Source organism: Symsagittifera roscoffensis, chromosome 5 (assembly GCF_963678635.1).
Source record: "Symsagittifera roscoffensis chromosome 5, txSymRosc1.1, whole genome shotgun sequence".
NCBI lineage: Eukaryota > Metazoa > Xenacoelomorpha > Acoela > Convolutidae > Symsagittifera > Symsagittifera roscoffensis.
Window position 1 is genome coordinate 7,336,822 of NC_087066.1, and position 136,689 is coordinate 7,473,510.

General features: G+C 38.5%; 4 protein-coding genes across 4 annotated transcripts; 3 read left to right on the forward strand and 1 right to left on the reverse strand.

Moving 5' to 3' along the window:
- Positions 1-3,639: 3,639 nt before the first annotated feature.
- Positions 3,640-6,869, forward strand: LOC134846107 (uncharacterized). The gene is made up of 6 exons (XM_063863323.1): positions 3,640-3,761; positions 4,406-4,568; positions 4,657-4,704; positions 4,777-4,846; positions 5,351-5,519; positions 5,633-6,869. Exons 1-6 carry the CDS (start codon positions 3,669-3,671, stop codon positions 6,764-6,766), a joined length of 1,677 nt encoding a protein of 558 aa, XP_063719393.1. The 5' UTR covers positions 3,640-3,668; the 3' UTR covers positions 6,767-6,869.
- Positions 6,870-14,283: 7,414 nt separating this feature from the next.
- LOC134846959 (glutamate receptor ionotropic, kainate 2-like) lies at positions 14,284-60,156 on the forward strand. The gene is made up of 17 exons (XM_063864418.1): positions 14,284-14,390; positions 19,514-19,656; positions 21,510-21,656; positions 22,492-22,673; positions 23,099-23,345; positions 24,127-24,235; positions 25,987-26,119; positions 29,847-29,990; positions 30,357-30,542; positions 43,999-44,091; positions 44,196-44,294; positions 44,636-44,821; positions 45,181-45,358; positions 45,827-46,030; positions 48,676-48,885; positions 49,194-49,369; positions 60,124-60,156. Exons 2-17 carry the CDS (start codon positions 19,581-19,583, stop codon positions 60,154-60,156), a joined length of 2,403 nt encoding a protein of 800 aa, XP_063720488.1. The 5' UTR covers positions 14,284-14,390; positions 19,514-19,580.
- Positions 60,157-95,481: 35,325 nt separating this feature from the next.
- Positions 95,482-121,247, forward strand: LOC134846029 (uncharacterized). The gene is made up of 4 exons (XM_063863198.1): positions 95,482-95,581; positions 99,195-99,316; positions 99,632-99,728; positions 120,520-121,247. Exons 1-4 carry the CDS (start codon positions 95,496-95,498, stop codon positions 121,244-121,246), a joined length of 1,032 nt encoding a protein of 343 aa, XP_063719268.1. The 5' UTR covers positions 95,482-95,495; the 3' UTR covers position 121,247.
- Positions 121,248-134,220: 12,973 nt separating this feature from the next.
- LOC134846244 (uracil-DNA glycosylase-like) lies at positions 134,221-136,689 on the reverse strand (the record flags this gene model as incomplete). The annotated part of the gene is given in 3 exon segments (XM_063863515.1): positions 134,221-134,628; positions 134,909-135,490; positions 135,740-136,689. Coding segments are annotated over 2 exon segments (1,287 nt in total). The 3' UTR covers positions 134,221-134,628; positions 134,909-134,927.

A 136,689-nucleotide genomic window follows, 5' to 3' on the forward strand; every position in this document is an offset into this window, starting at 1 on the left:
TTGTGTTTTTTTTTCCAGCTGACTAAATGCGGCAAAAATAATGAGAGCAGCCGTTTTGAAATAGATTTCATATGGAATTTTTTACCCGGTACGGCACGTCTTTTCTAGTATTCAGATCAGAATTCGGGCGTAATTATGATAGAGGGTCCCTGTGAAAAGCAGTTGTGAGAGAAGTGGGAATGCATCTTATTTTTAACCTCATTCTGAAACCTAAAGTGGTCAAATAGAAAGAATTTCATAGGCTCATCTCCTACTTTTGTTTCCACCATTTATTTTTCATCGGACCCCTGAGTTTTTGTCTGACATCTCGATCACAATTTGCCTAAAATTTTTTCTGCGAAGTTTTGTTGTTTGTTTATTAATTTTTCTGAATTTGAAACACTAACGAGCATGCTGAGTGAGACAGAAGTTTTACTTCTTTTTCCAACCTAAGTCGCAAATAGTGGTGCCTTTTTTGGGGCACCTCAACTCCCTTTTGATAGCATGTGCTTTGACATTTGATTATTAATAAGTTAGTATAGTTGATTCATTTTTAATTCATCAAATGAACCGAAAAAAGCTGCTTGTTTCACATAATACTACACAAATAAAAACTCGATTTCAGAAATTTTCCAACTGAATATATTTCGCAATTTTTTTAAAATGCATAATTTATACATAATATGGTGTTATAATTTCCAATTTATTACATTCAAAATTAGTTTGGTTGCTTTCAGCTTGCTATTTTCCAAAATATTACATGCAAAGTTGTCTATTTGTATTTGGTGCCACTTTTGCCGCATTGCGTTGGCAATTTAGTAGCATATGTAGCTGCTTTGATAGTGCCTAGATTTTGTACATTGTCAAGGCACCATGGCGCAGATGCGAGGTCAGGAAATCCTGTTCTCCTAGTCGTAGGATCGAATCCGCTGTAGCAGAAGTTTTAATTTTGATGGCTTATTTTTACCTTTCTTTTTTTATTTTACTTTATAGAGCAGTCTTTTCGCGCTAGTGTTTGCGAAGCGCAGCTTCGCCTCTGCGTTAAGTTTCATATCGAAATGTACTGATAAGGCGTACTCATTTTTCTGTACATATGTGGTAAGTAGCGTCATGTTACGAACGACGTTTTTCAATCTAAGTCGCGAATATAAGTGCTGATTTATTTGTTGGCTTTTTTGCCTAACATCTGGTTTACTTTTGCTGCATAGCCTTATACCTTGGTATCTGGTTTCATTGTGGCTAGTTCCTGTTTGGTAAAAACCATTGTTATGAAAATGAATGAGAGAAAAAATTATCCCCTCGGAACAATTTTTGAAAACCTGCTCGGTTTTTTGGAAACTTTTTTTTGACTTCTCGTGAGGGTTCAATAGACAAATCAGAGAGTAGGAATTTTTCTGCATCAGCAGTTTTGGCCTCAGTTTTTTTGAAAAAAATACGTTAGACTTTGTTTTATACAGAGAATTTTTTGAAGTTCAGACCGTTTTTCGGAGTTTTTTTGTCGAAAACTATTCTGTCAAATCTAAGATCAAGGGTTCAATCGAAAAACAAGTAGTATGAGTTTTCATTGCATAAGCAGATATGGGCTGATTTTGTAGACAATACTGTTTGACTACATGCCAAGTTTGAGATAAAAAGTTCACTCGAAAGAACAGATACTAAGAATTTTCTCTGCATAGCGGCTAAGCCCAATTTTACTCAGAAATGACCTTATAACTACGAAGTCTGAAAATATATTTTTAAATAATAAAATGAGGTCAAAATTGCTGAAGCAGAGAAAATTCCTGCTCTGATTTTTCGATTGAACCCTTTCTCTCGAGAAGTCAAAAATTTCCAAAAAATAAGCAAGTTCAAGTTTCAAAAATTGTTTTCATTGATTTAACAAAAAGTTAATGTTCTGAAATATTGACATTTTCGGAAACTTTTTGGTTGTCTCGAAAACTACGGTGCCAAGTCTGAGATTAATTTTAGATAAGTTGCAAGGTTATCAACTGAGTAGTAGAAGAGTGAGCTGATCAGGTGGGGGGGGGGGGGTTTGGTTGCATACCCACATGTTTTAAGATAAGGAATATCTTAATACTTGGCAAAACCTATAACCTATGTTAATACAATGGAAATCTATTCCCTATCTTAATACATAGCTTGCAGAGCGGATGTTGTATTCCCTATCTTAAAACATTATTTCTAATTGTGGGAAGGAATCCAGGCCTTCTCCCCACCTCACACGGGCATCAATTTTTTGGTTAAGCGACAGGTTTTACGATGTTGGTTATGAAGACCAAATATATTTTATCATGGCCTTATAAGTCTGCATGTGAATTTTCATTACAAGCAGACTATGTAATCAAAAAATTTACTTGTGAAAATTTGCAGTTTGGGGAAAGGAAAAAGAGCCGGAATTCGCTATGGACTTGAAATATTTGAGCTTTCGACCAATTTTTGGTCTTCGGTCATTTTCCCAAAAAGGATCGTGCCATTTTTGAATTTAACAGATCAATCGAACGGAGATTTTTTTCTAGTTAGGCAGTTTTATCTGTAATTTTGATAGAAATGTCCTTTATACTTTCTAATTGTCCAATGTTTATCACATTTTGAAAATTTGCATTACCTCCGGCATCAGTATATTTCAAGAAAAATAATATCAAACAGGTACCTCCAGCTTCGGCATATATTTTTTTATCAGTGTTTCACATTTTGACTCTTTTAAAGCTTGTTTTTGCCGTTTCATGGCGTGTGTTTGCGAACTCAAAATCTTTGTATCTGTGTTGATGATTTGATTTCTTGAATTGTTCATATGCGCAGGTTCAGTCAACCGACGCTGTACAGCAACTTTCTCCTTCGGGTAACGCTTATGGAACAAGTCAGCCGATCGCAATCACTGGTTCTCCGAATCCGAAGCAAAAAGGCGTCCAGTTTGCACAGCCTGGCTTTTCTTTGAATACAGCTCGTCTAAACTTGGAAAATGCTGCCGCTCATTCAGCGCCAAACAATACTGTTAACTATGGATCACTGGACAGCAGGCGTTACAACAAAATCGGCCATAAAGTGCCATTACAGTCCATTCCACAGCAATCCCAAATCAGTCCATCTCTCCCACCGTCTTTATTCAATAATATACAACTTGCTTGCTCATATCAAAGTTCAGAGGTCTGTCTTTTTATTTTTGTCTTTTAGTTTTGAATCGATGAACGTAGTGAAGGCTCTTATATATGTCTTGATGATTTTTTTTTGCTTTTTTCTGGTTCACTTTTCGCGGTTTGGCTTAAGTTCAGTTCATTTTTTTTGCGTTTAAAGGAAGGCAAACTTCAGTGTCAAACTTCAAAAGTGTAAAGGTCACGAAAAACGTGATCGACTTCTAATTTCGTAAATGGAACTTGATTATCAGATTTCCCAGCAAAAGAAACTTCATATTTGTTCCAGCTTTTTCATATTGGGTTAATTTTATCGAAAAAGGGTCAAACATAAATTGCTCTAGAAATTTGAAGAGCTTTGAGGGCATAAATTTGTTCTTTAAAATTCGCAAGTTGAAGTTTTTTCAAAAAATAAGTCAGTTTTGTTGCTGTTTCCATAAGTTAACTGAATATTTTCGTACTCTATGTTCTTTCTTAACTTATTAAATGACGGTGTTTTTCAAAAAGTGAGAGATGGTGTTTTTGTAGGATAATGACTCGCTTTTTGCGGACTCCGATTGCATGGAAGATGGTGGCAATGCAACTGCGACACCAGAAGTGGACGATGACGAAGATACCCTGGACCGCATTAACCCAACAATTGACTTATCACAGGTTTGACTCTACTTAAGACATTTTGAAAAGAAATCGAAATTCGAATTACTTTACCAGCTACATATACAACGCCAAAAGCAATATATTATACCTGGAGGGAAATCCTAAAGGGCAGTACTGCTCATCGAGTAGGATATCCTGGAGAGTAAAGAGAAGACAGCCAGGATCAACTCAACAAACAAATTAAATTAAGGGCTGAAATTAAAAAAACAGGTTTTTAGGTAAATTTGAAAAACTGTTTATAGAGTCTCAAACAACTAACTTATGACATTTCATGTATATTAACAGGTATCAAGTCATTTTGTTTTAAATAGTTAAAAGCCTGCACAATTCTAACTGTAAGCGATCTCTGTTTAGCGGTAGTAGAAAATTTTGCCACTTTAAGTAAGCCTTTCGCTTTGCTCCTGCTACATGGTCCACTTTTTTGGGAGCAAATTTTTTTGTCCAATCGCAATTCCATAAACAAGTACTTAAACATCTCAAAAAAGTATAAATCAAAATCAGTAAGCAATTTGTTTTCGTCCATAATTTCCCTAATTGATTCATATCTACGTTTGAAAAAAATTGCTCTCAAGATTCTTTTTTGTAGTTTCATTATCTCGGTAAGGAAAATATCTAGATAGTTCAAGTTTCCCCTATTTCAGTACCCCCAGTTCCAGCTGATCGAAATTGGTGACGGTTCAGGCCAGATTATATCTAGCCCTAATTTCAATAACAGCTCGAACTCGACAATTCCGTTTTCCACCTCTTGTCCGGAGAACCTGGCAAGAAATCGAACTGAGTTGGCTGAAATCAGTCCGGGTCCAGGTAAAAAAGTTTATTTTCTGATTATGGGCCCAAATAATCGAGGCTTCCTAATAGTTCATACGATGTGATTCATGTTAATTGATTTCAGTAGCAGAAAAAGATAAAGACCGGATTAAGAAAGACAATCATAACAAAGGTTTGTGTCTTCACTCACTTCAAAAAACATGTTTTGAGAGCACAATTTGTCAAATTGAGTTTGATTTTCAAGTTGAGAGACGTCGCAGATATCACATCAACGATCGCATCCAGGAATTAGGATTGCTATTGCCCCGAAAAGAGTAAGCAGACTTGCATAAACACTTGCATAAAACATGAAATGGTCCATGTGAACAATCTTCCCCCCTGAATTGACCAAGTGAGCAATCGCCTCCCAACAATCTCTCCCCCCTAAAATTAAAGGTCAAATTGAAACAGTAAGGCATGCAAGTGCTATGCTCATATCTAATAGGCTGAAAAGTATTACGTTTAACCAAGTGAACGATCTCTTCATTGATTTGACTAAGGGGGAAATTGTCCACTTGGTCCCATGAAATTAGTACGACAGAAAGCTTCTCTTAGTCATGAATCCTATTTTTTCATTTTGGGTACGGAGACAAGGATGGAGAAAATTGACACCTTTGCATAAAAAGGAAGGTTTTTGGTTAATACGGAAAATTTATTCGATAGTAATTTATGCGAGAGTACAATGATTTTTAAAGCTTACAGCTCTGCCGCTAAATAATTTCCCCCAAAAATGAAGATGATGTTTGAATGAATTATGACTATGTGGTGAAATACACTAGAATGACTAGTGTTGGTGGTAGGGAGATGAAGATCAACAAGGGCAACATCTTGAAGAGTGCCTGTGAGTACGTTCGGGAAGCTAGACAGCTAGAGGAGGAGTACAAGTTGATGGGATCCAAACTCCAAGACTTCGACAAGGTCGCACAGTGCCTCCTCAGCCGAATCAATGTGAGTAGAAACATAGAGAGTTATACTTTCAAGGTAATTTACGTTGAAAATGATTTTTTTTTCTCCAATTTTCTAATGGAATATTTTTTTAAAACTTCTATGTAATCGCTTAGGAACTGGAGTGTAATTGTAAAAGAGCAGGAGTCTCCTATCCAAAGCCCTCTTCAGACCAGGAAATATCAATGCAAGCGGTCGCCTCCGGACGGCTCTTTGGAGGCTTGTCAGTCATCAACAACGGACAGCTTCTTAACTCCCTTTCTAATAACCAACCTCAAACTGCCAGCAGCACACCTCCGTTGCCCATTTCCCCACGTTCGAACTCGTCAAATGCGTTCGAAAAATCAGCTTCTCAGGGGCCTTATTTGAGTCCCCTGGTAGCCGCGAAAAGTCCATCGATGTCAAGGATCCCGACGGTAACAGGTCCCCGAGGCACTACAGATCAAGCAGCTTCAGATACTAATTCTGAACTTGTCAACTTGCTGAGCACCCAAACTAGCAATGGGCCATCCCTATTACCCTCCTACTTTCACCCTCAGTCTTCGTCCCAGTCCACCCATTGTTTCAACCAATCAGATCACAAGTTGAGAAATGTTCCATCTATCGTCATGACCCCATCAAGACAACACTCTTCGCATGTGCCGGTAAGAGCAGTAGTTCCTCAGAACATGCGAATATCAACAGGAAGTCACTCTGTTAGAATATCAGGAAATCATTCGAATGTAAAATCAGAGCCGCTGACACCGGCTCCAGCTACGAGCGAGTTCTGTCAAGGTCAAGAAAGGCAGCATTCAGAAGCAGGGAAGTCTTCGGTATCTCCGGAAAACTCAAGAAACCAGCAACGTGCTCCGTTCAAACATTCCACTGGTCGGGCAATGACAAAATCTTGCCCTGATCAGCTACCTTCGTCCCTAGCGGATGTCAAACCAACTAACTTAGGAGGTTCGAATTGTCTTAGCGAAGAGTTGTCAGCGGAGGAAATAAATTTGTGCAACGTAGTGATGGATCTGGACTTCTCTCCAGATGTTCCAAGCGCACCTTTGGCCTTCGACCCAAATGAGATAGTTCAAACTGCAAGTAACAATGGATCGCAAAGTTTCATGGACCTGCATGAGGGCAGAAATTACAGGAATAATTGCTTGCCAGATGTGTCCCAGAATTCGCTCGGATGCAATCCAAATGTACCTATCAGTAGTGCCATGGACGACCAGCAATTTGATTTCGACATGTCAATGGCCGCAAACTATTAGAAAAATAGAGGGTAATATTTGTCCAAGTAGTGGAATTAATGTATGCTCAAGTTCAAAAATCAAAAGCATCCAACAAAAATAATCGAAATTTTTGCGAGCTTGCTGTAAGCTGTTCTGTAAAATGATCAATTGTAGTAAGGATATAGTCTCTTAAGCGACTTTTCACTCCCTGATTGTTTTTGGAAGCATGGAAAAACAGCATTTTGGCTTTTGAACTCGTTAGGAAGATTTAGTCAATATTTACTGGTGAATATTAAACTGAACTTGCTCCCCTGTTTTACAGTCTGATTATGGTTGTGCTCTTAGAGCACGATGTGATTAATAATTTTAAATTGTGTAGTGCCTTATCGATATAGATGATTAGATATAATTACATATTGTTTTATGGTTGTAATGTGCATTGAACAGAGTTCACCACATAACCCGAACTTAATCAAAGTTTTGCCAGACATGTTCTTGTGTCTATTACAAAACAAGTAGTTGTTTTCGAAGGAGAACTCTGTTCAATTCCTGTTTGAACAAGATATATTTTCCAGGTAGTGTCTGTAGAATCTGATTATCGATTAGATCATAATCTGAGCAGAATCATGATATTAATTCGAAACTTTAACATGCGGATCTGTTTATTTGTAAAAGGAGCTATAATTGAGTGAATCGCAATTTATTGGATAGACATTTGAATGAATCGATTGATTTTAAAAACTTGTTTGAAAAAAAACTGTAAACTTAAACAAAATGCAAAACTTATATTGGAATATTACAATGCAATGTCGATCCGATCAATAGCAGCAGATTTAGGTTTATTGTAACTTTGACAGTTTCGTTGAACCCTTATGCTCCACTAACTTGATTGTTGCATACTTAGATAGATTATTTGCGTAGCTTAGTTAGATGTTAGTTAGGGTTAGTTAGATTACTGATATAGTACATATTCGCTTATTGTTCTAATTCGCAGAAAGGACAATTCACACTTTCACCACATGTTTTTAAGTATAAAAGAGCGAAGTGATTTTCACTTATATAGGTCTTGATACTTTTTCAGGAAGTCTTATAACTTGTTCACGCTCAAATTTACTACGTTCAAGAATCGAAAGTGAATAAGCAAGCAGGAAAAAATTCAATAGTTTCTGGTGCAAGAAATTTGTCACAACTCATGAACCATTTGCAGAATTCAAGGAGTGTTCGTTGACCAAAACAAAATAGTTTGTTACTTGTTTTTCCCGAACAATTGATTTTGGATGCTGCACTAAATCTAGAAAAATATAATAACAGCGACGCAGCGAGTGAAACAATCAGTGTGTGTGTGTGTGTGTGTGTGTGTGTGTGTGTGTGTGTGCCGACGGTACTTCAAGCTGATTCGGAAATATGACTTTTATTATTGTTGAATGCTCTCATTTTTTTCTGGTTCTCGTTCAGATTCGGTAATAGCCAAACTAACCAAAAAAATGTTTTTCCCCTCATTTTTGTTGTCGAAACTTGCACTTGCACAGCAACTACTACTATCCTTACCCTATTTTGTCTTTTGATTTCTTTTCTGCAAGTGACGCGACGGCAGAAAAGACGTGATAGACTTCCAGATTAAAAATTGGATTTAACCAAAATGTTTTCCAGTATTCTAAAAACTTTTGAAATCCAATTAGCTCTAAAACTATGTTCATTTTTTATTGAAATCTAAAATATTGAAATTTTTTAAAACCAGCGTTTTTGAGTGAATTGACACTTTCTTTACTTAATGTTTGGTATGTGTTTTCTTTGCAAGGTGTTCTTATTATTTTCTGGCATTTCATTGGATTGATTTGTGATTGTTCTTCCCAGTTTGAGGGCTTGATTTGTTTCAAGTGCTTGACTTAGATAGACAATGTGCCTGTCCAATTTCAAAAATAAAATGAAAAGAGGGTATAACTTGTTTTTAGTAATCTCAATTTCATGAAGTTTTGATTGTTTTCCATATTTTGTTTTTATCCTATCGATATCTCGTTTGAAAATTCTATCGCTTAAATGCAGTCTAATCGTTAAAAAAGCAGAAAATTTTTTGAAATGTCAAATGTAGTTTTTATGCATGAGGAGAAAGGATATGCAAAAAGACTGCTCGTATCAGAGCAAAGGCCTGATTGTTCGGACTGCCCTTTAACTAGTTCCGAACAGTTTTCGTTGAACTAAATGTTGACTAACTTCGAATTTCAGGCTGGTAATATCAAATTTGAAGTGTTAAAGTTAGGGTCGTGTATAGAATTAAAACGACCAATTGGCGTGTCTCATTCCAATTTGAACTATTTTGAAGTAAAAAATGAGCAGATCCGGTAGACAAACCTCATGTTTATGTGCTTGTGTGCACACCCGGAGAGGTACATGCAGGACCAGGGATCAATCCTCCAAATGAGCAAATATTCGTTTAAAAATTGGTCTGAATCAACAAAGACCCAAGCATATCTTTTCCTCTTTTTTTCGGACCAACAAGGTTTTTTCAGATACAAATGAGATAAATCGACAATCGTCTTCATCAAAATATTTTATTGCAACAGCAAATAGGAAATGTGTTTTTTCCCATTCCAGTGCATTGCAAGTGGACGGATTATTCGTTCCAACTTTCGAGCAAAAATTGGAATTTTTATGCTTGGTTCGATTTTTTTTATTCAGTCAGTTTTCGACTTTTTAACTAATCAACTTGACGGCAATTTTTTATACCCTCTAAAGGATATTGTTATCCGGAGCTCAAATATTTGGAAAATACCTGTGCTCAATTTTTGTGAAGTTGTTTGGATTTGAAAATTGCTAGTTTGGCCAATTTGGGATAATTAGCGCGAGATATTTTGCGTTCTTAAATCGCGTGTAATCATAATTGAAATGAGGCAAACCATTCAGTTTTTTTATTAGTACATAGATTGGTCAATTTTGCGTCAAAAAATTGGCCTTTAAATGCACTCGCAACATTAAGGGTTTTGCACTGATATACGAGCGGTCTTGTTCTGGCGTTATTCGATAAGCATTTATTCGATAATGTTCTCTGGATAGATTAAAAATACCTCCAACAGCGTTTTCCAAATGTTTGCATAAATCATTGGATCATTAAAAAAGCAAACATCCCAAAAAACGTACCAATGTTTTTCTAATGGAAATATTTTTCAATATCTTGAAAACAGTTGACACCGTAAAATTCAACAAAGAATGCTTTCCAGTCATCAAAGCTTTTTTCATTCCCATTCCAGTTCACATTTTGATTCAAGATGGAATCAAAAGCAATGCAAAACGTAAGATGACTAAAAAGAGTCGCGGAAGCCGTTAATTTCATGTTAAATTTGAATCATAAATTCGCGTCTTGTTTTCCACCCGATGAAATAATTAGCATGCAATTTTTCGTTTTTTTTAAAATTAAATTCGAGTTAAGCTGCAACAAGCATAGTGATAGGTTGTACGAGCTGATATAAAACTGATTGAAGTTGAATGAAAACACCAATTGAACAGTTAACAGCTCTTACATTTTTCCAGACATCTTGAACTTCAATGTGATGAAATAAAAAGTACACGATATTGAATTCTGTTTTCGTCCAAACCGTCACATAAAGAATGAGCAAAGAGAAGCCAGGATCATCCAAGATCCTATTTTCTGATTGTCTCAGCTAACACGTATTTTAAGACCGTTGTGAGCATGAATAAATTCTCTTCAATGACACGAGTACTTCTACCAGAAAGGGAGCTTTATTGGATGCCTAGGTTGATCAAAGATTTTGTGATACCACAGCGAGCTTCTGACAGAAATGTCAATGAACCGACATTTCTCGGCCCGGCGCTAATAAACGGCTAAAACATGGTTCATAAGGAAAATACGTAATTTATAAGCAAAGCGAAATCTTATCATAGTAACATATCACAAAACATCATAAAGTCACTTTTAGTTTATAAATTACAGTTCATTGCTACGAGTGGTACATGGAAAGTACATATAAAGTATGACATAACAACTAACAGAACATATGAAGGTATTTTAACTGCTGAGTTCAGTAGTAAAGACCGGCTCTGTTGGACATCGAAAGCACCTCGACGTCTTCCACGTTAGCCGGCTGGAGGTTGGCGGGTCACTCAGATACCGCGAGACTAAGTCTGAATAGTGTTTCTCAGACTGACGGGAACTTGCCTGTATCCCTATCATCCCGCCGGATAATGGCAAACATCCTACGTATTATATTATGATTTATACTGGTCGTATGATCTTCATAGTTGTGGTGCACATAGATGAAAGCAATGGCTTTCAGAAGAAGAGTTAAATGTTTACCAAACAGTTGTTTTACGTAACGTGATTCTGTTTGCCAATCTGTTCGGATTCAGGATTATAAATTGCTTGGCATATGACAATCATCCATAACTCTCGTGAGCAGCGGCAATTTCGAAGAGTTAGTCTTCCAACAATTCAACACATCGACATATGTGGACCAAAGTTAATTAAAAACTAGTATTCAGTTATTTAGTAAAGTCCATAAATAAAAAAAATCGGCGAGCCTTTGACCCCTTTTGAAACTGCGGCGCGGCTCATTGCCAATACTGGCTTCTGGTTTGTGTAATAGGTCATTTTTTGGCGGCTCTTGATTCTAGGCCAGACGAAAAAAAAAACAGTTGACAAAACGGTTTTATCCAAAAGTTGTCAATGGCTAAGCAATCAATTGCTTACCCTACCAGTTTATCTTGCAAGTAGTGAGTAGTGACAACGCTATCTTTTTATTTTCCTAATTGCAGAAATGATCAAAACGACATTTGTTAGTTCTCTGAAAATTAAATGATGTGATTCAATTTGGAGAATTACAAGAGGTAGTTTCTGACTCTTAAATAAGATCAGAGTTTGCCTTCAAGCAATTGTTTCCCACTGCAAGTTACAAAAATTGCTTCTGTTGATAACAAGCAAACTTTAGGCAAATGCAAAAGATGGAGTTTGCGCAAATTAGAAATTAGGTATTATCAGCCCATTAAATATGCAAAGTTTTGTATCTATTGCTTTTGTACTTATGTAATTATGTTTTGTACTGATGTAAGTTGCATGATTATAATCCAGTGTCCCATTTCCAAAAAAAAATTCCAATTTTTTGCAGATTATAAAGTGCAAAAAAGACACCTTGATGGCTCTCTAAGCCTTCCAATCAAAGTCGCTTTGAAACAATTTTAAAACAGGGGTTCTCATTATACTCTTAACCATAAAATGGCCACACCTGAGAGTTAGTTTCACCAAGAAGCGCCATTCTTTAAGTGTAGCAACTTGCCTGGCTACCCGCCTTACGAAACCGAGTTTTTTAGAAATCACCGGTGTTGACACCTTCCTATTGCATCATAAGTTTCACAGTGCTAAAACCTTTGTGGCGGTTACTGTTCATGGCAATTTTGTGAAAGCGTTTTTTTTTCTTCAAAAAATAGCTTTCAACAATCATCAAGCGATTCTTTCACAATACTAAAGGGTCTCCACTAACGCAGGAGAGATGAGAATAACAGTCGTCTTTATCCGAAGACCTGTAAGACAACACATTGACACAGTTCGTAGGCATCAAAGACCGTATCCGAAGGGGGCAAGCGCAATACAAAAATGCCAGATGACCCCTGAGGCTTTCACTTGCGTAGGCAAGGCTCTCCAAGGTTCGAACTTTTGTCTCTACAAACTGGGCAATGCGTTGTATGATGTTAGCAGATAAAACCTCGTTTGAGGAACTACTGCTGACATATCAGAAGCGGAAGTAAAGCGACTCCTATATATCAATATATCGTTCTGGCATTAGGAATTAAAAATACCAGCCCAACAGCTCAAAAACTTAGACCCCATTAGATCCGATTAATGCGGACCCCACCGCTAAGGACTACACCACACTAGGAGGTGTCGCAATGAAGGATCCAACTTCGAGAAAGCTCATTTTAGCAATCATCAGCAGATCTTGTAGAACTCAGTTCCCGCACCCCTGGTCTCGACAAGCGCAGAGGTGGGGACTGTGTTCTGGAAACGGCAGTATGTTCTCAAAATCAGGACACAACCATTTCAGAAGAGCGATGGCACAAAGAATTTCAGTATTCATTGAGATGCTGAAAATTGAAAATCAAAAGCATGGTTTTTATTGAATTGGATTCTGGTTACGGTTTTAAACACAGCGTGAATCTAAAATGGGTTTAAAAAATTAGATTGCCGATTGGAATAGCTGTTGGATACTACCTAAATAACGATCATTCCGTATTAAAAATATTCTCTGTTTCGGTTAATCTGGGCTAACAAGATGTTGTAATGAATTCGTTGAACCTGTTCGCGGGCAAACCTGATTAGATTACATTTTTTGTTATGTTATTTGAAACGTTCTAGTATCTCTTTTAAGTATTGGCATTTGAAGTGGGGAAATTGATCGGGCTTTCGTGTAGCTTTTGGGCCTGTTCTCTTGACAGAAGGTTAGTTTGAACGAAAAATATTTTAGCCAATTAAAATACTATGGAATCAATCTCAATTCTTTTGTCACACAAATTTTATAAAAAGTAATAATTTCTCGGGCTCATCATTAAGAAAAGACAAATTTTATATAGTTTGCGATTTAAATTCAAGTTTGGAGGAACACAGTTAGACCATATGACCCGTTTTGGTGATTAAATTAATTTTTCTGCTAGTTTCGTTGATCGGATGTTTTGTCACGCGGGGTTTCCCACAGATGCCTCAGAGGTGTTAATTTAGTGACAAAATGTGCATTTGTATCTTTATTTAATTCCCCTTTTCAAGTCTACTCTTATCAAGGTAATCATGTGGCTTCAAAAAAGGAGGAACATATTCCTCTGGTCCATTATCACCAGAATACAATCTATCTATAGTCACATTACTCGAGCAATTAAATAAGGAACAAAAAACAGGTAACGACGTTTAGAGCTATTTTTGGGTTCATACTTTTCTGAGTTATCATTTATAGCTATTTTTGATGTTTTGCTTCTATTCCCGATATGAAAAATTGAACCAGAATATTTTTTGGGACTCATGTTTTTTTGAGCATACGAAATTCTGCAACAAAAAGCCACCCCTCATTTAACAAAAAATGCTTATGCTATCAAAAAAATTGAATCGCATGAAATTTTTTGTGAAATAGGGTCAAAAACATCCAGAAACGGGATTTTGACTCGTCAATTTTGCATTTTAATTGACTCGTCAATTGAATTTTTTAAAATGTTTTAAAGGAATTGAGTAATCGAATTTCCTCTATTTAAAAAAAAATTCGCTCATTCCTCGGGAAATTCCCCTCACTGACAAAAACTCTGCATTTGTATTGAATATCATCAAAATCAGCCCAGCGTCCATTAGATAACGAACTCGCTACTTGTTAGTTTATTATCAAGTTACTGATCTGAACTGCCTTCGAAAAAGTATCGAAATCGTTTATAACTAGTTTGTTCGCAGGTTTATGACTATTACCACTGCGAGGTATTTAGATACATTATCCACCATCAAAGGTGACGATTGGCTCAACCACGTAGCATACAGGAAGTTATATTGACCTATGATCCTATTCAGCCTGGTTTAATTCAGCGATTAAATGGACATATTTGAGATAAATTTAGCTTAAAACTATTTGAGTCATTTTGTTCAGATAACTTCTAAATTTAGATTAACGGAATATTTTCCCAAACGGTAAGATGTCAGTTTTTATTCAACTCTTTTCTGTTTGTGAATAATATTGTAATTGGCAATAAAAAGTTGTTTCCAATTTCAAAATAACCTATTCTGAGAAGTTTTTTTTTCTACTTTTTTGTTTTATCACTCAATGAAACCTCCTCAGGAAAGGGAAATTTGAAAAAGGAAAAAATTTTTCATCGCCAATAAAGATTTTCCAGAAATATCGCTTTTCGTGAAGTTTAAGCAAATTAATTTTGAGATTTTTTTACCTTTTCAAATAATTCACCTACTGAATCTTTAATTGTAAAAAAGATGCAAATCAAGGATATTTCCGAAAGGGATCTTCAATGTTTTCAAAACTTCTTACGTCCTTTATTTGAAAATGACCAAATAGGTTTACTGAGTTCTCTCAAACTCTTTTATGGCCCATTTTTGGCATCAAAATTATGGCGTTTTAGAGAACTCGGAAAACCAATTCGGTCGAGTAAAGACGAAGTAAAAGACGAAAGTAGTTTTGAAAAACTTGAAAATCTTTTTCGAAAATATCATTGCTTTGCATCTAATTTTTTTGAATCTTTCATTTGATTTTTTGGCGTCGAATGCGACCGCAGAAAAAATTAAGGGTCAAGGTCGGTTGAAATTATTTGTCGATAAATTATTTGTCAACATTTTGGGTGACGAGGAGGTCAAATCCCTGCACATGTCTGGCGCACGCATTTCCTTCAGTTAGCACATTTCGTTAAGTGAGCCATGGCAACGATTGTGTGTGAGAATGAGCTCTCACTTGACCTCTAGCTACAGGCCTACCACAGCCTGACCGATTACGGCTGCAACAATAATACCATGTGAAAGTTCTAGACGCAAAAAAAACGGCCTTGAGTCGCAAAAAAAAAGAATTTCGCTCAACAAAATAACACAGTCTGGAATGTGGCGAAATAATACAAATGGGCTATCCTCGACAGGACTGTTTAGGCCTACTGATAGCTCCTCTTCGATTCGCAGGAACCTCTTTATTTGTATATTAGCATAAAAATCGCGATATTTGGCAGAAAATTGACTTTAAAAAGCAATTCAAGACATTCATCGTCGTGTTTAATTCGAATGTCCTCTAACTCTCAAGGTTCAAAGACCAAAAGGTTCAACTTATTGTCCCTGAAAGGACCGAAATTTTAAATCCTCAGGGGAACTGTGCAAATAATTTCCGTTTTCGTCAATTTATCCAGTTCAGTTAATATTTCTTGTTTAACTAAACTTGGCTCCTTAAAAAATGATTTTTACTTGTATTTTTTCCGTTGAACTTAACGCGGCTAAAAACACCATAAATAAACATCATAAATAATCTAGGTGACTGTTATTGCCCAAATGTTCTGCTGGCTTACTTTACGAGGGTTAGCTTTATACCATTTTTCGAGCAGTGATCTTAAAATTATTATCACAAAAACTAATACCAACAACTTAACCACTTTCCGAAACATTATTTTTCAATATTGTATGAGCTTTCTAAGCCATAATGTAATATTATCAAACACAGGAGCGTGCCGTGTGACGTTCCAGTTTTTCGAAGTCCCTCCGACCGAGCGTAAAAAAAGCCTGCGGACCAGAAAAACTGGCAAAAATGATAATGTTAAATTTTCGACAGAGCTAGAAAATAATAAGCTAAATCATGATATTCAACTTTTGCTTCTTCAGACATGTTTTTTTGACAAAATTTGCTCGGAATCAAAGTTTTTTTTTTCCTTGGCATAGAAGATATTTAAAATGAGTTCGAAAAGTGTGCTGATTTGAAAGTAAGGTTTATCCAGCATGACACAGAAAACTTTTTTTGCATTAATAGCCAAAAATGCCGTTTTTGTCATTTCAAAACAGTTTTCGCCAGAAACGCCAGAAACGGCGTTTTTTAGCGCAGCCGTTCATCTCAAAATTACTTAATGACGCGGTCGGTTGACAAATGATGTATAAAAGTACAAAAGAGGGCATCCTTTGGCAGCGAAAAAGTTGAATCAAAATTGTTTAATAAAGGGGTTCACCCATCAAAAACCGCAACCCAAAACTGTTATCTGAAATGCACACACAATCAAAAGTTTCAATAATCTCCGAAAACTTATAAATCAATTTTAACTGAGCTTTTAAAATCAGAAAATGATGGCTGTGAGTACATTTTAAAAAATTTCAAAATCTAGTTTTAATTTCATTTGTCCGTATTTTTTGTGTACATGTTTGTTCTGGAAGATAGGTCCCAAAAAATATAATTGGAAAAAACTGAAGCAAAAACAACAAGGTTGGCCGATTACTATGCAAGTAGCACAGAATCTTCCGACCACAGTCTTAAAAATTACAAAAAAAAAACTTTTTCAAATTGGTGTCGTTTTTTTTCTGCATGTTGTGATAAAACGATCTGATAAAACAAAAAAATAGAACTTAGGCTTTTTTGAGAGTCATAATGTAATTAATCAATTGGAAAAAAAATATTGAGAAAAACGGCCAGAAAAACGAAAAAAAAAATTTGAAAAATTTCAAATAATTTTATTTTTTTTTGCGGAAATATTTTAAGTTTTCAAGCTTTTGATTCCCAAAACGGCGCTACAAAAACTCCAAAAACAACTACCTTTACTTGAGTATAACTAAATTTTCAGGGCTTAAATTAGGCTCAAATAAGCTATGGTAAGCCTACACGGTCACATTATTAGCCCGAAATTAGACCAAAAATTGAAAATTTCAAACCGTTTTTTCTCGACATTGAGAAAATTTTCCAATTTTTCTAAAGTCGTTTGAATCACGACTGAAAACTTTTCAATATGATATGTCACTCGACCCATTCAGATGATTTTTTGGGGTACCTGATTTTGCGAAAACGAAAAAAAAACAAAATACACCCGAATACAAAGTTACTCCCCATTTTCAATGGTCGGAACAACAATATAGGGTTTATGAAATTAATTGCCACACAAATAATAGAAAATAAGCGTACAGTCGTATTTTTTGCGTTATTGAAAAAGGGATTTTAGCCCATTTTTAATCAATTATAGCAAACAGGCGGGTTTATGTAACAAAATATCCCAAAATAATGAAACGTATTCCATTATAGTAGGGCGTCTATAGCGTTTTCTCGAGAGAGCTAATTTTGAAAAAATTTGTAAAGCAAAAATTTCGTTTGCAGAATAATAAAATTTTCTCAGTTTGCTGATCGAGCAATGAAACTTTAAAATACTACAAAAAACTTTAAACATAAACTGTTTCGCCAAAAGCTAGGCTTTTCTCAGCAAGCATATCAAGCGATAGAACACTAAATTTTTCATGATTTTTCTTAACATGAATAGGTCCGAAAATATAGATTTTTTAAGCAGGCTCTGCGGTTAATACTTAAGTATCTTAAGATAATTCAGATCCCAAAGAAGCATGCAAAAAATGTTTCCTTACGAAACTGTTCAAGCAAATAAATTTTAAAAAGCTCTAAATTATTTCAAAACGCGAATCCCCCTAAAAAACATTCTGAGCGAGCTCATCATGCGAGGAAAGTTTTTCAAATTATTTCACGAAAAGTTTCTCATGAAAACCTGAAATATTGTTCGAATTGAATTTGTCTGAAACAATGACTTGTAATTTTTTAACGAAATTTCAGATTCAGAATTTTCAGTGTTGGAGAATAGTCTTGCCACGCTGAGTTTAGTGTTGGGGTTTCGAAATAGCTCAAAAATCAATGAGCAAAATCTTTATATTTAACTTTTGCTCACAAGCATTTTTTCTGCTGCTTCGTCTGACACCTTTTTTTTTAAACCAAATTTGCTTGGAATCACAAATTTTTTATTGGCTTAGAAGATTTAAAAATGGTTAAAACATTATATTTTTAACGCTTCAAAAATCAGAGAGAGCAAAATCTTGAGAAAGTATCATTTTGCACAAAATTATGGCTGAATTATTACATTTATTGGCATGTTTTTTTCAAAATTTCACTATGCTCTCGGATAAGCTCCATTATTTTTTGAAATAAATTTTAGATACATCAATTGGAAAAACATTTTTTTACGTGTTGCCTTCATCTAATCTTTCTCTTAGTTAAGTGGGTCTGTACTTTATATTGGTGTGGTACTCACAGATATTAAATTTCTAGCTAACCGGTGCAAATTAAAGGCTTCTATGGCACTCTGGGGGATGTTGAGGGGATGGTAGATGGGGGGGGGGGGTTATAAACCTGACGGGGTTGACCAGATAAGGGCCACTCAGTGGTGTAGTCCCCCATTTGGGCTAAACAATCGGAAGCTCTAATCGCCCTGGCATTTAATCAATTATATCGCTAAGCCTCAATTCAGTTCGTCCGTCGGACAAAACATTTACCCTCGAGTTTTAAAGGGATTTTAAAATTATCTTCTATATAATGGTACTTTTGAAATATGTTTATGGACAAAAAAGAAAATTTGTCATAGCATTTTATTGGTTATTTTTAGCACCAAGATTGCCTAACTCAGGTTGCTAAAATTGATTACATGTTTTTGTCTGATTTCTTCTTTTAATTAAAATTACATGAGTATCAAATTCGTTTTATCTGATCGGATTTGGCAAAATTATTCTAATCTTACTAGTTATAAATGAAATATTTTCAATTACTGCTTAAAAAGTAATACATCTAACTTTATGTCAGTCAATATACTTTACCTATTTTCAAAAATCTGGAAAGGTCTATGATAACTTGTCTACAGGTAATGATAAAATTATATTACAATATAACCAACGCGAAAATTTTTTATTGAAAATTGTTAAATTGTATGACCCGAAAATTTATATATTGTTTTTGAAATCAAAACCCAGTTTGTGATCAATTTCATGTACAGATCTACGATATCCGCGAGAAGTTTCTGGAAATAACCTAAATTAATTGACCTTTGCGCGTTCTTTGTTTATCATTGACTTTCTGAGCTCTTCTCTTAAAATATTCGAAACCAAATACACTTTGTTCAAAACTGCTCTTTTGTGCGTTTTTAAAATCATTTGTGAATGTCCTGTAAAGGGGGTTCTCTATACATTAACACCCATCATCACACACTCAAACTAATTTTCTAAATAATATATCCTCAAAAAATAAGGTTTTTAAACTTCATCATATTGCTGATTTTTTTTTAATGAAATGATTCCTTTTATTTCAGCAGTCCGTCGTTAATGTGTTGATCAGAACTAGTCAAATCTAGAGTGAAGTCCACGCAAGTCAGCCAGATGCTTTCCTGCTATTTGTTGTTCACACTTCTCCTTCAACGAATTTCCTGCAGTTCCAGTAAAAAATGGAAAATTGGTAAGTCATTTTCTTTTTAATGAGTCATTTCCAGGCCAAATGAGTCATTTAATAATCACGAACGATCAAAGAAAATAAAGGAACAAAAAGAGAACGAAGCGAGCGTCCCTCTTGCCTAATCCGCTTACAATTCACAAAATACACAGTTTGGCCTCGTAATGATGAAATTAGGGCTACCACGACAATAAACAAAAAGGCTTTATGTTAACTTTGAGAAAACTTTTGTACTTTAGTTCATATTTACACAAAATATTTTTAGCTACAATTTCTTTTTTTGTTCTGGGCCCAATGGGCGTCTAATTTTTTGTCGCCTTAATGCCCGCTTTGTAAATACTAAAAGCTTATTTAAATTTGGTGGTTGGGTTTTTCGACTGTTTTTCAGAGCATATTTTTGTTTTTTTTTGTCGATTTTGTTCTTTCGGTCTCATTTTCCCTTCGGTAACTTGCAATGCTGCGCTTGTGTCTGTCTTATCGCAAGTGATGCAAAACTCTGACTGGCTGCAGTGTGGAAAAATTAACAGGCTTCGGGCAACACATCATATGAGTAATAGTCCTAGAAGAATATCATATCGAGTTTGTTTATAATAAAAATGTTTTTAGTTCCACAAACTTGCAGGTCAAATGATCATATTTATGATCGTTCAGACACTCGCGAAAATTGTTTTACTCTAAAATGTTTTTTTTTTTGCATCCATACACAAGAATATTATCATTTTTTTCCGACCATTGAAATTTTGTATTTTAGTTTTTTCCCGCGCAAAATCAGGTGCCACAAATAATCGGAATGTCGAATGATATTTCATTTTAAAACTCTTTCAATCGTGATTCAAACGACTTGAAAAAGTTTCAATTTTTTTTTCTCAGTTTCGAGAGAAACCAGTTTGAACTTTTTGACTTTTGGCCCAAGTTCAAGAGAATAAGGTGAGCAAGCAGGCTTAATTTAAGCCAATTTGAAGCCTTAAAAACTTATTTTTACTCATGCAAAATTAGCTTTTGAAGTTTGCTTGTGCCATTTTGGGAATCAAAAATTGCAAAAAAAATCAAAATTCATAAGATGTTTACAAATTTTTTTGATTTTTCTACATTTTTTTTCATTTCACTGACAATTTTGCTACAAAAATAGTTTTCCAATTTGCTTTTTGTGTTATGACTGTCGAATATACCTAAATTCTGGAAAAAAAATCTTTTTGTCTTTCTTAAGACTGTGGTTGGAACTTTCTGTCCTACTTGCACTGTAAACCGCTTTCCTTGTTTGGCTTTGCATCTGCATAATAACAACAACAACAAAACTTTTATTTATATCGGATAATACATCCAATACATATTTACAAATTTAAGTGACCACTCCTCTTAAAACTCTCGAAGTGAAAATACAGAGTTGTTTTTCCAATTTAGTCTTCATAACTCCAGCGTTAATAAATAATCGGAATAAAAACTGAATTGAGTTTTTCTATTGAAATATTTTAGATACAATCATCTCAAATAAGACCACTTCAATTTACTCCGGGCATAAAAATTGTTTCCCTCTAAACATGCAAAGGATATTTTTCTAGCATCTGATTATTTGAAAAATCGTTTTTATGAAAATTAATCAAGAAAAATTTTTTGGGCGTTTTTTTTTCAACAAAACTGCACATTTGATTACTGAAATTTTAGTTTGTTTGAGCTGCCCCAAATTTTTAACATCAATTCCTAAATTTCAAAAGGCCGGCACTTTTGTGGTATTTGCACTGCAAGCCGGGTATTCTTGTTTTTAAGCCTTTCATTTGGCTTCATTTCAAAGAGAAACAAAAGGTACTTGACAGCGTATTTTTTTTGTTGATTGCTAATTACTTTTTTAAATTTCTATTCAGGTGTCATAAGTGAGTATCCCGATTTGTATTCAAACGTGGAATACAAAACCAGCCTGGGCTATTATCAATCACAGTTCGAAGGCGTCTCCGTGGAAGATGTCTTCGAGTTCCTGCTTAACAAGACATCATTCAGTGCCATGTCATCAGGTAGGATTCTGCTTACCAATCCAGAAATCGGCTGTGTTTTGAGGCTCGTCATCCGTTCTTTTTACGTAATTTTCAGCCAGAAAACAATCGAAAAAAGGAATGCATGCAGCTCATAATCAGTGGCAAAACTCTACGTTATGAACTGAATAGCTCGTATTTTTTTTGGTAATTTTCAATATTTATCAAAAGTCATAATTTTAATCTTTATTCTTGCGAGAGTGTCGTGTAATCAAGAACTAGTCTTTTTTCGTGGAACAATTACCAACCTCATGCAAATTGCTACAGAAATGACTTAAAAACTTCAGAAATATTTTTTCCAATTTTATTTTGGTAAAAATTTTTAGAACACTTTGTTTCCCATAGAGCGCTAGAAGAAATTTTTAGCTTTCATTTTTTAGTTTTCACAGCTTTAGCTTTTCCAAACTAGTCTTTTTTTTCTAAATAAAATCAAGATTTTTCAGCCAAAAAGACTAATTAAAAGTTAAATTCTTCGGTAACGAACATTACTCGATTGCTTTACTCGCTCGAATTTGAACTAAAACTTTTATAAAAATTTGTTCGAACCACCCCTGAAGGGCTTCAGTTTGATATATCACTTGTTTCATTCCAATAATTTTTTGTGGTAGCTGATTTTGTGAGGAAATAAAGAAAATTTAAAAAATTGAAACACAACCGAATACAAAGTTTCTCCCCATTTTCAACGGTCGGAACAAAAAAGCCTTCATTTGAGCTTTGAGTGTTATTAATAATCCCTCAATTCTCGATACTCTTTTCTCAATAAACAAAAACAAAAGCCTCGACTCTTTTTTGTATTTTAAACGTTGTTTGTTTTTAGTGTGCAGAATGATAGAACATGAGCGTATTAGTGTGCTGATCAGCTATGTCTCTTGCTACTCCTCCAATGCTCTGGTGGCCCAGACCGACACTCTCCGTCTGCCCCACCTGATGTTGGGAACAAACAGTGGCTGCAGTTTCCACGACCAGAACCTACACCACATACTCCCATCTGTCTCACAGGTTTGTAGATAGCTTTTCCAGTGGTAGTTTTCCAGTGTAACGATTTTCATAAATATGCACTGAGCGTTATCCGATCAAATTTTCTAATTTTAAGAATCTCGAAGTTTTCTGCCAACAAATTCTCGTGAAACTGTTCGGTTTTCTGGCAAACATTTCCCGTGACTGTACATTTTGCAATAACGTGCAATAGAATAATCTAAAACCAAAAACTTGTGTTTGTGTATTCTTAATTTCAAAATTGCTAAAAATGTTTTTGCATACTTTCGTTTTTACACATGATTTCTACATTTTTGCTTTTTTTTAAAAAAAAAACAATATATGGTACACTTTTTTATCTACAAAAATGTTATGAGTTAAGATATAGAAGTTATCTATTACATGATTTTTGAATTGAATTTCTTCTGAAACTTTCAACTTCTCTCCAGGGATCTCTTGTTGGGGGATTACACCCTCTTCTCCCACTCAATCCAGACATCTCCCCCATCACCATGGAGCAAGGGGGGACTACGTGGGACACTACAGGGGGGCAGAATACGAATGGGAAGAGGTTGTTCACTGTGAGTCTGGGTGGTTCCAGTGAATTGGTGGAGGAGCCTCTGATAGATTTCATAGTGATGAGGAACTGGACTCGGCTGGTTTTAGTCCATGACAATACAATGTCCAATGGTTTCGGTAAGTGACATGGTGAAAAATTATTTCTCTCTAAATTATAAATTATGGGAAAATGTGAAATCAATTCGAACTAACGCTATGCAAATGTTTTCTCGAAGTTTCTCTTGAAGCGAGATTTCTTGTTTAGGCTGACGAAGATGATTTTCTAAGAAATACCAGAGCGCAATAAAAACTACCACAGAACGACGTTTTTAGGCTTTTTGGAAGGTTTGATCGGAGGAAAATTGTTTTTTTTTTGGAGCGCTGTTACCCAAATTACAGCAAAACTTTAGGGTCGGTGTGCGCTTTCAAGGCTCTTCCCCCCCCCCCCCCCCTCCCCACATCTTTTAATTATCAATTTGATGGTGTAACGAGGAGTCTTACAAGGTTATGAATGAAGACTAAATATATATGCTTGTAGCGGGCGAATTACTCCGCATGCCAATTTTTGTAAGATTCGGACAATGTGAACAAAAATTACTCAAAAAGTCTTTCAGGCGGGGAAAAGGAAAAATCCCTTTTTAGGGTCGGTCAGGCAAAAATGGAAGTGTTTAAATAGTACCAAAGAGGGACCCTTTAGGTGATGAAAGCATCGAATTCTGAATTCCGAATCCTCCCCTCCCCTAGATCCACTACTGGTATTAATGAAGTTGAAGGTGAAAATTTGTAGTTTTAACGGGAAACTATCTAAAACTACGACTTTTTCCTTTAAAATGACTCTTTAACCGAGCAAACCATTCATCATGTGGTAGCTTGTGATTGAAGCAACCAGAATTCTCTCTAGAGTCTTGCTTTCTTTCAGACGATGATCGGAATGTTCGATTCCGGAGGAAGTTGGCGCAGACTAATGTGTTCCGATACGAGATCGATACTAGCAAACAGTTCGAGGTGGATCTAGAAACAGAACTCAGGTAAAATGTCAGTTAACAAATAGTAGCTAGTTGTACGCAGTGTTCTGAATACGTTTACTGAATTTTTAATTTTGAAAAAGCAATTGAAAATCTACAGAAATTGCCGGTTGCTGTGCAAGTAGCTCAGAAAGTTCTGACGCCATTTTTCTCAAGTTGATATTTACAGTTTTTTCTTCAAATTTAAACGAATAACAAAACGAATAACAAAAACTTTCTTTGTTATTCGGGGGACGTTTTTTTTTTCAGGGATTCGACACCCTGCCGACCCAAAGGGTCCCCCCTTTGGTACTTTTCAAGATATCCATTTTTGGCCGACCGACTCTAAAATTTTTCTAAAGGCGCATTTTTTTTGTCAAAGTTTTCCAAAAAGTGCCCAAAAATGCCTTTTTTGACGTTTTTTTTCAAAAATTTGCCTGCGGCACAAAATTTGGCCACAACAGCGTCTTTTTACTGCTTTAGGAGAGCTCGGAAAATCAACGGCCTTTAATATGAAATATCACCTGCTCCTGTCTGACAATTCCAATTTTTCATGTTTTTGGTTCCAAATTTGCGTGTGAGAAAAAAAATACCCGAATACAACTTTACTCCCGAATATTATTGGTCGGAAGAACAAAACTCAATTTGAACAGTGAACGTATGCTGGGATTAAAGATGAACTTAAGGTATAATCGAGTAGAGAATAATCGAATAATCGAATCATATTAAAATCTGACAATCCGTCGGAGGAAGTGAAATTTTAAAGTTTCAATAGCTTAAGTTTGGTTGAAATAACAGTAGTTGTTTTTTAAATTCTTATTTTAAGTTAGAAACAAATCTCCGTGTACTGAATGCAAACTTGAAAAGTATATCAAGAAGTTTTAGTGATGATACTTGGTCGAACTTTAGAAAAACAAATAGAAAAAAATCCCTCTGAGAAAAACGATCAGTTGCTTTTCGCTATTTCACAGAGTTTCTCTGTTATCAAAACAGGGCAAACTGAATGTCAATTTTTTTGCTACCTTAGGAATCTCAAACTTTCAACGCGGTAGCTCAAATTTTTTTAAAGTTATTTTGACGTGATTGCGCGTTTCTTGTCTGAACTACCTTTTAACTAGGATATAAGTTCTGAAACGCCAAAATTTGAGACTATTTTTTTCCCGATATTATTATTATTTTTTGAAATATAAACGAAACGAAATCACGACTAAAAAGCAAATTTCATCTGTCCTTGAGTGGAACAAAAAAACTAACAAATTTATATTTTGTACCATTTCGTTTTTGTATTGAGTGGAGCAAATTTACCAAATAACAGGTTCAATAACGAAAAGAAAAATAATTGAAAAATTGAAGAAAAAACCATCAATTTTCACTTTTTTTTGTGATTTTAGCTTTTATCGAAGAAAATTCGGAGACGAATTGCTGTGTTTTGAATTCCATTAAATCGTGAGTCGAGAAAATTCCGTGAGAGATTTCTTTGGTCACTCTAAACTACGGCGTTGTTTTGTATTAAATTTATTGTGAACATATCTTTTTAAAAATAAATCAGCCACACATAAACCAATGAAGTGAGTGAAAACTTATGAAATGGTATTACAAAATTTTTAAAAAATGGTTATTTGAAAAAATTTAAAAAATATATTTTTCAAGTTTTTTCTCAAAGTTGATTATTGTTTTTCTGAGAAACAGGTGCTATTTGCACAGCAACCACCGACTACTTGTGTTAAGTCTCTTCTATTTAAAAATTATATACTATTTGTGTTGGTGTTGTGCAGCACTTTCAACAAGAGTGACAGCTTCGAGCACTTCGTGGTGATAGGGAGTGGGGAGAACTGCAGACGGGTGATGGACTGCGCCTCCCACTACAACATGTTCACGTCCACCTTCACATGGATACTCGCTTGTCCCGTCAGTCATTATGAGAAACAACCACTGTCTATTCTCATTCACCCAAACCCCCGACATCCTCAACAAATTTACCCAAATCTCTACATTTTTTTCTACCCCTTAATACCATCTTAATTAAAACAAATTTTTGCTCAAACTGCAAGTGTTTGAACAACATGTTCATACTACCGAAGTATTGATTTGAAAAATTTAAAATTTACTTTTTAAGTGGTTTTTGCATTTTAGTTGGGATGGGGGAGGTTTAGAGGTTAAAGAGTTTAATTTGTTTCTCGTAAATTTAATTAACTTACTTTTTTTAAATCAGGATTTATTGCCAAGTGCATAAATGAAGCGAGAAAACTGAGGTTCAATTTTAAATTGCTGTATTTTTACTCTATTTTCGTTTGGTTTGATGAGGGAATATGGCGTACTCAAAAAGTCTATAGACGTTCATTTTTGGCTTCGCATGGAATCAAATTACTTTTTAAAAGTTCTTGGTTATGAACCGTTAGTAAAACAAGAGTGTTTGAATCAGGGCGAAGCTCAGAACAATTCGACTGATGTTAAATATATCTGCAGAAGTATATTTTAGTGAAAAAAAAAGTAAAATCTTCAAAAATAGTTGAAAATACTTTCATGGTTTTTTGCATATCTTCCCGCCACGTTTCTTATCTGTATCTCATCTACAAAATCGTTTTTGGACCCAGTAGCCTATTACTTTGCAAACCCCCTATTATTTTGCAAAAGACGTTCTCTCGTATAACATCTTTTTAATTGTAAGCTCAAGGAATCAAAATATTTTAGATTTTTTTTAAAAAAAATTAAAAATGACTATCGGGCGCAAATAATCCGCACTTTTCTGGGAAAAAAATTGAATTAAAAAGCGCATAACTGCACTTGTTTTTTATTTCTTACTGCAATTGAAACAACATAATTTTTTAAGGATTTTTAAATCTAAACAGAAAATATCAGAAAAACTCAACATATATGAACTTGAAACAAGAGCGTGCAAAAGTTTTCTTTTCGATTCAACATCCATTGCAACTTCTATCAGTTTTTGTAGCATGGTTTCAATTATCTCTGCTTTTTCATATTTCTTGAGACAAAGGAAAAAATGAGATTTTTGTTGACTCGGAGTTGTTGTTTTTACGGTACAAGTAAATCCCAGATATATAAATGAATAAGAAATAGAAAAAAGGCAATGTAAGTATGATAACTTTAAATTGATTTCATATCAGTTCATAATAATCCAAAATCAAAGATAAACAACGATAGCCGGTTACTGTGCACGTGTCACAGAATGTACTACCATAGTCCTACAAAACAAACTATTGTCGTTTTTTTGGCGGGCTGTGGTAAAGGGAGCTGAACGAAAAAACTGGAGACTATGTATAATCGACATTCATATTAAAATAAGCAAATTGAAAAAATTTTTTTTAGAATAGTTACTTGAAGTTTTTCAAGTTTTGCAGTTTTTTGAATTTTTGAAAATTTTTGATTCCAAAAAGGCGCTAACATATACTCAAAGTAAATTAATGTTACTCTAGTAAAATTAAGTTTATACGTTTTAGATTGAGCTATTGTCAGCTTTTAGGCAGTTGAAATAAGATAGCTTGCTCGCTTTTTTTGCTCAAACTAAGACGAAAAATCGAAAACTTCAAACCGGTTTTTCTCGACACGGAATTTTTTTTAAATTTCTGAATGTGGTTTGAATCACGACTTTAGGGTCTTTAATATGATATATCACTCAACCCCGTCCGATGATTATTTCGTGGTACCTGATTTTGCGTGGAGAACAAAAAGAAAAAAAATAAAACACACCCGAATACAAAGTTCCTCCCCATTTTCAATTGTCAGAACTAAAATTTATTAATAAAATTTAGGATTGCCATAAATCCATTTTGTTGTTTGATACCTGTTTTTGAGGCATTTAAATCAACCCAAATTAAGTTGAGTCACTTTGAATTGATTTTAATAATTTTTCTTTAACCATTTCAAAACCTATCAGCTTTTACAAACTGTATACCATTTTTTTGGACTTGTTGGACTCTCAATTGACATGAAAAAGTGAAAACAAATTATAAAATATGCTTCTCATTCAATTTTTGTGCTGATGTGCGAACTGGAAAAAATATAAAATATATTCAGGTGGAATTTTTTTGGAGCGGAAATAATTTTTAACTTTTAGTTTTTTGATTGTTTTGCTGATTCGCTTTGAAAAATTGCGAGAAAGTGTTGAAACTACTTCGAAGAAAACTAATTTGAAGAGTTTTTGCATACCATTACTTTTTATCACCACGGCAACCCTTACATTTCGAAACTTCGAAGGGATACCCTGAAACTAATTGTTTGCGGTAAATAAATCTGCTCAACTGACGTCTAGATCACGGTTACACTGATGGAAACTTTTCTTGAGTACAAAAAATTCTGCTGAACTTACAGTGCAGAAAAAAAAACTTTTTTAAAATCATTTTTAATAAATTCAAATGGAATTTTGTGACTAACAAAATCTACACTATCAACTTAAATCATGTTTTCAGGCTCTGAAATTGATCCCAACCTAAACGTTCCGAGTAGATCGATTTAGTTAATTTAGATTTACTTTCAGTTCCTAATGTTGTTATTATTGATCGTTTTGAATTGATTTAAAATGGATTGAAATCGAACATAGTTTTAGATTTGCCAGTTATTGTATTCTTATTAAATCAGCAAGATAACTCAAAAGCCTCTGGGTACCGCATGTTTTAAATAGTGAAAAAATGTCCAACAATTTATAGGGAAACAGAACTTTCTTATCAACAAAGAAATTTTCATAGGTAAATCACATTTGCAACATTTAGATCACCTTCACACAGGCGCGGATCTAGAAACTTCTCAAGGGGGGGGGGGTTTAAAAAAAGTTTTGAAAATTTTGTCGACATTTTTTTAGGTTGACCAAATTGTTTTTCTGAGCTCTTTCAAACCACTATAAAGACCGTAATTTGACCAATTTTTCTGCGCCGCTGGCAAATTTTTTTGAACAATTTTGGCCACAAAATTGCGTTTTTTTAGGCTGGCGCTCCCCCGTCAAAATTAGTATAGATTGGCGCCAAAGGCGCCTTTAGAAAAATTTTAAGGTCAGTCAGCCAAAAATGGATATCTCAAAATAGTACAAAGGGGCACCCTTTGGGTTGGCAGGGGTCGAATGCCTGAGGGGGGGGGGGGGGGGGGGCGTCCGCTTCCACGCCCCTTCCACTAAATCCGCTACTGCCTTCTCATAATATTACAAAAATGATCATATCAGGGTGCTGTTATATTTTTTTAAAATTGTTTTAGGGTTTGAAGTATATTGGCCTAAAGTTTTAATAAGAAAAAAAAGATAGAATTTATAAATTTTTGTTCTGAAAACTTCACGACACACTCATTGTAAAGTACAAAACCGCATAGACAAAAGTGTTTTTTGATCGATTTGAGTTCGTTTTAAGTCAATTTTTTAGTCCATCAAAATTGGTTAAACACAAACACTTGGCAAACAAATTGGTTAAGCACATTCAAGTCAATCTATCCTGAAAATATTGGATGCTATTTTTTTTCGCTCGCAAACTAATGTAACCCAATTTTATACGCTTACGTCAACGTAAAAGTTATGGAGAGCAGTGTAGCTGAAAATTCCTTATCTTGCGGTATTAAAACTTAAAACTACCTCCGGCTTCTGATACTATTCTGAAACATCTCCAATTAAACTTTAAGTGTTTTTGTTTGTTTTCAGGATGCGGACCTGGATGTTCTGATGGCCAACCACAACATCACTCTGGGCACCATCATTCTGTTCAAGCCTGAACAACACATCTTCTCCTATTCAGACGCCGCCGTCACGGGGGGAGGGGTAGGAGGAGCAGGAAACAACTATGACGTAAGATATTTAATTGATTCGAGCTATTTATTCCTCTCAAACTGTCAATTCCATTTAAAGATTCCATGATTGGTTTCCGAATAATAAGTAATTACGGTAAAGTTTTAATTCCTGCTTTTGCGTCACAGGTGAGATTTCTCTAACCAAAAACTTTGCCAAATATTTCACATATTCCCTTTAATTAGGGGAATGGGTTTAAACAACTGTTCAACGTTAAGAGGCGAACAGATCATCTTTTGGTCTTTTCCCTTGTAGATAATTAGTCTTTAAAACCCATTCATCTAGTTGAATACAAAATAGATTCAAATATTTGGTCAGTTTTTAGTCATAAAAAATCTCACTTAATTGAGGACATTACTGTTTTAGTTGCAGCTGAAACTGAACATGTCATTTCAAATGCTGTTCAACTCTTTCTCAGAACTCACTAATGACCAAATAGTCCCACCATCTCAACAGTCTGAAAATACTCGCAAGTGTGGACTCAACGCTACTTGGACATCCCGAAATGGTATGAGTAGGGGGAGTTCAGATCTCATGGACAGCATAGACAAGGTTAGTAGCAAAGTTGAAGCTCTCGGAGAGTTTTTGATGATTAATTACTAAATCATGCTATTAAACAGAGTCAAGTCTTCAGTTATTTTAATTGGTCGAAAAAGTTATTTTAATTGATCAAAATATTTAGGCACCTGACACTAATTTTGATCGACACATGACACCTAAATCTCTCAAAATTGGAAACGCACAATTTGTTGTATCAAATGAAAACATAAATTTTAAGACATCAATCCAAGCAAAGATAATTTCTACAGGCAAACGATGAATATCAGGTTGTTTCTTTTCTATTAATTTTTCTAATGTTGAGTCGTGACTCATTTATGAGTTGTTGAGTCATTTATGCTTCGAACTTCTTTGTTGATGGTAGTGACGATGGAAGTGGGTAGTGGCGACTCTCATTTGGAGATTTTTTGAGTGCATTTAAGAAAACTAATTGTCTAATAAAAACTCTTTTGATACTCAAAAGTTTTTTAAAACTAAAAAAACTATGTCCCCAATCTAGATCCGACACTTAGGCCCATTATTCATCTTGATGATCAATGTTGTGGGCTGCTAATGATTTTTCTCGACCTGAACATAAAAACCTTGAAAACAAATTTCAAAACAAAAAGAAAACGTGCAACAATGACATTAAATTGTTTATTTTTCAAAAGTTTTTTTCAGAAATGTTTTCAGGCTGATAAAAGTTAGGATGCATGGTTATCTTTTAGTTTCTTTAACACAAGAGGCGAAGGGGAGCTTCGAGTCACTTGCGATATCACACACCCAAAAAACTTAAGACGTCGAAACAAAATTGAAAAACGTTTGAAAACTAGATCTACCGAAAAAAAATGTAAGTCTCGGTAGAATTTTTTTTAGGTAAAAATTCCAAACATTTCAATATCAAATTAGTAACTGAACGAAAATTACAAGGAGGAGATTATGTTTTCGAATTTTCAAGTCCCACTGAAACTAAACTGGACAAAACCTGCACTTGTTAAAAGTTGCTTATAGCACAAGCAAAATCCGTGATGTGGCACCTAAGCCGACAAGGCTTTAGCAGATGAACGCAAGTCTGACAATTCCATTTTTTACAGGAAAAAAATCCAATTGAATAAATACCGAAAACAAGAACCTACCGAGACTCGAACCCAGAACTTAGGGTGCAAAGGGTCCATTTTGAAAGTTATTATTCAATTGAACCCTCTACCACTGCCTAAAAAATGTTTTTTTTTGAAAAAAGATTAGAATTTATTACAGAAGTGACATCCCACAGCAAGAAAAAGAACAAACCACGCATCCCTACCATTATTAGAACCAACCGCCCCCTCCTCCCTCCATATCGTTTGGATCCTTGACACCTTATCCCACTTCCCTCAACGTTTGCCTTTTTTTTACCTTTTCCACTTCCCTCAACGTTTGCCTTTTTTTTCACCTTACCCACTAACAATAGTCCATTTATCTTTGTCTTTTACCCACGCCACCACCCACTAAAAGAATCAAATACACCCCACACACACACACATACGCTCACAAAAACCAACCCCCCCCCTCCACCTACCACCAGAACCAACCTCCACTTCTCCAAGTTTTCAAGCAAATTAAAAAATGATTTAAAGCAGCAAAATTTTGGGTGCGGATTAGACAAGGTACACTTGTGAGTCAAACAAATTTTTTTGTGCATGAAATAAACTTATTTTCCTTCAAAAAAGATGGACTGTACTAAACCCAAGAACTGCTATATTGCTTGTTAGGCTGATATGCTGCTGACATGCTCAACTTCTCGAAAAATCAAATTTAATTACTGGTTGCAGTGCTTTTTACTGGAACTTTTTCAGAATATTGATTTTTTGTCGGTTTCGGGGATGTTGTTCCAACTTTTCACGGATTACTTGCTGGTTTAAAAATTTGTAGTACCTTTTCTCTTCAATTGTTTCATCTGTTGTAGAGGTAAAAGCAGAAGCTTGAGACGACAAAGGTCTGAGTGTTTAATCAGGGCCGGGACCTTTTTTTTCAAACTAGAAACTTTTTTTTGTTTCGGACTTTCGCCCATCTATTTCGTTTTGTCAGCTTAGATCCCGTACTATGTCAACTATCTTTTTTTCTAGAATCAACCTTTTCTAAATCTTTTTGAACACCAATAATGGAAGCACTTGAATAAAAAAAACTGTTAGCTGAAATTTTGTTGCCCTTTGTGATTTTTTCGAAAACATTTATTTTGTATTTCAATGCGCACCGAAGTCTTATATATGCGGTAATTAAGGGTTTTTTAAGACCAATGAACGCCACAAACCTTTGTTTGAATGCTGAAAACCAACTCCACAAGGATGAACTCTGTAAAAACGTAAGCAAGTTGATCTTGAAACAACTTTAGTTTTCGCGTCAACAAACATAACACACTGATCCTTAAGTGTGTCTAAAATTAGTTTAGAATAACTACTGCCTACGACTACACTGCCACTTACGATACAAGTTATTGGAAAAACTAGGTAAACAAGACTGTGCTCGTATAAGGGTAAAGTGTTGAATATTCCGACTGCATTTTCATTGCTATGGAGTGTTTAAATCAAAGTATTGGACTTAGTATTGGCAGAATAACTACTGCCTACGACTACACTGCCACTTACGATACAAGTTATTGGAAAAACTAGGTAAACAAGACTGTGCTCGTATAAGGGTAAAGTTTTGAATATTCCGACTGCATTTTCATTGCTATGGAGTGTTTAAATCAAAGTATTGGACAAATTTCGAAAAAAAAAAAATTTCCGTCGTTTTTTTGAAATTCATCATTTGTAATATATCAAAGTATTAAATAGAAGAGCTTGTCTCAGTTCAATTTGGAACGATTTCTAAGACGGATTAAACCGGACTTTTTGTAAGACGGGTTACTATGGACTTTTTTAAAGCATCAAAAAAATTGTTAATGTCCTGAGCTCAAATTAATTAAAAAATTTTCTGTGTGATTATTTTTTGTGAAGATAGCCATTTCAGGGCGATTTGGGACAATTTACGCGAGATAGGTTTCACACTATTAACGCGTAAGTGGAGATTTTTTCCGTCTTGGAAATCGTTCCAAAATGAATTGAGGCTTACAATGCTGGGTTGTTATTGCTATGCTATATGCAAAACAACTTGTCACTTTGTACTTTACATAGCGTGATGGGAAGAATTTTAAAACAAATTTTCTTTAAAAGTTCTGAAGTTTTCACTTTTTTGATTAGAAACTTTTCTATAGATTTTAAAATGCAGTCGGAATACTCAGGGCTGCTTCGCGTTGATAAGAACAGTCATGTTAATTTGTTCTCTAAAATTTATAAAAAAAAATATTAAACTAAAACGACTTCAGTACTTTAGCTCGATACAATTTGACGCTTACTCTTGTGTAGATGATTTCTTTAACTATTTAATTTATTTACTTTTTCTCAATCCAATCTCAAAGTTACTATAGTAACAGCCAATAAGGTGTAGCAATTGATTTCCAATTTTTTTTTGCATTTTTGACACACATAAACTTTGAGGCTCTCCTTCGATGTTCTAGCAATACCAAGCTGCGAACTTTTGGAAAATTTTCACTGAATCGTTTGCATAATAAAAGTCGATTAATATGAATCCTTTAACTTGAATTGTTAAATACTTTTGAGGCTTCCCTGCAATTCAACTAATCATCATAACTTTGATTTCAACTTTGATCTTCTTAAGAAGCATCTTCGGTAGCAAGAAAATGAAATATACTACATTGCTTTTTTGTACGTAGTTTTCCTGGCTGTGAAAATATTCGCAACAAACAGACGAGTTGCACTTCCCGAAAACATTCGGGATAATATACCAACAAGTTCGAGCCTTCTGAAACAAGTTTTTGGAGTATCGAAACGCTTTTGTTTCATGGCTTGTGTCGACAGCATTGATTGCGTCAGCATTGACTACCAAAAGTCTCTCGCGTGCCTTCTCTTTTCGGACAATTACAGATCACTGGCAGAAGATGAAAAAGACCAACTGGCTGCTTTGCCGTTATTCGATTTTTACTCATTGGTTCCAGAAACCGGGGCTGAAATGTAGCACTGACGGTTCTTCTGGAAATGTGGGATTAGACTAGTTTTGAGATTCAGCAGCCAAGATTCGAGTTTGGTTCTGGGCATCTTGGAGTGGATGTGAATCTGTTTTCGATGATGACTCGTGCGCAGGGAAAATGGTTGTCGGATAAAATAGATCCAGAAAATGTGAATTCGATCCGTTAGATGTGCTTTACGGAGTTGAAGTTTTCTGTGAGGGTGAAAATATTGAAAATCAAACCAAACCTGTGAAGTTTTTTCAAGTTGAAATTGATGAAATGGAGTCTTCGAAGCAAGTTTTTGAACGCAACAACCTAACTTAGTTTTACGATTTGCACATTCTATGCGATGGCTCAAACACGTTCACGCGTGATATGATTTTTTGGACTGATTTCACGTGTGTTGAGGATGTAAATTTGTTTTTGAACAGTCTTGAAACGATAGAATTGAAAACGGTTAGCAGACTGTGGGCAAATGGTCAACCCGACAACTGTGGAGTTGTACTTGACCTTTTAGGAATTATAAAAGAAGAAAATTGTGTGTGGGTTGAAAACCTGAAGCTTAGACACAACGCCACCGCTCTTCCACTATGCGGAATAATACACTCATTTGCAATTCCTACGAGTGCTTGAATTGTACTGAACAAAGCAACGATTGCTCTTATAATTTTTGAAAAGTGATCAAACTTTCTTTGCGATATTTATATGAGGCAACCGACACCGAGCGCCTATGAATCATAATCGATTATATTGTCATAATATGGTCGTAATCTCTAAAAATTCGAAATAATTAATTATAATCCACTACGTTGCTACTTATTACGTTTTATAAAAAATTATATTTCACATTAAAATTTATATGTACATTTTTTTTTATTTCTACTTTTTCAATTCATCGCAGTTTAACACTTCATTTCACTGTTTTTTATTCAAAACCGCCTTTCGCAGGGAAGGGGGGCAAGGATTGAACGGGGTGTTAGGGGGATTATTTAATGATCGAATGGGGTCGTTCAATTATTGAAAACCCCACAGTTTAGCACCCCTCAGTTTACCCCGCCCCCAATTACCCTCGCACCCCAGTTTACCCCCACCCCATTGGAAGGGTGGATTATTTATTGTTAGAATTAGTTGAGATATGGCATTTAGTAAAATTCATGGCATACATTTTGCAAAATTCTTGCAAAATTAGCAAAACTTCTGCAAAAATAACCAAATTTAGTTTTTATAATTAACTTGATTAAGATCGGCAATAATGGATACTAATGGATTTTTATTTCAAAATAAATATATTATAATGGCAATATAATCAATTTTGTGGGCTGAATTTTATATTTTAATGGCTTGTTATGGATTGCTTTTGTCTCGGTAATCCATTATAATCAATTAGAATCCATGGGCGCTTGGTGTGAGAATGTAATTGCAAATTTCTGTTTTCAATTGAAAAATTTAGCGATTTTTTTCTGGCTGGCCGTCTTCTTGTTCCTGCTTTCTTTCGAAAAAAAAAATTGATGGAAATTTTGATCTCGGTGTGGTTCTTTCTCCAAAAAATTTCTACTTTTTGACTAGCAGTTTTGCCGGATTTCTTAAATGAGCTGGAAGCCAACTGCTAAAAGTGATGCTTTGAGCTCAAAAACAAAGGCACTTGCGACAATTTTTTTGTTTAATAAATTCTTCGTTAATGGTGCGAAAAACCAAACTTCTAATAAAAATTTCTGGATAGAAATTTTTATGAACTGCTCAAATAATGCATGGTTTTATTTAGATCATTCTATATCAAATCTGGTTTTTAATCAGAAATGTTTTAAACAAACGCATATTTTAGCGAGAAAAAATGTGATTCATATTTAATTCCTGGTTCAAATTTTTTCAATCTGAGTCACTTTTAATCTAAAAATGATTCAATTTTTGGCTTCCTGCGGCGAAAAACTAACAAGTTTGCACTTTTGAGTTTAATTGACACATAAAAAATGAACATGAACAGAAACATGAAAAAAGTCAACAAGGAAATAGAGGTTATTTTCATATTACTTTTATCTCTATTAATCCTTTCTTTCTTTTCCTGGATTTCTTTTTTTTCTGGAATTCTTTTTTCTTCTTGCATGGTAGGTTGTAAGAAAATCTATTAGCAGTAAGTATCCACCTGCATCATTTATTTTATCAAATTGAATATTGGAAAAAAATCATTTATTTTTTGTCGTGGAAGTTTTCCACGAAAATGAATTTTTAGTTTCCAGACTTTCGCAGGAATTAACATATTCTCGGTGTTTGGTTTTGTTTTGACAATCTGACGAGTTTTAATGATGGTTTTGATATCTTCAATATAGTGTGAAAAGTTACTGGTCAAAAACAAAAATATTCTAACAGCAATCATTTTTTTTCGTCGAAAACTGTGATTTGAAAATAGCCTTTGCAGTCTGTTTTATGATAACAACTTGCGCTTTTTACGCTTATTTAAATTTAAAGCGCAACGCGTAAGGAAAAAACCAACACAAAAATGTTTTGTTTTTCAATTTGGAAAGGCTTCGTGTAAAGTTATATAGCAATCGGAACATCCAGGGATCTTTTTCAGTTATTAAATATGGTTTTTCCGTTTTCGACAAAAGGTTGTCTGCTGGTCAATGGCCGCGTTCCTGTCTATCGAAGGGCAATACCGGTAAATCAATACTATTAACAAGGGCTAAATAGAGAAAGATGAAAGCGTTGATTATGGGAGATTGATCTGCGCTATTTTCACATTTTCATGCATGGATATAGGAAACAAAACATCATTTATATCTATGTAGGAAACAAAACATTTTGAACACGGCTTGATTAAAATGTTTTGAGCAGGCTTTTGTAGATTTGTAGTCTGTTTTGTCAAGTTTGGAACTTTCGAAAATATCTTCTGAAAGCATATTGGAATGTTGCTGTGATAAAGAAACAAATCTAAACGATTCTAAACATTCCTGTTTTTTTTCTTTTTTCTTTCTATTGTTTTTTCATCTTCTCAAGATGAAATTCTATTTGCTCAAAACAATCGCAAGAAAAACTGACTAGTTCAGCTTATTACGTAATGAGTACACTGGTGGTTCAAAATAAAAGCAGAAGGTCGCGATAAAAATACAGCTTTTTTGAATTTCCTAAAAAATGGAGTTATCTTTAATTTGTTTGTACCTTCTTCTGCAAAAAATACTATTTATTTTAGGTTTTTATTGTAGCCACAGTCAGAACCAAATGTGGGAGAAAAGTTTTTTGTTTGAAATTTTTCCAATGATGAAATGTTTCAAGGTATTGTTATTTGAAATTTTCATAAGTGTTCAAAAATCTACTTTTTTGACTTTACCCAAGTTTTAAATTTATGAAGTTTTGAAATTAACGGAGTTTTTGATGCAAGACGTATGATACGGAATTTAAAACGAGAACAAGTTAAAAAACAACATTACGAGGCCAAACCGTGCATTTTGTGAATGGTAGGTGGATTCCGCGACAAGGACGCTCCCTTTGTTCTTTTGTTTTTTCATTTTCTTTGATCGTTCCGACAAAATTTTAACATCTTCAAAAACTGTTCTCGTGAATCCACGAACATAAACACACAAAATTATGTGCCTGTTCAGTACACAGTTTGGCCTCGTAATGAAAATTAACCGTTTTTAAGCTATTTTTTGTGATAATTTTGGTGCTTTTCAATTGAATAGTTATCATCAGTAGACTTTATTGGATTAATCAATGTCAGAATCCTGCCAACTGAAGTTTTTTTTGTCTTAATCAGCAGTGCATAATTTTTCTTGCTAGGCTGTTTTGTTGCTAGGCATATGATACAGACTTTATAAAACGAAACGCGACCAGAAAAAAAAACAATAATAACAGTTTTTATTCTATCTTTTGAGATAATTTTGGTGCTTGTGAATTAAAAAGCCTTTATCAGTGGACTTCATTAGGTTAATTAATGTCATAATCCTGCCATTTGACGTCTTGTTTGTCTTAATCAGCAGTGGTTTTTCTTGCTAGACTGTTTTGTTGGTAGTCATATATACACATTTCATAAAACGCGACAAGAAAAAGAAAGAGAAACAAAAATAACAGCTTTCAGCTATCTTTTGTGATAATTTTGGTCCTTGTCATTTGAAATTTATCATCAGTGGGCTTTATTGGATTAATCAATTGCATAATCCTGCCAACTGAAGTTTTGTTTGTCTTAATCAGCAGTGTATTTTTTCTTGCTAGAAAGATATCGTGGATTTGACCCCTCAAAAAGTTTCTAGCAAGCTGTTTTTGGGATCATAATTTGGGAAACACACCAAAACCAATATTTAAGACCAAAACCAATATTTTGTACTGCGGGTAAAAATCCTGTATGTAATTTCGGCATCAAAGTAAATTTATTCACTTCATCCCATATCTTGAAACTCATTATGGATAATAATCATATCATCCGATATCCTGAAACTCAGTATAGATATCCAGCAGCTAAACCATAACTTTAATCGAAAACCCTATAAATTTATTCTGCAGTTCAACTATTTGCAAACTGAACGCTGTGGCTTTATCTAGGAATTCGAGTGCTGGAGAAAAGTACCCCTTTAAATTTTTGAGCTGTATAATTATGTTGTCTTGTCTGCGCAAAAGAATCAAAAGTTTCAAAAGATTCTAGTCAATTCAAGTGTTCTGGAACTAATCTTTTGTTGAACTATCAGGTTATAAAATTCCAAATCAATTTGTACTGGACTGTTCTTTTCTCGTAATTCGAATTAAATTTCGGATTAGAATCTCGGACTTAATCTAAAAATTACCTTGAAAATATTAGGATGCAGGATAAATTGGAATGATAATTATTTATTCATAGATTGTTTGAATTTCAGCATCTTAATTGGTTAAAAAACTGATTTAATATACAGTCATGACTATACATGTTACAAATTTTTGCGGTAATTCGCTATCGAAATTCAGATTCCTTTCACAGTTTGCAGATTCGCTAATAATTTGCCGCTTTCTCTTACCCTTTGTGGATTCCGCTTATAATTGCGGATTCTGCGAAAGCACTTTTTTACTATGTACATATGGTATGATTTGTTTTTGGATTCCACAAATTTCTCCAGATTCCACAAGTTTTCTAGCAAATTCCGCAAAATATGCTGATTTTGAAGCAATTTTGAGCGTTATATTGTTTTAGTTGTTTGTTTATGGAATTCAAAACAGCAACGAAGATCAAATTAAATTAGTAATGTCACGGATTCTGCGACAATATTGATTTTGGCCGGTTGTGGATTCCACTTTTATTTTACGGAAAACACAGTTTGGCATCGTAACTTAGTTTGAAAAATTGGTAGTCATTTATGCTACTACTGCAAAAACTATGATTTTTTGCTCCTTCTGGAGAGACAAATAGTACCCAGTTTTTTAAATATTTTCTAAAGCCTTTTTGGGTTGTTTTTTAATTAAGTATTTAAATTAATAGAGAGAAAATTACGTCAGCCTTGGCAATTGTGCCCGTAGGGCGCAATGCTAAGAAACAGAGAACAACTTATATTGTGGGGCCATTTTTTAAGTTGAGGATCTTGACTCTTCATCGGATTTGCAAAATTCAAGAAACAAAAATTTAGAAGCAAAACTTCAGAACCACATTTAAATGTACGGACTTATCAGGGGCGGTTTTGGGTTCTGACTTCAGGGGCGGTTTGACTTCAGGGTTCTGACTTCCTCGCCAACCAACCTTTGTTATTGTCTTATGACATCCATTATCTGCCGAACAACCCTACTGTTTTTCTAAAGACGCCAATATATAATAATTTTGAAGGGGAGTGCTTTTGACCTGTATTTTTTCTTCTACGGTACTTTGACCTGTTTTTTTTTTCAAATTTTTGCCTGTGGCGCAAAAACAATTTTTGAAAAAGGGTAAAAGTGCTCGGAAAATCCATTTTGTTGGACTAAAAAATTTCAAAAAATTTTGGAAAATCCGCCGAATTTATATAAATTCAAAGATTTTTCTTCAATCAATTTTTTATCTCGTCAAAATATTTCACTAAATAATTTTGAGTTCACCCAAATATCGATTTGTTTGAAATGAAAACGAAAAACCAAAAGCAAGAAGAAGCATTTTTAGTGGTAGAAAATGACATAAATATCACTCACAACTTTTTGCGTATCTGTATTGTTTCGAGTATTCAGTTCGAGTATTCGATGGAGTTGACAAGAAAGAGCAATCTATTCAAGTTTGTACAGATAAAAATCTACATTCTCAAGTCTTTAGTTTCTGTGCAATGGATCTGGCTTATTGTCCAAAAATATGATTTTCTGGACTGATTTCAAAAATGGAGACTACTTTCACGACACTTCTCATAAGATCAATCTGTACCTGAACAATAGCGTGTGGGGAGACCTTCAACATTTACCATCTTTTTTCACCAGTCCTGAAAATTGTGCTCGTGTTGAGAAAAATCTGCTCGGAAAACTGAAGGTGAAGGATATGAGCTGAGATGGTCGGTTGATGATTTTGTGACCGCTAGTCAAAAAAGTTGTCTGTGACGATTTTGAGTGAGAACAAAAACTTGAATCAAAACATTGCGACATCCGCGGTGAAACATTGTTTCAAATGTGTTGCATAGTACCTCAAAATCTTTAAGTAGTTAGATTTGATTGGGTGTAATTTTTTTGCGGTAGTCCAAGTAATCCTGAAGATTCCAACCACTAATTGTGAGGGTCAACTATAGTATAGGATGTGGGTGTATTTCTGTACCCAAAATTAGGCTCTATCAGCCGTGAATCAATAAATGCAGTTTTTAAATTAATGATAAATATTGTATAGCCATAACTAACAAAGAAAATTGTACTGAAATGTAAAAGCAGTATTGAATTAGTTGCATACGTCTATTTTTCACTGTAATTTGGACTCTGGGTCTAACATGGTTAAAAAATGGACGCTGAGATCTGTTGTTTTTTTTTCGTAAAAATATATATTTTTAGCAAATCTGTAATTGTAGGCGGTTTGACTTCATTCATTGCATGGTTGTAGAAACCAAAAATTAACGACGTCTTTGAAATTTATAGATAATGAAGTGGTCGAAAAGTCAAACTTGTTTATTGTTCCGACCATTGACAATGAAAAGGAACTTTGTATTCGGGTCTATTTTAGTTTTTTTTTCCAAAACCAAGTACCACAAATAATTATCGGACTGGATTGAGTGATATATAATACTAAAGCAATTACAATCGTGATTCGAACCACTTTTAAAATGTTTTTAAAAAAATTCCCAATGTCGAGAAAAACCAGTTTGAAATTTTTGATTTTTCGTCTTATTTCGAGTCTTATTTCGAGCAGCCTTACTATAATTGCTTAAAAGCTTACAACAATGAAATTTAAAACGAAAAAAAACTTAGTTTCACTTTGGTAAAGGTAGTTTATTATGAGTATTTTAGCGCCTTTGGAATCAAAAATTTCAAAAATTCAAAAAACTGCAAAAAACTTGAAAAAATTTTCGAATATTTTTGTTTTCATTTTTTTTCTTTTTTTTTCTAGTAATTTTTCTTCAAAAAGTGTTTTTCAATTTGCTTATTTTATTATGGCTGTCGAATATACAGCTCCTTTTATCACATCACGCCAAAAAAAAACGACAATAATTTGAATAAATTTTGTTGTTTTTTATTGAGACTATGGTCGGAACATTCTGTGCTACTTGCACAGTAACCGGCTAGCTTTGTCCGTACACCGAAATCCAAATTTCTTCTCATGTTCCGTGGCTAGAAATCCGATAATGCAAAAGTTGTTCCAGGTTCTCAGAGCCCATCTTCATATCTTAAAGACCAAAAATTTCAAAAAAAAAGCATTTTTTGATCAAATAAAAACTTCAACTTGATGGCGTTTCAACCACAAACAGAAGTTTGACAGTTTCTTTTTATACGGGATTAATTACAATTTTGTATAATTTCCTCTTTTAGGTTTCGAATTTTTAAGATTTTTTATTGCATATAATTTTTAAACAATGTATTCAGTCATTTATCTCCTTTGGCTTAGCAGACGCCCAGATTGACGTCCAGCACAATTTGATAATTTGAAAACTGCTCATTTGGCAAAACTGTGTGACTCTATAGTATCAACGCCCATTTTTGTTATGAGGAGTGTAGGCGATTTTTGTTAATCAATATCAAATTATTCTTTATAATAATTCAAAATCAAATAATTCTTTATTCTAGTAATTCTTTACTTTTAAGACTGGGGTCACATTAACAACGAAGAAGATTGCAATTAAAAAACTTAAAAAAGTGATTTACGTTATGTTTCGATGCTGGTTAAATCTATGCCTAAATTAGTCTATAATCTCTAAAGCGGCCATTTATGTGACAATAAGTATACCTGAAAATGATAATTACGCAGTTTCTAAAACCCTCATAATTTCGAATATCTTTTTCTTTTTTCCTTCGGGACATCCATAATTTTCAAAAGTTGTAGCAATACTTTGCTACAACAGTGAGTGAAAAGTCGACTTTTGATGAAAAAAGCATGCAGAGCAAAAAATTTCTGTCAATTTCTTCGAAAAAACTTTTGTTGATTTGATGTATCTCGCCAGCAGTAGCGGTGCGCATTGACGGTTGCTAAAACGATTTAAAAAAAAGGTAACATAGCCAAAAATGCCATTGTTCCGGTCACATTAATTTAAGCAAAACATTTTAAGAATTTAAGAAACATTAATTTAAGAAAGGAGAAATCGGAAACAAAATTGGAAGATTAATAAGCTTTCAGGTTTTAAGGTTCTATTTGAACTGTTGGTTGATGTGAATGCAACAGAAGGAAAGTTAAATGCTGTAGATGTAGATATGAACTCGCTTATCTCGTTCATTCATAAACTGAAAACACTCTATAAAGCGGAAATACTCAATCTAAGTTTCCTGACCATTTTTTGGAAGCCAAACTACGGCCATTAGCGTTTTAAACTGATTTTACATTTGAATCCTGGTTTCATCTTTTGACATACCTAACTGTGGATAAATGAGTTTTCACTTTATAGAGTTTTGTGGCGGCCATTTGAGTTTCAAAGAAACGCTTTCAGATATAAAAAGCTTCTTAAACTTTGTTGGAGCTAGAAAGAAGGCTCTTACTGTTACATAGTTTGGTCAGCAATTGACCGAGAAAACCTTTAGTTTTGGCATAATTTCGGATTGACCGAGAAAATTCCAAAATGATCGTTTTTAGGTTAAAATTTTGGGCTCGAGATTCGCAAACTAAATTGCACCACTTTAATTCTGCTAAAATTCTAAGCAAGATTTGTTTCATCATTTTTGTCTAAAATCAGCCAATTTAAGAAAAACGCATTTTCAAATTAAACTTATATTCGTTTTTTTCCGGATTATTCAAATTAGCTCTGTAGTTATTTGGCAACATTGAACAAAAAATACATAAATACAGCATGCATAAGGAAATATGTCTCATCATATATTTCGAAGTACCTGTTTTAGCACCACACGAAAGCTATTAGCAGCTTACTTCACAAAAGTCAGACTAAATTCAACCTCTACATCTTCGACGTGCAAAGGAGTTTTTGGGGGCAGGTGAGTTCTTCATTTTAAAATTTAAAATCACTATAAAACTAGTCAAGCATCAATTGCAAGAAGAATATCAAAAAATATCAATTTTTTTTTGTAATTTTATGTAGCATGGCACTTGGAGCCGGAAGCGTGGGTTCGAATCCGACCATGAGCTGTTCCACCCGCCCACTCAGAACTTCAAGAAGATCAGAGTTGTCACTGTCGTGGTAAGTAGGTGCTCAAAAACGGCAAAAAAAGTTTGAATCAATATCAATATAGGTTGTATTCATATTTGCTTATCTCTGTAAGACTGTTTTTTAGCAAGTCTCCCCGTGAGATTCTCTGAAAATTTGCTCCCCTTTAGAGAAAATCCTGCGCATTACATTCACTAAATTTTTTCTAATGCAAATCAAAATTTCGTCACATTCACTGATATCACTTTTAATGTTTTTATAAAGCTTCAGAATTTTTGCTTAGCGCACAAAAAAAGAAAACTTTTCAATAACACTCGAAAACTTTTTGTCGAAAACGTTTTTTCAACCTTAGTTTTTTCTTTTATGTTTTGCAGGAGTCTCCGTTTGTGGAGGTGGAATCTGACGAGAGTGGTCAACTTGTGTTCAGTGGGTTCTGTGTGGATCTGCTGGACGAAGTGTCCAAACAGTTGAACTTCCAGTACATCATGTACAATGCATCCGAGTATGGCAGACTGGACGGACATACGTGGGTGGGGGCTGTCGGAGAGGTCGCCTACAAGGTACCGCGCAAATGGGATTTTTATTGCAAATAGAATCTTCATTTTGAAAAGAGAATTAAATATGAGGTAATTTTAAAGAAGGCGAAACAATGTTTTTTGTGTTTTTTTTGGCATTTCAAAAACATACAAATTGGCAGCTTTTTCCATCCTCAAAAAAACAGAAAATGTAATCAAAATCGGACTGTTAGTCTTCATTAAAGAATCGATGAAGTAGCTCTGAAAAAAAATCTTGATGAAAATTTGTAAAGTTTTTCGTGAACATCATTTTCTTTTTCTTTTATAATTTTTGATTGATTTTTGATATTCTTTTTTTTCGTAACCAAATTCTGTTTAGTTATTTTTTATGTTGTTGCGTGTAGCGTGCGGACATAGCAGTGAGTGGAATGTTGATCACCAGTCAGCGGGAGGAGGCGGTGGACTTCAGCACCAGATTCATGGACTACGGGGTCGGCATCCTCATCCGCAAAACTACCCCCTCCCAGACTGTGTTCGGATTCCTGCAACCCCTCAACCCCCAAGTGTGGACATGTGTGGCCAGTACGTTACAATATACTTCAGTTTTGGTTTGATTTTGGATATGTTCCAGTTTTCACTACTTTGTACAACGCCTAAATAAATTTTGACTAAATATTGTTTATTCTCAATTCGAAATTTAGGATAATTCCTCAAATAAATTCACTTGTTCAAATAAATTTTATTATAATTTAATAAACCAAAATTCCCTAAAATCAAGTCATTTTAAATTGCATTTAAGAATCCTAATTTTTCAAAAAACTAGCAAACATCACAAATGCGAAAAGCAAAGGAGTAATTGAGAAAGAGTCTTGATTTTGAAAGATGAAGTTGAAGGTCGTTATTATACTCTGACAGAGCAGAAAATTCGAAAAATACTTTTGCTCGTTTTCGAAAGAAATTTTTTTTTCTCAAAACTACACTTTTGATGAACTTCATTGAAAATGTAATTACAATTCGAAAACACCCCCACCACTCTGTTTTACTGCGAAGGTACAATCTTCATTGCTGGGGGTGTGATGTTCCTGGTGACTAGAATCAGTCCCAACACCAGAGGGAGACACTATAAAAGACATGGCCATAGTCATGGACATGGACATACTATGCAGGATAGATATGTCGACCCCCTCAGTGACTACTCCCAATTCACCTTCCGCAACTCCATCTGGTTCACCATGACATCCATCATGCAACAGGGTACAGTTTTTACCCCTCTTCCTCCGACATCTCCCCCCGTGCAAAGTTTTAACTGTACTACTCTGACTTAAAAATTTTCAGCGTGCTAGTTCTTATTTGCATTAATTTGACTTCAAAAATTTCGCCTTGCTAACTTTTATTTGCATTAATTTGACTTCAAATTTTCAGCGTGCGAGTTTTTAGGTGTACTATTTTGACTTAAATATTTTTTAACGTTCAACTTTAACGTTTAAACTTTGACATACGTAATAACAACGCATATATATATATTTCCCCTTCAGCACACATGTACATATGTTAACCCCATACTTCATTGCACATATGTTAACCCCTTCAGAACAATATTAATTTTGTTGGGCTAATTTTTTTTGCGCATCATGACCTTTTTTGTTGCGTCCAGAACTTTCGCGTGGTACCTTTTTGCAGCCGAATACGGTTAGGCTGTGGTAGACCTGAATCTAGAGAGCAAGTGAGATCTCGTCCTTACACATTATCATTGGCATTGCCGCGTTAGGAGATCGGGAACTCGATCTGAAATTTTCAAAGTGAACGCCTCACAACAGTGCTGAGTGCCTTTCAACAAAAATATTACAAAATTTACTGATGCAATTAAAATGAATTGAAAAACGAATTCAAACATTTGTTAGTTTTTCCTAATTTTACAAATTTTGCTGGTTACACTGGAAGCATGTTTATCTGCAAAATTTTGGACACTACGTTGTGTGCCTTGATTTTAGAAAAACAAAAGACAAATTGACTGTTTAACAAACCACCCAATTAAAGAGGTTGTTCGTTACCCGGGTTAGGATTATCTACAACCATTTCTAGACAATAGATGGTAATATATTGAAGAAACTTCAGCTAAGACAAAGAATAGTAACATTTCAAACTTACACTAAACAATTTTGTATTTGTGATAATTGGAAACTGATTAGTTTTCTATTAGAATTACCACTTGTACTTGAGAACAAAAAGTTTGGAAGCAAAACAAATCAAACTTAACGGCAAAAATTTTCGCTGGGCAAGTCATCAAAGAATCTTCGATTACGTTGACTAAAACAATAAAATAAATAAAAAATAGCAAAAAAAAAAGATTTCAAGTAAACTTGAAAATAAACATATTCCATAAATTTCTTATTTTTTCTTTCAGTAAAAAGCGATAGAATTAGAGAAAAAACTGCAAAGATTAGAAATGATTGTGGCTAAATAATGTAAAGTCACTGTTGATTTAAACTGAGTATTCAGTCTTTCAACGTTCCTTTTGTAAATTTTGTGTCATTTAGCCAGTTTTGTCTCAAAGTCAGTTTTTCGAATTTCAAAGAGAATTCAAATCGAGGCTGAAAAAGCCTCCTTATGATACAACACTCGACCCCCTATGAGCTTTTTTGAAATCGGGGGTAATAAAAACAGCCGACGCCATAGTTCCTTCACGTCATGTGGCAGCGTGGTCGCACCCATAATCGTATTTTTCTTCTGCTAGTGAAAAAATGGTGTAATCATAAAGGTTCACAGGACCGAATTGGTTTTCTGGATTCTTCTCAATATGAAGCAATTTTTTAAATTAATTTTGCATTGCTTTTATTGCCCTTCAAAATCTTGTGCTAGTTGTTATTTTTAAAGAAAACGTGTTTAACATCTGGTGTTTAATTTGTCATTTTTATGCCATTGTCAGCTAAATGGCTTATTGTACATCTTAAATATGGTACTATCTTTTTTGATGATTACGATTATGGATAATGATAACTGGATCTCAACAGGGGTGGAGTTGGGGGGGGGGTGCGGGTGTATGGGCGGACGCCCTTCTTCCCTCAGGGATTCGACCCCCTCACCTCACCAACCAAAGGTCCTACCTTTGGTATTAATTTGCGAATTCCATTTTAGGCCAACGAACCCTAAAACTTTTTCTTAGGCGCCTTTGGCGCCAATATAGACTAGTTTTGAAGGGGAGTGCGGCGCACCAAAAAGCAACTTCTTGGTCAAATTTTTCCAAAAAATGCATTCCAAAAAGGGGCGGGGGGTTTAGGGCGGAGTGTTTCGACCCCCTGCCGACCAAAAGGGTTCCCCTTTGAACTGTTTTGAGATATCCATTTATGGTGGCGTACCCTAGAATTTTTCTGAGGGCGCCTTTGGCGCCAATATATACTAATTTTGAGATGGGAACGCGCGCCGAAAAAGCGCAATTTTTTTGGTCAAAATTTTCAAAAAAAAACAAAAACTCCTTTTTTGGCCTGTTCTTTTTCGAAAAATTGCATGCAGGAGAGTTTTTAGTGCTTTGGGAGAGCTCGGAAGATCAATTTGGTTGACCTAAAGAAAATTCGACGAAATTGACGAAAATTTTTTGAAAATCTGCACCCCCCCCCCCCCCCCACCCCCCCTCCCTCTCCTCGAGAAAATCCTAGATCCCCTGCCTGAATCTAAATGTAGAAAAACAAAACAAAAAGAAATCTGAAGCTGATTTTCTAAGATAGTACTAGAATTAATTCGTCGCTTTTTTTATGGGCCGCACACATAAAAAAACTACATTTTTAACCACAACCTTCACAAATCACAAACGATTGTTAACTATTCAGCTCCGGACATAGAAAAATAGTTCTGAAAACGTCCAAAATTTGTTTAAACGCCTTGTTTTTGTAATTTTGATCTAGGAGGCGATCTGCACCCGAAGAGTGGAGCTGCACGCATCATGGGCTGTTTCTGGTGGTTCTTCACCCTCATCATCACAGCCACCTACACCGCCAACTTGGCCGCCTTCCTCACTGTGAACCGAATGGAGACCCCCATAGACTCCTTGCAGAGTCTGGTGGCCCAGAACAACGTCAAGTACGGAACAGTCAGACACTCCCCCATACATCTGGGTAAGAACATGATTCCAAAATGGCGTTTTTCAAGTCAACTTACCTGCGGAACATTTGGGATGTTTGAAATTTAAAAAAATTACACTCTTGCCAAAATCTTGGAACCGCACCCTGCTTGAAATTGTGAATCTGGGTCTATATGGCTCAACTTTTGAAAGGCGTCCAATTCAAGCTCTCCTAGTTCTTGTTTTGTAGCTAATAGCTCATTTGGTATCTATTTGGGTCGGCAGGGGATCGAACCCCTGAGGTGGTGGGGTCCGCTTCCCCCTAAATCTGCTTTTGCTTGTATGCCTCTTTCTTGTTTTTAGATTTCAAGAACCAGTCTGAGATGAATGCTCTCTATGAGCGGATAGCGAACTACTTGGACCACCAGCACAGCAACAAGGACTCTATCCTTGTGGATGATGCCGAGGAGGGGTACAGGAGGGTGAGAGAGGGGGGATACGCGTTCATGTGGGACAACCCCATTCTACAGTGGATGAAGGTAAGGGTGATGTGGTAATATTATCTTATCCTCTATTCTGGTGGATGATGCAGAGGCAGGGTACAGGAGGGTAAGAGAGGGAGGATACGCGTTCATGTGGGACAACCCCATTCTACAGTGGATGAAGGTAAGGGTGATGTGGTAATATTATCTTATCCTCTATTCTGGTGGATGATGCAGAGGCAGGGTACAGGAGGGTAAGAGAGGGAGGATACGCGTTCATGTGGGACAACCCCATTCTACAGTGGATGAAGGTAAGGGTGATGTGGTAATGTTATATTATCCTCTATTCTGGTGGATGATGCAGAGGAGGGGTACAGGAGGGTGAGAGAGGGGGGTTACGCGTTCATGTGGGACAACCCCATTCTACAGTGGATGAAGGTAAGGGTGATGTGGTACTATTATCTTATCCTCTATTCTGGTGGATGATGTAAAGGAGGGGTACAGGAGGGTGAGAGAGGGGGTTACGCGTTCATGTGGGACAACCCCATTCTACAGTGGAAGAAGGTAAGGGTGATGTGGTAATGTTATATTATCCTCTATTCTGGTGGATGATGCAGAGGAGGGGTACAGGAGGGTGAGAGAGGGGGGTTACGCGTTCATGTGGGACAACCCCATTCTACAGTGGATGAAGGTAAGGGTGATGTGGTAATATTATCTTATCCTCTATTCTGGTGGATGATGTAAAGGAGGGGTACAGGAGGGTGAGAGAGGGGGGTTACGCGTTCATGTGGGACAACCCTATTCTACAGTGGATGAAGGTAAGGGTGATGTGGTAATATTATCTTATCCTCTATTCTGGTGGATGATGCAGAGGCAGGGTACAGGAGGGTAAGAGAGGGAGGATACGCGTTCATGTGGGACAACCCCATTCTACAGTGGATGAAGGTAAGGGTGATGTGGTAATGTTATATTATCCTCTATTCTGGTGGATGATGCAGAGGAGGGGTACAGGAGGGTGAGAGAGGGGGGTTACGCGTTCATGTGGGACAACCCCATTCTACAGTGGATGAAGGTAAGGGTGATGTGGTAGTATTATCTTATCCTCTATTCTGGTGGATGATGTAAAGGAGGGGTACAGGAGGGTGAGACAGGGGGGTTACGCGTTCATGTGGGACAACCCCATTCTACAGTGGATGAAGGTAAGGGTGATGTGTCAATGTTATATTATCCTCTATTCTGGTGGATGATGCAGAGGAGGGGTACAGGAGGGTGAGAGAGGGGGGTTACGCGTTCATGTGGGACAACCCCATTCTACAGTGGATGAAGGTAAGGGTGATGTGGTAATGTTATTTTATCCTCTATTCTGGTTGATGATGCAGAGGCAGGGTACAGGAGGGTAAGAGAGGGAGGATACGCGTTCATGTGGGACAACCCCATTCTACAGTGGCTGAAGGTAAGGGTGATGTGGTAATGTTATATTATCCTCTATTCTGGTGGATGATGTAAAGGAGGGGTACAGGAGGGTGAGAGAGGTGGGTTACGCGTTCATGTGGGACAACCCCATTGTACAGTGGATGAAGGTAAGGGTGATGTGGTAATGTTATATTATCCTCTATTCTGGTGGATGATGTAAAGGAGGGGTACAGGAGGGTGAGAGAGGTGGGTTACGCGTTCATGTGGGACAACCCCATTCTACAGTGGATGAAGGTAAGGGTGATGTGGTAATGTTATATTATCCACTAATCTGATGGATGATGTAAAGGAGGGGTACAGGAGGGTGAGAGAGGGGGATACGCGTTCATGTGGGAAACCCCATTCTACAGTGGATGAAGGTAAGGGTGATGTGGTAATGTTATATTATCCTCTAATCTGATGGATGATGTAAAGGAGGGGTACAGAAGGGTGAGGGAGGGGGTTACGCGTTCATGTGGGACAACCCCATTCTACAGTGGATGAAGGTAAGGGTGATGTGGTAATATTATCTTATCCTCTATTCTGGTGGATGATGTAAAGGAGGGGTACAGGAGGGTGAGAGAGGGGGGTTACGCGTTCATGTGGGACAACCCCATTCTACAGTGGATGAAGGTAAGGGTGATGTGGTAATATTATCTTATCCTCTATCCTGGTGGATGATGCAGAGGCAGGGTACAGGAGGGTAAGAGAGGGAGGATACGCGTTCATGTGGGACAACCCCATTCTACAGTGGATGAAGGTAAGGGTGATGTGGTAATGTTATATTATCCTCTATTCTGGTGGATGATGCAGAGGAGGGGTACAGGAGGGTGAGAGAGGGGGATTACGTGTTCATGTGGGACAACCCCATTCTACAGTGGATGAAGGTAAGGGTGATGTGGTAATATTATCTTATCCTCTATTCTGGTGGATGATGTAAAGGAGGGGTACAGGAGGGTGAGAGAGGGGGGTTACGCGTTCATGTGGGACAACCCCATTCTACAGTGGATGAAGGTAAGGGTGATGTGTCAATGTTATATTATCCTCTATTCTGGTGGATGATGCAGAGGAGGGGTACAGGAGGGTGAGAGAGGGGGGTTACGCGTTCATGTGGGACAACCCCATTCTACAGTGGATGAAGGTAAGGGTGATGTGGTAATGTTATTTTATCCTCTATTCTGGTTGATGATGCAGAGGCAGGGTACAGGAGGGTAAGAGAGGGAGGATACGCGTTCATGTAGGACAACCCCATTCTACAGTGGCTGAAGGTAAGGGTGATGTGGTTATGTTATATTATCCTCTATTCTGGTGGATGATGTAAAGGAGGGGTACAGGAGGGTGAGAGAGGTGGGTTACGCGTTCATGTGGGACAACCCCATTGTACAGTGGATGAAGGTAAGGGTGATGTGGTAATGTTATATTATCCTCTATTCTGGTGGATGATGTAAAGGAGGGGTACAGGAGGGTGAGAGAGGTGGGTTACGCGTTCATGTGGGACAACCCCATTCTACAGTGGATGAAGGTAAGGGTGATGTGGTAATGTTATATTATCCTCTATTCTGGTGATGATGTAAAGGAGGGGTACAGGAGGGTGAGAGAGGTGGGTTACGCTTTCATGTGGGACAACCCCATTGTACAGTGGATGAAGGTAAGGGTGATGTGGTAATGTTATATTATCCTCTATTCTGGTGGATGATGTAAAGGAGGGGTACAGGAGGGTGAGAGAGGTGGGTTACGCGTTCATGTGGGACAACCCCATTCTACAGTGGATGAAGGTAAGGGTGATGTGGTAATGTTATATTATCCTCTAATCTGATGGATGATGTAAAGGAGGGGTACAGAAGGGTGAGGGAGGGGGTTACGCGTTCATGTGGGACAACCCCATTCTACAGTGGATGAAGGTAAGGGTGATGTGGTAATATTATCTTATCCTCTATTCTGGTGGATGATGTAAAGGAGGGGTACAGGAGGGTGAGAGAGGGGGGTTACGCGTTCATGTGGGACAACCCCATTCTACAGTGGATGAAGGTAAGGGTGATGTGGTAATATTATCTTATCCTCTATTCTGGTGGATGATGCAGAGGCAGGGTACAGGAGGGTAAGAGAGGGAGGATACGCGTTCATGTGGGACAACCCCATTCTACAGTGGATGAAGGTAAGGGTGATGTGGTAATGTTATATTATCCTCTATTCTGGTGGATGATGCAGAGGAGGGGTACAGGAGGGTGAGAGAGGGGGGTTACGCGTTCATGTGGGACAACCCCATTCTACAGTGGATGAAGGTAAGGGTGATGTGGTAATATTATCTTATCCTCTATTCTGGTGGATGATGTAAAGGAGGGGTACAGGAGGGTGAGAGAGGGGGGTTACGCGTTCATGTGGGACAACCCCATTCTACAGTGGATGAAGGTAAGGGTGATGTGTCAATGTTATATTATCCTCTATTCTGGTGGATGATGCAGAGGAGGGGTACAGGAGGGTGAGAGAGGGGGGTTACGCGTTCATGTGGGACAACCCCATTCTACAGTGGATGAAGGTAAGGGTGATGTGGTAATGTTATTTTATCCTCTATTCTGGTTGATGATGCAGAGGCAGGGTACAGGAGGGTAAGAGAGGGAGGATACGCGTTCATGTAGGACAACCCCATTCTACAGTGGCTGAAGGTAAGGGTGATGTGGTAATGTTATATTATCCTCTATTCTGGTGGATGATGTAAAGGAGGGGTACAGGAGGGTGAGAGAGGTGGGTTACGCGTTCATGTGGGACAACCCCATTCTACAGTGGATGAAGGTAAGGGTGATGTGGTAATGTTATATTATCCTCTAATCTGATGGATGATGTAAAGGAGGGGTACAGGAGGGTGAGAGAGGGGGATACGCGTTCATGTGGGAAACCCCATTCTACAGTGGATGAAGGTAAGGGTGATGTGGTAATGTTATATTATCCTCTATTCTGGTGGATGATTTAAAGGAGGGGTAAAGGAGGGTGAGAGAGGTGGGTTACGCGTTCATGTGGGACAACCCCATTCTACAGTGGATGAAGGTAAGGGTGATGTGGTAATGTTATATTATCCTCTATTCTGGTGGATGATTTAAAGGAGGGGTAAAGGAGGGTGAGAGAGGTGGGTTACGCGTTCATGTGGGACAACCCCATTCTACAGTGGATGAAGGTAAGGGTGATGTGGTAATGTTATATTATCCTCTAATCTGATGGATGATGTAAAGGAGGGGTACAGGAGGGTGAGAGAGGGGGATACGCGTTCATGTGGGAAACCCCACTCTACAGTGGATGAAGGTAAGGGTGATGTGGTAATTTTATATTATCCTCTATTCTGGTGGATGATGTAAAGGAGGGGTACAGGAGGGTGAGAGAGGTGGGTTACGCGTTCATGTGGGACAACCCCATTCTACAGTGGATGAAGGTAAGGGTGATGTGGTAACGTTATATTATCCTCTATTCTGGTGGATGATGCAGAGGAAGGGTACAGGAGGTTGAGAGAGGGGGGATACCGTTCAAATGAGACAACCTCATTGTACAGTGGATGAAGGTAAGGGTGATGTGGTAATGTTATATTATCCTCTATTCTGGTGGATGATTTAAAGGAGGGGTAAAGGAGGGTGAGAGAGGTGGGTTACGCGTTCATGTGGGACAACCCCATTCTACAGTGGATGAAGGTAAGGGTGATGTGGTAATGTTATATTATCCTCTATTCTGGTGGATGATGTAAAGGAGGGGTACAGGAGGGTGAGAGAGGGGGGTTACGCGTTCATGTGGGACATCCCCATTCTACAGTGGATGAAGGTAAGGGTGATGTGGTAATGTTATATTATCCTCTATTCTGGTGGATGATGTAAAGGAGGGGTACAGGAGGGTGAGAGAGGTGGGTTACGCGTTCATGTGGGACAACCCCATTGTACAGTGGATGAAGGTAAGGGTGATGTGGTAATGTTATATTATCCTCTATTCTGGTGGATGATGTAAAGGAGGGGTACAGGAGGGTGAGAGAGGTGGGTTACGCGTTCATGTGGGACAACCCCATTCTACAGTGGATGAAGGTAAGGGTGATGTGGTAATGTTATATTATCCTCTAATCTGATTGATGATGTAAAGGAGGGGTACAGGAGGGTGAGAGAGGGGGATACGCGTTCATGTGGGAAACCCCATTCTACAGTGGATGAAGGTAAGGGTGATGTGGTAATTTTATATTATCCTCTATTCTGGTGGATGATGTAAAGGAGGGGTACAGGAGGGTGAGAGAGGTGGGTTACGCGTTCATGTGGGACAACCCCATTCTACAGTGGATGAAGGTAAGGGTGATGTGGTAACGTTATATTATCCTCTATTCTGGTGGATGATGCAGAGGAAGGGTACAGGAGGTTGAGAGAGGGGGGATACCGTTCAAATGAGACAACCTCATTGTACAGTGGATGCAGGTAAGGGTGATGTGGTAATGTTTTTTTATCCTCTATCCTTGTGGATGATGCAGAGGAGGGGTACAGGAGGGTGAGAGAGGGGGGTTACGCGTTCATGTGGGACAACCCCATTCTACAGTGGATGAAGGTAAGGGTGATGTGGTAATGTTATATTATCCTCTATTCTGGTGGATGATTTAAAGGAGGGGTAAAGGAGGGTGAGAGAGGTGGGTTACGCGTTCATGTGGGACAACCCCATTCTACAGTGGATGAAGGTAAGGGTGATGTGGTAATGTTATATTATCCTCTATTCTGGTGGATGATGTAAAGGAGGGGTACAGGAGGGTGAGAGAGGGGGGTTACGCGTTCATGTGGGACAACCCCATTCTACAGTGGATGAAGGTAAGGGTGATGTGGTAATGTTATATTATCCTCTATTCTGGTGGATGATGTAAAGGAGGGGTACAGGAGGTTGAGAGAGGGCGATACGCGTTCATGTGGGAAACCCCATTCTACAGAGGATGAAGGTAAGGGTGATGTAGTAATGTTATGTTATCTTCTATTCTGGTGGATGATGCAGAGGAAGGGTACAGGAGGGTGAGAGAGAGGGGATACGCGTTCATGTGGGACAACGCCGTTCTACAGAGGATGAAGGTAAGGGTGATGTGGTAATGTTATTTTCTCCTCTATTCTGGTGGATGATGCAGAGGAGGGGTACAGGAGGTTGAGAGAGGTGGGAAACGCGTTCATGTGAGACAACCTCATTGTACAGTGGATGAAGGTAAGGGTGATATGGTAATGTTATATTATCCTCTATTCTGGTGGATGATGCAGAGGAGGGGTACAGGAGGTTGAGAGAGGGGGATACGCGTTCATGCGAGACAACCCCTTTCTACAGTGGATGAAGGTAGGGTTCATTTTTTAATGTTATACTACACTCTATCCTGGTGAATGATGCAGAGCAGGGGTAAAGGAGGGTGAGGAAGAGGGTTTCGCGTTCAAGTGGGACAGCCTCAATCTACAGTGGATGAAGGTGGGGGTCATGTTGTAATGTTATTTTCTCCTCTATTCTGGTGGATGATGCAGAGGAGGGGTACAGGAGGTTGAGAGAGGTGGGAAACGCGTTCATGTGAGACAACCTCATTGTACAGTGGATGAAGGTAAGGGTGATGTGGTAATGTTTTATTATCCTCTATTCTGGTGGATGATGCAGAGGAGGGGTACAGGAGGTTGAGAGAGGGGGATACGCGTTCATGCGAGACAACCCCTTTCTACAGTGGATGAAGGTAGGGTTCATTTTTTAATGTTATACTACACTCTATCCTGGTGAATGATGCAGAGCAGGGGTAAAGGAGGGTGAGGAAGATGGTTTCGCGTTCAAGTGGGACAGCCTCAATCTACAGTGGATGAAGGTGGGGGTCATGTTGTAATGTTATATTATCCTCTACTCTGGTGGATGATGCAGAGGAGGGGTACAGGAGGGTGAGAGAGGGGGGATACGCATTCATGTAGAAGGGGGGTTGTTGATGCAGAGCAGGGGTACGCGTAGGGTGAGAGAGGGGGAGGGTGAGAGAGGGTGAGAGAGGGGGAATACGCGTTCATGTGGGACAACCCCATTCTACAGTGGATGAAGTTAATGGTGATGTCGTAATGTTATATTATCCTTATTATCCTCTATTCTGGTGGATGATGCAGAGGAGGGGTACAGGAGGGTGTGAGAGGGCGGATACGCGTTCATGTGGGACAATCCCATTCTACAGTGGACGAAGGTAAGGGTGATGTGGTAATGTTATATTATCCTCTATTCTGGTGGATGATGCAGAGGAAGGGTACAGGAGGGTGAGAGAGAGGGGATACGCGTTCATGTGGGACAACGCCGTTCTACAGAGGATGAAGGTAAGGGTGATGTGGTAATGTTATTTTCTCCTCTATTCTGGTGGATGATGCAGAGGAGGGGTACAGGAGGTTGAGAGAGGTGGGAAACGCGTTCATGTGAGACAACCTCATTGTACAGTGGATGAAGGTAAGGGTGATGTGGTAATGTTATATTATCCTCTATTCTGGTGGATGATGCAGAGGAGGGGTACAGGAGGTTGAGAGAGGGGGATACGCGTTCATGCGAGACAACCCCTTTCTACAGTGGATGAAGGTAGGGTTCATTTTTTAATGTTATACTACACTCTATCCTGGTGAATGATGCAGAGCAGGGGTAAAGGAGGGTGAGGAAGAGGGTTTCGCGTTCAAGTGGGACAGCCTCAATCTACAGTGGATGAAGGTGGGGGTCATGTTGTAATGTTATTTTCTCCTCTATTCTGGTGGATGATGCAGAGGAGGGGTACAGGAGGTTGAGAGAGGTGGGAAACGCGTTCATGTGAGACAACCTCATTGTACAGTGGATGAAGGTAAGGGTGATGTGGTAATGTTTTATTATCCTCTATTCTGGTGGATGATGCAGAGGAGGGGTACAGGAGGTTGAGAGAGGGGGATACGCGTTCATGCGAGACAACCCCTTTCTACAGTGGATGAAGGTAGGGTTCATTTTTTAATGTTATACTACACTCTATCCTGGTGAATGATGCAGAGCAGGGGTAAAAGAGGGTGAGGAAGATGGTTTCGCGTTCAAGTGGGACAGCCTCAATCTACAGTGGATGAAGGTGGGGGTCATGTTGTAATGTTATATTATCCTCTACTCTGGTGGATGATGCAGAGGAGGGGTACAGGAGGGTGAGAGAGGGGGGATACGCATTCATGTAGAAGGGGGGTTGTTGATGCAGAGCAGGGGTACGCGTAGGGTGAGAGAGGGGGAGGGTGAGAGAGGGTGAGAGAGGGGGAATACGCGTTCATGTGGGACAACCCCATTCTACAGTGGATGAAGTTAATGGTGATGTCGTAATGTTATATTATCCTCTATTCTGGTGGATGATGCAGAGGAGGGGTACAGGAGGGTGTGAGAGGGCGGATACGCGTTCATGTGGGACAATCCCATTCTACAGTGGACGAAGGTAAGGGTGATGTGGTAATGTTATATTATCCTCTATTCTGGTGGATGATGCAGAGGAGGGGTACAGGAGGGTGAGAGAGGGGGGATACGCGTTCATGTGGGACAACCCCATTCTACAGTGGATGATGGTAAGGGTGATGTGGTAATGTTATGTTATCCTCTATTCTGGTGCATGATGCAGAGCAGGGGTACAGGAGGGTGAGAGAGGGGGTATACGCGTTCATGTGGGACAACCCCATTCTACAGTGGATGAAGGTAAGGGTGATGTGGTAATGTTATATTATTCTCTATTCTGGTGGATGATGCAGAGGAGGGGTACAGGAGGGTGGGAGAGGGGGATACGCGTTCATGTGGGACAACCCCATTCTACAGTGGATGATGGTAAGGGTGATGTGGTAATGTTATGTTATCCTCTATTCTGGTGCATGATGCAGAGGAGGGGTACAGGAGGGTGAGAGAGGGGGGATACGCGTTCATGTGGGACAACCTCATTCTACAGAGGATGAAGGTGAGGGTGATGTGGTAATATTATGTTATCCTCTATTCTGGTGGATGATGCAGAGGAAGGGTACAGGAGGGTGAGAGAGAGGGGATACGCGTTCATGTAGGACAACGCCGTTCTACAGTGGATGAAGGTAAGGGTGATGTGGTAATGTTATATTATCCTCTATTCTGGTGGATGATGCAGAGGAGGGGTACAGGAGGTTGAGAGAGGTGGGAAACGCGTTCATGTGAGACAACCTCATTGTACAGTGGATGAAGGCAAGGGTGATGTGGTAATGTTATATTATCCTCTATTCTGGTGGATGATGCAGAGGAGGGGTGCAGTAGAGTGAGAGAGGGGTGATACGCGTTCATGTGGGACAATGCCATTCTACAGTGGATGAAGGTAAGGGTGATGTGGTAATGTTATATTATCCTCTATTTTAGTGGATGATGCAGAGGAGGGGTACAGGAGGGTGAGAGAGGGGGGTTACGCGTTTATGTGGGACAACCCCATTCTACAGTGGATGAAGGCGAGGTTGATGTGGTAATATTATGTTATCCTCTATTCTGGTGGATGATGCAGAGGAAGGGTACAGGAGGGTGAGAGAGAGGGGATACGCGTTCATGTAGGACAACGCCGTTCTACAGTGGATGAAGGTAAGGGTGATGTGGTAATGTTATATTATCCTCTATTCTGGTGGATGATGCAGAGGAGGGGTACAGGAGGTTGAGAGAGGTGGGAAACGCGTTCATGTGAGACAACCTCATTGTACAGTGGATGAAGGCAAGGGTGATGTGGTAATGTTATATTATCCTCTATTCTGGTGGATGATGCAGAGGAGGGGTGCAGTAGAGTGAGAGAGGGGTGATACGCGTTCATGTGGGACAATGCCATTCTACAGTGGATGAAGGTAAGGGTGATGTGGTAATGTTATGTTATCCTCTATTCTGGTGCATGATGCAGAGGAGGGGTACAGGAGGGTGAGAGAGGGGGGATACGCGTTCATGTGGGACAACCTCATTCTACAGAGGATGAAGGTGAGGGTGATGTGGTAATATTATGTTATCCTCTATTCTGGTGGATGATGCAGAGGAAGGGTACAGGAGGGTGAGAGAGAGGGGATACGCGTTCATGTAGGACAACGCCGTTCTACAGTGGATGAAGGTAAGGGTGATGTGGTAATGTTATATTATCCTCTATTCTGGTGGATGATGCAGAGGAGGGGTACAGGAGGTTGAGAGAGGTGGGAAACGCGTTCATGTGAGACAACCTCATTGTACAGTGGATGAAGGCAAGGGTGATGTGGTAATGTTATATTATCCTCTATTCTGGTGGATGATGCAGAGGAGGGGTGCAGTAGAGTGAGAGAGGGGTGATACGCGTTCATGTGGGACAATGCCATTCTACAGTGGATGAAGGTAAGGGTGATGTGGTAATGTTATATTATCCTCTATTTTAGTGGATGATGCAGAGGAGGGGTACAGGAGGGTGAGAGAGGGGGGTTATGCGTTTATGTGGGACAACCCCATTCTACAGTGGATGAAGGCGAGGTTGATGTGGTAATGTTATGTTATCCTCTGTTCTGTGGGATGATGCAGAGGAAGGGTACAGGAGGTTGAGAGAGGGGGGATACGCGTTCAAATGAGACAACCTCATTCTACAGTGCATGAAGGTAAGGGTGATGTGGTAATGTTATATTATCCTCTATTCTGGTGGATGATGCAGAGGAGGGGTACAGTAGAGTGAGAGAGGGGTGATACGCGTTCGTGTGGTACAACCCCATTCTACGGCGAATAAAGGCAAGGGTGATGTGGTAATGTTTTTTAATCCTCTATTCTGGTGGATGATGCAGAGGAGGGGTACAGGAGATTGAGAGAGGGGGGATACGCGTTCATGTGAGACAACCTCATTCTACAGTGGATGAAGGTAAGGATGTTTAGGCAATGTTATATTATCTTCTATTCTGGTGGATATTGCAGAGGAGGGGTACAGGAGGGTGAGAGAGGGGAGATATGCGTTCGTGCGGTACAACCCCATTCTACGGTGAAAAAAGTTAAGGGTGATGTGGTATGTTATATAATCCTCTATTCTGGTGGACGATGCAGAGGAGGGGTACAGTAGGGTGAGAGAGGGGTGATACGCGTTCATGTGGGACAACGCCATTGTAAAATGAATAAAGGGAAGGGTGATGTGGTAGAAATAAAGGAAGGCTGGGTCATTCCCCTGCACAAGAAAGGTCCCAAGAACGATCTGGGCAACTACCGTGGAGTGTGCCTGTTACCACTGGCAAGCAGACTGATCGCACGGATCTTCGCGACGAGACTCCGGACATGGGCAGAAACCATTGGCGCTCTAGATGAGAGCCAAAACGGTTTCCGTGGTGGAAGGTCTACGGCTGACTCAACGCAGATCATCATCCGGATGGAAGAAGAAACAAGAAGAGTGTACGGGATGACAGACGAGTGCAACGAGAACCGGCCAGGGGCTGTCCTCCTAGACATCACCAAGGCTTACCCTCGCACCAACAAACCCCTTCTGTGGGGTATGTTAGCCAGATTTGGCATGACGGACAAGGTGCTCGACCTGCTGAAAGGTCTCCATGAAGAAACGCGATACCGGGTGAAAGGAAAGGAAGGTCTCAGCGATGATTGGGCCCCCGCCAGAGGACTCAGAGAGGGGTGCGCAACATCACCTATCCTTTTCAACGTATACCATGCCGAAGCAATAAGAAGAGCTGAAATAGAACGGAGAAAGGAGGCGGCGGAGAGAGGCCAAGAGTGCGGTCTCACCTGGAGGTGGACACCAGGAGGCAGCCTCCCACCGAGAGAAGCGCTCGGAGCATTGCGTAGCAGCAACAAGTGTAATTGCATCCTGGAGGACTCGTTGTTTGCAGACGACACTTCTCTACTTGGTTGGACCGAAGAGCTCGTCACAGGGAAAGAGGTGATCAAGAAGAAAATGATGGAGTTCGAAGAGAAATGCCACAACGGAAAAGAAGAGTCCATCAATTTTGCAACAACCAGCGCCCAGAGGACTAGAATGCTGGGAACCCTCATCGAGAAACGAGAAGACCGAGGAGCCAGGATCAAGAGAGGGTACCACGCGTGGAGCAAGGTGAAGCAATGGCTCTGGAATTCGAGCCTCTCCAAGCGCACCAGAGCATTGGTGGTCCAAGCCGTAGTGGAGTCCACTCTCCTGTTCGACTGTAGCGTTAGAGCATGGACACCGACCGACATCCAGAAGTTCCAGAGCGTCGCAGACAGAGCCTACAGGTTTGTGTGGAACAATGGAAAACCTCACACACTGATAAGGATGCAGAATGAAGGAGTCAACAGCTACGAGATCCGCAGACAGCTGAACATTGAATCGATAAGGACCAAGATCGAGTGCAGAGCATTAGAGCGAATGGGCCACGTTCTCAGAATGTCGGATGAGAGGATTGTGAAGAAAGCCGTCCTCGGATTCTGGGACATGGAGAGGACACGCAGTGGGAACTCGCGAGGCAACACCATCCAGTACTGGCGCAGACTGCTGAAAGAAGCGGGACATGAAGACGACAACAGCGAGAACCTCACCAATGACCGGAAACGATGGAAGAAGACCGTTACAGATCGCAGGACGTTCCTCAAAAACTGGGAGACGCAAATGTGCAACTGGCACAGAGGATCGGAAAAACCGGCCCGCTCACAATGGAATCGAGAGAGAATAAGTGACAGCGGTTGGCCTTGCCGCTGGGACGGATGCGACAAGAAGTGCGCATCAAAAGGAGGACGGACGAATCACGAGAGAAAAGCACACAGATGGGAGTCAGTGGACTACAAGTGTCCAAAGTGCAACGACAGTTTTTCGGACCAGGCTGCTCTGACGAACCTTTTCAAGGCGTGCCAAGGAGGTCAGGGTGGGTTCTGTCCGAAGTGTCAGAAGTCCCTGTCGTTGAGCAACATGGCAAGACACCGGAGGACCTGTTGAGGAGAGCACCCGACAGCCCCAGAAGTAACCAACACCAATATCACAGGACGATTCGCCGGAACGAGAGCCAGAATCCAATGCGAAGAATGCGGTACTTGGGTGACAAAAAACAACATTTCAAGACACAGGATCACATGTCCTGGAAACTGGGAATCAAGGCCACCCACGGGGCGTAAATGACAAAAGAAGAAGAGGGGTGATACGCGTTCATGTGGGACAACGCTATTCTACAGTGAATGAAGGTAACGGTGATGTGGTAATGTTATATTATCCTCTATCCGGGTGGAAGATGCAGAAGAAGGGTTCAAGGGGGTGAGAGAGTGCGGATACGCATTCATGTGGGACAACCCCATCCTACAGTAGATGAAGGTGAGGGTGATGTGGTAATGTTATGTTTTCCTCTATTCTGGTGGATGATGTAGAGGAGGAGTACAGGAGGTTGAGAGAGGGGGGATACGCGTTCATGTGAGACAACCCCATTCTACAGTGGATGAAGGCGAGGTTGATGTGGTAATGTTATGTTATCCTCTGTTCTGTGGGATGATGCAGAGGAAGAGTACAGGAGGTTGAGAGAGGGGGGATACGCGTTCAAATGAGACAACCTCATTCTACAGTGGATGAAGGTAAGGGTGATGTGGTAATGTTATATTATCCTCTATTCTTGTGGATGATGCAGAGGAGGGGTACAGTAGAGTGAGAGAGGGGTGATACGCGTTCGTGTGGTACAACCCCATTCTACGGCGAATAAAGGCAAGGGTGATGTGGTAATGTTATATAATCCTCTATTCTGGTGGATGATGCAGAGGAGGGGTACAGGAGGTTGAGAGAGGGGGGATACGCGTTCATGTGGGACAACGCTATTCTACAGTGAATGAAGGTAAGGGTGATGTGGTAATGTTATATTATCCTCTTTCCGGGTGGAAGATGCAGAAGAAGGGTTCAAGGGGGTGAGAGAGTGCGGATACGCATTCATGTGGGACAACCCCATCCTACAGTAGATGAAGGTGAGGGTGATGTGGTAATGTTATGTTTTCCTCTATTCTGGTGGATGATGTAGAGGAGGAGTACAGGAGGTTGAGAGAGGGGGGATACGCGTTCATGTGAGACAACCCCATTCTACAGTGGATGAAGGCGAGGTTGATGTGGTAATTTTATGTTATCCTCTGTTCTGTGGGATGATGCAGAGGAAGGGTACAGGAGGTTGAGAGAGGGGGGATACGCGTTCAAATGAGACAACCTCATTCTACAGTGGATGAAGGTAAGGGTGATGTGGTAATGTTATATTATCCTCTATTCTGGTGGATGATGCAGAGGAGGGGTACAGTAGAGTGAGAGAGGGGTGATACGCGTTCGTGTGGTACAACCCCATTCTACGGCGAATAAAGGCAAGGGTGATGTGGTAATGTTATATAATCCTCTATTCTGGTGGATGATGCTGAGGAGGGGTACAGGAGGTTGAGAGAGGGGGGATACGCGTTCATGTGGGACAACGCTATTCTACAGTGAATGAAGGCAAGGGTGATGTGGTAATGTTATATTATCCTCTATCCGGGTGGAAGATGCAGAAGAAGGGTTCAAGGGGGTGAGAGAGTGCGGATACGTATTCATGTGGGACAACCCCATTCTACAGTAGATGAAGGTGAGGGTGATGTGGTAATGTTATGTTTTCCTCTATTCTGGTGGATGATGTAGAGGAGGAGTACAGGAGGTTGAGAGAGGGGGGATACGCGTTCATGTGAGACAACCTCATTCTACAGTGGATGAAGGCGAGGTTGATGTGGTAATGTTATGTTATCCTCTGTTCTGTGGGACAACCCTGTCTCCCAGGATCGGAAAAACCGGCCCGCTCACAATGGAATCGAGAGAGAATAAGTGACAGCGGTTGGCCTTGCCGCTGGGACGGATGCGACAAGAAGTGCGCATCAAAAGGAGGACGGACGAATCACGAGAGAAAAGCACACAGATGGGAGTCAGTGGACTACAAGTGTCCAAAGTGCAACGACAGTTTTTCGGACCAGGCTGCTCTGACGAACCACTTCAAGGCGTGCCAAGGAGGTCAGGGTGGGTTCTGTCCGAAGTGGCTCTGGAATTCGAGCTCTGGAATTCGAGCCTCTCCAAGCGCACCAGAGCATTGGTGGTCCAAGCCGTAGTGGAGTCCACTCTCCTGTTCGACTGTAGCGTTAGAGCATGGACACCGACCGACATCCAGAAGTTCCAGAGCGTCGCAGACAGAGCCTACAGGTTTGTGTGGAACAATGGAAAACCTCACACACTGATAAGGATGCAGAATGAAGGAGTCAACAGCTACGAGATCCGCAGACAGCTGAACATTGAATCGATAAGGACCAAGATCGAGTGCAGAGCATTAGAGCGAATGGGCCACGTTCTCAGAATGTCGGATGAGAGGATTGTGAAGAAAGCCGTCCTCGGATTCTGGGACATGGAGAGGACACGCAGTGGGAACTCGCGAGGCAACACCATCCAGTACTGGCGCAGACTGCTGAAAGAAGCGGGACATGAAGACGACAACAGCGAGAACCTCACCAATGACCGGAAACGATGGAAGAAGACCGTTACAGATCGCAGGACGTTCCTCAAAAACTGGGAGACGCAAATGTGCAACTGGCACAGAGGATCGGAAAAACCGGCCCGCTCACAATGGAATCGAGAGAGAATAAGTGACAGCGGTTGGCCTTGCCGCTGGGACGGATGCGACAAGAAGTGCGCATCAAAAGGAGGATGGACGAATCACGAGAGAAAAGCACACAGATGGGAGTCAGTGGACTACAAGTGTCCAAAGTGCAACGACAGTTTTTCGGACCAGGCTGCTCTGACGAACCACTTCAAGGCGTGCCAAGGAGGTCAGGGTGGGTTCTGTCCGAAGTGTCAGAAGTCCCTGTCGTTGAGCAACATGGCAAGACACGGGAGGACCTGTCGAGGAGAGCACCCGACAGCCCCAGAAGTAACCAACACCAATATCACAGGACGATTCGCCGGAACGAGAGCCAGAATCCAATGCGAAGAATGCGGTACTTGGGTGACAAAAAACAACATTTCAAGACACAGGATCACATGTCCTGGAAACTGGGAATCAAGGCCACCCACGGGGCGTAAATGACAAAAGAAGAAGAGGGGTGATACGCGTTCATGTGGGACAACGCTATTCTACAGTGAATGAAGGTAACGGTGATGTGGTAATGTTATATTATCCTCTATCCGGGTGGAAGATGCAGAAGAAGGGTTCAAGGGGGTGAGAGAGTGCGGATACGCATTCATGTGGGACAACCCCATCCTACAGTAGATGAAGGTGAGGGTGATGTGGTAATGTTATGTTTTCCTCTATTCTGGTGGATGATGTAGAGGAGGAGTACAGGAGGTTGAGAGAGGGGGGATACGCGTTCATGTGAGACAACCCCATTCTACAGTGGATGAAGGCGAGGTTGATGTGGTAATGTTATGTTATCCTCTGTTCTGTGGGATGATGCAGAGGAAGAGTACAGGAGGTTGAGAGAGGGGGGATACGCGTTCAAATGAGACAACCTCATTCTACAGTGGATGAAGGTAAGGGTGATGTGGTAATGTTATATTATCCTCTATTCTTGTGGATGATGCAGAGGAGGGGTACAGTAGAGTGAGAGAGGGGTGATACGCGTTCGTGTGGTACAACCCCATTCTACGGCGAATAAAGGCAAGGGTGATGTGGTAATGTTATATAATCCTCTATTCTGGTGGATGATGCAGAGGAGGGGTACAGGAGGTTGAGAGAGGGGGGATACGCGTTCATGTGGGACAACGCTATTCTACAGTGAATGAAGGTAAGGGTGATGTGGTAATGTTATATTATCCTCTATCCGGGTGGAAGATGCAGAAGAAGGGTTCAAGGGGGTGAGAGAGTGCGGATACGTATTCATGTGGGACAACCCCATTCTACAGTAGATGAAGGTGAGGGTGATGTGGTAATGTTATGTTTTCCTCTATTCTGGTGGATGATGTAGAGGAGGAGTACAGGAGGTTGAGAGAGGGGGGATACGCGTTCATGTGAGACAACCTCATTCTACAGTGGATGAAGGTAAGGGTGATGTGGTAATGGAAAATTATCTTCTATTCTGGTGGATGTTGCAGAGGAGGGGTACAGGATGGTGAGAGAGGGGAGATATGCGTTCGTGCGGTACAACCCCATTCTACGGTGAATGAAGTTAAGGGTGATGTGGTATGTTATATAATCCTCTATTCTGGTGGACGATGCAGAGGAGGGGTACAGTAGGGTGAGAGAGGGGTGATACGCGTTCATGTGGGACAACGCCATTGTAAAATGAATGAAGGTAAGGGTGATGTGGTAATGTTATATTATCCTCTATTCTGGTGGGTGATGTAAAGGAGGGGTACAGAAGGGTGAGGGAGGGGGGTTACGCGTTCATGTGGGACAACCCCATTCTACAGTGGATGAAGGTGGGGGTCATGTTGTAATGTTATTTTCTCCTCTATTCTGGTGGATGATGCAGAGGAGGGGTACAGGAGGTTGAGAGAGGTGGGAAACGCGTTCATGTGAGACAACCTCATTGTACAGTGGATGAAGGTAAGGGTGATGTGGTAATGTTATATAATCCTCTATTCTGGTGGATGATGCAGAGGAGGGGTACAGGAGGTTGAGAGAGGGGGGATACGCGTTCATGTGGGACAACGCTATTCTACAGTGAATGAAGGTAAGGGTGATGTGGTAATGTTATATTATCCTCTATCCGGGTGGAAGATGCAGAAGAAGGGTTCAAGAAGGTGAGAGAGTGCGGATATGTATTCATGTGGGACAACCCCATTCTACAGTAGATGAAGGTGAGGGTGATGTGGTAATGTTATGTTTTCCTCTATTCTGGTGGATGATGTAGAGGAGGAGTACAGGAGGTTGAGAGAGGGGGGATACGCGTTCATGTGAGACAACCTCATTCTACAGTGGATGAAGGTAAGGGTGATGTGGTAATGGAAAATTATCTTCTATTCTGGTGGATGTTGCAGAGGAGGGGTACAGGATGGTGAGAGAGGGGAGATATGCGTTCGTGCGGTACAACCCCATTCTACGGTGAATGAAGTTAAGGGTGATGTGGTATGTTATATAATCCTCTATTCTGGTGGACGATGCAGAGGAGGGGTACAGTAGGGTGAGAGAGGGCTGATACGCGTTCATGTGGGACAACGCCATTGTAAAATGAATGAAGGTAAGGGTGATGTGGTAATGTTATATTATCCTCTATTCTGGTGGGTGATGTAAAGGAGGGGTACAGAAGGGTGAGGGAAGGGGGTTACGCGTTCATGTGGGACAACCCCATTCTACAGTGGATGAAGGTAAGGGTGATGTGGTAATGTTATATTATCCTCTATTTTGGTGGATGATGTAAAGGAGGGGTACAGGAAGGTGAGAGAGGGGGGTTACGCGTTCATGTGGGACAACCCCATTCTACAGTGGATGAAGGTAAGGGTGATGTGGTAATGTTATATTATCCTCTATTCTGGTGGATGATGTAAAGGAGGGGTACAGGAGGGTGAGAGAGGGGGGTTACGCGTTCATGTGGGACAACCCCATTCTACAGTGGATGAAGGTAAGGGTGATGTGGTAATGTTATGTTATCTTCTATTCTGATGGATGATGCAGAGGAAGGGTACAGGAGGGTGAGAGAGAGGTGTAGTATTGAGAAATACTACACACACACAAAAGACCATTGTCTTAATTGTTTATTTAACGACCCAATTCTAAATTGGAGCGTGCCATTTAAATTAAAGCCTCTTTTCACTAAATCAGATATTGACTGATTTACTCTTATTAGGACTATAAAATCTTGTTTTGTAAATCCACTCCTTTTTAAATACTTGTCCAATTTTTCTCATTTTTTCATGCTCAATATTTTAAAAGGGCGGCGATTATTAATACGTCCCTTTTAACTTAACTTGAAACAAACTGGATAAATATTTAGCAGTCTTTGCCGGCTGCACTAAAATTCTCCTTGCTTTGATTTAGCATAGATGCACCTGCAATATGATGCATCAGAGAGATTAATATGGATTTTTAATCAGACAAACTGAAGGCTGCGGTTTTCTTCAAAGAGGACTAATAAGTTGAAGATATTTGATTTGAAAAAATCAAATAAAAACTAGTTGAAAATTCCCTTATAAGAAAGGGAGAACAAAGGAGCAGGTGAAACCTGAATAATTAAAAATTGAATCAGCCGCCGGTTTATGCTTACGAGCAAAAGGACTGGCCTGAAATCTTCAGTGTTTCATTTTACTCAGTCAGCAGCAAGTCAGTTCTCTTCAGTCAGATCTTTAAAAAATAAATAATTTTTCTTTTCTGCCCTAACACTAAAATTAATCTAGCCCTTTTCACTTATAAAAAGAGAATAAATTCTCATTTTAAGTTTGAAAAATTATAAATCGAGATACTCGAGATTCGCACACCCGAGGAAGTCTGGACTACAAGTACTCAAAGGACTACGGCAAGACGATTCAGACGACCCAACCAGAAGTGCTGACTTGGACAAAATCAAGGGCAATCATACATACTAATCAGCCACCGACCTTAGTAAGAAGATAAAATATTGATGAACAAAATAAGATTAGCTCAACCTCCCCTCATAGGTATATTTCTTTAAGCTGTTCGATTCGTTTATATAATCTAATAACCCAGTGCTTTGTATATAACCAAATAATTAATTCATACCTTTTCTAACTATTGTTTCTACTCTACTTTTTGTCAAGACAATTTGACGATCTAAGGTGAGACTTATAATTTAGGATAAAATTACTAAGCAGTCAACCAGCAATGACCGCTTAGTAAAACTGGTGCGACCGCAGCAGAGAACTACTCCTTAAGAAATTCTTTTTCCAACAAACTAGAAACAGCTTTTAAAATTCAAAAAATATATTATTATTAGGATCTGTGAGTATTTGTCAGATTAGTTTTCAACCTCAAAAAGCCAGAGACAATGGGTATCTTTCGATAGAAACACAATTTAATTGTCTTCTACTTGACAGATATTCCTATTAGGGTTCTTGCGAAAGCATCCCCTGCGCTAGCAGTCGCCCACGATATCCCTCCATCTCGAGGTCTATTAGACGGCTTTCTAACTGACATTAGCTCATGAACTTAACTATTATCTATTATTATAATAATATATAAAATTTCTGAAAGAATCGTTCTCTGCCTAAGTCCGCTAGTAAGATATACCCGTTTTGTCCAGTAATCCACTAACCTTTTGCCGAAACTTCAGTTTAAAGTTATCATCCCTAAAATTAACGATATTCTGTATTAAACTAAAGTGCTCAAAAACTTATTAAATATTTTCATTTATTTTTTCGAGGGGGTTAAGTGGTCATATGTGCGATCTAAGAGTACCCTAAATTGTATGATAAATTGAATTCTTCATCACATTATCTCAAACCATCCACGCTTGTTGCTATTTATTCTAATCCTTCATCAATTCTCGAGGCTTATCCTCAACCTTTCTTAAACTCATTTTAATTCTCACCACCTTAACGTAACTTAAACCTAAATCATCCATCAGTAAAGCTACCAATTACTGAAACTAAGGAAGCACTAACAAAAACCAAAAAGGAAGGAACGGATTTGAGTGTTTTTTAATAAATCATTAGTTTTTTTGACACAGTTTAAATAAACACCTAATTAACAATAAGATTACGCACTAAAACCAATCTTAAACGTTAACCAAATAACACCAAACACCAAGTTTTAGTTTCAGCACAAAAATACCAGGTTTCACAACAAAAACTAAGTTTAAAACACTGACACATCCACTTTATATTGATAAACTAGGTTTCATATGATAGCATAAGCACTAAAAAATTGATTTTTACCAGCCAAAATTTTTAGTTTCAGTCTAGGTTTCAGTTATAGGGTCAAACGTTTCAGTTAAAATAAGTATAGTTTCCGGTCAAAATTTTAAGTTTCTGTAAACGGATTCGGGTAAAACAGCAAAAGTTGAACTAGTCAAACCCAAATTTGGATACCATAAGTCAAAAACCTGGTATTAAATGGTACGTTTTTGTTAGTTTCAGGTTTCAGAACACAAAAATTAAGTTTTTGGTCTCAAAATTGAGCTCCGAACGCCGAATTTTGACTTTCTAGAAAAAACTAACGGTGTTAAAACCCACCAAACCAATTTTAAAATTTGGTTCCTAAGGCTGAAACGTACGTTTCAGAATTGATGTTTTTAGTTTCAGAACCAAAAATCTTGCTTCCCAAGTGAAATTTTTGTGACATATTGAAAGATAATAGGAATCCTTAATGCACTAACTAATTTTTGAACTCAAAGAATTTATAGAAGGTGTTAGTTTGAGCCCTCAAACTTATAGTTTCAGAAAACTAAAATCGTCGTTTTAGGCTAAAATTTTCATCTTTTTGGCAATTTTATTGCTGGAATAGAAATATATTAGAGACCAACCTAAATTTTCAATCTCAAAACTCTAAAACCAAGTGGTCAAACCATAGTTTCAGTTCTAGAAATCATAGTTTCAGCCCCAAAAACTTAGGTTTCCGCAAACAAATTTTCGATTTTGAGGTTGCAAACCTATTCAAAATTCTAATTTACACTAGACCAGCTATCAAAAACCAACTTTTTATTTTCATGCATCGAGTTTGAGAGAGTTTAAGAGTTTCAGGTTTGAGATTTCAAAAACTAAGTTTAAGATATCAAAATACTCGGTTTTCTCGAATTTTTTTTGCAAGAAAAAGCATAAACTAGGTATACTAAAGCTTCTAGACAATTTTAAGACTAAAAAAAACTCAACTTCAGCTACCATAGTTTCAGGTTTCAGATGATCGTTTCAGTCAAAAATTTTTGTAAAAATTTTAACAAAAAAATTAAGTAGTGAGCCAATAATAGCCCAATAAGGCATATAGTTATATTGTTAATCATATCAAAAGCATCAATTAAACTTATCTTGAAGAAAGTTTCAGGTTTCAGATAAGGTTTCAGAGAATAAAAACTTGAAAAACTTAGAATAAATTTTAGAAATTTTTTTTCCAAAATTTTTTTTATTTTCTTATTTCATTATTAATAACCTTTCTTAATATTAAATTATTCCTAGGAGGTTTTCATTACTCTAAAACATACTAATCCAATAGTACAACTTAGCTTAAGAACAAGAAAACAAACATCGTAAAAATTAATGTCAACACATTTTAAAATTGACGTCAGTACAATAAATTTAAAACTCAAATTAGGAAATAAAGTCTCTAACATCATATGGTATATCACTAACACGGAAAAAGATTATATTAGTATACTAGCAAAACACCCTAACTACGATAAACACGAATTATACGTCTTTCTTTGACGATACACTCCAGAAATTGACACAAATCTTCAGCAAATAAAAATACCAAATAATATAATTTATATACCGCAAGAACGATTAATTGCTTCCCTCCCGATTGCTTTTTGATATCATAATATACCTAAGCACAACACTATTTGCATTTTAATCAATTTAAAAAAAAAAACACAAATTTTTCCTTAACAAAAATTAAAAACATAACAAGTTCATTCCAAATTGATTAGAAAAATTTAAATATTCTTAAATTGTTTATCATTCCCTAAATAAATATTTATGTCCCTAAAATGATGTAAAATGCTATGACTAACTTTTATCAAGTAAATACAACAGCATTTAATTTAAAACTAAAATTAAAAAATAAATCCACAAAAATTATTTGGTATATCACCAATATCCAAAAAGATCAAATCTCAATTTTGTCCAAACACCCACACAAAAATATTCACGAATTAACGATTCTCTCCACCATCAATACCCCAGAGATAACTTCTATCTTAAAAAAGCTTAAACAGCCCAATAGCACTATTGATCTATCTAACAAAAATTCGTATTCATTGAACCCAGCAAACTTCATTGTAACTTAAATACAATTATTTCAGTCCGTACAATTGATCAGTACACAACACATCCAAACACTTTATATATTGTTAACAAAACATTGAGTGAATTAAACAAAAATGGCAAACGTAGTAGCATACCCAGATTTAGCTCTCGAAAAATTTAAAAATTTATCGGCTTAGATCCAAATGAAGATGCAAGAGATTTTCTTGATATAGTAGAGAAAAAGATAGCATTTTCCCTAGGCACTAGACCAGGAGATGCAGGTGACGAACAAGACGCATATGATAACAGACAAAGAGCCTTATTTGGTTCATTATTAAGAGGTCCAGCCGCTCAATGGTATCAGCGATTAGCAGCAAACTTACCTTGGAATGATATAAGAGATCAATTCATAGATAGATTCACTGATGATAAGGATAAATATAGGAGACGAATAGAAGCAGAAAACATAAAAAGACAACCTGATGAATTCATTAAAAGCTACATACATAGATTAAGCACCGCAGGAGACCGTGGATGGCCTAATCCAACTTTTAATGATGATCAAAGAACAGCAAAGAAAATGGAATTCTTTGTACGCGGCTTAAGCCCGCCAGGCTTAAAACAAAAGGCGCATCAATTCCTAATTGAGAATCCACCCGCACCTTGGCAACAATTAAAAGATCATATTGCTACAAAAGATTTAAGTTTTGCAATAAGTAGTGAGTTTATTGGAACAGCATCCAGTAGCATAGATAATAAATTGGAAATAGAGGGAATAAAGGATCAACTTAAAGAGTTAACAGGACTAATGAAGGATCATAAAATAAACGCAGCTTATACCCCAAAGGAGCATAGAAACAAACAAAACAACCCAATGTCTTGCAACTGGTGTTGTATGTCAGGCCATACGATAAGACATTGCTTTAAATATAATGATCAACAGGAGCAAAATTATGACTCGCTTCAATTAAGAGAGAATTCAAACAGAAGTCACCATAACTATAGCAAGAGTAGGTCAAGAGTAGACAAAAGTTTCAATGACATAAATCCCCAACAAGAGTTCAGGCACTTGTCAAACTTCAATGAAAGTTCTCAATCGCGTGACAGGTCGAACAGTAAAAAACCCTTCAACGAAAATAACGATTATCATTCACCTTACCAGATCCACAACTTTAGTGATGATGACATTCCAGGAGACTATACCGATAATGAGTGTGAACTTGTGAATTTAAACTAGATCAGTCTCCGTCTGAACCAAAAATACAATTATTTATTAACTTATACCAACATCCCGTCGGAGACAAAAATAAAAAAAACGGTCTGGAAACCCAATTTCTACTAGACACTGGAGCAACATGTTCGCTTATTAACTTCGACAGTTATGAACAATATTGTAAAATACAACCTCTACAGCTGAATAAAGCAAGATCAAACACAGTTTCTGTTAATGGAGAAAAACTTAACCTTATAGGTTATACTAACTTTGACTCAACTTTCGGTACAAACACTGATAATCCGGTAAAAATCAAAGCATGGATTTCAGCCAAGAACGGATGCGATCTAAATATTTTAGGAATGGATTTCATTTCTCAAAACTTTAAATCAATAAACTTTCCAAACTTAAATTTAAAATTAAGAAAATACCCAGATATAACAGTTCCTATCAGTATTATAAGAAGCAAAAGTTATCCATATCTAAGCTTTTATCAAAATGTATTTCTTGATAAAAATATAAGTATTGCACCAAAATCATCCCGCGTAATTTCAATTTCTCCAGCAGGCATATTTTTAAAAGTAGGAACATCGTTTAGAATTGATAAGTCTTTAGAACAAAAAGGCATTAATGCAAAAAGCACTTATTGTAGGAATGAAACTAAGTCAATGCCTATCGTACTAAACAATTCCAGGGAATCAAAAGTAGACATAAACAAAGGTGTAATAGGTCAAACATTTGAAAACATAGAAATAAAATAAACCCATTTCTTCCCTTTAAAATAGTTATAAATATGAAGTTTCCATTAAAACTTTTATAACGCTTTAATTTTGTGAAGTTTACCTAACATTTTGTATACTGAGCAGTAAATTTAATTTAATCCTACTAAAAAACAAGATTACGAGTTTTGTCTTACAAATATACTACAATGAAAAGCGGTTCTGTATGACACCAAAAGGATATGCCAAAATGCATGAACACGGATTTAATTCTTAATTGAGATTGAAAACAGTCAAGTACGCTAACAATTTTGGACCATCCTCAAAATCAAATAAAGATAGAGGGATCGGAACCCAATGGCTCAGACAAAAAAAGTTTTTCGACTTCAACATATTTGCAAAAAAATTGCAAAAGGCCAGGAGTTTAAAACAGGCGGTTTTATTACGTGAAAATTCAGTATTACTCTTAAGGGAATGTCAAATTACCCTACATACAATCAGGAGAATTAATAGATTGAAACCGTTGATGAAAGAACTAGCCAATGTAAAATTGTAACAAACTCATTCTGCGAAGTTAATTTCAACCATCGGATTCCTCTTAGGGCCCAAGTAGGGACCGATGACAATAGTTATTATCTTTGTAGTTTTCAAGTTACAAAATGCAAACTAGAAGAAATTCATCAAAAAGGGAATATCACCTCCTTTCTTCTCAACACATTGATAAAAATTTTCATCAATATTCTTCATCAAAAAATGGGCGAACAACGTTTTTCGACCCGACCCGCCGCAGATTTATGCCAGCATTTGTTGGTGGCTTCATGTAGCCTTTTTAAAATTATGGTACCATATTCTTTCAACAACGCAAATGCTTGTTGGTGGCTGTATGCAGCCTTTGAGACTCTTATGATTCGCTCCTCACAATTTGGCCAAAATATCAATTCGGTAGTTCAAAATCCACAACATGCAGGCATTTAAACCCTTAAAAACAACAAATTTTCAGAAGCAACACTTTGAAAATTGGAGCGCATCATCCTTAAGATTGTTTACGTTAAATTTTTGCATCATAAAATTCAGGATGACTTTCTGTACTAAAGATGTGAACATGGATTGGTGCAGGTGATTAAAACCGAAGAAGAATTATTACGCTTATCTTATCGAATATTATACCGTTTGTAATTAGTCTTCAACTTTTCTTACCCTTGATATTTTAGTTTTTTTTTCTTCCTTAATCAAATTTTTTCATTATCTTATCAGAAAATGAAACTAAGATTCCTGGTTATAACAAAAATGCTGTCAAATGAAATATTGTATATGTTTATACATGCCTTACAATTTTACAATTTTCTATTCGCTAATATTTGCATCTAGTAAATCCTAACCCAAGTTTATAGCTGTATAACTTATTAGGGACCCCATGGTAAGCCTGTGGATGACCCCAGGTGGACATAAATTTAAGATTAGGGGTTAATTAATGCCCAAATTTCCATTTTTTTTAAAATTACATTTGCATTTTTGCTTTAAGTTTCATATCTGAGCTTAACTCAGTGTTGTAAAGTGCTTTATTCCTGTGGTTAAAAAACACCATGATCGTCTTTCTTCATTTGTGTTCCTGTGGTTAATAAACACCATGATCGTCTTTCTTCATTTGTTTTCCGTGGTGGGTTTGTGTGAAACCACAAGATTATATTTTCCACCTTTTATATATATACAATTTTACACTTTGTCCTTCATTGTCCAAACATTTGATAATTAGCCTTAATATCCGAATGTAATTCGGGATTTTGAATATTTGGTCATTTTATATTGATGTTTAGCAAAATGGAATATGACCCAATTTTAAACTGGAACTGCAGAAATGCAGACCCTGCACCAGAGGAGTTCAAAAGAAAGCTTCCTCTCAGGAAGAAACAACGGAAACCGGTAGCAGTTCAATCTTTGTCAATGGACGACGGGTTAAATAAGAACCCTCGCAATTTTCCCAGTTTAACCCAAAGATTGGAACTGCAGAAGTGCAGAGAAACCAAATTGGATACGGAAAATCCAAAATATATAACGAGTTTAAAGTACTCAATAAAGGAAAATTATAACAGATGGAAACTGCCATCGTTCATTGAAGTCGTCAACTCAACGACAATGGAAAAGGCGATGATGCCTATCGACTTCATAACCCAGCCAGAAGTGGTTATAAAGAACGAAAACAACTTCTGGAAATTAAAGAAGAGGGAGGAACACGGCTACAACCTCAAGGCAGGAGGCACGCAAGTCACCATCCCACTCGAGGGAATAACTGCTTTTCCGAACCATGTAAAAAAACAGACAGGAAGAACAGGACGACATTCAACAACTTACGGACGGAATGAGCAGACTACGAATCAAGAACAAGATCAAAAAGAAGAAAATCGTGAAGTTGCAACAAAAACTCGAGGCTTCACAAAGGAAGATAGCGATCCTCAGATCATACAACGTGGAGCTAGAAGCCGGAAGGAAGCTCTAGATAAAACCTAACTTATCTTTATAACTTTTTCGTTTGATGTTCTTTTTAAATTTTATAACTATTGTATTTAACCATTAAAGTGTTTAAATTTTCACCATGGTAACTGTAAGAATCGAACAGCTTAATTATCTAAAAAAAGGGGTGAGTTGTAGTATTGAGAAATACTACACACACACAAAAGACCATTGTCTTAATTGTTTATTTAACGACCCAATTCTAAATTGGAGCGTGCCATTTAAATTAAAGCCTCTTTTCACTAAATCAGATATTGACTGATTTACTCTTATTAGGACTATAAAATCTTGTTTTGTAAATCCACTCCTTTTTAAATACTTGTCCAATTTTTCTCATTTTTTCATGCTCAATATTTTAAGAGGGCGGCGATTATTAATACGTCCCTTTTAACTTAACTTGAAACAAAGTGGATAAATATTTAGCAGTCTTTGCCGGCTGCACTAAAATTCTCCTTGCTTTGATTTAGCATAGATGCACCTGCAATATGATGCATCAGAGAGAGTAATATGGATTTTTAATCAGACAAACTGAAGGCTGCGGTTTTCTTCAAAGAGGACTAATAAGTTGAAGATATTTGATTTGAAAAAATCAAATAAAAACTAGTTGAAAATTCCCTTATAAGAAAGGGAGAACAAAGGAGCAGGTGAAACCTGAATAATTAAAGATTGAATCAGCCGCCGGTTTATGCTTACGAGCAAAAGGACTGGCCTGAAATCTTCAGTGTTTCATTTTACTCAGTCAGCAGCAAGTCAGTTCTCTTCAGTCAGATCTTTAAAAAATAAATAATTTTTCTTTTCTGCCCTAACACTAAAATTAATCCAGCCCTTTTTACTTATAAAAAGAGAATAAATTCTCATTTTAAGTTTGAAAAATTATAAATCGAGATACTCGAGATTCGCACACCCGAGGAAGTCTGGACTACAAGTACTCAAAGGACTACCGCAAGACGATTCAGACGACCCAACCAGAAGTGCTGACTTGGACAAAATCAAGGGCAATCATACATACTAATCAGCCACCGACCTTAGTAAGAAGATAAAATATTGATGAACAAAATAAGATTAGCTCAACCTCCCCTCATAGGTATATTTCTTTAAGCTGTTCGATTCGTTTATATAATCTAATAACCCAGTGCTTTGTATATAACCAAATAATTAATTCATACCTTTTCTAACTATTGTTTCTACTCTACTTTTTGTCAAGACAATTTGACGATCTAAGGTGAGACTTATAATTTAGGATAAAATTACTAAGCAGTCAACCAGCAATGATCGCTTAGTAAAGAGGGGATACGCGTTCATGTGTGACAACGCCGTTCTACAGTGGATGAAGGTAAGGGTGATGTGGTAATATTATTTTCTCCTCTATTCTGGTGGATGATGCAGGGGAGGGGTACAGGAGGTTGAGAGAGGTGGGAAACGCGTTCATGTGAGACAACCTCATTGTACAGTGGATGAAGGTAAGGGTGATGTGGTAATGTTATATTATCCTCTAATCTGGTGGATGATGCAGAGGAGGGGTACAGGAGGTTGAGAGAGGGGGATACGCGTTCATGCGAGACAACCCCTTTCTACAGTGGATGAAGGTAGGGTTCATTTTTTAATGTTATACTACACTCTATCCTGGTGAATGATGCAGAGCTGGGGTAAAGGAGGGTGAGGAAGAGAGTTTCGCGTTCAAGTGGGACAGCCTCAATCTACAGTGGATGAAGGTGGGGGTCATGTTGTAATGTTATATTATCCTCTATTCTGGTGGATGATGTAGAGGAGGAGTACAGGAGGTTGGAAGAGGGGGGATACGCCATCATGTGAGACAACCTCATTCTACAGTGGATGAAGGTAAGGGTGATGTGGTAATGGAAAATTATCTTCTATTCTGGTGGATGTTGCAGAGGAGGGGTACAGGATGGTGAGAGAGGGGAGATATGCGTTCGTGCGGTACAACCCCATTCTACAGTGAATGAAGTTAAGGGTGATGTGGTATGTTATATAATCCTCTATTCTGGTGGACGATGCAGAGGAGGGGTACAGTAGGGTGAGAGAGGGGTGATACGCGTTCATGTGGGACAACGCCATTGTAAAATGAATGAAGGTAAGGGTGATGTGGTAATGTTATATTATCCTCTATTCTGGTGGGTGATGTAAAGGAGGGGTACAGAAGGGTGAGGGAGGGGGTTACGCGTTCATGTGGGACAACCCCATTCTACAGTGGATGAAGGTAAGGGTGATGTGGTAATGTTATATTATCCTCTATTTTGGTGGATGATGTAAAGGAGGGGTACAGGAAGGTGAAAGAGGGGGGTTACGCGTTCATGTGGGACAACCCCATTCTACAGTGGATGAAGGTAAGGGTGATGTGGTAATGTTATATTATCCTCTATTCTGGTGGATGATGTAAAGGAGGGGTACAGGAGGGTGAGAGAGGGGGGTTACGCGTTCATGTGGGACAACCCCATTCTACAGTGGATGAAGGTAAGGGTGATGTGGTAATGTTATATTATCCTCTATTTTGGTGGATGATGTAAAGGAGGGGTACAGGAGGGTGAGAGAGGGGGGTTACGCGTTCATGTGGGACAACCCCATTCTACAGTGGATGAAGGTAAGGGTGATGTGGTAATGTTATGTTATCTTCTATTCTGATGGATGATGCAGAGGAAGGGTACAGGAGGGTGAGAGAGAGGGGATACGCGTTCATGTGGGACAACGCCGTTCTACAGTGGATGAAGGTAAGGGTGATGTGGTAATGTTATTTTCTCCTCTATTCTGGTGGATGATGCAGAGGAGGGGTACAGGAGGTTGAGAGAGGTGGGAAACGCGTTCATGTGAGACCACCTCATTGTACAGTGGATGAAGGTAAGGGTGATGTGGTAATGTTATGTTATCTTCTATTCTGATGGATGATGCAGAGGAAGGGTACAGGAGGGTGAGAGAGAGGGGATACGCGTTCATGTGGGACAACGCCGTTCTACAGTGGATGAAGGTGGGGGTCATGTTGTAATGTTATATTATCCTCTATTCTGGTGGATGATGTAAAGGAGGGGTACAGGAGGGTGAGAGAGGGGGGATACGCGTTCATGTGGGACAACCCCATTCTACAGTGGATGAAGGTAAGGATGATGTGGTAATGTTATATTATCCTCTACTCTGGTGGATGATGCAGAGGAGGGGTACAGGAGGGTGAGAGAGGGGGGATGCGCGTTCATGTAGAAGGGGGGATGTTGATGCAGAGCAGGGGTACGCTAGGGTGAGAGAGGGGGAGGGTGAGAGAGGGTGAGAGAGGGGGGATACGCGTTCATGTGGGACAACCCCATTCTACAGTGGATGAAGGTAATGGTGATGTGGTAGTGTTATATTATCCTCTATTCTGGTGGATGATGCAGAGGAGGGCTACAGGAGGTTCAGAGAGGGGTGATATGTTTTCATGTGGGAAGCCCCATTCTCTAGTGGATGAAGGTAAGGGTGATGTGGTAATGTTATATTATCCTCTATTCTGGTGGATAATGCAGAGGAGGGGTACAGGAGGGTGTGAGAGGGCGGATACGCGTTCATGTGGGACAACCCCATTCTACAGTGGATGAAGGTAAGGGTGATATGGTAATGTTATATTATCCTCTATTCTGGTGGATGATGCAGAGGAGGGGTACAGGAGGGTGAGAGAGGGGGGATACGCGTTCATGTGGGACAACCCCATTCTACAGTGGATGATGGTAAGGGTGATGTGGTAATGTTATGTTATCCTCTATTCTGGTGCATGATGCAGAGGAGGGGTACAGGAGGGTGAGAGAGGGGATACGCGTTCATGTGGGACAACCTCATTCTACAGAGGATGAAGGTGAGGGTGATGTGGTAATGTTATGTTATCCTCTATTCTGGTGGATGATGCAGAGGAAGGGTACATGAGGGTGTGAGAGAGGGGATACGCGTTCATGTGGGACAACGCCGTTCTACAGTGGATGAAGATAAGGGTGATGTGGTAATGTTATATTATCCTCTATTCTGGTGGATGATGCAGAGGAGGGGTACAGGAGGTTGAGAGAGTTGGGAAACGCGTTCATGTGAGACAACCTCATTGTACAGTGGATGAAGGTAAGGGTGATGTGGTAATGTTACATTATCCCCTATTCTGGTGGATGATGCAGAGGAGGGTTACAGTAGAGTGAGAGAGGGGTGATACGCGTTCATGTGGGACAACGCCATTCTACAGTGGATGAAGGTAAGGGTGATGTGGTAATGTTATATTATCCTCTATTTTAGTGGATGATGCAGAGGAGGGGTACAGGAGGGTGAGAGAGGGGGGTTACGCGTGCATGTGGGACAACCCCATTCTACAGTGGACGAAGGCGAGGTTGATGTGGTAATGTTATGTTATCCTCTGTTCTGTGGGATGATGCAGAGGAAGGGTACAGGAGGTTGAGAGAGGGGGGATACGCGTTCAAATGAGACAACCTCATTCTACAGTGGATGAAGGCAAGGGTGATGTGGGAATGTTATATTAACCTCTATTCTGATGGATGATGCAGATGAGGGGTACAGTAGGGTGAGAGAGGGTGATACGCGTTCATGTGGGACAATGCCATTCTACAGTGGATGAAGGTAAGGGTGATGTGGTAATGTTATATTATCCTCTATTCTGGTGGATGATGCAGAGGAGGGGTACAGGAGGGTGAGAGAGGGGGGATACGCGTTCATGTGGGACAACCCCATTCTACAGTGGATGATGGTAAGGGTGATGTGGTAATGTTATGTTATCCTCTATTCTGGTGCATGATGCAGAGGAGGGGTACAGGAGGGTGAGAGAGGGGGGATACGCGTTCATGTGGGACAACCCCATTCTACAGTGGATGATGGTAAGGGTGATGTGGTAATGTTATGTTATCCTCTATTCTGGTGCATGATGCAGAGGAGGGTTACAGTAGAGTGAGAGAGGGGTGATACGCGTTCATGTGGTACAACGCCATTCTACAGTGGATGAAGTTAAGGGTGATGTGGTAATGTTATATTATCCTCTATTTTAGTGGATGATGCAGAGGAGGGGTACAGGAGGGTGAGAGAGGGGGGTTACGCGTGCATGTGGGACAACCCCATTCTACAGTGGACGAAGGCGAGGTTGATGTGGTAATGTTATGTTATCCTCTGTTCTGTGGGATGATGCAGAGGAAGGGTACAGGAGGTTGAGAGAGGGGGGATACGCGTTCAAATGAGACAACCTCATTCTACAGTGGATGAAGGCAAGGGTGATGTGGGAATGTTATATTAACCTCTGTTCTGATGGATGATGCAGATGAGGGCTACAGGAGGTTCAGAGAGGGGTGATATGTTTTCATGTGGGAAGCCCCATTCTCTAGTGGATGAAGGTAAGGGTGATGTGGTAATGTTATATTATCCTCTATTCTGGTGGATAATGCAGAGGAGGGGTACAGGAGGGTGTGAGAGGGCGGATACGCGTTCATGTGGGACAACCCCATTCTACAGTGGATGAAGGTAAGGGTGATATGGTAATGTTATATTATCCTCTATTCTGGTGGATGATGCAGAGGAGGGGTACAGGAGGGTGAGAGAGAGGGGATACGCGTTCATGTGGGACAACCCCATTCTACAGTGGATGATGGTAAGGGTGATGTGGTAATGTTATGTTATCCTCTATTCTGGTGCATGATGCAGAGGAGGGGTACAGGAGGGTGAGAGAGGGGGATACGCGTTCATGTGGGACAACCTCATTCTACAGAGGATGAAGGTGAGGGTGATGTGGTAATGTTATGTTATCCTCTATTCTGGTGGATGATGCAGAGGAAGGGTACAGGAGGGTGTGAGAGAGGGGATACGCGTTCATGTGGGACAACGCCGTTCTACAGTGGATGAAGATAAGGGTGATGTGGTAATGTTATATTATCCTCTATTCTGGTGGATGATGCAGAGGAGGGGTACAGGAGGTTGAGAGAGGTGGGAAACGCGTTCATGTGAGACAACCTCATTGTACAGTGGATGAAGGTAAGGGTGATGGGGTAATGTTACATCATCCCCTATTCTGGTGGATGATGCAGAGGAGGGTTACAGTAGAGTGAGAGAGGGGTGATACGCGTTCATGTGGGACAACGCCATTCTACAGTGGATGAAGGTAAGGGTGATGTGGTAATGTTATATTATCCTCTATTTTAGTGGATGATGCAGAGGAGGGGTACAGGAGGGTGAGAGAGGGGGGTTACGCGTGCATGTGGGACAACCCCATTCTCTAGTGGACGAAGGCGAGGTTGATGTGGTAATGTTATGTTATCCTCTGTTCTGTGGGATGATGCAGAGGAAGGGTACAGGAGGTTGAGAGAGGGGGGATACGCGTTCAAATGAGACAACCTCATTCTACAGTGGATGAAGGCAAGGGTGATGTGGGAATGTTATATTAACCTCTATTCTGATGGATGATGCAGATGAGGGGTACAGTAGGGTGAGAGAGGGGTGATACGCGTTCGTGTGGTACAACCCCATTCTACGGCGAATAAAGGCAAGGGTGATGTGGTAATGTTTTATAATCCTCTATTCTGGTGGATGATGCAGAGGCGGGGTACAGGAGGTTGAGAGAGGGGGGATACGCGTTCATGTGAGACAACCTCATTCTACTGTTGATGAAGGTAAAGATGATGTGGCAATTTTACATTATCTTCTACTCTGGTGGATATTGCAGAGGAGGGGTACAGGAGGGTGAGAAAGGGGAGATACGCGTTCGTGTGGTACAACCCCTTTCTACGGCGAATAAAGGCAAGGGTGATGTGGTAATGTTATATAATCCTCTATTCTGGTGGATGATGCAGAGGAGGGAAACAGTAGAGTGAGAGAGGGGTGATACGCGTTCATGTGGGACAACCCCATTCTACAGTGGATGAAGTTAGGGGTGATGTGGTAGTGTTATATTATCCTCTATCCGGGTGGAAGATGCAGAAGATGGGTTCAAGGGGGTGAGAGAGTGGGGATACGCATTCATGTGGGACAACCCCATTCTACAGTGGATGAAGGTAGGGGTGATGTGGTAATGTTATATTATCCTCTATTCTGGTGGATGATGTAAAGGAGGAGTACAGGAGGGTGAGAGAGGGGAGATACGCGTTCGTGTGGTACAACCCCTTTCTACGGCGAATAAAGGCAAGGGTGATGTGGTAATGTTATATAACCCTCTATTCTGGTGGATGATGCAGAGGAGGGGTACAGTAGGGTGAGAGAGGGGTGATACGCGTTCATGTGGGACAACGCCATTCTACAGTGAATGAAGGTAAGGGTGATGTGGTAATGTTATATTATCCTCTATCCGGGTGGAAGATGCAGAAGAAGGGTTCAAGGGGGTGAGAGAGTGGGGATACGCATTCATGTGGGACAACCCCATTCTACAGTGGACGAAGGTGAGGGTGATGTGGTAATGTTATGTTTTCCTCTATTCTGGTGGATGATGTAGAGGAGGAGTACAGGAGGTTGAGAGAGGGGGGATACGCGTTCATGTGAGACAACCTCATTCTACAGTAAATGAAGGTAAGGGTGATGTGGTAATGTTATATTATCCTCTATTCTGGTGGATGATGCAGAGGAGGGGTACAGTAGGGTGAGAGAGGGGTGATACGCGTTCATGTGGGATAACGCCATTGTAAAGTGAATGAAGGTACGGGTGATGTGGTAATGTTATATTATCCTCTATCCGGGTGGATGATGCAGAAGAAGGGTTCAAGGGAGTGAGAGAGGGGGCATACGCATTCATGCGGGACAAGCCCATTCTACAGTGGATGAAGGTAAGGGTGATGTGGTAATGTTATATTATCCTCTATTCTGGTGGATGATACAGAGGAGGGGAACAGGAGGGTGAGAGAGGGGAGATACGCGTTCATATGGGAGAACCCCATTCTACAGTGGATGAAGGTAAGGGTGATGTGGTAACGTTATATTATCCTCTATTCTGGTGGATGATGTAAAGGAGGGGTACAGGAGGGTGAGAGAGGTGGGTTACGCGTTCATGTGGGACAACCCCATTTTACAGTGGATGAAGGTAAGGGTGACGTGGTAATGTTATATTATCCTCTATTCTGGTGGATGATGTAAAGGAGGGGTACAGGAGGGTGAGAGAGGGGGTTACGCGTTCATGTGGGACAACCCCATTCTACAGTGGATGAAGGTAAGGGCGATGTGGTAATGTTATATTATCCTCTATCCGGGTGGAAGATGCAGAAGAAGGGTTCAAGGGGGTGAGAGAGTGGGGATACGCATTCATGTGGGACAACTCCATTCTACAGTGGATGAAGGTAAGGGTGATGTGGTAATGTTATATTATCCTCTATTCTGGTGGATGATGTAAAGGAGGGTTACAGGAGGGTGAGAGAGGGGAGATACGCGTTCGTGTGGTACAACCCCTTTCTACGGCGAATAAAGGCAAGGGTGATGTGGTAATGTTATATAATCCTCTATTCTGGTGGATGATGCAGAGGAGGGGTACAGTAGGGTGAGAGAGGGGTGATACGCGTTCATGTGGGACAACGCCATTCTACAGTGAATGAAGGTAAGGGTGATGTGGTAATGTTATATTATCCTCTATCCGGGTGGAAGATGCAGAAGAAGGGTTCAAGGGGGTGAGAGAGTGGGGATACGCATTCATGTGGGACATCCCCATTCTACAGTGGATGAAGGTGCGGGTGATGTGGTAATGTTATGTTTTCCTCTATTCTGGTGGATGATGTAGAGGAGGAGTACAGGAGGTTGAGAGACGGGGGATACGCGTTCATGTGAGACAACCTCATTCTACAGTGGATGAAGGTAAGGGTGATGTGGTAATGAAAAATTATCTTCTATTCTGGTGGATGTTGCAGAGGAGAGGTACAGGATGGTGAGAGAGGGGCGATATGCGTTCGTGTGGTACAACCCCATTCTACGGTGAATGAAGTTAAGGGTGATGTGGTAATGTTATATAATCCTCCATTCTGGTGGACGATGCAGAGGAGGGGTACAGTAGGGTGAGAGAGGGGTGGTACGCGTTCATGTGGGACAACGCCATTGTAAAGTGAATGAAGGTAAGGGTGATGTGGTAATGTTATATTATCCTCTGTCCGGGTGGATGATGCAGAAGAAGGGTTCAAGGGAGTGAGAGAGGGGGGATACGCATTCATGAGGGACAAGCCCATTCTACAGTGGATGAAGGTAAGGGTGATGTGGTAATGTTATATTATCCTCTATTCTGGTGGATGATACAGAGGAGGGGTACAGGAGGGTGAGAGAGGGGAGATACGCGTTCATATGGGAGAACCCCATTCTACGGTGGATGAAGGTAAGGGTGATGTGGTAATGTTATAGTATCCTCTATTCTGGTGGATGATGCAGAGAAGGGGTACAGTAAGGTGAGGGAGGGGAATACCTGTTCATGTGGGACAGCGCCATTCTACAATGGATTAAGGTAAGGGTGATGTGGTAATGTTATATTATCCTCTATTCTGGTGGATGATGCAGAGGAGGGTACAGGAGGGTGAGAGAGGGGGGTTACGCGTTCATGTGGGACAACCCGATTCTACAGCGGATGAAGGCGAGGGTGATGTGGTAATATTAATTTATCCTCTATCCGGGTGGACGATGCAGATGAAGGGGTACAGGAGTGTGAGAGAGGTGGGATACGCGTTCAGGTGGGTTAACCCCATTCTACAGTGGATGAAGGCAAGTGTGATATGGTAATGTTATATTATCCTCTAATCTGGTGGATGATGCAGAGGAGGGGTACAGGAGGGTGAGAGAGGAGGGGCATGCGTTCATATGGGAAAACCCGATTCTACAGTGGATGAAGGTAAGGGTGATGTGGTTATGTTATTTTATCCTCTATTCTGGTGGATGATGCAGAGGAGGGGTACAGGAGGGTGAGAGAGGGGTGCAGGAGGGTGAGAGAGGGGGGATACGCGTTCATGTAGCAAAACCCCATTCTTCAGTGGATGAAGGTAATGGTGATGTGGTTATGTTATATTATCCTCTATTCTGGTGGCTGATGCAGAGGAGGTGTACACGAGGGTAGAGAAGGGGGATACGAGTTCATTTGGACAACCCCATTCTTCAGAAGATGAGGGTAAGGTTGATGTGGTAATGTTATATTATCCTCTGCTCTGGTGGATGATGCAGAGGAAGGGTACAGGAGGGTGAGAGAGGGGATACGCGTTCATGTGGGACAACTTCTTTCTACAATGGATGAAAATAAGGGTGATGTGGTATTGTTATATTATCCTCTATTCTGGTGGATGATGCAGAGGAGGGGTACATGAGGGTGAGAGGGGGGATACGCGTTCATACGGGAAAACCCCATTCTACAGTGGATGAAGGTGAGGGTAATGTGGTAATGTTATATTATCATCTATTCTGGTGGACGATGCAGAGGAGGGATGCAGGAGGGTGAGAGGGGGGGATACGCGTTCATGTGGGAAAACCCCATTCTACAGTGGATGAAGGTGAGGGTAATGTGGTAATGTTATATTATCATCTATTCTGGTGGATGATGCAGAGGAGGGATGCAGGAGGGTGAGAGAGGGGTGCAGGAGGGTGAGAAAGGGGGGATACGCGTTCATGTGGAAAAACCCCATTCTTCAGTGGATGAAGGTAATGGTGATGTGGTTATGTTATATTATCCTCTATTCTGGTGGCTGATGCAGAGGAGGGGTACATGAGGGTAGAGAAGGGGGATACGTGTTCATTTGGACAACCCCATTCTTCAGAAGATGAGGGTAAGGTTGATGTGCTAATGTTATATTATCCTCTGTTCTGGTGGACGATGCAGAGGAGGGGTACAGGAGGGTGAGAGAGGGGATACGCGTTCATATGGGACAACTTCATTCTACAATGGATGAAGCTAATGGTGATGTGGTAATGTTATATTATCCTCTACTCTGGTGGATGATGCAGAGGAGGGGTACATGAGGGTAGAGAAGGGGGATACGCGTTCATTTGGACAACCCCATTCTTCAGAAGATGAGGGTAAGGGTGATGTGGTAATGTTATTTTATCCTCTATCCGGGTGGACGATGCAGATGAAGGGGTACACAAGTGTGAGAGAGGCGGATACGCGTTCATGTGGGACAACCCCATTCTACAGTCGATGAAGGCAAGTGTGATATGGTAAAGTTATATTATCCTCTAATCTAGTGGATGATGCAGAGGAGGGGTACAGGAGGGTGAGAGAGGAGGGACATGCTTTCAAATGGGAAAAACCCATTCTACAGTGGATGAAGGTAAGGGTGATCCGGTTATGTTATATTATCCTCTATTCTGGTATATGATGCAGAGGAGGGGTACAGGAGGGTGAGAGAGGGGGGGATACGCGTTCATGTGGGAAAACCCCATTCTACAGTGGATTAAGGTGAGGGTAATGTGGTAATGTTATATTATTCTCTATTCTGGTGGATGATGCAGAGGAGGGATGCAGGAGGGTGAGAGAGGGGTGCAGGAGGGTGAGAGAGGGGGGATACGCGTTCATTTGGACAACCCCATTCTTCAGAAGATGAGGGTAAGGGTGATGTGGTAATGTTATTTTATCCTCTATCCGGGTGGACGATGCAGATGAAGGGGTACACAAGTGTGAGAGAGGCGGATACGCGTTCATGTGGGACAACCCCATTCTACAGTCGATGAAGGCAAGTGTGATATGGTAAAGTTATATTATCCTCTAATCTGGTGGATGATGCAGAGGAGGGGTACAGGAGGGTGAGAGAGGGGGGATACGCGTTCATGTGGGAAAACCCCATTCTACAGTGGATTAAGGTGAGGGTAATGTGGTAATGTTATATTATTCTCTATTCTGGTGGATGATGCAGAGGAGGGATGCAGGAGGGTGAGAGAGGGGTGCAGGAGGGTGAGAGAGGGGGGATACGCGTTCATGTGGAAAAACCCCATTCTTCAGTGGATGAAGGTAATGGTGATGTGGTTATGTTATATTATCCTCTATTCTGGTGGATGATGCAGAGGAGGGGTACATGAGGGTAGAGAGGGGGGATACGCGTTCATGTGGAAAAGCCACATTCTTCAGTGGATGAAGGTAAGGGTGATGTGGTTATGTTATATTATCCTCTATTCTGGTATATGATGCAGAGGAGGGGTACAGGAGGGTGAGAGAGGGGGGATACGCGTTCATGTGGGAAAACCCCATTCTACAGTGGATTAAGGTGAGGGTAATGTGGTAATGTTATATTATTCTCTATTCTGGTGGATGATGCAGAGGAGGGATGCAGGAGGGTGAGAGAGGGGTGCAGGAGGGTGAGAGAGGGGGGATACGCGTTCATTTGGACAACCCCATTCTTCAGAAGATGAGGGTAAGGGTGATGTGGTAATGTTATTTTATCCTCTATCCGGGTGGACGATGCAGATGAAGGGGTACACAAGTGTGAGAGAGGCGGATACGCGTTCATGTGGGACAACCCCATTCTACAGTCGATGAAGGCAAGTGTGATATGGTAAAGTTATATTATCCTCTAATCTGGTGGATGATGCAGAGGAGGGGTACAGGAGGGTGAGAGAGGAGGGACACGCTTTCAAATGGGAAAAACCCATTCTACAGTGGATGAAGGTAAGGGTGATGTGGTTATGTTATATTATCCTCTATTCTGGTATATGATGCAGAGGAGGGGTACAGGAGGGTGAGAGAGGGGGGATACGCGTTCATGTGGGAAAACCCCATTCTACAGTGGATTAAGGTGAGGGTAATGTGGTAATGTTATATTATTCTCTATTCTGGTGGATGATGCAGAGGAGGGATGCAGGAGGGTGAGAGAGGGGTGCAGGAGGGTGAGAGAGGGGGGATACGCGTTCATTTGGACAACCCCATTCTTCAGAAGATGAGGGTAAGGGTGATGTGGTAATGTTATTTTATCCTCTATCCGGGTGGACGATGCAGATGAAGGGGTACACAAGTGTGAGAGAGGCGGATACGCGTTCATGTGGGACAACCCCATTCTACAGTCGATGAAGGCAAGTGTGATATGGTAAAGTTATATTATCCTCTAATCTGGTGGATGATGCAGAGGAGGGGTACATGAGGGTAGAGAAGGGGGATACGCGTTCATTTGGACAACCCCATTCTTCAGAAGATGAGGGTAAGGGTGATGTGGTAATGTTATTTTATCCTCTATCCGGGTGGACGATGCAGATGAAGGGGTACACAAGTGTGAGAGAGGCGGATACGCGTTCATGTGGGACAACCCCATTCTACAGTCGATGAAGGCAAGTGTGATATGGTAAAGTTATATTATCCTCTAATCTGGTGGATGATGCAGAGGAGGGGTACAGGAGGGTGAGAGAGGAGGGACACGCTTTCAAATGGGAAAAACCCATTCTACAGTGGATGAAGGTAAGGGTGATGTGGTTATGTTATAATATCCTCTATTCTGGTGGATGATGCAGAGGAGGGGTTCAGCAGGGTGAGAGAGGGGGGATACGCGTTCATGTGGGAAAACCCCATTCTACAGTGGATGAAGGTGAGGGTAATGTGGTAATGTTATATTATTCTCTATTCTGGTGGATGATGCAGAGGAGGGATGCAGGAGGGTGAGAGAGGGGTGCAGGAGGGTGAGAGAAGGGGGATACGCGTTCATTTGGACAACCCCATTCTTCAGAAGATGAGGGTAAGGGTGATGTGGTAATGTTATTTTATCCTCTATCCGGGTGGACGATGCAGATGAAGGGGTACACAAGTGTGAGAGAGGCGGATACGCGTTCATGTGGGACAACCCCATTCTACAGTCGATGAAGGCAAGTGTGATATGGTAAAGTTATATTATCCTCTAATCTGGTGGATGATGCAGAGGAGGGGTACAGGAGGCTGAGAGAGGAGGGACACGCTTTCAAATGGGAAAAACCCATTCTACAGTGGATGAAGGTAAGGGTGATGTGGTTATGTTATATTATCCTCTATTCTGGTATATGATGCAGAGGAGGGGTACAGGAGGGTGAGAGAGGGGGGATACGCGTTCATGTGGGAAAACCCCATTCTACAGTGGATTAAGGTGAGGGTAATGTGGTAATGTTATATTATTCTCTATTCTGGTGGATGATGCAGAGGAGGGATGCAGGAGGGTGAGAGAGGGGTGCAGGAGGGTGAGAGAGGGGGGATACGCGTTCATGTGGAAAAACCCCATTCTTCAGTGGATGAAGGTAATGGTGATGTGGTTATGTTATATTATCCTCTATTCTGGTGGATGATGCAGAGGAGGGGTACATGAGGGTAGAGAGGGGGGATACGCGTTCATGTGGAAAAGCCCCATTCTTCAGTGGATGAAGGTAAGGGTGATGTGGTTATGTTATATTATCCTCTATTCTGGTATATGATGCAGAGGAGGGGTACAGGAGGGTGAGAGAGGGGGGATACGCGTTCATGTGGGAAAACCCCATTCTACAGTGGATTAAGGTGAGGGTAATGTGGTAATGTTATATTATTCTCTATTCTGGTGGATGATGCAGAGGAGGGATGCAGGAGGGTGAGAGAGGGGTGCAGGAGGGTGAGAGAGGGGGGATACGCGTTCATTTGGACAACCCCATTCTTCAGAAGATGAGGGTAAGGGTGATGTGGTAATGTTATTTTATCCTCTATCCGGGTGGACGATGCAGATGAAGGGGTACACAAGTGTGAGAGAGGCGGATACGCGTTCACGTGGGACAACCCCATTCTACAGTCGATGAAGGCAAGTGTGATATGGTAAAGTTATATTATCCTCTAATCTGGTGGATGATGCAGAGGAGGGGTACAGGAGGGTGAGAGAGGAGGGACACGCTTTCAAATGGGAAAACCCATTCTACAGTGGATGAAGGTAAGGGTGATGTGGTTATGTTATATTATCCTCTATTCTGGTATATGATGCAGAGGAGGGGTACAGGAGGGTGAGAGAGGGGGGATACGCGTTCATGTGGGAAAACCCCATTCTACAGTGGATTAAGGTGAGGGTAATGTGGTAATGTTATATTATTCTCTATTCTGGTGGATGATGCAGAGGAGGGATGCAGGAGGGTGAGAGAGGGGTGCAGGAGGGTGAGAGAGGGGGGATACGCGTTCATGTGGAAAAACCCCATTCTTCAGTGGATGAAGGTAATGGTGATGTGGTTATGTTATATTATCCTCTATTCTGGTGGATGATGCAGAGGAGGGGTACATGAGGGTAGAGAGGGGGGATACGCGTTCATGTGGAAAAGCCCCATTCTTCAGTGGATGAAGGTAATGGTGATGTGGTTATGTAATATTATCCTCTGTTCTGGTGGATGATGCAGAGGAGGGGTACAGGAGGGTGAGAGAGGGGCTACGCGTTCATGTGGGACAACTTCATTCTACAGTAGATGAAAGTAAGGTTCATGTGGTAATTTTATATTGTCCTCTATCCTGGTGGATGATACACAGGAGGAGTACAGGAGGGGGGATACGCGTTCATGCGAGACAATCCCTTTCTACAGTGGATGAAGGTAGGGTTCATTTTTTAATGTTATACTACACTCTATCCTGGTGAATTGGTGAATGATGCAGAGCAGGGGTACAGGAGGGTGAGGAAGAGGGTTTCGCGCTCAAGTGGGACAGCCTCAATCTACAGTGGATGAAGGTGGGGGTCATGTTGTAATGTTATATTGTCCTCTATCCTGGTGGATGACGCGGAGGAGGGGTACAGGAGGATGAGGGAGGGAGGATACGCGTTCATGTGGGACAACCCCATCTTACAGTGGATGAAGACAAAAGTCAAGTCGTAAGGTAATCTTATCCTCTATCCTGGTGGATGATGCAGAGGAGGGGTACAGAAGGGTGAGAGAAGGTTGATTAGCGTTAATGCGGGACAACCCCATTCTACAGTGGAAGAAGGCAAGGGTGACGTGGTAATGTTATATTATCCTCTACCCGGGCTGATGATTCAGATGAAGGGTTCAAGGGGTGAGAGAGGTGGGATACGCGTTCATTTGGGACAACCCTATTCTACAGTGGATGAAGATAAGGATGATGTGTAATGCTTTTTTTCCTCTATCCTGGTGGATGATGCAGAGGAGGGGTTCAAGGGGGTGTGGGAGGAGATACGCGTTCATGGGGGACAAGCCCATTCTTCAGAAGATGAGGGTAAGGGTGATGTGTTAATGTTATATTATCCTCTATTCTGGTGGATGATGCAGAGGAGGGAGGGATGCAGGAGGGTGAGAGAGGGGTGCAGGAGGGTGAGAGAGGGGGGATACGCGTTCATGTGGAAAAACCTCACTCTTCAGTGGATGAAGGTAATGGTGATATGGTAATGTTTTATTATCCTCTAATCTGGTGGATGATGCAGAGGAGGGGTACAGGAGGGTGAGAGAGGAGGGACACGCGTTCATATGAGAAAAATCCATTCTACAGTGGATGAAGGTAAGGGTGATGTGGTTATGTTATATTATCTTTTTTCCTGGTGGATGATGCAGAGGAGGGGTACAGGAGGGTGAGAGAGGGGGGATACGCGTTCATGTGGGAAAACCCCATTCTACTGTGGATGAAGATGAGGGTAAAGTGGTAATGTTATATTATCCTTTATTCTGGTGGATGATGCAGAGGAGGGATGCAGGAGGGTGAGAGAGGGGTGCAGGAAGGTGAGAGAGGGGGATACGCGTTCATGTGGAAAAACCCCATTCTTCAGTGGATGAAGGTAATGGTGATGTGGTTATGTTATATTATCATCTAATCTGGTGGATGATGCAGAGGAGGGGTACATGAGGGTAGAGAAGGGGGATACGCGTTCATTTGGACAACCCCATTCTTCAGAAGATGAGAGTAAGGGTGATGTGCTTATGTTATATTATCCTCTGTTCTGGGGGATGATGCAGAGCAGGGGTACAGGAGGGTGAGAGAGGGGATACGCGTTCATGTGGGACAACTTCATTCTACAGTAGATGAATGTAAGGTTCAAGTGTTAATGTTATATTGTCCTCTCTCCTGGTGGATGATACACAGGAGGGGGATACGCGTTCATGCGAGACAACCCCTTTCTACAGGGGATGAAGGTAGGGTTCATTTCTTAATGTTATACTACACTCTATCCTGGTGAATGATGCAGAGCAGGGGTACAGGAGGGTGAGGAAGAGGGTTTCGCGTTCAAGTGGGACAGCCTCAATCTACAGTGGATGAAGGTGGGGGTCAAATTGTAATGTTATATTGTCCTTTATCCTGGTGGATGACGCAGAGGAGGGGTACAGGTGGATGAGGGGGGGAGGATACGCAATCATGTGGGACAACCCTATTTTACAGTGGATGAAGACAAAGGTCAAGTCGTAAGGTAATCTTATCCTCTATCCCGGTGGATGATGCAGAGGAGGGGTACAGAAGGGTGAGAGAAGGTTGATTAGCGTTAATGCGGGATAACCCCATTCTACAGTGAATGAAGGCAAGGGTGACGTGGTAAGGTTATATTATCCTCTACCCGGGCTGCTGATTCAGATGAAGGGTTCAAAGGGTGAGAGAGGTGGGATACGCGTTCAGGTGGGACAACCCTATTCTACAGTGGATGAAGGTAAGGACGATGTGTAATGTTATATTTTCCTCTATCCTGGTGGATGATGCAGAGGAGGGGTACAAGGGGGTGTGGGAGGAGAGATACGCGTTCATGGGGGACAAACCCATTCTACAGTGGTTGAGGGTAAGGGTCATGTTGTAATGTTATTTTATCCTCTTTCCTGGTGGATGATGCAGAGGAGGGGTACAGGAGGGTAAGGGAGGGGGATGCGCGTTCATGTGGGACAACATCTTTCTACAGTGGACAACATCATTCTACATAAAATTCTATTTTTATTATGACGTTCGTAGAAAAAGATGAAACCTTGTGCTGTGCTCGTGCTGGTTTTTATTCAGACCAATTTCGATTTCAAACTAGACAATTTTGACGAGAATTTTCGATATCATATAAATGGTAGTGATGCTGTGAGGTCAAAATTCAACAAATACTTTACCTGTGATCATTTTTCATAAATTTATCGATTTTTGAAAGAGGCCAATTTAGCCAAGTTGGGATAATTATTGCGCAATATAATTCGTGTCATTTATAAAATGAAGAAAAAAGTGTACAAAAAAAACAGAAATCACAAAAATTTCAACTTTTTCCGACCATTTATCAGTTTTTGACAGAAAACGTTTTCATCGACTTTAAGCAGCAGTCTGAACACTCAGGACTTCGCCCCGATAAGAGCACTCTTGTTTCGTTTTCTTGCCTTCTAGTCTAATCCGAAAGCTAATCCGTAACCTTCACTAATTTTTCAAAATGCTGCAAACCTTTTTTCAACTATCTATAAATTCAGAAGACAACACTCATAGATGAGCATAAAAAGAAACCAAATCCATGTGTTATGAACACAGAATTCTGCAAACAACCTTTTCTAGCACGTGACCTTGAGATAAAGAAAAAAAAACAGGAATAAATATAAGCAAGTTTCAATGCTTAGCAATTAAAAAACAGATTATCAATTCTTCGTTTCCTTTTATATTCAGTTTTTCAAAAATGTTATGATGTTTTTCACTTTAGTTTTATCTTTTTTCAACTAAATCTGTTTCAGGCAGTGAACTGTGAGTACATGACAGTGGGGAAGCCTTTTCTGAAGAAGGGCTATGGGATAGCAGTGCAGAAGGGGACCATTCTCAGGGAGGAGATATCCAAGAGGTCAGAAACACTTCCAATTTCTATGTAGTTTATTTTTCTATGGTTTCCTACGAGATTTCCTACAAAATCCTAGTTGATTTTATTAAGTTGGTGTCTGGTGAACAAATTGTTTGCTCTAAAAAGAATTGCAATAAATCTTTTGGTAGCTAAGTTTTAAATTTATTCAAATGCAAAGCGTAAATTAATTCAAATACAAGCAGTGATTCGCAGCTCATTTGGCTCAGAAGTAGCACTCCGCATACTTGAGACGGTATAGACTGGAGTTCGGCCAGAATCTAGTCCACATTCTGCAAATTGGAAAGTTTTTCTGCTGCTTAAAATTCAATGTTTTCGGATTATTTTTCTCTGCTAGTCCTTGTTTTTGCTGTGTGATCTCTTTTGACTCAATGTGATTGTCAAATCGGTGGTTCAAAAAGTTGTCTACGGCATCAATTGAGAGAAATAAAAACAGCAGACGATCACCTTACAATTGCGCACATTCACCGAACTTAATTAATATAATCATCAGAACAGTTCCTTTTATAAACTATTTTCGCCCATTTGAACTTTTTTTTGAATATTTAAGAAAAATAATTTTAGTAGCTGTCACGGAAACAACAGTTGGCTCAGATTATACAAACTTTACTATTAAAGAACGCCGTTTTATTTTTTCCGATGATTTAGATAAACGAATGCCGAGCTTTTTTGCCATAGCTGTTTGGGGTAAATCTAATTTTAACGCAATCTGGTTTTTGGCAAGTTTTTTGCACTTAGTCCTTAAATATGAAGGAGGAGAGTCTTTTGTTTTAACCATCGGAAACTAATACGAGTCAAAGAACGTAGTATTACTCTCATATGGCTCGCAATGAATTTTTTTTTTCAGGAGTTTGATGATGTTCCAATTTGTTTTTTTTTGGCGATTAGATTTTTTTTTCTTTATAAGTTCAATTCAGTCCAAATTTTAAAAGGTACGTAAACTTCACAAAATCGAACAGCAACAGTGGGAATATCACAAAAAACGTGATTGAATTTTATCTCAAAAATGGATTGCAGCTCTCAGATTTACCCGCGAAGTAAAAACTTAAATTAATGATCCATTTTTTTTTCAACTTGATCTATTTTAAGAAAGAAGTGTCAATTATAACTTGTTTCTAAAATTCAGCGCTTCAAGGCAATAAACGTTTTTGAAATTTTAAAAGTGAAGTTTTTTAAAACAAAACAAGACTTCTCGTATATCAGGGCAAAGCTGTGGAATGTTCGGAATGTTCCTTAATTCATAGCGAATAGCTTTTGGGATAAGAAAATATTGAAATCTATAAACTTTGGACAATATCAAAGGGTAAATTTTTGAATCGTACGTAATTAATACGCCCAATTAGCTAGCCTCAATTCAATTTGGAACGATTTTGTTGTGCGGGATAATTCGCCACGCATAAATAATTCGCGTTACGCTCTCAGCATTACGAATAAACTTTTTAAAGCGCACCTAATTTAGTCCAGAACATGGCCAATTTGGCAATTTTCAAACCCCCAGAACTTCACAAAAAATAATTGGAGGTTAAATTTATTTTTAATTTTGAACTCAGGAAGTTGATATCTTGAATGAGGTATAACAAAACTTTTGGCGAAAACTTTTATTGAATGAAAAAAACACCAGGAGCATAAATATTCCGTTTTCTTGGGAAGCCGGAATTACAAGTCAAAATTATCTTCTCTTTTACAAAGGTTCATTCGCTCTTTTTCCACTGTCTATATGATTGTTTTGCCTTATTTCGTCCTAGCTCATATAACACTGAAAGTTCATTGCGCGTCAATCGTCTGAAAATGGCAAAAGTGAGAATTCTCCAAACCTCATAGCTTCACGTTAGGGAATAAAAAAATGCTCGTATCAGGCCGAGGTCCTGATTGTTCCGACTGCTTTTTAAAGTCTATAGAGCAGTAATAAATTGAAAAAAATAAGTGTAACAAAAAAGTTATTGTACACCATATAAAGTACAAAATGATTAATTTCGCTCCTAGTAACAAATCAATTATGGCAAGTACGCTTCCCACGACCAATTTGAAACAATTTCCAAGACGGATCACATCTCCGCTTACGCGTTAATAGCGCGAAATATATCGAGCGTTAACTGTCCCAAATTGGCCAAAATGGCAATCTCTAAACCCCATAACTTTACAAAAACTCATCATCACAGGTGAAATATTTCTTCAAGTTTAGGCCCAAGACAACAAGATTTTATGTATAATATAAAAAATTTCCTCAAAATTGGCTAGTTAAAAAGTGGAAATTTGTCTGAAGAAAAAAAAGCCACCCGAGTAAAAATATTCCGTTATTACGTTACGAACAATCGAAAACTCTTCTAAAAATAGAGTTCAAAAACCCAATTTTTTTAGAGCGCATGTCTAAGCTCTGACAGAATCGTTAAAGAGAAAAGTCCAAAACGACCCGTTTAACAACTACTACCTCAAGCATGAACATTCCACTCCTTTTTTCGAATAATGGATCAAAAAGTCGGAGTAAGTTTAGAATAACCTAGAAAAGGCAAAATTTTGCAATGTTACAGGCGCCTTTCTCAACTAACCAGTCTTTGAACCGTTTTTTTGTGATAGTTCAAAGCATTTTTGTTAGCAGCATGCTTAAATAATGAATGGAGATACAAAACAAATTATGTCTCAACCAGCCCCCCCTCGCAGGGATTCGACCCCTGCCAACTCTATTTTGAGAAATCATGTTTGGTGACGGAACCTTAAGATTTTCCAAAGGTGCCTTCGACGCCATCATAAACTGATTTTGAGAGGGGAGCGCGCGCAGAAAAAAACGAACTTTTTTTGGTCAAAAATTTCTAAAAAGTGCCTAAAAACGCTTTTTTTGGCGTTATTTTTGTTTCAATATTTTGCCTGCGCCCCACATCCCGCCTCGAGAAAAATTATTTTGATAATCCCCCCTCGAGAAGATCCTAGATCCGCCCCTGGTCTGAACCCTAATTGTTTCCTTCTAATTTTTGGGTGATAATATTTTTTCAAAATTTTTTTGAATTAAATTGAGGAGAGAATCAATATTTTAGAAAAGCTCTAAATAAAAAAAAATTTGTTCATATTAACTCTTGGGACAATTTTTTATGCACAGCCAAACTTAGTACCATTTTTTAATAATAAAATTCGTTCAATTTTGTTGAAATCTGTATCTAATTTTAGTGAAATTTTTGAATCAATACGGGCTTAGCCTTGATACGAGCAGTTGTTTATTTATTTTTAAGATTGCTTGTGAGGGGGGTGGGGAAGGGGGTGGAAAAATTTAAAATGTTTTTTTTTCTCCTTTTTTATTACCATGCTAATTTTGGTACCGTAAATTACTGTGAATAGTTTAAGTAGGCTCTTTCTCCTCCCCCCACCTGCAGTTTTTTACTAGTAAAATTACTGATCACATTGTCCGATCGTTTTAAAATTTGAAATGCGGTCGAAAAAAGCTGTGCCAAACATATTTAGTCATCACAATTGACCTTGTAACACCACTCGCTACACCATAAAATTGATGGTCGTGTGAGGTGGGGGTGGAAAAGGTCAAAAATAATCTTTAAGTAAACACATTTTTCGTGCGCCTTTCAGCTTCTTTTTCTAATTTGTTTGCATGTAGTATTCTGAAGTTGGAGGAGAGTGGGGTGATGGAGAAGCTGAGGAAGAAGTGGTTTGTGAGGAGCAACAGTCACTGTCAATCACAGCAGGACAGCACCTCCAACAACGACAGTGCCGCCAAAGGTCAGTCCACGCCAATCCCTAATGCTTGTACTTTTTTAGTCAACCAGCCCGGAGGTCCAACCCAGAGGTTAATTATTTAGACTGACAATGCCGCATATAACCAAACCAGCGCGTAGTAAGCTATGACTTACTTGCAAGAGCTAACTTTGCAAATTGCAGCGCAAGTAGATTCAAAAGACAGAAATTTGATGTTAATCTGAAATTAAAAAAAAAACTCGTATACTGTTAAGGTCTACACTTCGTACTGTCAGAATCAATTAAGGAAAACCAATGTGAGGTCTTTTTTCTTCTGAGATCAGTTTTTTCTTTTTTTAGGCATTGAGTTGTCAAATGTGGCTGGTATATTCTACGTCCTCATTTTTGGAACCCTTCTTGCGTTCCTGGTCGGAATAGCTGAAATATTCTGGCAAAGGTAAGTCACACACTTTTGAACTTACAGGCATAAAACTAAGATTGCATTGAGTTAGGACCGATGTGGTTAACTCATAGAGTAATTTCGGATAGGGTACACTGTTTGCTCGTCACGCTATCTTATTTTCGGCCGGATAGATTCGTGCAACTTCTTAGTCTAATACCGATCCTAATCTTACTCTTATACTATCTAGTCTCAGGTTGTTTAACTAGTCTCTGCTAGGCTCAATAGATCTAGGGTATACTGGTTTATTGCGGCTGCTGAAGTTCTCTTGGAGAGGCAACTAATTTCTAAGTTAAATTCAAATCTCTCTGGTGCTGAAATTACAAGTAATTTCAGCACTTACAAATAAGTGGGTTGTTAGTTAGATGAATCATGATTGGTTAATATTTAATACTTTACAGTGATAAAATATCTAATTTATCCAATCATAAAATATAGTTTAGATCAGGTTCCACCCATCCGGGTTTTACAGAGTTTTTTAGAATTATCTTTCTGCAATTCAAAGGATGGATGATGGACGTTGGTATTTGGCGAACATCGTACTCTTGTCCGGTTTCTCTTGTTAGAGAAGTTCCAGGACGCTGGAGTGAGGGGCATCAATCGTTGTGTCTTCTTATGATAACGATGGTGTTTCCCAATGAAATCAATCTGATTTCAGAATGGTTTGCTATGACGGGTTTTTCTGTTTTATGTAGAGAACTTCTTTTGTGTTCGACCTCGTCTGGGAATGGCGTGGAGATTGTGCGTGGAGGGAATGCCTTGTAACTCGGATCTGTACGTATACTTGAACATCGAGGTGGTCATTGGTCTAGTTCAATGAACTCCTTTTCTGCGAAGTTAAGTCGTACTCTAAATCCTATGAGTTTGTGATTGTGGACGGCATATCGGTTTGTGGTTGGCCATTCTTTTTTAAGTGTAGTGGGGTCATTTTGTCTTTGGATGTTCGTCTTTGTTGTTGTGTGCTCATCTATATACTGCAAGGTATAGTTTACATTTTATAAAATTTTTATTAGTTCAGTTTTTAATTATGATTTTGGTTAGTTGTTTTCACAAAAGCATTTTGTTTTAGTTCGGTTATTTTGAAGAATTACTCACCCCTGAGTACCTCTTATTAAAAATAGAAGTGTGGTCACAAAGCGTGGATGTAGCGCGGTGGGTTAGGCCGGCTATAGAGCATGCTCAGGACGTTCTCTCTGGTGGGTTAGGCCAGGAGTGGGAGTATGATTTCGTGCGGTTTCTGTGAGAGGTCCTGTTATGTGATAACATTTTATGTTGGGTTTATGGTGGTGTTTCTTATGTTTCGTTGGTTGTGTCCTTTTTTTCAAAAATCAAATTGTTTTTGGTATGGGTTTGTCTTCCGACTTTTTTGTGTTTTATTATTTCTTTCTTAGACTTTATAATAGTCTTCAAAAGAATAAATTATCCAGTTTTAAACTGGGTTAATCCGGTTTGGGTACCGTTGGTTTTCTTTTCTTAGTCATGCTGTTATTCTATGATTTGTGGTGTTTAGTAAGCTGCGTTGGTTAGTTTTGTTTAGTATATAATTCCTTTCCAACCGGGCTAAAGGAAAGTTTGAAACTTGTTATCGCGTGTTAGAGTTGTTGAGTGTGAAAGCTTGAAACTGAAATTCATTATTTAAACAATTCTTCGTGGGCGAGCTGTGCGAGTTTGGATAGAATTCTTGTGCGAGTGAATGAAAATATCAAAAGGTTAGTACTGCATTTTCATTTTATCAATTTACTACATAGAATTTTAATTTTACTGCTTGTTTTGGGGAAAAATTAATTTACAAATTTTCATTTTTTATGAAATTTACTGCTTTTGGGGAAACAGTTTATAAATCAATTTACTACATTTGGTATAAATTTATAGTTTATCTTGTGGAAAATATTAGTGAAGTGAAAAATTTTAACAAGTTTATTTTTTATTTTGCTTTTTTGTTTCTTCAGATGATCCTGGTATGGAGACTAAAGATCTAAATGAAACATGAGTAAAGAATGGTTAGTATTTATTTTAAATTTATTAGTGAAAAATATGTATAAATTATACTTACCTGTTAGTCGTCGGGGAAAAAACCGTGGGGGAAGATGTCGTGTATTATGTCGGAGTTTGTTAGTAATTTTGCTAGTATGCGAATGATGTTTTTAGTTTGAAGCAGTGGCCAAAGCAATTGAAGTGCTTTAATAGTTTTTAGTTCTTCAGTGCCAACTGCAAACTCATAAGGTGTGTTTTGATTGAGGTTATATAATTTGTGATTGTATTTAGTGTTGTGGATGAATTCTAATATTGGGATTTCTATAGGTTGAATAAATTCATGTGGGATAAGGAAGGGTCTGGATTCTTCTGCGTTAAAGGTCTTCGTGATGGGACAAAATATATACATTTGGGTTATGGGATCATAATTGCGGAGGATACCGTGAAGGTTAGTATCTTTGATGCAATATGTGAAATTAAGAAAAAATGGTGAAGTGTATTTAGAGTTAAGAAACTGAAAACGGTGGTGTGGTTGTCTTGATGGAGTGTGTAGGTCAAAATGATTTTGTATAAAGCGATAATATGTATATGTGTGGGTTTGTTTAGTGCGTAACATAATGTCGTGTGAGCAGTGCAAATCGCGTTCATGTGGTGCAAGGAAGTGGAAGGTTAGTGAAAATAATTGAAATTTTTCTTTAAAACTTTCGTAAGCTTGCATGTCGGTTAGTGCCTCAGAAATGATGTGGTCAAATTTTCGATCAAATATATTGAGTGTAAATACATATGGTGTTTTGATGAAGAATTTTTCTGTTAGTTGTGGGTTAGCGAAGCGATCATCATCTAAAAATTGGTCTTGGTTAGTTCGTATGATGTTATGATCGTAATATTCTAGCGTAAATTCGTTAGCTCGGGGTGCAGTGAATGTTTTTAGTGATTTTTTATATCCTATATAAGTAAATTGTCTATGTGTTAGTGGTGTGGTGAGTCGATATAGCATATCTTGATTTCTTTCTATATCGTCATGAGTATTAGATAATGGTAGGAAAAGGGGATTAGTAAAATGATAATATGATGTCCAATGAAGTGTAGGCATTAAAACATGTTCATCTACAAAGCTACGTGTGTCGTTAGTGTCATGAGGGGTGTTTAAAGTATATTGTGGAAATGAAGGTAAGGTGGTTGCTAGAAAATCGTTCGTGTTAGTCTGATGTGGATGATTAATGTATTCACGGGCTGTTCCTGGTTTGGTTGGGAATGGATGGTTTGGGAATTTTCTTTTAAAGGTGCGATAAGCTCTATTAGTGCTTTTTGATGATTCGGTGGAAGTGGATGATTGTGCTAATGATGCAGAATAAGCTGAAGAGGGTGTAGGGGTAGGTGGGTTTGAGGATTCTATTGTGGAAGAAATCTGATTTATAGTGGGGGTGTTAGGGTGTAATAGTTGTTGTTGTAGGGTGATAAAATTATCGAGTTCTTGGGAGACTTGGGGAATATCTGGAGAATTGGATGATCGGTCTGAATGAAATGAAGAGTAGGTTGGGGTGACTTGTGAAGCATAAGAGGGTGTAGAAATGGATGGGAGTGGGTTATTTGGTGGGATTGGTTGAAAAGGGGGTTTTGAAAAAATTGAGGAGTTGGTTTGAAAATTATTGGATGGAGATGGTTCAGAGTCTGCAAATTCATCAGGGGTTTCAATATTAGGGTTATTGAGTTGTGAAATGGAGTATAAAACTGAAATATTTGAATTAGTGTCTGAATTCATGCCTGATGTTATTTTACTAGTTGGGAAATCGGTTGGCGGGAAAGCAAAAAGTGGAATTATTGTAATTGGAGTGTTGAGGTTGGTTGGATGGGAATTTGAGCGGTGTAGGGATCCAAGTTGTCGGCTCATCGTGGGCTAAAAAAATTATTATTTTGAGACTGAAAAGCGGTGGTATGGGGTTGTTCGATAATTTGTTCGTATGTATTTTCATCTTGTGATTGATGTGTCATTATATGTTGTATGGGACTTTGCGATTTGTTTGGTCTAAAATTTGGATTATGTGTTATTGCTAAATTGCGAAAATTTTGAGGGACTAGGGATAATGGATGGTTATGTGGTAGGGGTGGCAACTGTGGTGCTGTAGGCGTTATTTCTATATTATTATGTTCTTCGTTCTGTCTTGTCGCTATTTTTGTGTTATATTCTTTTATTTGTGCGTCTAAAAGAATTTTGTTTATTGATGATGAAAAAATTCCAAAAAATCCTGCAAATAGTATGCGTGCTACACTTGCTTGTCTATTTACTTGTGTGTGTATAGCGCATGTATTATAGATTCCTTTTAAAAGTGAAAAAAGAAATCCTATAAAGTTAAACATTGCGTATAAAATAGTTAATTTTTCTAAGATGTAATAGGGCCATCCTAGAAAATCAAGAATTTCATTTTTTAGTGTAACAAAGCTAAAAATATTTATAGGTGAGATATCTTGTGGTCGGTATTTTTCACCGTTTAGATATATATATATAGTCTTTAATGTCTTTAAAATATCCGCTATAATCTTGTGTATAGATATCTGCAAATCCTGCTGTTTCGGCAAGTTTGCGTAAGTTTTGATCAATTGATTGTCTTTGTATAGTGTCCATTTGTGTTAATAATTCTTGGAATTGTTGTGTTCTAATGCGATGTTGGATATCGGATTTTGAATATATTCCAATTGATTGTAAATCGATATTTGGGTTTCGAGCAATAGCTCTAATGCTTTCAGGTGAAAAATTTTTGATTGATTGCATTAATGTGGGGTATGGGGTAAGAAGGTAATATATATCTTCATCAGGGTTCAGTTGTACTACATTGTGGCTATTTTCTGATCCACATGGGACTGCGGTATCCCAGAAATAGGTTCGTCTTGAAAGTGTGTTAACGAAATGTACTTTATTCTTATAAAAGATAGGGATTCTTTTATAGCATCGTTTATCTTCAAAAACATATAGTGGTGATACATTTTTGGTACAGGTATAAAACCATAAAATGTTTCCTTCGTAGTCTAAAAAATTTGATCTATTTCCTGATAGTAAATATCCTGCGTAGGGTATTTTTAATACTGCTAGTGCAAGTGATTGTAGGATTTGTGTCCGTTCTAATTCGCATAGTTGGTGAAGTGTTTCTAATTCAGAGAGTGACATTTCCTGAAAAAATCGGCTAATGGTGTAGTCTAATTTCATATCTAAGTGAATATCATAGTGGATATTACCAAAATAAGAATTATTCATTAGTGATAGTTCTTGTAAAGGTGTGCTTCTAGTGTCATGGGGCTTTAGATGTCCACCTGGTTGACCATTACTTTTTTGAAAATTAACTGGTATATATGATGTTCCTTCGTTTAGAGGATGACCTGTGGCATAAGGGTCAGTTTTTATTTTTCCAGTGGTCATGTCGAAACCTTTTTCGTATTCAACTAATATTTCAGAATATTGTGTTTTGTAAAATGAGTTTCTGTATTTGCATGCAAGTTCTGTTTCTTGATATATTTGAAAACGTGTCAATTTATTTTCTATATTGTGGATGTTTCTAAAATCAGTACTTTGTTTTCGTGATGGATTTACTTGTTCATATGGAATTGATTGAATGAAATATTTCTCGTGAAATTTTATCATTCGAGCGTGTATTTTTGCTACTTGAAATGTTGTACATGTATCTTCGGGAAACCAAACAATTGTTGCTTGTGTTCGTGTTGTAGGGTCACAATAGCCTTGATCGTTTTCACAAGGTAATCTAATTCCTTGATAGATCATTGTGTTGTCTGATAAATCTCGTGTGAGTTGTATTTTTTCGAGTTGTATTTTCCAATCGAAAAACATTATTTCTTGATATCCTTTATTTTTTGTGTCTGCTTTGCAGTTTGATGGGTTATTTATACCAATGTGTGGTATCCAGTGTTTATCGTGTATGTCATAAGTTAATCTTCCGTATGGGTGTTTTTCATCTAGTTTTATATGTCCTTGATATCTTTCAAGTTCTGCTTGATGTACAGAATCTGAAAAAACTTGGAAATATACTAATTTTCTGTCGGTGTTTTTATTTCTTGTGATATTTAGTCTGAGTAACTCGTTTTTACAATCTTCGGGATTGAGATGTAAAAGTCGTTCGATATTACTCTGGTAGAATGATTCGTGGTCAAGTCGGTTTTTATTTCCATTTGAGACTTGTGAACAATGTACTTTCTTTTCGGAAAATGTTGCTGTGAATTTGTATCCTATAACTGTTGTTGCTCGGGCTTTTGAATAGAGTGTCGCTATTACATTTGTAGTTTCTTTAGCTTGTGGTTCTGTTTCGCATTGTGATACTTGATTTATTGCATATTTGTGTAGTGTTTTTTGTTCATTTTCTTCACAATCGTAATGTGTTACTAATAAGTCTTGGGGTCCTGTGCGGGGAGAAGGATTTATATTCTGATCGGAAATTACTAGAGAAAAGAGTTGGAGAAAAATTAATATTTTTAGAATATACATGTGCATGATAATCATGAATATGGGTTATAAAATGTGATGTAACCAATTGTCTTTTTGGTATATCTGTCGTACTTATATATTACTTCAGTTGTTATAAATGGTGGTGGTACTGATTGAGCTGTTATATTTGGTGGGTTTAATGGGTAAGGATGTTGAGCAATGTTGTTTAGTTTAACCGTGATTTCAAATTTTAATTGTAGGCTATTTTGTTGGAGTATTTGGATGTTATGATCACGAATGTCTTCGTGGATATCTTGTCTATATTGTAATCTATTAAGTGCCCAGTTGTGGAGTCGGTTACTTTCTGGGTGCTGTCCAAATAATGGTGGGGTTGCTGTGAATGTATTCCAGTCAATCTTAGAGGGATATTTGTTGATGATTGTTCTCGATATCTAGCGTCGAGATTATTTGGGAAATTTAAAGGGAAAGGTGTCGGTGAAATTTGGCGTATTGATGGTGTTGATGGTAGTGACAATGTTTCTGGTAGTGATGATGATGTTGTTGTATCGGTAGAAATATCTATTGGATCATTTATTAAATTGGGTTCACCTTGTGTGAATGATTGTGTTGTCCAATATGGTAGTCGTGATGTTTGGTTTGGAGGGTTAAAGGGATTTTCACGTATTTGTTCAGATGTTGGTGTTGAACCTAAGTAATCTGAGGGTAGACTTGAGGTGCTACTTTGTGAAAGAAGCGTAGGGGTTACTGGTAATATATCATTGGGTTTTCCGGAGTACTTTGTGATGGGGATTGGGGTATATCAAAATGAACTCGGGGGGTTTGAAAATTTCTGTTTCGTCGTAGATGTATAATTTGTCTATTTATTTCAACTGTATTTTGATTTTGACTAAGATTTCGTATTCTACTTAATTCTTGTGGTAGTGTTGGGTACAAGTTATATGTTGGTTCACTTAGAGGTGCTTGTCGTTGAACTGGTTCTAGTGGTTCAGATAAGCGAGCGTGTCGTTCTTCAAAGGTATATGGGTTATCTTGAAAAGAAATTCGTGTAGATGTTTGGGGGTTTTGGGTAGTTGTAGGTGGTGTCGGGTTTGCTTGGGATGATGTCGGTGAAGACTGACTGTGTGATTGTTGGTTAGCAATTTTTGAGGGTTTTTTATTGATTTCTTTTAGTGAAAAAATTTATGTTTTTTGTAGTATTCTTCTAGAAAAAGGATTAAAAAGATTGTTGCTAAGGCGAATGCTATGACTGCCTTCTTTATACATTTGCATGTTGTCAAGATGAGGGATGATAAAAATGTTATAAAAATTACAAATAGTAAAAAAATATCTGTTCTACTAAAAATGGTTCGTATCATTTAGATAAAATTTTTTGTGTCTCGTACCTGTGAATATGGTCAATGGCTTTTGAGAGTTGGAGGTATAGTTCAAATATGGAATAGAAAATTAAAAAAATATTGCAAAAAATGATTAAGATTATTACAAAAGCTTCAAAGGTATCAAAAAGAAATATGAATAAAAGTTTAAATATTGTTAAAAAGTTTATGAAAATTTTGAGTATTATGTTGACTGATCGAGAGAAGAGCATTTAAGAAATGGCTTCTTGATCGAATATTTTTTGTTGTTTGGGGCAATTTTCAAGTGTGGTCGAATTATTTTTTGGTTTTTTGACAAGTGGGTTGAGTTTTGTGAAAAATTGTTGGGGGCGAATTTTATGGTGTTCGGGAGGTCTTCTTTTACTATATTTTTTATTTGTCAAGTGATCTGGGGTATTTTTGAGATTTTTATACTTTAGGCTAATTTAATATGGTCGTTTTTTTACTTTAGGCTAATTTAACATTTTTGTTTGGGGGGTATTTGAGGTCTGAGTTGGGGAAATATTGTTGATCTTTGGGTTATTAGATAAGGGAGGGTTATGATATTATGGTGATATTTATTTTAGTTGTCAAGTTGGAGTGGTTTGCTTATTTTTGACCTGGAGGACGTAAGGTTATAGTTATAGATATGCCTGGAGTTTAATATCTTTCGTCTAATTGGTTTGTGTTAGAGTTATAGGAGGTGACGGATTGAATGAATCTTATTGGCTAATTTTGAACTAGAATCGCTGCGTGTTTGTCAGCATGTTATTTTGAAAAATGAAAGTTTAAAATATTTCAGAGGTGCAAAGATTATTGATTGTAAAATCAAAGTTGTTTTTCAAATTCAACTTTCTTTAATATTTTAGATTGTGGAATGAATGTTTTGTAGTTTTTGCGTGGTTGATTTCTAAGTCGTGATGACTCTCTATGTTCTGATTTCTCTTATTGTTCTTGGGGTATAATTTTTTCTGTCATTTTTCTATTTTTTCTTTCTTCTTGATGTATATTTTGATCTAGCTTTTTTGTATTGTTTTTCGTTGTAGTTGATTTTTTATTTTGGTTTTCGAGGTGAATGTCATGTTGTTCTTTTGTTTCATTTTCCGTATGTGGGTTATTTTGAATAACTTTTAAACCTGTGAAAGAATATAATTGAGTTAGTTCGCGTAGTGCGTATTCTTTTGGGTAATAAGGTAAAAGATTGTTTCGATGTTGAACAATTTCTTTTTGGTCTGAGTCGGTGATTTTATATGTTACGTAAGTGGGTTGGGCAATTATTTGGTATGGTCCTTTACGAAGGGGTTTTAATTTTGTAGAAATTCCTTTTTGATTGTTAAAATTAGGTATTAAAACATATGTTCCAATTTTCAAATCGGAGGCTGGTGTAAAGCGTGAATTTATTTGTTCATTAATGTTTTGCCTTTGTAACAACTTTTTTGTTACTTTTTGGTAAATTTCATTGTGTTTTTTTATCTCTATTTAAAATCCATTCGGTGTGTGTACCGGAGGCTAATTTAAGGATTTGTTGGTAATGAAAATGATCTTCATCATGTGTGTGTAAGGGTAGGTTATAAAAAATTGAGTCTTTATTCGGTTGACAATAACTTTGTGCATTTTTATGAGAGTTTGCTGTAAACATAATTGGTTTACGTAGCTTTTGGTTAAAAACCATTTCATATGGTGACATTCCTAGAGTTGTCGTGATTTGTGAATTATATGCTAAGGGAAATAATCTTACATCTGCTGACCATTCGGTGTATCTTGTATCATTTCCATTGATGATACATCTAAGATATTCTTGTAGTGAACGGTTCATACCTTCGACTAAGCCGTTTGTACAAGGTGCATGAGATGTACGTAGTTTGTGTTTAATGTTATATAAATGACATAATGTGATGATTTCATTATTTATGAATTCTGTACCGTTGTCTGTAACTAAAATTTCGGGTAATCCGAACTTGGCTATCCAGTGTTCATAAAGTGTTGTGTAAGCGTAATAAGCGTTACAATGTGGTACTGGGTTATGTGCTACAAAATGTGTAAATGCGTCAACAATTACCATAATGTAGGAGTTTCCTTCAGATGATGGTGAAATTGGTCCTTTTGTATCGAATGAGATACTATGGTTAAAGTATAAACTTTGTCCTTTAAAATCTTGTTTTTGTGCTATTTGTTTTTGATTTGGATAAGGTTTATTTACCTGACATACTATACAATCATTGCATAGTACTTTTATCCAAATTGGTGCATTTGGGAAATAGAAATTTTGTATAAAATTTGAATATGTTTTCTCTGATCCAGAGTGTCCTTTAATGTTTTGTGTATGTGAAATGTTAAAAGCTATGAGAATCATATTAAAGGGAGACAGGGAACTGTAGATTCATTTAATTGGTATTCTAGAAGGTCTGTGTTTTCATTAATTGTTGTATTATTAAATTTTCGAAAATATCGGAGGAGTGTTTTGTTTCCTAAAATTGTGGTATCTGCCTTTACGGGTTTAGTTTTGTATTTGTGCCATGATTTTAGTTGTCTAATTACTGGGTCAAGATTTTAATATTGTTTCATGATATTAACTGTAATTTTATCTGTTGGGGGGAGAAAAATGTTTTCAATTTCTAATTTAGATAAAGGAATTGTATCAAATGGGTCATGGAGGTCAAAAACTTGATTTATTGTGTATTTTAAATCACTTGTTTGTGGTCCTGATAGATTTATTTTATCAGTTAGATTTTTTTTTCAATTAACGGAAAAAGGTCTTTTTTATGCGAGTGTTGTTTTATTTTTTTTTGTTGGGTGTTATTTTTTATCCATTGTGAGTATGGAATTGGTTTGAAAGTTGATGTTCCAAGCAGATCAACTTCGTAGTGGTTGTTTTGGCTATCTAAGTAAAGTGGGAATTGTTGTAGGTTATTTATCTGTGACTGTTCAATGTCAGTTTTTACTGCATATTTGCATTATAGATGGGGTGATGTTTCGGTTTCTGCAAGGTAAAATTTTATATTTTTGGGTATTTCAACTGTGGTTTTTCGTGTAAGTAACTCAGGTGGTGTATTTCGACTTAATGTATCTGGTAATGCAAGATTCTTTCCTGCTGTCCAAACTATATGTAAGTTTGGAAATTTCATTAGAATTAATATAAATCTATAAACTCGGTGATTTGGGTTTGACTTTTGTGTAAAGAGAAAAATGATTGGTTTGTGATCTGTGAATAGAACTGTTGGATGTTTTGATCCAAGTATCAGAAATTCATATTCTGTAAGTGTATAAATTATAGCTGTACATTCTCTCATTAAAGTTGAGAGTCGTAGCTCTGCTTGAGTGAATAATCGAGAATTTGCTGATATAAGGTTCATTTTATTTGTACCATTGTGTGATTGTAATAATGCTGCGCCGATGCCAAAATTTGAAGCATCGCACATTGCATAGAATGGTTGATTTGGATCTGGAATTGTACTTGAAATTTGTTCAGTTAGAAGTTTTTCAATTTCTTCAAATTGTGTTTGATGTTCTGTATTCCATTCAAAATTATTTTGTTGTCTGAGGATATTATAGAATGGTCTTAAATATAATTGCATTTTATAAACGTATTTGCTTAAAAAATTTAACATTCCAGCAAATTCTTGGATTTTCTTTTTGTTTGTTGGTGGTTGAAGTTTTTGAATAGCATCAATGCGTAATTTTAATGGAGTTATTGTCTTTCTTTCTATATTATGTCCTAAAAATTTAACTCGTGTTAAAAAGAAGTGTGACTTATCGGGGGCGGCCTTCAGATTTTCGTTCTGAAGTATTTTGTGATAGTGTTCTAAAACTGTAAACATTTCTTCTTTTGTCTGTGATTGCATAAAAACATCGTCTAAATAGGTGATTGCGTTTTTCTTGAGTATTAGTGGTCTAAAAATTTTGCTCATAAAAGCTGAAAATGCTGCTGGTCCTATGGATATTCCATAGAATAGGCGGTTGAATTCATATTGTTGATTTCCAATAACAAATTGCGTTAAACGTCGTGATTGTTCATCTAGTGGCATTTGGTTGTATGCACTATTCATATCTGCGGTTGTAAAGTATTTTCCGTTTATTTTTGTTAAAATAACTTGTTTTGGTTCAATAGGCCAATTGCATTTTGATTCGACTATTAGTGAATTAAGGTATCTAGCGTCTAAAACTATTTTTAATGATTCTCCTTTTGCTAAGATGATAACAGGGTTAATAAATGTGTTACCTTTCGGTTGTTCTTCTTTGTTTAACGGTGAGATTATTTTGTATTGCTCTAAAATATCGAGTAATCTGTTCACTTTATCGTGTAAATGAATTGGTACTTTACTTGCTCTTTGTTTTTTGAAAACTGCGTCAGGTTTTAACGGGAGATGTAGTGATCAACTGATTTTGCCAACATCAAATTTGGATGTTGCATAGACTGATGAATATTTTATTAGCTGTTTGGCTAACTTATCAAATTCGTCTTGTGTTATTTGTGAATGTTGGAAGTTAAACCTTGTTAAAAACTTCTGTTGATCCTCTGTATAGTTGTTTATGTTGAATGTAGGTTTGAAATATGGGGTTTTTGTGAAATAATCTGTATTTCTTTTTTCATTACTTATTATATTATTTATGGATAGTTCTTCGTTAAGGATTGTGGATTGACAAATATCTAATAATTGGAGTATATTATTTACGCGGTATGCTTTTTCATGCATTGGTGATATTGTAGCATTGGTTTCGCAATATCCTAAAAGTACTAAGGGTAATGTTACTTGATACGGTGTATTATTATATACATGTAACGAAATGATGTCTGAATTCGTATTTTTTTAAATATTTTATGGATGAAATTGTGATTTTGAAAAAATTATGGATAGGTTTGAATTCAAAGTCTGACATAAAGAGTTGTTGTTTGTTTTGATTTTTATCATATTGGTGAACTTGTTTTATTGAAAAGTTATATATATTTCCTGATAGTGGTTTCAGGTGTTTCCGTTGTTGGTTATAAATTGGATAAAATTTTGAAAAGAATGGTGGTTGTTTATTTAATCTTTGAAAAAATGTTAGGGCTGTGTTTTTTGTTTTTGTGTACTTATCTTTGATTAGTATTTTACTATTCAAGATGTTGATTGTTGTTATATATTTAGAGATAAATGGTATTCCAATGATATTGTGTTTAATATCAGTGATATGAAATATTTGTTTAAATGGTTTGTTTAAAATTTTATTTTGCTCCATTGTTCTTGTGGGGAGAAAAAATAATTGAATTTTTCCATAGTTTACTAATGTTGATCCTTGTGCTGCTGCTAGTTTACTGGAAGTTGCAAGAGGCGTTAATTTTGGATGTAATGTTTTGATTTCATTCCATGTGAGAATGTTAATTATGTTTGATTCTGCTCCTGAATCAATTAAAAAATCAATTTCAAGATCTGGTGGTTGAAATTCTTTCCTCTTGGACTTTCTAAAAGAAATGGTATTGTCCAAATTTTTTCTTTGGGTTGTTCTTTTTGTACATTTTGGTAGATGTGATTTGTATTCAAGCATTTTGTTTTGTCATTTTCAGTGGGTTTATTTACAGTGTTAATTTCGTTAGTTTCATGTGCCATTTGTGTAGTATGGATGGGTTCAATATAATAATTGTGAAGGAGTTCCAATTGATTTTCATATATATGTGATGAAAAAGGTTATTCATATATAATAGGTTCGTAGTCGTTTTCGACTGCTATCATATTTATGGAGATAGTGTTTTCTGTATCACTTTCTGTGTCTGATGATCCACAGTTTATTTGATTTAGTTGTAGTTCGTTATTTCCTGTGTCGTCAATACCTGGGGGGTCTGATGTTGTTTCTTCATTTGATTATACTTGATTAATATGTCTTTGATGTTTGGGTGTACTACTTCTGTAGCGATGTTTAGAATTATTATAATGGTTATTATTTCTATGTGGTGATTGAGAATAATTTCTATATCGATTATTATAACTTGAATGTCGATTTTGTGAATTGTTTCGTGATCTGTTTTGATAATTATCGTTTGATCTGTGATAGTTTGATCTGTTATATGAGTTATTTCTTGATCGATTGTTCGGGTAATTCTGATTTCGGTTGTTCGAATAACTTCTATTTCGATTATTTGAATAGTTTCTATTTCTATTATATGATGAGTTTCGTGATTGATTGTTTGGATAGTATTTATCTCTTGTGTTTTATTGGGAATTGGATCTAGAAACAAATTGTGTTGTATTTGAATTTGATCTGGAGTAGTTATTTCGACTATTGGGTTAATTATAATGATTTTGTGAAGAATTCTGTGCATTTCTTCGTTCTGGTGATCTTCCTCTATAACTTGAGTTATATGGTGATTGATTTCTCGTGTAATTGGTGTTGTTCGGAAGTGGTTTTCCTGAACTGTTGTTGCTGTATACATTTTTGTTTGGTAGATTTTGATCTTTCTTCATGTATTGATAGAATGATTTATTCGGTTCTTTATATTTTTGAAGTTTGTTTTGGTTATCTTGTTGTTTTTGTCTATATTCAGAAATACTATGTCCGTATCGTCGGCAATAATTACACCATTTTTTGAAAGATGGCTTGCCTTTAAAGTTTGGATGTTTTTCATAAATATTTAGTATTTCAGTGATTTTTTCAACGAGGTCTGTATCTCATTTCTGTATGTTATTGATATTTGTGGTGTTTGTTTCGATTCGATTAACATATTGTTATTTCAGATTTTCTGTTTCTTCAAGTTTCATTGTGATTTCCGCTTGCTCTAGTTTGTCTACTAGTTTTCGAAAATCTAAATCGGGTTCTCGAATTGAGGAAGGATGAGATGCTCTCTTTTTTATTGCTATTTTCCTTAGTTGAGGTGTTAAGGTCATCATTAAAATTTCTGTCATTTTTGTGTTTTTGTAGTCTTGTGTATTTAATGAATATGCTTTTCGAACAAGTGTTTCGATACGTACTGCTAAATGTTTGATGGTTTCATTTGGTAATCTACGAATTTCATTACATAAAACTCTTTGGTGTTGTTTATTTCTTTCGGAGTCAAACATTTGTGAAAATTCTTGTGTAAATCTTTTCCAATTTGATTTTTTTTCTATTGGCAATACTGAAAACCATTTTTGAGCTGCGCCATCTAAGGTTGTTTGTATCAACGCTGTGCGTCGATGTATCCAATTTTGATGTAGTGGTGTTTTAATTGGTTCAGGTCCTATTTTTTAAATTAAATTTGCTGTTACTGAATATTCAGGGTCTGTTCCTGTGAATACCATTAATGGTTTGTTTGATGTTATTGATTATCCACCCATAAGGTATGGATTCAATGTCATTTGTAGTGATTTTGTGGCATTTGGCATTTGTGAAAAATTTGAAAGTTGATTTTTTGTTATTTCGTGTTGTTGAAGGTAATATGGGAGTGGTATTTCATTTTGCATTTGAGTTGGTTGATACGAGTGTGTGATCATCGGTTTTTGTGGCTGAATTGGTTGAAAAGATTGTGTATTAGTTGGGTTTTGCATTTGTATTGGTTGTTGATTTTGTGTATCTGTTGGATGTGGAGAAAAAGTTCTATGATATGTAAATGGTTTTTGCACTCCTTGCCCGCGATATTCTTGAGTAAATGGTGCAAAAATATCTGGTTGTAAATAATCATCATCAGAGAATAGGTAATCCGTATGATGAGGTGCTTTTTTTTGTTGAAAGAATGGGTAATTTTCACTACGATCCTGTGGAGGATGTGAATTAGTTTGAAAGTTTACTCAGCATCAACATGATCATCACCATCATCATCATCATGCATTTGTATTGGTTGTTGATTTTGTGTATCTGTTGGATGTGGAGAAAAAGTTCTATGATATGTAAATGGTTTTTGCACTCCTTGCCCGCGATATTCTTGAGTATATGGTGCAAAAATATCTGGTTGTAAATAATCATCATCAGAGAATAGGTAATCCGTATGATGAGGTGCTTTTTTTTTTATTTTGTTGAAAGAATGGGTAATTTTCACTACGATCCTGTGGAGGATGTGAATTAGTTTGAAAGTTTACTCAGCATCAACATGATCATCACCATCGTCATCATCATCATCATCATCATCATCATCATCATCATCATCATCATCATCATCATCGTCATCATCATCATCATCATCATCATCATCATCATCATCATCATCATCATCATCATCATCATCATCATCATCATCATCATCATCATCATCATCATCATCATCATCATCATCATCATCATCATCATCATCATCATCATCATCATCATCATCATCATCATCATCATCATCATCATCATCATCATCATCATCATCATCATCATCATCATCATCATCATCATCATCATCATCAGAGTTGGTTGTTGTCAATGGGTTATCCCAATATCGAGATCTTACAAGATTATTATTAGTTTTTCGTGGGGGATAGTTTGTTTTTGATGAATGTGCGTAATTATAATTGTGTTCTGCAAAAGTGTTTCTTGTGAACGTTCTTCGTGTTTTTGACGGTACTGTCATAGGTCTATATGTTTGATAATCAATATGTGAATATTTTGGAGCAACCGAAGGTTTAACGGTTGATTGTAAGGTTACTTGTGCTAGTGAAGTGTTTGTATTTTTTGGTGTTGTTAAATTTGGACATATCGGTGAAATACCTTGTTGTGTAGTTGTTGTTGTTTGGACGATTTCTTCATTTATGAAGTGTGATGGTGTTTGAATATCTTGTTGTGTAAGATTCCTAGTTCCATTAAGGTTTTCATTCTGTATGACGGTTGAATTTAAACTGTTATTTCGCGTATCAGGTAAAAATGTATTGTAGTTTAATGGTGTTGCATCAATGGTTAATGGTACTACTCTTACATAATTTCTTTGATAAGATATTGTACTTATTGCTTGACTTGAAATTGATTGTGGGATGTTTATAAATGCATGATGAGACCATTCGGGGTCCCAAACGTAGTCTGACTGTTCTGTGATGGCGGTATCATCGTTTGAATTTTGAGGTCTGATATTTTTTCTTGCTTGTGAAATTAAATCTATATTATGTGTGAAATAATCTATTGTAAACCATGCCAAAATTTTTTGTAAGTCATGTTTTGTATGTTGTGAAACTTCGTCTTTAGTGAAATTTTCTTTAATTATATGTAGGAAAGTTGAAAATAGTGTGATTTCATGTCGTAATTTTGTATGTTTGGATGTCTCAGTTGGTGAGATATTTGGAATTTCTGTTTTTTCTAATTTTGAAATATAACTATATATTATTGCAAAAACTTCGTTAGTAAATATGGAGTTTGCTCTTTGTGAGTTATGATATTGTACGCTTTAAATATATTCTAAAAATACTTTTGAACATTCTAAGTCAAGATCGTCTGTTTGAATTACATATTTGCGGTGATTCGGATTTGGTGTACTGAATTCTATGGTGTAGATTCCGTATTGTTGTGTTAAATTACATATATCTTTCAGATAATGTTCTTTAATTTGCCTTTTAATTTTTACATCTGGGAATTTTGTTTTGCATGGGCTGATTCCGGGTTCAAACAAATTTAGGAGTAAATTCTTGCAAAAGTCATGCTGTCCTCTATTATCGGGTGCATCTACGAGGAAGGGGTAAATATCGTCGTCATCTGGACTATCGTCACTTTGAGTGTGGCTGTGGCTCATTTTTTCGTTTAATGACTGTTAATATGTAGCTATCGATGTGTCTAATTGGTTGATTCCAATTATACAAGTGTACTGGTTTTTGTTTATATTGCTTTTTTATTCTTCTTTTTCCTCTTTTTGATGAATTTGAAGTTGTTTCTGAGTCGGAAAAATATAATTGATCGTGAATGGGACAATTTTTATCAATTGATTCTTTTAATTTATAAAGCTCATCTAAATTGCTGGCTTCTGATTCTGAAAAAGCGTTTCTATTTTTTGAAAATCTTTCTCGTGTGATTTGTCTTTGTTTGTTTATTATTTTTCTTTTTATTAATAGTCGTTTCGTTCTAATATATCCAACTGTTTGTGTATGAGGTGTGATTACAAGATCGTATTTTTTGTTATCTATTTCACAGTTGTGTAAATCGATTGTTTGTTTATTTCCTAGATTTTTGAATGACATAAGGTTTAGGATGAGGGATGCAAAAAGTTGTTAGATGATTTCTACTTTCTTAAACTGTTAGTCTTTACGATTTTTTGGTTAGCTTAACCTGGGTCTATTTGTTCAGGGTTGGAAAGAAAAGTATATCGATTCCGAAGAATGATATTTTACTTTCTCGTGGCTAGTATAAGCTAAGGTGTTAACTTATTTAATCTTACTTAGGGGTAGTGATTGTGTTCAAGGGTTGGAGAATAGTAAATCGATCCACAAGGTTCAGGTATAATTAGAACGCAAGTAGTTCGTTAGATACTATTTTAAACTTACTAAGTCTAAGATTTATCCTGGGTCTGGTAAGAGGAGGGTTCAAGTGAAGGATGAATAACCGAAGTTCTTCACTGTTTATCCTAATTTGAATGGTTAGTTTTGTTGAAAAATTTCTATTAGTCATGGGTTTTTTGGAAGGGTTGGATAGTGAATCGACGTTTGAGGTCGTTAGACACTTGCTAAGTGGGTGGGGGAGAACAAAATTGTTCTTTTTGATCCAAGGATAGGCCTTGATGATCAAGTTTTAAATGTAGTGAAATAGAAAATTAATTAAGATCCAAGGATAAGCCTTGATGATCTGATTTTAAAATTAAGTGAATTTAAGTTTAAAATAGTTTAAATTTATTTAAGATGAAGATTTAGTGTTTTAATGATATTAGTGAGCTTATGATTGCTGTTATGTTTAGGTGATGAAGCTGGGACAACTGATGATTTTATGATTACTAACATTTTATTGTCATGCTACTAAATTTTGTTTTGATTTTCAATAAATATTTTCCAAACATGTTTTATATAATACTGCAGAATTTAGGAAAACGATCTGAGATCTTTTTATCAATCGTTATTGTATATTAATAATTTTGTTTAGCGCCTGAAATGATCATGAATATTGACTTCAAGATTTTATGTTTGCAAATGAAAATCTAAATTCATTGCTAATAAAATTCTAAATATAAAAGTTTGTGTTGGCTTTTGCCGTACTATCATATAACTATATGGTAAGTTTCTACTTTGTCGTATGTCGTCTCTGGTTCGAGGTCTTCTTACGATTCCGGGTAGTTCTGTTATCGTTCGGAATATTGGCTCTGATCTATTGAGTCGTAGAGACATTTTGATTAAATTATCGTCGTATAACATTTTGAAAATGTTTTGTCCAAATTCTAATCTATTTTTGGTTAATTCTAAGCTATTAAGGTCTTGTTCGAGACTTATGGTCGCACCAGATGAGTTAGAACCGATGTGGTTGACTCATAGAATAATTTCGGATAGGGTACACCGTCTGCTCGTCACGGTATCTTATTTTCGGCCGGATAGATTCGTGCAACTTCTTAGTCTAATACCGATCCTAATCTTACTCTTATACTATCTAGTCTCAGGTTGTTTAACTAGTCTCTGCTAGGCTCAATAGATCTAGGGTATACTGGTTTATTGCGGCTGCTGAAGTTCTCTTGAAGAGGCAACTAATTTCTAAGTTAAATTCAAATCTCTCGGGTGCTGAAATTACAAGTAATTTCAGCACTTACAAATAAGTGGGTTGTTAGTTAGATGGATCATGATTGGTTAATATTAAATACTTTACAGTGGTAAAATATCTAATTTATCCAATCATAAAATATAGTTTAGATCAGGTTCCAGCATTTTGAATTTTCAAACGGATTCAGATCTGAGTCCAACTACGCTAAATCACTTCTAGCGTGAGCTGGACGCCAAACTTCGTTACCAGAGTCGACTCTTGTAGCCAAATTCTGGTTGCCAGACTTGGTTGCCAAATTCTGGTTGCCACACTTTGCTAAAGGGTTGCGAACTATCTTAAGAAAGGCACTTCTGGCTTACTAAACCACAAAAAAATTTGAAACACCTCTGGCGTCAATACATTCTGGTTTTGAGCTAGTTTTGAGCAAAGGTGTTTTTGAGAAAAAATTCTCAAAAACGGCCCTTTTCTCCAAAAAATTACCTGCGTCAAAGAAAACTTGGCGTAATATGGTAATTGTGCTCTTCTACCAATCCCCGCACCTGCGCTTTTTAATTTTGTTAATTTTTCCTAACACGGTCCAATTGCCATAGAAACTGACATCAAGGTTAAGTGCTCTGTTACCAACCCATTTTGTTTTCATATACAACTTCATAAACATTACGAGGCCAAACTGTGCATTTCGTGCATTTTGTAAGCGGATTCCGCAACAAGGACGCTCCCTTTGTTCTTATTTTGTCGTGGCAGGGGATGAAGTGGTTGTGAGTCCCCTGTTTGTACTATTTTGAGATACTCATTTTTGGTTGACTGAAGCGCCAGTAAATACTAATTTTAAGGGTGGGGAACGCCGAAAAACGCGATTTTTTGTCAACATTTTCCAAAAAGAGCCTAAAAACGCCTTTTTAGCCTGTTTTTTTTTAATTGCCTGCGACGCAAAAATTTAGTCAAAATAGCTTCTTTATAGTGATTTCAGAGAGCTCAGAAAATCAATTTGATCGACCTAAAAAAAACGACCAAATTTGGTCGAAAAAATTTTCGACATTTTCCTAGAAATCTGCCTCCCCCTCGAGAAATTTTTGGATCCGCCCCTGCGACTGACCCAGGGGCGGATATGGGATTTTCTCGAGGGAAGAGGAGGCGCTGATTGACTAAAAAAAGTCTGACTTAACCTAAAAAAAGTCTGACAAAATTTTTTGTCCATAAATTTTGCCTGCACCATAAACCCTGCACCATAAATTTTGCGCACACCGCATTCTGTTCCAGAAAAAAAATCTCAGCAATATACGATTGGAAGTATAAATTTAACAGACGATTTTTTAGTCTATTCAGATTTTATTTGACATTTTGGCTTCAACTCTGAATATGTTCTCAAATAATCTGAAATAAACTGCATTTTGTTCAATCTGAGAGTACAGTTTATTTGTTTCAGGAGATCTAAAGCACAGCTGGAGTTCACACAAAGATTCGTAGCGTATGAACCACACAGGGATGTTATGTTCGGCCAAGAGCGCGAGAGGCCAACTGAGACGTCTGAGTGCATACCTCACTCATACCAAACCAACTCCAAAGGCGACAAAATTGGCCGAATTAACTACGAAGTGAAACTAGCCGAAAATTACTCCTATCAAAATATGTATCAAATTATGAACCATTATGACGTAAGAGAAACCCTGGAAGGTTTGCCAGACGGCTGTACGTTACGACCGAATGGAGAAATATTACTACCCCCCAGATATAATAACTCAACTGGTCCGGAAATAATGTATGAATCATCTGTATCTTCAGGGCGCTCAAATCGGCCCGGAAAGCAAAAACAAGGAATAATTTTGCAGCCAAGTTCGGACAACCCCTACAAAGCGGCAATTGTCTATTCAGTTCAAAATGATAACTGCTCAGCGGATGACCTTGAAAGTAATGTTTACCTAACAAGAGGTCAAGGTGAAAAAAGGTCATCTATTGATTCGTTAAGCGCAGAAAGTTCGCCTGAAAAAGTCTCAGTTAATGGAATATTCCAAAATGGAATGATTAATGCAGTTTCACCTAGAATCATGAGATTTGAAGTCGCAGATCCGAGCCAGAGTCAGAATCAAAGTTTGAAAAATAGGCGAACTGATCTGGAAAGAACAAGACAGGGGTCGAAAGAAGCGACTGTTTAATTGAAACTACATTACAATATTTTGTTTTACATTATAATAATTTTAAAAAGTTTATAATTACAAAATAAGAATAGATCCAAGATAATATGTTTTCTCACGTGTAATTCTTTCTTATAATTGGTACCAATAATTTCAATTGACTTTGATATTCATCATATGGTACTAAAGCTTACTTGTTTGGTCCCTGAAAACTAGTTTAGATGGTTGGTCCCGCCTATTTCCTAAAATCAAGAGCAAGCGCGGAAACTTGAACCTACGGTGCTAACCGAGTTCGTACCCACTAAATAAACTAAACCAGCTGTGTTAGCAGCATATTGAAATTAAGTTGCTTGCCGTGAGAACTATCCCAATTACTGTACCTCTGCTTTTATTAAGGACCACAGCACTTTCGAGGGACCGAGCAAGTAAACAAGTACCCATCGCACCCATCATAAAATTTAGATACTAAAACTGTTTTAAAAAGGGGTAAAAAGCAGCAAGGGTCACTCTAAACATAATTGAACTTTGAAAATGAATCTAAAATGATAGTTAGTGCCATTTTGAAGACTAAAAATATGTTATACAAACGACATTAGGTTTCAAACTTTTTGTAAACTTGGGGGAATTCACAATATCTCTAGGCCGGCTTTTCTCACTCGTTATCGTCCTTCGCACCGCCGCAATATGTTCCCTTTAGTACTGGGGTCAGTGGGGCAACCGATTCCCAATACTGTTTACAATCCCAAAAGGGTTAATTTGGTGGTTGGCTTCTCTGTATCTTACTATGCTGCTTGCCCCGTGATCTGTGCTCTTCCGACTGTATCTCACTTGTCAATCAATAGTCGATCGCAACAACAATTCCAATAATAAGACTGAATTAAGGAATAAATATAACCAAATACAGAGTAGCCTATAAATGGCGGAAATATCAATTAGTCGTTCAAAGAAAGAATAGGACTGCGATTTGTTTTAATTAACTAACTGCCTTTAACAGTTATCAATATCCCAACCTTAATTATCGTTCGGAGTTATCTTTTCTGAACTACGTTTAAATCCCAAAAGTACCCTAGGAAAAATTACCTCACCCGATAAATTAACAACTTTCGCGAAGTTGTTCCTTTAAGGTTTTTGCAACTTTTTCCAACCGACTTACTCAGTCTTCGTCAACTTTCGTTCTCACTTTAATTTGAGGATACAGCGACTACCTTAACTCGTAGCCCAACTTGTTCTCTAACTTAACTGAGAACCAACTATTTTCAATCGTAGTTATCACTGTTCTCGCCCGGTTCGGTGGTTGTACCTTAATCGCGTATCGTTATCTTTATTTACTTTCGGTTCGGTCAGAGGCGTACTGTTCCCTATCGCTACTGACATTCACTTAACTAGCCGCCACTCAGGACTTATCAGCTGAATCAACCATTAGGTCATCTTTAATTAAACATCGGGGTGCCGCTTAGTTAATCAGGACATACTGAGCAAACATTGGGTTCAACTACAAAATCAGCTCCCAATCGTATTTGACAAATGAACCCTTGCATGACTTTATTTTAGTTCTACCTAACTTTTTACCTTTCCTATGAATTGGGTAGTACTCACACAATCGGTAACTTAACTTCCGTGATACTTGAAAAGTTTCCATTTTGGTCATTTTAATTTTATTCCCCTAAGTCCAAGGGCTGGGTAATTCCCTTCCCCGTGTCCGTTTGGATCCGAAAAAACACCACAAGAATTTATTTAATATGCTAGGGCTGTTCATAAAATCTTCATCCCGAAATTCCCATTTCCCCCATAGATGTTCCCAATTTTTGTACGGGGCTGTTCTTTTACTTGTTTGTCGTTTTTACCGAAAGTCCAAGTGGAGTGGGTTAAGCTGACCCCAATGTTTGCTAATTACAGAAAATCACTTTCGCTCGCGTACAAAGGTCAAAACTAAGAAATCTCAATTTAGGGCCTCCCCTTACCCCCCAGGTGGGTAGGTACCCCTTTACGGGTCCTTACAATGCTAATTTATCGCTTTTCAGGGTTTCCGGGGTCTTGGGGTCAAAAATGCCAAATGACCTCTTAGAGGTCATCCGAGGTCAAATGAGGTCAAACGCGTCCAAACGTCTTAATTCCGATGGGAGATCATTCTCAATAAGTTTCATTCATATCGGACCATCCCTTCCCATATTTTCGAAAATATTGGGTAAATTAACACTTTTCCCTAAAATTGCCATTTTCACCCCATAGGAAGTTCCGGAGAGGATTGGGTCACTAGATGTCCCCCTACTGGGTTGGGCCCCCCTTCACATTGGTGCATTAAAATCACAAGTCAATTATCACTATCAGGTGTTAATAGCCTTATTTAATTTTCACGTGCTAATAGCTTCCGACGTAGCCGCCGGATTGTGTCCAAACATTGATACATTATAGGTCTTCCCCCAACCTACCATCCCCCCAAGTTTCAACCTCCTAGCATCATCAGGGGTCGAGAAATAACGAAAAGTGGGTTTTGTTTACATAAGGTGTAAAACCGGAAGTAATAACCGGATGCGTTCAAAATCCCAGTGGTCAACTTCCCTCGCCTAGGGCTACAACATATTGCAATATGAAGTCATTCGAACCATTAGTTACCGGTTTACAAAAAAGTGCTAATTGCATTTTCAGAAATCATTATCACTCGCCCCCCAGGAGTCCCAGGGGTCTGGAAATTTGCATGCCCGGCTAAAATCATCTCTATTAGTCACCCACCAATTTTCATAGGGATCGGACCAGTGGTTCCCAATCCGGGGGGGGGGGGGTTTCCAGATTTTTAGCACTTTCTTCTTTTTTTCCAATTCTTCGCCCTAGAGGCCAAATTCAAGGTGCAGAGTACGATTACGATTGTTTGCTCTCAAACTAAGCTTATCTATCACTGAATTTCATTGCTCTAAGTTCATACAGTCGGCTTACCTTGAAATCAAATTTCACAATTTTCAACCATTTTCATCATAAAATTATCAATTTTACACTCAGGTTTCTACAGCATGTAATACAGTAGAATCACCAATTCTACAATCTTCCCTTCTAGTCTATTATTCTCCGGAATAATGAAAAAGTTACTAATAACAAGCCTAAGGTTAACTTACATAACGCTTCGTTCCGCTACGCCGTGCCTTCAACACTTGGTCGTTTTCCCCCCGTTTAAACTTTTACCCTTAAAGATTGCGGACCCATCAGTTAGTCCCCGTTAAATAAACAATTATATAGCACAATGAGTAACCTAAGAGGGGACGTAACTGAATTAACTTTACTCTTCGTGGTACGATCCAACCCTTTCCTATTCGTAATCATCAATGTTCAAAATCCGCACAAAATCGTTAGGTGGGATCGCACTCAGATAACAAGAAGCACCAATTGTATATGAAATGAACAGAAACACTTTATTAATGAAAGTTTTAACTCACAAACTCGTCGATTCCAAACCTCACAGGTGGTTTCCTTACTCGAGTTGGCCGACCGCCATCATCTGCAGTGCTAATTTCTATCACTGGTTCAGCAGCCATCGGCTCTATCGGGGGTCTGCCTTCCGCCTCACTCGGTAGATTCGCAGGCTCTTCTTCCCTTCTGGCCTTGAGCTCCGTCGCATCGTACGTCTCTATCACATCTTCTTCCCTCCTAGCCACATCCATCATTCGTTGAGGTGGATCAGCAAAGTGTTCGGACATCGCCCTGTTTCGCACATTAATTCCGGGTGGATTCACTTGTTGCTCTTCCGCTTGATTTCTCACAGGCAACAATCTGACTGGTACATCTTTTGGACCTGGGTCATGACTAAAACCCTCCCGGTTGTTCGCCCACAACAACTCATCTTTATCATACATCTCCCGGTCATCGAAGAAACTAACCGACCGATAAGGAGTCGGTCGCTTGCTCGTTGTGGCCCCCTCTGACTCTGAAACCACTGCAACCATATCTGATCGACCTCCGCCACGAGTCCTTCTCAGTGCTTCCTCTAACGATACTGGCTTGGGGCATCCATACATGTCGTCGTCTTCAGCTTCGTTATCATGGAGCATATTTACACTGTGACTCTCATAGTTGACTGGCCAACCCTCTGGAATTTCGTCCAGTACATCGCTGGACATATTATTTGTCAGAATTGGTCTATCCCACCGATTTGCTTCCAACTTGTTCTTCCCTCCTGGGTCTGGGGGAACTCGGGGGACCAGCTGGGGAGCCTTATAAAACACTGGCACAACCGATCCTTCCGTAGGCCCCGTCCACAAGTTGTCTCTGCTGAATTCTAACGAACATTTGTACCCTTTCAGTGATCTGAGACCGAGTACCATCTCAGCCTTCAGTTCGGGTACCACCAGAGCCTCGATTTCATCATCGATGACACCTAACTTCAAATTTGTCGTTATGCAACCATCAATAGCGACCTTCTTTCCGTCCGCTGTCTCCAAGTGACCCCTGTACAGTTTTATCTCCGGTCCATCAACAATTTTTCGAGCCTTGTCGCTTCGGATCAAATTCGTTGTGGCCCCCGTGTCCAATAACGTGTCCATGTTCGTTCCTCCAACGCAAGCATCCACATAGGCTCCGTACGGATCATTCGTCCAATGACTAATACCCACGCACTCGTATGTCATCTTTGTTTGGCGATTGTGGATCGCGCCTGTATCATTCGCATTATCTGTGGTTCGTGGCCGACGCTGCAATATTGTCCTCACATGCTCCCCGTCGAGGATCGAATCACCTTCGCATTTGTCTTCACGCATTCGCTCAGTCTCGATGATCCGTCTGGGATCGTCAACTGTCGCTGGAGGTCGTCTGACACCTCGTTGCTTCTTATATTCGGCCGGAACAAAGCCTCCCTCGAACTCGTCAACTGTCCCGGCCCCTGGTAGTTTAAATGGTTCGCACTTCTTTGGGGACAGCCTTTCGCAATGTGGCCCACCTGTCCACAACCAAAACAAGCACCCTGGGTCCATGGGTTCTTCAAACCGTATCGGCCAGCACCATTGCCCGCACTGTTCTGACTGTTTCCTCCCGACTCGAACAACTGCCTCGACTGGGGAGGAGTCTCCTGTTGGGGTCGGCCATCGGGTTCGGAGTAGGGGTAAGCGAATTAACTAACTTTCCCATCATAGCCATCATACTCTGCATCTGTGTCATCACATCATCATGTCTCGAGTTCTGAATTTTCAGTTGTTTCGCTAGATCATTCTGCTGCGACCCCTGTCTTTGCACCTGTGTCACAATCTGATCTAGCCGCTGATCTGTATTTTTCTGCCAACTCGTCAGGTCCGCTCGCAGTTGTTGAGCCCCGCCTTCTTGCAATTCGTCGCCGATAACTCCCGATTCTATCTCTGGAAAATCGTGCATTTCCCGAACAGCATTAGGACGTCTTCTGTTGCGCAGCCTGGCTGTCCTACTAGCCATCTCTGGTGCTTGGGCTCGAGCCACAGCTTCACCGAAGCTATCGAAATCTTCTCGTAGAAGCAACTCCTGTAGATCCGCATCGAATATCCAATCTATGAACTGCTCACGATTCATATCGTCTCGAATCTGCACTGGCATATTCGCTTTCGCTACTTCGCCCACTGATCGCACTCGTCGGGAGAAGTCCCTCAGGTCCTCCCTTTCGCCCTGCATAAGGCTTTTGAACTCAGCTCGCGCTGTCGATCGTGTCTGAAACGGCATCATCCTCTGATCGAGCTCGGCCAGCATTCTTCCGAGTGTTGGCTCATCGAACCCGTCAAATTCTTGTCGAAAGTGAGCTGGCATACTCGTGAACTCATCCAATGCCCAGCCTGTCAAACAAGTCGGAAGCACCATCCTGGCCTGCTCATCGTGCCATCGATTGGCATCTGTGACCCAAGCAAAGTGTTTCCTCCAGTCTCGCCAGTTCTGATAACTGCTCGAGGGAAACCGATCTGGTCGTATTGTACCGAATCCAAACACCCCCCCTGTCTGTCAAGAGCATTCGCCGCTGCCACTGCAGCCTCTGGCATGAGCTGTCTATCCTGTTCATTCATGGCAATCGTCTGTCGATTGTTCGTTCGCACTAATCGTCTCAATCTCGCACAAGTCGTTGTTGCAGCTAAAATCCAGAATAACGCCCACCCAGGAGCGCCACTGTAAACTTGGGGGAATTCACAATATCTCTAGACCGGCTTTTCTCACTCGTTATCGTCCTTCGCACCGCGGCAATATGTTCCCTTTAGTACTGGGGTCAGTGGGGCAACCGATTCCCAATACTGTTTACAATCCCAAAAGGGTTAATTTGGTGGTTGGCTTCTCTGTATCTTACTATGCTGCTTGCCCCGTGATCTGTGCTCTTCCGACTGTATCTCACTTGTCAATCAATAGTCGATCGCAACAACAATTCCAATAATAAGACTGAATTAAGGAATAAATATAACCAAATACAGAGAGCCTATAAATGGCGGAAATATCAATTAGTCGTTCAAATAAAGAATAGGACTGCGATTTGTATTAATTAGCTAGCTGCCTTTAACAGTTATCAATATCCCAACCTTAATTATCGTTCGGAGTTATCTTCTCTGAACTACGCTTTAATCCCAAAAGTACCCTAGGAAAAATTACCTCACCCGATAAATTAACAACTTTCGCGAAGTTGTTCCTTTAAGGTTTTTGCAACTTTTTCCAACCGACTTACTCAGTCTTCGTCAATTTTCGTTCTCACTTTATTTTGAGGATACAGCGACTACCTTAACTCGTAGCCCAAATTGTTCTCTAACTTAACTGAGAACCAACTATTTTCAATCGTAGTTATCACTGTTCTCGCCCGGTTCGGTGGTTGTACCTTAATCGCGTATCGTTATCTTTATTTACTTTCGGTTCGGTCAGAGGCGTACTGTTCCCTATCGCTACTAACATTCACTTAACTAGCCGCCACTCAGGACTTATCAGCTGAATCAACCATTAGGTCATCTTTAATTAAACATCGGGGTGCCACTTAGTTAATCAGGACATACTGAGCAAACATTGGGTTCAACTACAAAATCAGCTCCCAATCGTATTTGACAAATGAACCCTTGCATGACTTTATTTTAGTTCTACCTAACTTTTTACCTTTCCTATGAATTGGGTAGTACTCACACAATCGGTAACTTAACTTCCGTGATACTTGAAAAGTTTCCATTTTGGTCATTTTAATTTTATTCCCCTAAGTCCAAGGGCTGGGTAATTCCCTTCCCCGTGTCCGTTTGGATCCGAAAAAACACCACAAGAATTTATTTAATATGCTAGGGCTGTTCATAAAATCTTCATCCCGAAATTCCCATTTCCCCCATAGATGTTCCCAATTTTTGTACGGGGCTGTTCTTTTACTTGTTTGTCGTTTTTACCGAAAGTCCAAGTGGAGTGGGTTAAGCTGACCCCAATGTTTGCTAATTACAGAAAATCACTTTCGCTCGCGTACAAAGGTCAAAACTAAGAAATCTCAATTTAGGGCCTCCCCTTACCGCCCAGGTGGGTAGGTACCCCTTTACGGGTCCTTACAATGCTAATTTATCGCTTTTCAGGGTTTCCGGGGTCTTGGGGTCAAAAATGCCAAATGACCTCTTAGAGGTCATCCGAGGTCAAATGAGGTCAAACGCGTCCAAACGTCCTAATTCCGATGGGAGATCATTCTCAATAAGTTTCATTCATATCGGACCATCCCTTCCCATATTTTCGAAAATATTGGGTAAATTAACACTTTTCCCTAAAATTGCCATTTTCACCCCATAGGAAGTTCCGGAGAGGATTGGGTCACTAGATGTCCCCCTACTGGGTTGCGCCCCCCTTCACATTGGTGCATTAAAATCACAAGTCAATTATCACTATCAGGTGTTAATAGCCTTATTTAATTTTCACGTGCTAATAGCTTCCGACGTAGCCGCCGGATTGTGTCCAAACATTGATACATTATAGGTCTTCCCCCAACCTACCATCCCCCCAAGTTTCAACCTCCTAGCATCATCAGGGGTCGAGAAATAACGAAAAGTGGGTTTTGTTTACATAAGGTGTAAAACCGGAAGTAATAACCGGATGCGTTCAAAATCCCAGTGGTCAACTTCCCTCGCCTAGGGCTACAACATATTGCAATATGAAGTCATTCGAACCATTAGTTACCGGTTTACAAAAAAGTGCTAATTGCATTTTCAGAAATCATTATCACTCGCCCCCCAGGAGTCCCAGGGGTCTGGAAATTTGCATGCCCGGCTAAAATCATCTCTATTAGTCACCCACCAATTTTCATAGGGATCGGACCAGTGGTTCCCAATCCGGGGGGGGGGGGGGGGTTTCCAGATTTTTAGCGCTTTCTTCTTTTTTCCAATTCTTCGCCCTAGAGGCCAAATTCAAGGTGCAGAGTCCGATTACGATTGTTTGCTCTCAAACTAAGCTTATCTATCACTGAATTTCATTGCTCTAAGTTCATACAGTCGGCTTACCTTGAAATCAAATTTCACAATTTTCAACCATTTTCATCATAAAATTATCAATTTTACACTCAGGTTTCTATAGCATCTAATACAGTAGAATCACCAATTCTACACTTTTTAAACCTATCACTCAAATTTTTTTTCTCTTTTAATCCACTCACTTTATCATTTTACTCATTCGTTGTTGCTTCATTTGTTGTTGAAAGTTGTACAGAGCAAAAATAGCAGGGTTAAATCATTTGATGTAAAGTTTCCTGAAGTAAGTAATTACGAATTGTTTCCAAACTATATCTAATTAGGGTTAGTTATAAAAAATAATTTTATATAAACAAGCACGCAATCGTACCAACCAAAATTTAGGGGGGAAAGAAAACTAGACAACAAGCAAATTAGACGATGTGAATAAAACGAAAATTAGGCGATTCCTTCTTGATTGAAAATTGAAAATTTCACTCAAGAAGAAGTCACAATATTACCGAAAAAACTCAATTAAAAAACCAAATTTTTATATGAAATTGATGATAAAGTGTTTATTCCATACACTGTAATTTCATTTTGAAACAAATATATTATACAACTATGACAAATGGTAACTTGATTAGTGTCTAGAAGAACTCAAACGAAAATGATTAATAGTCGGTAAACAATTTTCACCGACATCAACCGCTCAGTTTTGTCTAATCTCTCATAATTGTAGTTATACGAGTCAACTAGTTTCTGTTTTTATTTACTTCGTCTAATTTGCTTGTAGTCTAAATTCCTAGGCCCCAAAATTTTGATTGAAGAACAAATTCTAAACATTGTTCTGTGAATGCATTTATCTTATCTTCAAGTTCAACTCTGGTCGCGACTGAATAGCTTTAAAAACATATATCACCTATCCATATCCAATGTGTTTCCACCGTGGCTCCTGATTTGGGCGTAGAAGGGAATGGTATGTTTTTTCCAGCTTACTACGGCTCCAAAGAAAAAACTCTGTCTTTTTGCGGCCAAGTCAACTTTGATCAAAGAACCGTGGCAACGATAGAAAGTGATACCACGTATCAGCACAATATCAATATTTTGATACTCACAAAGTACCAGCGGAAACTCTTCCGTTTCGTTTTTTAATTTCATCTAAACAATTTTTAGTCTAACCCTGTGTGCTGTTTTCTACGCTAACATTGATGAATTCTGTCATAACCTGAATTTTGCGTACTTTTAATTAAACAATCGTATTCCTTAGAAAAATTCAAATGAATTTTTTGCGTTTTGCGTGAATTCATTGCCAAAGTAAACCAAGAAAAGACTATTACTGTTCAATGTAGCACAGAAATTTCCAACCACATTAATTTAACAAAATGAACTGCAGTTACTTTTTTCAAAGTGTCTCCGTTTTGTCCGTATTTTGATAACAGTATCTGAATTATTCGATAGTAACAAAAAAATAGGTAAAAAAGACAGTTGTTCTCTTTGATAAAAACTTTTGAGGAATTTTCAAAAAATTTTCAAAACAAGTTATGCCAGAAAGACTCAAACAGAAACTTCAGAAACGCTTTTTAGTGGCGTGAAATAAATTTACAAGGTTTACTTTTACCTGATTGTTCCTGATGCGGAGCCAAAAAGTTCATTAAGTTGTTATTAAAGTGTTTAGTTCGATATCCAACAAAAAAGGAGCCAGAAAATCGAATAATTTTTAGAAACGCTAATCCAACAAACAGAACATACTAGAATTCAATTAGGAAGCATTCTTTTTTTGATAATACAGTGTGAGGTCCATTATCTAGACATTAACAAGTTAATTTATTTATTGCTAAATTTCCATTTCAAAGATCTGGCTAGAAATTTAAATTTGCAAACTTTTTAGTCTTGCAAATATTTTTTGACTTCAAAAATACTTTAAAATTAAAGTTATCCAAGTTTTTTGTTTCAACAATTACTTCTCTGCCCTCACAGCAAGTAGTTGTTAGGCATTTTGACTCTCAACCAGAATCATTCCACTTTTTGTTTGAACAAAATTAAGCTAAAATATTTATTTCAAACTAAGCATTTTCAAACTTAACTAAGAATTTTAAATGAACTGTCTAGCAAAAATGCGAAATTGAATTTTTTCATCATTGACTTTACTTTTGTTATTCAGTACGTAGTTGTTCAATTTTGATAGTTAAATGTTTCTTTTCAGCAGCTGGAGTTTTTGATAGTTTATTTCGAGTATTCATACACAGAGGTGAAGCGGAGCTTCGCATCACTTGGGATACCAAAAATAGCATCGCAAGCTAGCAGACAGGAAAGAAAAGGAGAGCACCTAAGTCCAACGAAAACGAAAAGTTTTCTAGAAGCCAAAATTAAAAAACTTCCATCTATTGTCTGGACTGATGTTCTGTTTGTGGAAAACAGCTCCAGAAAACAATCCATTGCGTTCATGGTAAACTCAAAAACGGTTATTGTGCAAAATTAAGTTTGTTGTCATGAAAAATTTTGATCACTAAATTCTTTTCCGAGATTTGTAACATCTTTTGCCATTCTGAGGAAAGAATTCAAATTATGGTTCCCTCAAACGATCCAACAAAAAAATAGAAAACAGATAAAATATAAGCCGAAAAAAAATTACGAAGTCAAGACTAGTAGAATAACATATTGCAGCAGTTACTGCAGAATTAATAACAAAACGTAGTTTTTTTAAACGTAAAACTCCCCTATTGGAAAAAACAAGTCCTGGTCAAATTCAAAACCATGATTTTGGCCATCCCAGGTGCGTTTACTTCCAGAATAAGAGTGCTTGAAAATCTTAAAAATTTTTGATTGCAAATTACGAGGCCAATCGGTGCACTGAATAGGCGCACAATGTTTCTGATTTTTTCTTGATTCCAGAGACAATCCTTAAATCTGTTAAAATTTTGTCGGTAATATCAAAGGAAAAGGAAGAACACAAGAAGAACAAAAGGAGCGTCCTTGCTGCGGAATCCACTTACAATTCATTATGAGCCTAAAGGCAGCCGCCAGGGGCCAGTCAGGGCTCTTGTCTGTTAGCTCTTTGCACGCTTCCCTTTGCCTCTTCTCAATTTCATCGTTCAGTTACAAACTTTTCTTCAAGTTCTTACCTGGATTCGAACCGGGTCGTTCTGCGGATTGCTCACTTATGCTACTAACTGTGCCAAGCACGCTATTAATGTTAAAACCTAAGTCAAAAACTTACAAAGCGAACCACCTGAACAAAAGACAAAATAAATTTAGATGAGTAGTTATCTGTAGGGCTGCTCCGCTCAAGCCCCGCGGGAACTCGAAAGAGCCTGATGTAATCATTTGAAAGATGATACAGTCTGTTTTACTTTTAAAATTAAAAAAGAGTCGAAAAATCAAATGTCGGACTTAGAGCTCGAACTGAATTGATTTGCCTTTTTACTATCAGTTATTAAAATTTCCTCAATTGATGGCAGTGAAGACAAGAGAAAAGATATATCATGAGAAGAATTGAAATAAAAAAACACTGAAGAGAATAAAAGTGGAACTGAATTCAAATTCTTTAAATCAAACTGAGCAGCCCCCAAATTATTCCTATTCGAAGCAACACATGAAATGAGTGATACCAATAAAAACCGCAGGTGCTTACCTTTTTTTAGTTTAGGAGAAATTAATGTTCAATGTCGGATTGCATTGAACATAAGTTTTGTTAAATAATATTTAAAAAAAATCCCTCACATATGAAAAATCCTATATGTTTCTTCGATTTGGGAGTTCGCGACAGATATACTAGACTAAGGACCTTTCTGATTACGAAAAAAAAATCTTCAAAATTTTCAACTCCACTTTATAAGCAAGTTTTTTTGTCTCCGAACAGGGTCTGAACTTGTTCATAACGTGTGTGAGACAAATACATATATGCTCGACTACGAAGGAACTTAACAACAACAAAATTTTTCCAAAATTATCCTGTTTTTATTTTTAATTCCCCAATGGGAAAAACCCAAGGAAAAAAACAGCGGTAACTTTGCGAGATCGGTTTTATACCATCCAATGTCATTAAGTTAAGAACTCGCGGTGGCTGTTTAAAAGTGGATAAAGCTCGCGCTCTTACGCGCGCTCGTAAAAAAAGATGGCGGAAAATGCCGACCACTAAGATTAAGTCTCTATTCTGATTTTTTAACATAATAAAATTGATTGAAGTCTATGGCTAGTCGAGAATGCGGTTTCGACGAAAAGCATCTATTTTTTTTTCGAAAAAAGATAGATGCCGTGCCTCAAGGCGGCATTCTCGACTAGACAAAGATTTCAATCAACTTTTTTACACTTCAAATTTGCAAGCGTTATGAAATTAGAATAAAGACTTATGTTTTGGTAATAACTTTTTTAACAGAATTTATTGTTTTCTTTGTTCATAATGTTTTCATTTTTTATTCATTTTGCTCTTGGCTTCAGAAAATTTGTGTTGAATAATTGAGCAATTTTCGTCTCTTGTGAAAACAATTGTTTCTAAAAATTTGAAACCAGAACTGTTCTTCAACCTCAACGACAATTAGAAACAAAAAAAAACATTATACAATTTTATTTTAATGATTCTGGAATAAGCAAACATCAAATACAAATGAAACTGAACTCACTTCAACAATTCAACATGCAGGGTGAGATTTTAAAAGTAGAACCAAGTATAAAAAATGAAAAGCTATGTAATATCTGTTTGTAGAACTTATTATACGCTTTACTTTTCTTGTAGGGCTTTGACAATTGCCAAGTTGTCATAACTTTATAAACTGAAAACTTAGAACTGGGTTAATTTTTGCGTAGCCTGCAAATTGAACGAAGTTTCAGGTTGAGTTCAGTTTTGCTATGAGTTTTATCTTTCCACCTATCAGATTGTTGCATTCGACGAAGTTGTATGGATATTGATTAAGTTTTGCTCGACTGCCATTGGCTAATCACCAGCATTCGTCTCTCATTTGTGTAGTACTGTTGTCTGTGTAAATAGTCATAACTTGCAATGGCATTGGGGTGCCCAATGATCTTTTTTGCCTAAAAAATTGCATGCTTTTGGTCACAACAGTCCGTTAATTAATTGATGAGAATGCAGGTTAGATTTTTCTGATGACAAAGAAGATCTTTACCAAGAAAGTGAACCAAAGCTATGCACATGATGAAAAATAACTTGAACTTTTTCCTCTCCTTCGTAGTTTGCCTCATTCTAAGCAAGACGCGTACATCTTTTCTTGTCTCGGAACAACAAAGCAACAACAAATTGGTTATGAAAATTTTGATAGATTTTAGAGTACGTATAAAAGAAAACGGAACCTACCGCACGTATAACACTGTTATTAAGGGGTTCCCCCACCGTCACCGCAACCTCTGCCGCCGGAGCCATCCGCAGGGCCGATTGCATTCTCGGAGGAAGAACTAGGTCCATGTGGTCCAGAAGATCCGGAGGATCCAAGTGCTGAACCTTCGTCTGCTGGCAACCCCATTTGGTTGACTCCTTCCGTCAGTTCGCCCACAGGGGCTGATGTTCCAGCTTCTGACTTGTTCTCATTCTCCACTTGTTTTCTCACGCTGTTGCGCCACTCTAATCCTATCCAGTTAATTTTCTCTTTCCCGTTCTGTATCAAGAAGTCATTTGCCCCTTTGAAATAGTTTCCGCCCAGGAAACCTACATGTTCGTTGTTTGGAGATGGGTGTCCTCCTGAGATGAATGAGTGCTTATCTGTGTCTACCAGATCTTTTTTCTTTTTAGCTAGCTCTCCCCAGAAGATGAACACTGCATGGTCTGCTTTGTCACTCACAAGTTTAACCACAGCGTCTGTGAATTTTTCCCAACCTCTACCACTGTGGCTCTTTGCTTTGTATGCCTCGACGGTCAGAATCGAATTCAACAGCAGCACACCTAAATGGCTATTCTTGTTAGTCCATCGCACAATAATCAAAAAAAAATTTAAGAATTCTATGACGTGTTTTATGCTTTGGATTCTCTCTAGTGGGTAATTATTTAGCAAGGTTTAATCCAGAATTTTTTGAGAGATGTGGAGCAGATTTTCAAAACAAAGAAAGTTTTCAGCTTTTTTGTCAGGAACAATCTAATTTTTGGGCCCTCTAGAAACTCACTTTAAGGATAGTGAGCAAGCAAAAAACTGACCTTGTTCTGCCCAAGATATCAAGTCGTAATCTAACTTGTTGTCTTTTGGTTCCAAATTGATGGAATTTTGCATTTTTTCTCCAGCCTTTGATTTCAACTCTTTGTTTGATCGTTCCGACTCCTCGTACTTTTTCTGATTCTTAGATTTCAACTCTCTGAGCTTTTCGTTTTCGTCCAATTTTAATTGTTTGTTCTTTTGTTTCAAATCTTTCAGCTCTTTTTCGTCGTCTTTTGTGTTTTCTGACACTCTGATTTTTTCCTCTTTTTTTGATATCAACTTATCGATGAGATTTATTTTGAATTTTGATTCCAACTCTAAGAGTTTTTCTTTGTGGTCTGATTCCAACTTGCTGCGCTCTAATTTGTACTCTGATCCCACCTCGCTGAGCTCTAAATACTCTAACTTCAACTCGATGAATATATATTGCAAACTACTGACCAATGACTTTGTGAAACCTTTGCTTACACTGAAGGCCAACCCGTCAGCTTGACCCGGGAAAATATCAGGATCCTGTCCGACTATTACTACTTTTACAGCCTCTGGGGAACAAAATTCCATACATTTGAAAATATCGTTCCATTTCGGCTGAATTTTTATTCTATTCTCATATTCTTCTTTGAGCTCGTTTTGGAGATTATCTAAGTTTTCAATATGTTTTTCAAGATGTTCAGCCCAGGAATCGGGAATCAGTTCTCGGAATGATGATGGTGTAGCGGTAGCCATTGTAACAAGATGGAAAAGGCTGTCTCGGTCTCAGTTAGCTAAAATTATACGCCAATTTCAATTAAAGGAAATATTCACTGTTTAATACTGGACAATGTTTGCTGAGTAAAATTCTTTCGCGCTTTTTTCACTTTCAGAAATAAACAACTTTAATGTGTTTGTTGTAAGCAAAGGTCTGAAACGGTAGAAAGAAAATTTAGAGTTTGCAGGAAATGAAAGCCAGAGC

Bases quoted from the DNA above. Each gene is read 5' to 3' on its own strand.
- LOC134846107 (XM_063863323.1), top strand. From the start codon at position 3,669: ATGGAAGATGGTGGCAATGCAACTGCGACACCAGAAGTGGACGATGAC. The intron at 3,762-4,405 runs GTTTGACTCTAC...CCCCTATTTCAG, and splicing joins CAACAATTGACTTATCACAG to TACCCCCAGTTCCAGCTGAT. The intron at 4,705-4,776 runs GTTTGTGTCTTC...TTGATTTTCAAG, and splicing joins GAAAGACAATCATAACAAAG to TTGAGAGACGTCGCAGATAT.
- LOC134846959 (XM_063864418.1), top strand. From the start codon at position 19,581: ATGCTTTCCTGCTATTTGTTGTTCACACTTCTCCTTCAACGAATTTCC. The intron at 19,657-21,509 runs GTAAGTCATTTT...ATTTCTATTCAG, and splicing joins CAGTAAAAAATGGAAAATTG to GTGTCATAAGTGAGTATCCC. The intron at 48,886-49,193 runs GTAAGAACATGA...TCTTGTTTTTAG, and splicing joins ACACTCCCCCATACATCTGG to ATTTCAAGAACCAGTCTGAG.
- LOC134846029 (XM_063863198.1), top strand. From the start codon at position 95,496: ATGACAGTGGGGAAGCCTTTTCTGAAGAAGGGCTATGGGATAGCAGTG. The intron at 99,317-99,631 runs GTCAGTCCACGC...TTCTTTTTTTAG, and splicing joins CAACGACAGTGCCGCCAAAG to GCATTGAGTTGTCAAATGTG. The intron at 99,729-120,519 runs GTAAGTCACACA...TATTTGTTTCAG, and splicing joins GCTGAAATATTCTGGCAAAG to GAGATCTAAAGCACAGCTGG.